Source organism: Sciurus vulgaris (assembly GCF_902686455.1).
Source record: "Sciurus vulgaris genome assembly, chromosome: 14".
Lineage (NCBI taxonomy): Eukaryota > Metazoa > Chordata > Mammalia > Rodentia > Sciuridae > Sciurus > Sciurus vulgaris.
This window is the reverse complement of record NC_136475.1, coordinates 60,339,991-60,484,169: the sequence shown is the minus strand read 5'-3', so window position 1 is coordinate 60,484,169 and position 144,179 is coordinate 60,339,991. Positions and strand designations below refer to the sequence as shown.

The following is a 144,179-nucleotide window of genomic DNA, read 5'->3' as shown; positions in this document are numbered from 1 at the left end:
GCCCTGTCAGTACAGAGATTGTTACCCAGTCTTCCTGAAGCCTGGGGGTCCTGGCGTCCCGCTCCAGGCCTGCACCAGGTGCAGCATGACAGGGTAGACATGTCCATGAACAATCTAGGGAAGGAACACAGGGCTTGGAGTCAGAGGTCATGATGAGGATCCTGGGGTGACCCTGTGTGGCTGGGACTAGGCGCTGGTTCTCTCCAAGTCTCCTTTTTTGCACACTGGGGATTGAAGATTACCCAGTGGATGCTGGAAGTTTGCAGCCAACTCCAATCTTTTGTAGATGGAGGCAGGGCAACAATTAACCAATTAACAGACACCGAGCTCCCCAGGGGCACTAGGCTACTGATTTCCTCCAACACTCAAGTAAGGGGTGGGGACTGTTACTTGCGCTTACTCTACTATTGGGAAAACTGGGACTCAAAGACTTGCCCTTAGTGTTTGGGTGACATCTGCTCTGGAATACTGTCCCAATCTTTCTCCCAGGTGACTATGTTAATTGAGAAAAATGTTTTCTAGCTGACAATCATTTGTAAACAATGATGTGCTTGGCACATATTACTTGTGACTATTTTAATCAACAACTTTTGAGAGCCATAGAAGACTTCGCTGACACTCATGGGTCTCAGCCTCTGAGCTGGTCTGTCCACATACATTTCAGTATCAGGGCTGCTGCTGCTTCTCCTTGGACCTACAGAATATTGCATTTAGCTATAGAGATAGAAAGTCCTTCTTCATGTATGACTTAAGTTTCGCCTGCTGTTTTGCAGACAACATCAAAGCTCATCACTGACATTCTCCAGACTATGATCTAGAATGTGCATGAGTGTTGATCAGCTTTCTGCCCTTGTGGGGGCACCCCAAACTGCTGAGGCCTGAGGCAGCCTCCACAGTGCTCCTGTTAATCCTAGCTTGTGAATCTAGGCATTCCATGGGACTAAGGAATGGAAAGGTGCAAGCAGAGGTGCAGAGAGGGCGTTTGACTGGCCTCATCTTCCTCTCTTCCTCACTTAGGCCTCAATTCCTGTGTCTGGCTCCTTACTCCTTTGCCCACCCTAGATTTGGCTCTGTGTCTTGTGCCATCTCTGCAAGGCCTAGGGAGGAAGGCCATGGGGAGAAGGGAGAGCAGGGGAGCCTCAGAGTCGGCTGCGTGACTGACTTGCCAACTGCTGGTCTAGGCTTCTCATGGACACCTGCTCAGGCAAAGCGCAAGAGGGGTGGACAGATGATCCTCCTTCCACTCCCAAACCAAGGGGCCCTGTGTCTGCATTCCAGTGTGTGTCTGTGCTATGGGGAGCAAGTGGGGGGCTCACTGATTGTAGGAGACGCTCACTTCAGCTCCTCAGCTCCCTGGGAGTCTATCACTGCTATGTGCCCACACATTGCCTTGGGTGGGCTCATACGCATTATGGTGTCTGTGTTTGTGTCCATGTCCTGGAGCAATCTGTCCAGCATTTATTGTCTGTTAAATGGAACTGGGCACCTAAGTCTCTAAGCACCTGTAAGCACATTGATTGAGTTGTGGAACATGGGTGGGGTACCCACGGGGCTTCAAAACCAGTCCTCAACAGGAGTGAATGTCAGCCTGGCACTCAGGTTCACCGTGGCCTGGGGCATGGGGGTCTCCCAGGCACAATCACACACTCTCCCTAGGCACAACCACCTGACTGTGTGACCTTGAGCTCATCACTTCCCCTCTGTGCCTCATTTTCTCAAATGTCAAATAGGCTTTGACAGTCATTTGCAGGCTGTAAAGTGTGACTTGTACACAAGGAACATTTCCTCCTGCCTCTTGGATTTTGAGTCTTCTGTGCCTTTCTTCCTGCTGTCCCTCAAAGGAGAGTTTCCTGACTTGCGAGAGGTGCCCTGGGCACCCCTGAGGAATGGACCAGAGAAGGCTGCGTCCTCCCTCCCCTGAAGCTTGCATTCTGACCAGCCCGCTTCCTCTGACCCCAGGGTACTGGTCTCAACAGGCCTGGGTGGGAGGAAGTGGGAAGGAGGACAAAGGCCTTGTCCTCCTTCTGTGGCTCTCTTGCAAAACTATGTGGTCCTTCTAGTAGGTTCAGAAATCCCATTTTCACAGAGGCCTGGACTAGATGGAGCCGACTTCCTCAGGGCAGCCTGGCCAGAGGTGCATGACCACAGCCGCAGGGTCTGGGCTATGACGTCTTAACTCACCTGACACCAACTGCCCCCCATCTGAGAGGCCCAAGGGTGGAAGCTGTGGAGCCATATTCTTGGCAATCCAGTAAATATCCAAGGGCATAGCTTGTAGCAGGCACTGAGGGGTACATCTCAGAGATAGAGACACTCAGTCCTTGCACAGGGAAAGGGGTGATAAGCTGAGAAAAGCAGTACTGGAAGCCAGCAGGGCTGCATAAGCTAAGAGGGAAGAACAGGGTGGACGAGGGGGGCCAGGGAAGCCAGCATAGAACTACTCCTGAGGAGAAGGCTCAAGGGCCCAGAAGATGATCCTGGGGGAGCGCACCCACAGCCACAAGCCATAGCTTGTTGAACATGACCTCCCTCCTTCCCTTCCTCACTGGTGGAGAAAGGACAGGCCCTGGCTTGGACTTCTCATGGGCATGCCAGTACCCATACCAGAAAACTTGACCTCCAATATTGACAGTACTCCTTTCCAGATGTGTGAACATGAGGATGCTACTTCTCAGAGGCTGGGTTTCCTCACCTGTAAAGCAGAGATAGTAGCTCTTACCTCTGAGGGCTGTTTGTGGTTTCATCATATTGAGATGGTACTCAAAAGAAAACTTCTACTCTTTCCCTAATCTGAATAAGTTGGAGAATGGTACTGTTTGGATTCTTTGATTTCTCTTTATCAAAAAGTATTTATTTCCAGGTTCAGTGGTGCATGCCTGTAATCCCAGTGACTTGGGAGGCTGAGACAGGAGAATCTCAAGTTTGAGGCTAGCCTCTGCAACTTAGGACCTAAGCAACTTAGCAGGAACGTGTCTCAAAATAAAAAGGGATGGGAACACAGCTCAGTGGTAAAGCACCCCTGGGCCAAATCGCCAGTATCAAAAAAAAAAAAAAACTTTTTAAAAGTATTTTCTCACAAAAAGATAAATACTGTATGACTCCACTAATTCGATGTACTTAGGGTTGTCAAAACCATAGAGGCAGCAAATAAAGTGGTGGTTGCCAGGAGGTGGGGGAAGAGAAAAATTTAGAGTATAATTTAATGTGAATAGAGTTCCAGTTTTACAAGATGAAAACCTGTGGAAGTGGATATTGGTAATAGTTGTATATCAAAACAAAATATGTATTTTATGAAATATATGAAAATATTTTTATATTATAAAATAAAATATATCCTATATATATATATATAATTTTTTTTTTTTTCAGTGCTGGGGATTGAACCCAGAGCCTCACACATGCTAGATAAGCACTCTACCACTGAGCTATGTTCCAGCTCTTATTTTGAATATATGTAACACCAGTAAACTGTACACTTAAAAATAGTAAAGTTGATAAATTTTACATTATGTACATTTTATCACAATAAACAAATTAGGAAAAAAGTACTACGTCATAATTCTTTCCCCATGTTGTATATTACGAGGGAAGCAAGGGTCGGTCTTCAGGATCTTCAGCTTTCTCTGGAGAAACCAGGTTGACCTTGATTACAAGACTGACTTTGGGGAGAAAAGGTTGGGCCTTGGCACCATCCATTGTGAACAGAAGGCATGGGCCAGACAGCAAGGGCTGCAGGACTCATGCAAGGGTCACCAGCTAGGCTAGAGGAGCCAAGAGGCAGCTACGATGGGGACTGATAGGCTCCAAATGGAACTTCTGATTATGTGAAAATATCCAATCATGTTTCATTTTGGTGATTTTTCTGACATTCTTGGACATTTTTAAAAATTTTTTGGGCAAGGGGTACCAGGGATTGATCTCGGGGCACTCGACCACTGAGCCACATCCCCAACCCTATTTCTTATTTTATTTAGAGACACAGTCTCACTGAGCTGCTTAGTGCCTCACTTTTGTTGAGGTTGGCTTTGAATTCACGAGCCTCCTGCCTCAGCCTCCCAAGCCGCTGGGATTACAGGTGTGCACCGCTGCACCTGGCTATGACATTTTTTTTTACATTAGTATTTTACTTATCTCTTGCTGCCTAACCAATAACGTAAAAAAAAAAAAACTGGGACTCAAAACAACAGATATTTATTACCTGATAGTTCGTGGGGTTTGGAAATTTTGGAATGGGTTATTACCTCAGTGGTTCTGGTTCAGGGTTTCTCAAAAGGTTACGGTCAAGATGGGGCAGGGCAGCACTATAATCTGAAGTCTCTACTGGGCTGAAGGGTTCGCTTTGAAATCTATGTCCATGCCCCAGGGTAGGACTCAGTTCTGCACTGACTGGCTGTTAGCCCAAGGCCATAGTACCTTGCCATATGGGTTACTCAAGTGTCCTCACAACATGGTAGTTGGCATCTCCCAGAAAGAAGGAGGAGGCTACCCTGCCATTTATGACCTATTCTCTGATGTCACACACCATTGCCAATCAACTGTTTCCTATTCCTAAAAAGCCATCACTAAACACAGTTCACACTCAAAGAGGAGAAGAATTACTTTACCTAAGGAAGGGAGGCATATCACAAAATTTGTGAACATATTTTAAAATGATGCATATGGATATTTTTTCTTTTGAACAGGAAAATTTCAAACATGTAAAAGCATAGAAAATAGCATCGTGGGCCCCAATCTATCCATCATCCAGCTTTCAATTATGAACGTAGGCCCATACTCTCAGCTTTATGGAGGTATACCTGGCATATAGTCAAGTGCTAACACCCACGGGGTCATCACCACAATCAAGAACACAGGCATATCCGTCACCACCAGAAGTTCCCGACATCTCTTTGTACTCTGTTCTTTACCTCCCACCTTATCTCATCACCACCCCCAGGCAGCCATGATTTACTTTCTGTCATTATACAAGAGTTTACAAATTAAATTATTCCAGCATTTGGCTGTTAAAAAAAAAAAAAAAAGCTACTATGAACATTTGTGTACAAGTCTTTGTATATACATATGATTTCATTTCTCCTGGGCAAATATGCAGCTGTGGAATGATTGGTTTCTCTGGTATGCTTAACCTCTCATGATTATGATACCATCAAACTATTTTGCAAAGTGGTTGTACTATTTTACATTCCTACCAGCAATGAACAAGAGTGGGTTGTTCTACCTCCTCACCAACACTTGATGCAATCAGTCTTTTTTTATTTTCAACATACTAAAGTGGTAGGTATATTTTGTTGGGGTTTCAATTTACTTTTCATTAAGGACTAATGAATTTCACTTCTTTTTATGTACTTATTTGTCATTCATATTGTCTTTGGTAGTGTCTGTTGACATCTTTGTCCATTTTTCATTGTCTTGTGTATATCCTTCTTATAGAATTTTTTTAAAGATCTATTTAAAGCACTTTTTTGAGGTATGGTGGACATACAAAAAGATACAAGTTTAATGTGTACAATTTGATGCTTTTGAAAGTAAGTATATGTTCATGAAACTATCACTGCAGTTTGTGGTACAAATATATCTGTTACCTCCAAAGGTTTTCTACTATCCTTTTCACTTATTATTACTATTATAATTCTTTGGTGGTTTTGAGAATTCTTCACAGATTCTGGATGAGTCTCTCGGAAATGTGATTTGTAAATATGTTCTGCCAGTCTGCAGCCTGTCTTTTCAGACTCTCAAACGTTTGCTGTTTTGTTGTGTTGTGCTGCTGGAGAAGGAACCCAGGAACTCATTCATGCGAGGTGTCACAAGTAGTTATGCCAGTAACACAGATGTTTGTGTCTTTCTGCCAAGTCAGAATTTTATTGGATATCAATAAATTCACAAGACACATCAGTTTTGACTTTAGTTCACCAAGTTGTCCTGGTTTCACTTGATAATCCTGAGTTAGGCAATTGCAAGTTTTTCATTCTGCTCCAGATTTAATTATTAATATTTGTAACACTCAAATCACATGGCACATCTTACACAATGATATGTGGTTTATAGAAAAGGCTGATAAAGGAGTTTAGTGGTCACAGGATTTAAAGAGGCCGTAGAGGGAACAAAGGCAGAATCAATACAAATGCAAAGAGTGACTGGTGATCAGATAAGAGTTAATAACGCAGTCTTAGAGCTGCCTAGTGAAAGGCCTAGATGGCTAAGTTTGAAGTGGAAAGCGTCACAAAGGGGAACTGCCATGAGCTGAAAACCAGGGACAGAATTAGAAGAAAGTTCTTGGCAATCTAGTGAGGTGACCTGCATACCAGGGGAGCTGTGATAAAGTGATGGGTCATTATTGCTCCTCCAAGGTCTGGTCTCCCCTTTTATGTGTCCTGGATGAGGTGGTTGCATCATCCACGGGTCTCAGATGCCTGGTTTCTCTCGGCTGGTCTTGACAAGTTCATGTGTCTAGATGCCTCTGATTCTATTCAGTAAGTTCACAGGTGGTCATTTTTTTTTAATTAAAATCTTTTTTATTTTTCCAGACACATTTTGATTCATTGTACACAAATGGGGTACAACTTTTCATTTCTATGGTTTTATACAATGTAGATTCACACCATTCATGTAATCATACATATACATAGGGTAATACTATCTGTTTCATTCTGCTATCTTTCTGTCCCCCACCCCTCCCACCCTATTTTCCTCTATACATTCCAAAGTTCCTTCATTCTTCTCTTCCCCCCATCACCCCCCTCGTTATATATTGTCATGCACTTATCAGAGAAAACATTTGACCTTTGCTTTTTGGGCTTGGCCTATTTCACCTAGCATGATATTTTCCAACTTCATCCATTACCAGCAAATGCCATAATTTTATTCTTCTTTATGGCTGAGTAATAGTCCATTGTGTATATATACCACAGTTTCTTTACCCATTTGTCAATTGAAGGGCATCTGGTTATTTTTATTAACACAAACAAGTTATTTATCAGTCCGTGCCTTATGATTGTGCTGGACAGATGGTGGTTGTCTGTGTGCACAAACAAGATGCAGAGCCATTCTGCCTTGGTACTTATACTCAAAATGGAGTAGCACAGGGCAGGCTGCAGCTCTAAACAAAAGGAATAATTCAGGGTAAAAATTGAGTAATACAGGACAGGACACAGCCTGCTCTATGCACTGGGCAAGTGCTACAGCTGCTGCTCCCTGCCATTTTTTTTTTTTTTTTTTTTAAGTAATGCTTCCATCTTGGGTTGGGGATGTAGCTTGGGTTCAAGCCATTGTCTAGCAGGTTCAAGGTCCTGGGTTCAATGTCCAGTACTCAAAGAAGCCAAAACCAAACAAACAAAAAATCAATTTCTACTCCTGCCAGCAATGTACAAGAAACCCTTTGGATACAGATCCACATATTCTAAGAAGAACATTGTCAAACTTTAAAAATATTACCTAATCAAATTGGCATAAAATAGTGTTTCATTATGATCTTGATTTGTGTTTTCCTGATCACCAAGGATGCAGAACATCTCTTCATACATTTATGGGCCATAAGTCTTCCTTTCTATGAAATCCTTAGTCTCATGTCCATATTTTTGTTGGGCTTATTGGGCCTGTTTTCTTTTTTAAAATGATAGTTTTATATATATGAATATATTCTTGATACTATTCCTTGCTGGTTGCAAATATCTTCTTCCAGTGTAAAACTGGTCCTGTTTTAAAAACTCTCTTTAAATTGTCTCTTAAAAAGCAAAATTCTTTTGTTGTTGTTGTTGTTGTTTTTATTTTATTTTATTTTATTTTATTTAGGTACTGGGGATTGAACCCAGAGGTGCTCTACCACTGAGTTACATTCCCAGCTCTTTTTAGCAAGACAGGGTCTTGCTGAGTTACTGAGGCTGGCCTTGAACTCGACATCCTCCTGCCCTAGCCTCCAGAGTATCTGGGACACCACAATAAATCTTGATATACTATAGTCAAATTAATTCAATTTTAATATTTTAGCCAGTGCCTTTTGTGTCTTAAGAAACACTTTCTACTCCCATTCATGAAAGAGATTCAGATACATTTTCTGCTAAGAACTTCAAAGTTTTGTTCTGTTCGTGGAAGTCCTTCATGCGTGTGTAATTTTGACAAAGGGATCTGATTTAGTCTGTTTCAGATTGGGCAGCCATTTGTTTCCAGTCTCCTGTAGCAGGAGTCCTTGAATGTTCCTAAGCCCTCTTTTACCACTGATTGACTGCATGACACACATCAGATACTAGAATCCCACCCTGTGTGAGTGTGTTTCTGCACTCTCTGTTCTATCATATTGATCATGTGTCCATTATTGTACCCCACAGGAGCACCACACTGTTTTAGCCATGATAGCTTCAAAATAAGTCATGATATCGAAAAAGATAACTCCCCTCCCCACTCACCTTCTTCAGAAGTATCCTTGCTATTCTTGGCTCTATAGTCTCCCAAATAAACTTGAGAATTATTTTCTTAAGTTCCATTAAAGAAAATCCTAATGGATTTTCAATGGAATTACATTTAACTTACAGATCAGAGTGGGGAGTATTGACATTTTTAGGATAATTGGCTTTCCTGTCCTTAAATGTAATACATTTCTATTTATGCTTTAAAAACATCTCTTAATAACATTCCCATTTTTTAACATCTTATGTTAGATATTCCTGCAGATATATCTTTAATAATATTGTAAATAATATCTTCTCTTCCATTGCATTTCTAGGTATTTGCTGTTAGTATATAAAAACATAAACAACTTTTAATTATCAATTTTATATCTATGCACCTGATGAACTTTCTAAGCTTTTAGAATTTGTCTTTGATAGTCTTAAGTTTCACTGTACTAGGTTTAGTCTATGTTTTTTTTCCCCCTTTTTATTCCTCTTTCTGATGATTCTTATTATTCAGATATTGGCATTTTAACTTCTAAACTCCATGTGTCATAGCAGCCCCTACATTTATTCTATTTCCTTCCTTCATTTAAAATTTTTCTTCAATTTCAACTCCTGGTTTGTGAATTCGTTTCTCAGTTGCAACCAACCTGCTCTGTATGCATATATTGTGTTCTTTAATTTAAGTAGTATATGTACTTAAGTAGTATTTCTGCTTGGTTCTTTTTTTAATGAACTTTTCAAATGGCTGCCCATTTGGTCTGGGGGTTCATCTTCTCCTGGGGTGGTGGCTCCTGGGGTCACACAATAACAATGGGATGTAAGGTCCAGACTCTAGGCCCTGAAGCTTCCAAAAGACTTGAGAGATGGAAGTGAATAAACCTTAGGCACCTGAAAACCACAGTCCCCACCCAGTGTCAACTTATCCATTAATCACAGTTCATATATTGCCTAGTGTCCGTGATATTTTTATCTTATTTATTTATTTATTTACTTATTTTGAGATAGGGTCTTCATATGTTATCCAGGCTGGTCTTGAATTCTTGGATGATGCTCCTGAGCCCTTAGCCTCCTGAGTATTGGGAGTATAGTCTCATGCCACCACACCCGGCTTTCTTTTCTTTCATTCATTCATTCATAATTTACTTATTTATTTTTGTAGTGCTGGGGATTGAACTCAGGACTTAGTGAATGGTCACCAAATGATCTACCACTAAACTCCACCTCCAACTCCCCATCATATTTTTAAATGCACACAAAAATGTTTTATTTCTAACTTATTTTATAATCAGAAGAAATGAATATATTTAATAATAATTAATTAATTAATAAACCTGCCTGGATTATATTTATCTTTATATTAATACAGTCATAAAATATTTTTAATATATTTTCTAAAGGAAGGGTGCCCAGGACCCACTAAAAAGACAACCCATAGTTCTGTCCTCACCCCATATAATGCAGTCAATCACTAATTGTTCTATAAAACAACTGTCACCTCAGGTCTGGTCTTTACTCTCCCTCAGTGCCCCAGAGAAAAAATTTCATTAGAAGGAAACACCCCTAAGAATGTAACTCCCCAGCCTTTGAAGCTGGAAGGAAAGGAGATAAGAAAGGAGGGCTTTGGTCCCCCCACTTTTGCCAGCTCCTGTTGAACCCTGGGCTCCTGCTTGCTTCTCAAGCATCATAAATAGGAGGGGATCCCATCTGACCCAAGGAGAAGGTAGTGAAGAAACAAGATCAGAATACTCACAGTCCTCCTCATTTTGTTCTCTTAGCGGGTGCTGGAAGCTGAGGTACTTCTAGCCCTGGGCCATAATCTCCATTCCCACACAATAAATCAAAATAGCTTCTGCGGGGGTGGGGGAGTCCTTGCAGTTGTCCTTCCAGTTCCTCCTGGTTGGTTTGGGGGTGGGAGGAGAAAGTCAGCTATCGTGCTCCTTAAAGATGCAAGTCTTACTCTTGTCATTCACCTGGCTCATTAGCCTTTGGTACTTTCTCATTGGGTTTCCAGATTCTTCACCTGAATCATTTAGTAGAAAACAGAATGTGTTACTATGTCCTCTGCCCTTAAGCTATTCCAGGTTCATCTCTACCACTTCTTCCCAGCTGTCTCCCAAGGACAGGAAGAAGCCTAAATGTTCAATATTGACAACTGCCAATTTGGTCCCATATTCTGGTGTATGGAAGGATCAACGTGTCTTTCTCCATCCAGCTGGATGGGCATGTAGACTTAGTCAGTTGCACTATATCTTACTGTACAAACATAGCTATATGACTCACTTCTACCCTTGATTTCTGTTATGGTTTGGGATAGGAATGTCCTCCAAAGCTCATGTGTTGAAATCTTGACCCCTGGTGTAGAAAGGTTCAGAATTGGACCTTCAAGGCAATGGTGAAAGCTGTAACCTCATCAGTGGGTCAATCCATTTAGTGGATTAATAATTTAAATGGACTACTGATAGTAACTATAGGCAGGTGGTCATGACTAAAGGAAATAGGTCACTGGGGGCATGCCCTTGGAGATTATATTGTGTCCCTGGCTTCTCCTGTGTGCAGTCTCTCTCTCTCTGCTTCCTAACTGTCATGAGCTGAGCAGCTTTCTTCCACCATGTCCTTCTGCCATTATGTTCTGCCTCACTCAGGCCTAGAGCCATAGAGTCAGCCAGTCATGGACTGAACCTCTGACTATGAACCAAAATAAACGTTTCCTTCTATAAGTTGTTCTTGCCAGGTACTTTGTACAACCACAAAAAACTGGTTAACACAATTTCTTTTCTGAAATCCCAGGCAGAAGTTGATAAACTCACAAACTTTGGATTTGAGCCCATACAGGGATAGGGTGTGGGGAGGGGGAGTGAAAGTCTTACTCAGTTTAGAGTTTAGCCTCGTGTTTCAATCCACCTTTTGCCCAAGACCTGCACCTGGACTGCTATGAAGTGCGATTTTTGATTCCTATTTGGCTCCTGTTCTTTCGAATGGGAACTATCAGGGGCTGAGAGGAAGAGAAAAGAAATTATGAGCAGGATGAGATTATGACCTTCCAGGATTTCTGACCATGAATCATTGATTGGCATGGACACTTCTTCCCTGTGACGGTAATGGTCTTCCAGCCCCGCTGTGAACTGACTCCCGTCCTATCATGTCAATCTTCTTACCATTTCACCTTAGCCTGTGGTATTCCTGACATAATGGGCAAGTTGACTTAGTCAATTACACCACATCCAGTTGGCCTAATGGATCAACCCTCTTGTTTGTCCCCAACATGTAGCATAGTGCCCAGTACTTGGCATATATATGGGAGACAGACAAAGTTGAGTAGGTATTGCCATCCCCATTTCCTGAATGCAGCTCAGAGAAGCAAAGGAATTTACCCAAAAGTCCCACAACTAGTGTTAGTTCTGGGACTGACATCAGGCTGGCTGAATCCTAGTCCCTGCTCCACTGCACAGGGCCAGGCAGAGCTGCTGTGCTTGGCATAGCCCCACTTACATCCAGAGAGGGAAACTTCAACTCTCGGAGATTACATGCTCCAGTGCTGACAGCTCGTTCATCTCATCCACTTATCTGCTGTCTATCTTCCTTACTAGTAGAGGTACTGTGAGCATAGTTCTTATTAAATTAAGCATGAGATGAAATCATTTCTTTAAAGCCTTTTACCTGCCCATTTCCCCAGGGCAGTTCTTTACTAAGTAATTTCTCACATTTTCCAAGTGAGTTAGTCAGTGTGATGGATGCCGTGCCAGGGAAAGAGAGGGAGGAGAGACAGAGAGTCACTAAAGGCTGACCGGGTAGCTAGAAAGGAGAGTTCAGTGTCTAAGGTGAGGGGATAGAGAGAGTGTCTGGGGTTTACTGTGAAAGCCCTTTGCCCCACTGAGCCCCAGGGAGCGAATCCAAATGTCATTAGAAATTACACCCTTCTAGAACTATTCCCTTGTAAGTGTTGACTTTCCCTGAAAGAGAGGTAGCCACTCCTTGCTGAGGCAGGACCCTCAGGGAGAAGGCAGGGCCTGAATTTCCAGAGGCCAGGGAAGCAAGGTAGAAGGACCTAGAAAGATGCGGAAGACTGCAGGTGATACCAGAGGCCAGACTTCACTCAGGGTTGAATGTTGAGTAGGGTGGGCCCCTGTAAGGGAGAAAACATCCCTAAGGTGGAATGTGAAGCCTGAGAGTGTGACAGGGCCCAAAGAAATGAAAAATGGCCAAGGTCATCACCACTGACATCACGCATTTGAGAAATACAGAGGAAACCAAGGAGGAGAATTTATGAAAAGGAGAGGCAACTAGCCTGGGATCCAAGATGCAAGGTTGGGTGGGTGTCACTCTGCTCTCAGGCCCAAAGTTTGGGTATATAGACGGGGGTGTTAGTGTGCTGGCTGTCTCAGGCCCTTGAAGGCCAGGGTAGATTTTTTGTCTGGACCAAAGCTTCCTGATGGTGTTCTCCCTGCCTGACCTCTGAGTGAATCTGCCACACCCCATGGGTGGATCAAGCACAGGGCTCTTGAGGCCAACTCTACCCAGAAACTCAGTCGATGAAACAGTCTCTGATACATCTCGGCCCAGAGCAGGAGGGCCACCAAGGCAACCTAAAATAATTGAGATCACTGGCCTTGCAGTGGGACACCAGGAGGACCCTAATAACAGCTTCCTATCTAACCTTGGTCAAGTCTCTGAGGTTTGTGGGCTTCAACTTTAAAATAAGGAAAATCATATTTCCCTGTCCTCTTCCCTGGAGGTTGAGAGATTTCAATGGTATACAGAGGTGAAAGAACTTAGAGGAATATAAAGTTGTCCTGCAGAGTGGGCATTATAACCAACACAGGTATTGCAAGGAGAGGAGACTGTAATGCTCAGTTTTAAGAATGAAGAGGTATCTTCCTTGGATTTATTTAAAAAGTATGTCATTTGTTTCCAAGAAAGGGATCATCCCAGACTAGCCATGACAAGTGTGGGTCAGAATCACTGCTCCCTACTGGAAAGCCCAGCTGGCTGTTGTGCCCATACCCTGGAAGATTCCCAACTAGGGGGTCCTCAGGCTTGGTGCCACATGACACCCCAATGTGGCCACAGAAAAAAAGAACAAAGGAGTAAATATGGCACAGTGCATGCCACTATTATGTATAATTACAATGCACCACTAAAAAAAATTTTTTAAGATAAGGGACAAATATGGGCAACCCTAAAGCCAGCAAAGTGGCAGGTCTGAGACCTCTGCCCCTAGGGGCTGGACTCCATGGGATTGACTGGCTGGTCTATAATAAGTATGGATCCACCCCCGCCCCCCAAATCTTTCTGCCATTCCACAACTGGATGGCCTCATTCTTCGGCTCCACTTTATTTCAAAATTCCTGGAGAGTGTTGTCTCCACTCACTTTCTTTGCATGTGGTCTCAGGCCTGTCTCCCAGCAGCCCTAGACCCAGTGTGTCAGGTCGCTCTTTCTCCTGGACGTAGTTCTTTTGAAGTTTGAAACCTTGCTCCTCTTTGGTTCTCCTACAGCTTCACTGGCCTCTTCCTCAGCCTCCTTTGCAGGATCCACTTCATATTCTTGATCTTTGAATGCTGGAGGATCCCAGGGTTCCACCCTCGGCTTGTTCTCTTCATCATCCCCACTCACTCGCCAGTGGACCCAGCCAGTCCCTTCTGAGTGTGGGAATACACAGATAATCGCAAATGTATACTTCAGCCCAGACCTTTCTCTTGAATGCCACTCAAATTCAATCCCCTTTCAAAATGTCTCCTTGGATGACATTTCGAACTAAATAGATCCAAAAACCAAACTTCTCACATTTCCCACTCCTTCCTCTTCAATATTTCCCAAACTTTTCCAGTTACTCAAGCCACAAACCAGACAGTTATCCTTAATTCTCTCTCTTGTTTGTTTCTGTATTTGGATTTCTTTCTCCCCGTCTCCCCCCAACCCAAGTAAACCATTGGCAACTCCTATCAGTTCCTGGTCCCAAATCACTCATGCTGCCCCGAGGGCTACAACAGTCTCCCACCCTCTCCTTGCCCCTTCCAGGTCCCCATCCTCCATTGTAGCAGCCCAAATGAGCCTTGATACCACAAAACCAAATCTTCAATTAAAACCCATAGGATACGCAGCAGGAGGAGGAAGTCCTATTATGAACTGTTGGCCTTCAGTTCAAAACGATGTTTCACTATTTGTTCATCATTGGTGACAAATACACCGCACCAACATACAAGGCAAATGACAGGAGAAACCGAGGGGAGGGCATATGTCGATCACGCTTTCTCCTGGAGTCAGTTCTTTTGAGTTTGAAACCTCACTCCTTTGCTCTCCTGCAACTTCGGTGGCCACGCCCTCTCAATCTCCTTTGCGGGATCTCTACTTTTCCATCAGTTTTTCTGTAAACCTAAAACCGCTCTAAGAAAATTGTCAGTAATAATAATAATAATGAAAAGATGGATCACATTGCTTCTCTGCTTGCTCTCATCCCTCCAGGGCCTCCCTCTCATCCGGGACCTCATCTCCCAGCCTCTCCCCATACCTGTGCTCCAGTCAGTTCTGTGCTCTTCCTCAAATACAGCAAGCAGGGTTCCAGGCCTCCCTAGCCCCCTTACTGACTTCTTGGAAAGCCCCTCCCCAGACTTCTCCTTGGTTTGCTCCCTTTCTGGGCTCCGATCTCACCTGAAGTTCACTTGTAACTTGTCTCTTACTGCTCTGTGAAACAGGGCGTCTCCTCTCACCTCTCTCCCCTTCTGATGCTTTATTCATCTCCACTTACAACACCATAAGGCAATTAAAAAAAAAAAAAAAACTACAGTAGCACTGTATTTACTTTTTTACAGGTCATTTTTCTATAGCTGCAACATTTTCCCCTCAAAACTAAAAGAACAACAACAACAAATCCCAAAGCTTAAAACTGGACCACTTGGCCTGTCTCTCAACTCCTTCCCGTTCTTGCCAGCATCCCCTTGGCTCTGCAGTTAGGCTCAACAAGTTCACGCCTCAACACAGACTGCTTTGTGATTTTGGTGCCTTCTGGAAAACTGGCTTTGTCTGCTTACCACAGCCACTCTGCTTCTGCTTCCGGTCATGGAGCCTCTTTCCCTGCGCATGCAAGGAATCCTAGTCCTTCTTGTGCCAGGCTCGCTCTGTGAGGCTGATGGTCCCCAGACTTCTCAAAGAAAGTTCTTCCAGTTTTAGGGACATTGACCACCTTTGCAGTACAAATACCCACATAATGAAATGGGAACCTGGGCATCTGCCCTCTGGTAAGTAGATGGAGTTAGAGAATACCATGCTAAGGGAAATAAGCTAAACCCAAAAAACAAAGGCCAAATGTTTTCTCTGATATGCAAAACTAATTCATAATAAGGCGGGGCAGGGGTTGCTAGGGAAGAATAGAGTTGCTTTATATTCTAAGGTAGAGGGGGGTGAAGGGAGAGGAAGGGGATGGGGATGGAATGATAGCAGAGTGAAGCAGACGTTATTACCTCATGTACATGTATGACTGCATGACTGACGTGATCCTGCAATTGGTATGATAAGATAAATGAGGGCTGGGGAGATAGCTTAGTTGGTAAAGTGCTTGCCTTACAAGCACGCGGCCCTGGGTTCAAACCCCAGCACCACAAAAAAAAAAAAAAAGATAAATGAGAGGTTACACTCTATTTATGTGTGATCTATCAGAATGTATAAGTGCATTCTACTGGCATGTACAACTAATTAGAACAAATTTAATAAAATAAATTTAAAATATCAACCTGATATATGTATGTGTAAGGTTTTTGTTTGTATTTTTTGTCCTTCTCTACTAGAACAGACATCTCCATGAGTACAGGGACTTGGTTTACTTTGCTAAATGTTTTATTTTTGGTGCCTAAAGAAGATCCTGGTTTAATAAATATTTGTCAATTTCATAAATTTTAAAAATTCAATATATTCAAATGAGAGCCCTTCAAGTGAGCTTCCCCTGCAAAGTATCAGAAAGCCAGTAGGAGCCTAGGGGCAGTGTAGCTGGAGGGGGGTGGTGGACCGTCACCATAATGATGGAGTTTCACAGGAACCCTAACATCTGTTGCTAAGGGGAGGAGTAAATAACCATGTCACTATAGCTGTGTTATGCCTAAACCATAAAATATTTTCCAACTGATGGTTCAGTCTCCCTGAGATCTGCTGTTTAGTGCATTTGAAATTGTTTCCAGTTCTTCATTTATCTGTATTCTTTCAAAAGAAACCCTCCTGGCAGTGTTAACCTCAAAATATATCCTTTCTTTGCAAACAGAAGGAACTAAATCATACAGAGAGGTAGTGGCCGAGCTTCATGTTCAAGTCTAAAAATGTAATATTATGTTTAACTCTTTTTAACCTGCTTGTTTCCTTATTTTTTTTTTTTCCTTGATCAATTTCAATTTGTTTGCGGTTTCAGGGAATAAAAATAACAAATAGCAGACGATATCATCTCAAAGTTTTTGATGTTATCTTTTGTAAACTTTATTTGCATTTCTGATCATTTCCTTTGACTCTAACAGTAGAATGGTTGGATCTAAGGCTATGAATGCTGATTATGCCAAGTTTAGGGTGGATTTTTCAATCTTAAATTATTTCTCAGAATAGAAGGAATTTCTTTTTATCAAGTGCTTATGAATGCTCTTATTCCCGCACTCCTTAAATTACTTTTAACAGCAAAGAGGTGATAGAATAAGATACATAAGTCCAGTGCTTCTTAATCCTGGCCAGAATCTTGCCAGGGTGGGGAGGGGGGAAATTGTGTTATAAAAAAAGTATATATTGATTACCTCTGGTCCCACATGAGACCAATGATTTCAGATTCTCTGTGAGTAGTACTGGATGTTGATTTTTTTTTTTTAAAGTTTCCTAGCTTTTTTAGTGAGCAGCTAGGGCAGAGAGCCCCATTCCTGAAATGATCTCAATTCTTGCTAATTTTGTATAGTTTTAAAAGTCACTTGTCAGTGTCAGCATCCAAAGAGCTAAACAAACTTGACTTTGTTCTAAATCATTTTTTTTCCCCCTTTGAGGTACTGGGGACCAACCAGGGCCTTAGACAAGTTAGACAAGTGCTCCTCCACTGAGCCATATCCCCAGCCCTTGTCCTTGCTCTTGGGGGTGTGACTTCCTTTTCTTCTTATCACCTCATTCTCAGGAAACTGACAAGCTCAGCCACACTGAGGTGTAAATGACTGATAACACTTCATATGTTAGTTAGCTTTTTAACAGGACATCCCTAGTCCTAAGCAGAGGGAGTCATGGGGACTTCTGCATTCATGTCCCCTTCTCCCCCATCCAATGGTGACCAGCTGTTTCCTGTAAGGCCTGTCTGGATTCCTGAGAAGAGCTCTAGGGCTTCCAGCCATGAGATAGAGTGTTCCAGGGCCATTACCAGATCTGGGCCTGTGAGCAGGACAGTGTCCCTTTAATTTGTTGCTGGGATTGGGCAGCATCTGAGATCAGGACCTTTGAAATATTTATCTGCTTATTATTTATCTGGGCAGGATGGGGAGGCGGGAGGGAGAGGAGAGAAGAGGTCCTGGGAACTATGCCCAGAGCCAGAAAGAGTACAGGAAAAACTTTGCTAAATTTGTTTTCACAACTTTTACTGTACTTGTTTTATTATTATTAAAAAGTAGCAAATGCTTATTAGAAAAACCTTGAAATATACAAAAAAAAAAAAAAAGTGTAGAGAAGAAAACAAATCATCCATAATCCCACAACCCAGAGATAGCCAATGTTAACTGTTTATCATATTTCCATTTTGACCTCCTTTTTGTTTGTTTGCTTTTGGCACCAGGGATTTACCCAGGGTGCCTAACCACTGAGTCACATCCCAGTCCTTTTTTTTATATTTTATTTTGAGATGGGGTCTTACTGAGTTGCTTTACACCTTGCTAAATTTCTGAGGCCGGCTTTGAACTTGCAGTCCTCCTACCTCAGCCTCCTGAGCTGCTGGGATTACAGGCATACACCACCACACCCAGCTTGACCTCTTTTAAGTACACTCATGTACCTGGGTAATCATATGCACCACTGCATCCTCTCCTTTTCCCTTGAACGTTAAATCATGTTCAAGGGAACATCATTCAAAGTTCTTTTCAAACATTATTTGAAGTGACTCCATAATAATCCCTTATCTCACAATTTAACTGATTTCCTATTATTAGATATTTGGTTTATTTCCAAATTTTCATATGTATGAAGAATAATGGGACTAGTATTTGTCCACAACTCTGTTCATATTTATGTTCAATTTTTAGATTGATCTTTGACCAGAAAGTTGACATGATATAGAGAAAAGCACACTTTTTTAAAAAAATCAAGGTGAGATTCAAACTAAGTAAAATTGACCATTTTAACCATTTTAAAGCATACTCTTTGTCGCTTTTAGTACAATCACGATGTTGCACAACCAACACCTCCATCTAATACCAGGCTGTTTTTATCACCCCCTAAAAAGCCTGAACCCATTATGTGGTCACCCCCCACTGCCCTGTCCTCCCAGCCCCTGCCACAACTACTCTGTGTTATGGCTCTGTGAATTAAAGCATATTTTTCTTAAACTCAGGAATACCAGGATTCAAATCCTGACATACCTCATGACTTGGCTGGTGACTGTAGGAAGATTACAAAACCTCCTTCATTCTCAGAATCCTCATGTGAGCTCTTGGCAACTTAAATGAGATATAATATGGGAAAATGTACAGCATATAGTAGAGATTCAATAATTTTTTAAATTAAAATATTACAGATGAAATGGAGTTTTGGAATAGTGTAATATGCTCTGTTGGACGTCTGAGGAAACTGAGGTCCAGAAGGAGAAATTAAAGGAGAAATTAAATGGTGTCCTATCAATGTAGCTGTACTGGAGTTTATGTCTGTATTAGTTTGTGTGCATGTTTGGGATTAACAATGCTCTGCTTTTTGTGGCAAATATAGCCCTCCTGTGCAATGGTTGAAGACAGTTCCCAGGCTGAGAGACCAGTAGTATGTATAGGAACCAGGAGTTTCAACCTATCTGGTCTCAAATTAGTATTTGGGAATCCAGCCATCTGGCAATTCATGTACCATTGTCTCTTTTTGTATTCCCCAAATACCTACAAACGCACAAATAACCCAGAGATGACAATCCAAAAATGTCACAGATTACTTATAGTGGTCCCTTTATGGTGGAATGTATGGTAGAAACCACTTAACAAAGTGATCAAGCTTGGCATTACCAACAATGGGACAAAGTGACATTCTTTGCCTCCTGTTGTATTACACTGAGAACATAACATCATCTATGTAGTATTCTTGCCAAAAATGTTTAACTCTCTATCTTGCAAATACATCATCAGACAAATCCAGACCCAATCTTCAAACAACTTGCCTGGACTCATTAAGTGTTCATGTCCTGAAAGATGAAGAAGGCTGTGTTAGTCAGTTTGCATTACTATGACTGAAATACCTGACAAGAACAGCTTAGAGGAGAAAAGATATATTTTGGCTCATGGTTTCAGAGGATTCAGTCCATGGTTGGTTGGCTCTAAGGCAGAAGCATTTTGGCAAAAGGGCATGGCAGAGGAAAAATGTTCAGTGCATGGCTGCCAAGATGCAAAGGGAGGGCGAAGCCAGGGACAAGATACAGTCCCCAAAGACATACTCTCAGTGACCAATCTTCTCTAGACATACTCATCTGCCTACAATTACCACACTGTAATTCATTCAAAAGATTAATTCACCAGGTGGATTAATCCACTACTGAGGTTATAGTTCATAATTCAATCTTTTGACCTCTGAATTGCATTGCCTCATACATGGGCTATTGGGGGAATATTCCTAGATCCAAATCATAATAGAGGCCAATGACCTGTTGAAGATTAAGAAACACTGGAGGGGCTTGACAGCTAAGTACGATGTGTGATTCTGGATTACACTGTAGATTTGTAAAAGAAAAAGTACTATGAAAATTGGGGAAGTTGGAATGTGGATCATATACTAGATGTGGTATCATGTTTCGTTTCTCACATGATTGTATCATGGTTATACAGGAATGTGGCCTTGTTCGTAGGAGATACATGTGGAGGCATTTAGGGATGTGGGATCATGATGTTGCAACTTTCAAATCATTTAACCAAAAGGAAAGTGTGTGTGTGGAGAGAGAGAAAGCAAGTGTGTACATGGGTGAGGGGCAAAGGAAATAAGGGTATTCATCATACTCCTCTTTCAACTTTCCTGGATTTGAAATGTTTCCACATAACAAAGTTGGAAGAAATAAAAATAAATTGAATCTAGGCTATAGAAATGCATCACTTGAGTTTTTGAGTGTTTAAAATGTTTTTGAGCCAAAACATCGGCTCTAAAAAATCTAATTACGAACTTTTTTTAAAAAAAGTATCATCACATCTGGTCACCTTTATCCCATGTTTTCAGCAGGGCAGCAATTAGTGTTGCTGAATGATCTCTGTCTACTTTAAAAGGCCCCTGACCCGTCCCAAAGCCTAGGCCCTTACACCTACCAGTATAGGAGCATTTTGATCAGGAAAGCTTTGATGTGGGAGGATTTTCACTTCAAGCTGTACATGGGAGGCAGGTGGTTCTGGACCAGAATTCTTCAGAAACCTCCAGAGCAGAGTGGGCTGCTGACACAGCCAGCCAACCAGTATGACCTATCAGTAGGATCCCATGACTTCTTTCACACAGATGGCTCACTAGGATGGGGCTGCACCTCCTTCTTCAGGCTGGGGATTTCTTCAGAGCCCCATCCTCACAGGATAAGAGGCTTCCTGAGAGAAGAGACTATAGACTTATGCCAGAGAATGTATGTAATTTCCAGAGACCTGTATGTTAGAATTGTAGAAATCTTGACCCTGCCAACATCCATAATAACTACTCCTAACAAATGTTTCACTCTGAAGCCTGTGAGCTATTAATGGCCAACCCATCACCATGGTACCCAGGACCTTGGCCAACCAATCACAGATCACTACAAGCTGGGGCAAGAGCAACACCTAACATCTTTACAGAAAATTATGACAGTTAATTGACCCAAATTAGTCTAATTAGGAGACACATATTCATGCCTCATATGAGATCATCATAATAGGACAATGTCCTTGTCATTGGTAGAGGAGAAAAAAAATTTCAATTCTAGTCTCAGCTTCACCACTGACTTGCTCTCCAAGGTTGGGTGAGGCACTTAACCCATTTGAGTCTCTGATGCCTAATTGATCAATGGGAGATAATTGTTACTGCCATGCCTGTTTCACAAGAACGTGGTGATGAAAGAGTAAAATAAAATGTAGGAAGGTTTTGAAAAACATTAAGAAGTATTGAAATACTATTGATATACTATTTGGAAGTTGTACTGTGATTTTTTTCCCCTCGAGATATCTATCTCATTTCAAGGTCATCAATAAATAAATTTATTTATTTATTTATTTATTTATTTATTTATTTATTATTTCAATTGTCTCTTCTTATCCCAACTTTCCCTTGCCCCATTCTGGAGTTCTTAAAGTTCTTGGGATGGTTTTTCTAGATTTTGGCCCTAAAACACACACCAATGAGGTCTGGCATTTGAACTGAAGGACTTCTATAAGAAAAAGAATGGGCCTTACCTGGAAAAATATCATGAGACTCTGTCCTGGGCCTGGTGTCAAGTAGGAGCTCAGTTGTGTTTGTCATATAAATGTGACTCAGGGCTCTAGATAGGTCCCTGTTGAGGAGGTCTCAGCTGGGGAAGGGAGGAGGCAGGACCAGCACACCCCCTGAGCTCCTTCACATGGCATGACGGTGCAGGGTACGAAGAGGAAGGGCCTGGGTTAGGGAAATGTCATGGGTTGCATGTGGAATGTCCCCCAAAGTCTCATGTTTGAAACCTTGGTCCCCAGTGTTCCTATGTTCAGAGGTGGAGCTTGTGGGAAGGGATTGAGTCACAGAGATTCTGATCTCATCAATGAATGAATCTACCGATGGGTTCACAATTGAATGGACGATGGGAGGTGGTGGAGACTGCAGGATGTGGAGCTCAGCTGGAGGAAGTAGGTCACTAAGGGTGTGCCCTAAGAGGGTATATCTCGTCCCAGCCCCTGTCTCCCTCCCTGTCCCTCTCCCCCACCTCACCCCTCTCTTCTTCGCTGCCATGAAGTGGGCAACTTTGCTCTGCCTCAACCTCCCAGCCATGATGTTCTGCCTATACATTGGCCCAGGATCGAAGGAGTCAAGTGACCATGAACTGAAAACTATGAAACCATGAATCAAAATAATTTTTGCTGCCTTTCAACTGATCTTGAGTGTTTGCCACCAAGGTGGAAGGCTGACTGACCCAGAGCTGCATCGCGTGGAGGGACCTCCCGTCAGGACAGCTCCCTCTCTGGGCTCCCTCTCTGTGCTGTCTGGGCTGCCTACGTGGATTAATAATGGTCTGTGGTGGGTCAGGTGGAGAAGCCCCACCGCTCACCTGCCACCGCACGAGAGAGGCCTCCAAAGCCACTGCTTTTGTCTTTGCCAAGTGAAATGAGAACACCTCACTTAAACACTGCCAGGTTCCACACTTCGGGGTTCTTTCACATGTCGTTGGTGTGGGAAAGATGTGGCAGAGGCTTTGGTGTTCTGCTCTGGTAAACAGAATTTCAACTAACTGAATTCAGCTCAAAACACCTCCCAGGAAAAGGAAAAAAACATAAAATGACCAAGAAACTGAATGATTAGCGTGGGGCTGGACATAGCACTGTGTCACCAGGGCTCAGAGGGACATTCTTCACCCAGTGGCCAGAGGGCGTGTGGAGGAAGGCGAAGGGCGTTAGTGGCTATAAAAATCCACCACTTCATTTAAAAACTGTGTGGTGTGTGTGTGTGTGTGTGTGTGTGTGTGTGTGTGCATGTGGATGTGTGTGTCTGTGTGTCAGGGGAAGCACATTGCTGTGAGAATAGTTAACTTTTTAAAGTGCTGCTTTTGATCCTAACCTTCAATTTTAAATGAGATGGAAATAATTTTTATTGGGGGAGTGACAGAGCCTGATTCCATTTTATCAAGTTCACTTGCATTGAAGACCAACTGTGGGGGACAAGGGGAAAGAGAAATGCTCTCCTGGGCCAGAGCGGCTGAGGCAGATGAAGGTGACGAGATATGGTCAGCTTCTGCTATGTCCTAACATAGAGCCAGCAGGTGTTGCCGGTGAATGAAATGTGGACATAACAGAGAGAATGAAGTCCAGGATGACTCCAAGGTTTTCAGACAGGGTCCACTGGCTGAGAAGGAAATCAAGAAGGGCTGGGTGGGGTCCGGGAGCAGCAAGGTGGTGGTGGGAAAGAGCCTGGCTATTTGAGAAATCTCTTGGACATCCAAATAAAGAAATCAGGTGAGTAGTTACATCTGAGTGTGGAATTTAGGGAAGTGATCTACTCCAGAGACATAAATTCAAGAGTCATTAATTCATATTATTTGTATATAAGTACATCCATGTTGGCCAAAAATGTCTATCCATTTTTGAACCCCCACATAACCTAGAAGTGGCTTGCTTATCCATGGTAGAGACTCAATGATATTTTTAGAACTCAGTGATATCTCTGCAAATAAAGTCAGGATTAATTTAGTTGTGAAGATGATGGCAACTCTTCCCCCAAGACAGACAGACAGACATGCACATACAGATAATGGCAGAAGCACAAGGTCTAGAAGAAGTGAGCCAGACGAGATGCTTGGTTCTGCTGGGGAGCCCTGTGCACGTTGCTTGACCTCTCCCAGCCAGTTGCCTCATCTGCAAAATGGAGCAATCCCAGTAACTACCTCCGAGGGTGGTTCTGGAGAATAAGGAGGTCACGTGTGTGAAATGTACAAATACCTCATCATTGTGGTTATTAGTTTTGAGAGTCAGGCAGAGATCAGGATTGATGCATTCTGCTCCTCAGGTTAATTGCCATCTTCTTGCTCATCAGACAGACGGTCAGGGGAGCAGAGATCCCAGAGGCTGGATACAGGATGCAAAGGATGTCCTCTGCCTTGCCAGGTCCCACTGCTTAATGGCCAGTTTAATCTCACTCCCACACCTCAGTGCCCAGGTGCTTTTGGGACCTCCTCATCCCTTCCTCCTCTCACCTTCTACAATGGCCTCCCAAGTGTCAATAGTTACATAATATGGGGGTAAAGGAATAGTAGAAGATGTGCTCACTTATTAAAATATAAAAAGAAACGATGCTCAACATCATTAGTCATTAGGGACGTCAAATTACAGCCACAATGAGATAGCACTGCCCACTCATTAGAATAGCTCAAACCATTGAACACACGACCAACAAAGGAACTGATAATACTCAGTGCTGTCAAGACATTGGAGCAATTGGAATTCTCACATATTTCTGGGATGCAAACGGCCCAGAAACTTTGGGGAACAGTTTGGCAGTTTCATAAAAATATACACTTAGTATGTAATCCAGTAATCCTACTCTGAGGTACTTTTCCTAGAGAAATGAAAACTTGTGTACACATAAACACCTATGTCTAGCATAGTAGTTTTCTTCATAATTGCCCAAAACTAGAAACAACTCATGAGTCCTTCAACCAGTGAATGGATAACTGTGGCAGAACCGTAGGATGGGTAGAATACTACTCAGCAATAAAAAGGGAGAAATGTGAATGGTGACGAAGTAACCCATCTTAAATGTATTTTGTAAGTGAAAGATGTCAAAGCCAAGGGGCTCTGTTGTAAGATTGCATTGATATGACATCCCGGCAGAGGCAAAATTATAGAAGTAGAGAACAGATGAGAGAATTGTTGGAGGTTGGGAGGAGCTGATGACAAGGAGGTAACACCAGGGAATGTGGGGTGCTGGCATGGTTCTGCATCATATCTGGTGGCGAATTCACCACTCTCTGCTTTGCTCTGAACCAATGTCACTCTATGTGACAAAAAATCAATTTTGAAGTCTATAACATTTAAAAAACCAGTTAGGGTGTGGGGTCAACTCAAATAGAAGCAAATGAACCTCATTGTTTTGTAAATGAATGATATCACTGCCTAGAAGGGGGTGGTGAAGAAAGGAACTAACCTCAGAAAGGAAGCAAACAATATTGTGATATTTAAAAAGTAAAACAAAAATCAACTATGCACAAATAATGTGTTTAGTAAATTTGTATCTCGTGGGGATGGGCATGAGCAAGTCTGAAAACAGATACAGTCCAGTTGAACAAGAGGTAAATGCTTCATAGATAAGGAGAGCCAGGTTTCTTACTCTCAGAGAGAGAGTTTACAAATAAGGACAGGGAAGATGAAAATGAACTCTCGGAGGCTGCGTTGGATTCAGAGGTGTCCGCAGGATCTTTGTATTTGTGGTAAAATATATGCAACCTAAGAAAGACCATTTTCACCTTTCCAATTGTACGATTCAGGGATGTCGAGCACATTCACAATCCACAACCATCACCACCGCTCATTTTTTCCAGAAGTTTTTCATCATCCCAAACACCAATTCTAACCATGAAACAGTAAGTGCCTATTCCTCCAGCCTCCCCACCTTGGGTCAACTCTATCCCACTTTCTGTCTCAGAATGTGCCTATGCTAAGTACCTCACATAAATGGAATCAGGTAGTATTTGCCTTTCTGTGTTCTTATTTCACTCTCTGGGTCCATCCATGTTGTAACATGTATCAGAATTCATTTCCTTTTTGAGACTGTATAACTTTGCATTATGTGTACATACTACATTCTGTTTATCAATTTATGGGCATGTGTTTTTTAATTATACATGTAATTAGTTTGCTACAGAAATAAATATAGATACATATGTTTCCACATATTAGTACACATAGTCATCCTTTAGTATTACAGAAAACTGGTTTCAGGGCCCCACACCAGATGCCAAAATTTGAGGATGTTCATGTCCCTTATATAAAATGGTATAGTATTTGCATATAATTTACATATATCCTCCCATATATTTTACATACTCTCTAGATTGCTTGTAATAGTTAACATAAATGCCTACACATCATTTCATTTGCATGCATTCAGTGTAACTTGGTGAATTCAAATCTGGCTTTTTTGGAGTTTATTGCATTTTTTCTCCCCAAATACATCTTCTCTCTGTAGTTGATTGAATCTGTGAATGTGGAACCCATGGATCTCAGAGAGCCAACTGTTCATATCTTTCTTATCTCTGTCTGCAGAAAGGGCCTAGAAGCAATTGCACTCCAGTAGCAACAAGCACATCAACATCCAACTCTTGATTTCTAAATACTGTTCTCCTATAGAAATGACAAGGGCTCTTTGAAGGGGTGGTTGATGTTCCAGGGTTGGGACCCAGGAAATGCAAGATTGTCCTGAAGTATCCTGTAGTGCCAAAAAGATGGTGCACATATAAAAGGAGCCATCGTGAAGGAGTTGCCAATAAGCCAAAGCTAGAATAATTTGAGGAATAAAATAAATAATAGTGATAATACTAGATTATAACCATGTGAAGGTCCATAGTTGATGCTAATGTAGATAAATAATTGAAGAAATAAATCCATGAGGGAGAAAATATGTCTTTCTTTCAGAAGAATTTCAACGAATGAAAATATGATGTTAATTTATCAGATTTATTCCGATGACTATATGCCTGGCACATTTCTCAAAAGAGGAATGGAAGTAACAGAGAAATCTCCATTGGAATGCCCCAGTGATAATTGCTGAAGGCAAGATCCATGACACGTGGCAAAATTTGGGAACAAAGAATTTGAGAAAGAAGGTATTAGCATAGTCTCAAAGTATCTTTCTCAAAATATTTATTAATCACAAAGGATAAAACTGTAGCTTGACAATGGGGGAATCTAGCCGATATCAATGATTCAAAGTTAACATCACCGCTAATAAAACATGTGGCCATCCTGTCGCCCCTGAGGCAGTACTCTGACACGCGCATCTTGGCTCTGTGGCATTCAAGCCAAAAATCTATAAACACAATCTCAACAGAAGATAACCTCATACAAACCCAAATGGAGGGACATTCCACAAAATATCATGGTCATGAAAAACAAACTATCACAGATTGGACAAAAAAAAAACAAAGCAGCAGAACAACTACATGTAAAATGGCATCCTGGATTAGATCCCAGAACAGAAAAAAGATCCCAGTGGAAAAACTAGCAGAAATCCAAATACAGTGGGTAGCTTGGTTAACAGTGCTGTACTGATGTTACTCTCTCAGTTTTGAAAAGTTTCTTAAATGTCAAATATTAACATGAGGAGAAACTGGGTGAAGGGAATTATGGAACTACTGTACTATTTTTGTGGCTTTTCTGTAAGTCTAACATTATTTTGAAATAAAAAGTTTTAAAAAGAAGGAATAAAGGTTTCACTCCTCTCTGCATGTTTTCAAATATACATAGCATATTAAAATGGTATAAATGTGTTTATAAATCATAGATACCTTGGTGGTATGGGTGCACCAATTAAATAAATGTCTTCATATAGACATTGGTGTACCCATACCAACAAGATATTTAATTGGAGGGACATTGTGTAAAGATTTGGAGATCACTGTCCTTTGAGCAAAAAGTACTGCAGGTATGGAGAATAGTCAAGTCCTTAGAGACAGAAAGGTGAACAGCAGCTTCAAGGGTTGGGAGAAGGAGAGAATAGGGAGCTATTGTCTAATGGGTATAGAATTTTGGTTCTGCAACAGGAAAAGAATTTTGTGGGTAGATAGTGGTGGTGGTTGTAATGTAAATGTCTTTTTTTTTGCAGTAAGGTGAATTGAACCCCAGGGTTGCTCTATTCCTGAGCTACACCCTGCCCCTCTGTGTTTTTATTTTGTTGTTTTGTTTTGTTTTGTTTTAATTTAGACACAGGGTCTCACTAAGTTGCCCAGGTTGGCCTCAAACTTGTGATCCACCTGCCTCAATCTCCTAAATTACTGGGATTAGACTCACCATGCTCAGTTTGTAAGTATTATAAATGCCACTGAGTTGTAACTGAAATGGTTAATTTTATATTGTGTGTATCTTATCACAATTTTAAAAGGGAATAAAAGGCGGGGGTGGGTACTGCAGAATTGATCACTTAGCTCTGCACTTTCTTGCTTTTGTACATTCTTGAAGGATAGACCTTTCAAGAAGGAAGGGTCTGAGATGCACCTTGTCCTGGGAGGCAGAGCCACCGGGGCTGGGTATCAGTTCATGCTTGGGACATAGATAGTGATCACCACGAGATGGGAAAGGTCAGGGTGCCCAAAGGAAAACATTGTGCATTTGTTCATTTGAGGAAAACTATTAACGAGGTTTCATTGAAGATTATCTTTATCTCCCGGAGACAGACAGGCTTCCTCAGATCTCTGAGGCCTGGCAACGCTGGGTGGGGGTAACCTGGGAGATGCATGCCGCCTCTCTGTCCTCTTTCCCACCTCCCCAGCCACTCAATCCCGATTATGTGTGCCCCTTCACTCTGTGGCATCTTCCTACAGGATTTTCACTTAACTCATCCATGTAGGCCAGGTTTTGTTGTATAAGAAACAATCCCCAAATTTCATAGGCTTAAAACCTCAGAGGTTTAATTCTTACCCTGAATGTCTACCCCAGGTGGGACAGGGATTCTTTTCTGTTCCATCAGCCCTCTGGGATCAAGAATGATGCCACACAACCACTGTTTGGAATATTGTGATGACCAAAGATGCTGCCTCACATGGCCTTAGCTTGGAAATGACCCTGTCACCTCTCCACATATTGGCTAGAGCATGTCACACAGCCAAGCATGGCTTAAAATAGGTGAGAAATTCCAATGACCCTATCTATCCCTGGGTTCCATATCCAGGGATTCAAACCAAGCATGGATCAAAAATGTTTGGGGGGGTGGGGTTGGGAATTGTACCTGTACTAAGCATGCACAGACATTTTTCTTGTCATAATTCCCTGAGGAACACAGTCTACCAGCTGCGTGCATAGCATCTACATTGTTTTAGGTTTATAAGTAATCTAGAGGTGATTCAAAGTACAAAGGAAGAAGAAGATGTGAGGGTCGTTTGCAAATATTAGGACCTTCTATATAAGGATGAGAGCACCCTCAGATTTTGGTATCCACAGGGGTCATGAAACCAACCCCTCGTTGATACCAAGGGATGACTGTATAATCCTCCCACAGGGAGAGCACTGTCTACTCACGGCGAATAATAATATAGTCCACGATTCTATCCCAGCCCCCCTCAATGCTTCCCCCTTGGAGGAATAAATTTTGGGGCCAAAGAGACCATCTCTACTCCCACATTCCACACCCCACACACTGCCCCACGGTAAGAACCTTTATTGACACTGCCTCCTGGAAGTGAGGCCTCAGAGCCCAATTAGGAGAGTTGGTTTGGGGTGCAGAGGCCTCTGAGTTGCTCCCCTCAGAGCTGTCTGTCTCCTGTGGCATTCATGCACTCTGGGATACTTCTATCCAGTTGCTGTGAGGGACCCACCCTATTCCTGGGAGCAGGCTTGTGGTCACTGATGAGGAGCACATGTGTGCTGTCCACAGGGGCCCTGTGTGACTCACTGGCTTCCCAGCAGCTAATCAGTGGCTGGTGGTGAGTGACTCCCCAGCCTATTTCCCCTCGGTCCCTACTTGGAATCAGCAGTTATCCTGGAAGATGAGGAGAATCCCTAGCAGTCGTTTGCATGTTTAAAAGCAAAAACATTGGTGAGTTTTCTTTCCTTTATTTTGATGTAATGCAATCTTTATTTAAGATTGGTTCCTTAGCAACAGATAAAGAAAGATGTGGGAGAGGGCAGTATGTATCTGCCTGTGTATATAATTTCTGAGATTTAGTTGGATTTTACCTTATACTAGCTTAACAGATTGTTCCCTTTCTATACAAATTCATTGCATTCTTAAAATAGCCAGTTCTCATTGTGTGTTTAAATTGCTTACTTGTTTTTATAAAAATCTGATTTACACCCAACTTTTCAGGACCATTGTTCCTTTTTTGAGCAAAGTCTTAATGAGTGTTTCTCAACAAATTCCTAGAACTATGGACAATATGGAAATGGAGGGTCTTGGATACAACAATTGGAATCTTTGTGACTCACCCAACACTTGCTTCCCTTTTGGGATGGGGGATTTCTAGCAGAGAGGAAACAGATTCATTCATTTGCTCAACAAATTTGTTTTGTTTTGCTGAGTGGCTTCTAAGTGTTGCGCACTCTTCTAAGTACTGAAGAAGATGCGAGGAAAGATTAGCGATCATGGCTCCCTGCGAGTTTACCAGTGTGGCTAAAAGATCTCATTCCACTCTCAGGGCATCTTCCCCGGAGAGGTAGGTACCTTCCTGCCACAGGATTGGAAGAGGAAACAGACCTAGCCTTCATCGCCTTCTGCCCCTCCAGACTTATCCCTGAACAAATCCCTGGGCAGATGAAAACTGCTGGTCCCACCCTTGCCTTCTGAACAATCTCTACCCTTCTCTCTTCCACATTCACTTGCTTAAAGACATCCTTAAACACAAGGCTCTCTCCCCCAACTCTGGTCTCCCAGGACCAGCCCTGCTAAAGAACAGTTCATGGCCCCAAATGAGACAAATCGATTCAGCACACCAAGCTTCCAAGCTCAGATTTCTTTTTTGCTGAAGTTAATCCTTTGTTATTATTCAACATTAAAGTCTCATTGAATCATGGCCATCCTTAACTGGCATGTGAGTACTGGTAGGGGTAATGGCTTTGCAGGGCTGGGCATAATTATGTTCCAGGGACAGAAGCCAGCAGCCTGGAATACCTGGGTGCAGTGGCAGTAACAGTAGCCAGGAGCCATTTGTCAGGACCACAGAGGTTTGGTCAGTCACACTGTCAGGCAGGTGAGACTGTATGGTGACTGAGAAAAGCCATTGGAAAAGGTTTGTGCCATCTTTAGGGTTCAAGCACAGGTTGCCCCAAAGAGAAGATGATTCTGATATTAATGGAGACAATACTAATAGATTGAGAAACTTTTTCCAAACCTAACCTGCCGTTTCAAGGCCTTTTCCATGGTTCAGTGTTACAAAGGGTTTGGAAAGACAATTTTGGCTCCTTTGGAGGCTGATCTGAGAACTCCGAGCTTCTGTAAGAACACTTGGGGTCCACATCATCTTCAAACACCAGTGAGACTGCACACGCAGCAGGGGGTCAGCATCCCCAAACCCTGCAGAAATCAGTCACTCTGAGAGCAGAGGTGCTGTGTGAAGCACGCTGGCTGATTTGGGACCTGTGTGGCATTACTGTTTCTCTCCTTGAGGGACTATTGCTGTAACCAGAAATCCAGTTACAATGTGGGATTTGAAAAGGTGATCTACCTGGCGTGATGTCCTGTCTGTGGACAAGATGTCATTTAATCTACATTTTTTTTTTGGTGCTCTTTTAATGCTTCCGGGGTTTCTCTCTCACCAGGTTCTCTGCTCACCTTTAGAATGTCTCCTAGCAGACAAGTTGTTCCTGCCTTTCTTTCTGTGCTTTATCCGTTCCTCAGTTCCACACAGCACAGTATAAATGGCTAACGTTTAGAGGCAAAAGGCAGGAATTTTGCAAGTCTTGTATTCCCAGATTAGCATGGTGCCTGTCACAAAGCAAATGCTGTAGAAGTTGCAGAATTGAACCCAAAGCTTTGCTTCCTCACTGCCTGCTTAAGAATTTTGATGGGCTCCCTCGGTGTCTAATTTCTAAACTCCTCCTCCCAACTGATTCCTAACCTGAAATCTCTACCTTCTGTCCTTAGAAATAAATTCTAGAAATGGGTGACTTCTTCCCTACTCCCAGGTTCTATGAGGAAGGAAACTTCTGTACCCTCCTGGCTGTGTCCTCCTCCACTAACCCCTCCGCTCACAGTTTACTGAGCTCATGGGCTGAGGAGTAGAGCAGGCCCTGTCTCGTGTACTGGAGGATCTGAGACCTGGTGGGGGTCTGCTGAGGCTGATCTTCTCAAGGACCCCAGTAAGAAGCCCTTGGTTTTCAGCAGCTTCTCTCCACAGTAGAGCTGACATGTTTACCTCTATCTGCTGATTCTGTATTTCAGAACTCAATAGGGAAAACCTGAGTAGTATGTATTGACATCTTCAAGTCCCAGCAGGCCCAGAAAGAAATCAGAGAGGCATTTTTAAGAACTGTCTTATGACCTAGAGGCACATGGTAAGCTGGGTGCCCGGGGCCTAGAGCCCCATTTTAAAGAGTGGCTAGGTGGATCCCTAAATCCATCCCCTGTTGCTCTCTTTCCCCGGGTCTCTTGAAATGTACAGATTCAGAGTTTGTTCCAGAGAGCTGGAGAGTGTGGACACTGTGCACAGCCCAGTGGGATTACCTGGGCTAAAATGAGTCAGCAGGCAATCCAGATTCAAACCCGAGGCTCAGTCACAGGCCCTCACTTGCCGCACCCACAGCCTCCTGATAAAAACTCTGGGCAGAGTGGGAGGAAAGCAAGCCATCAGGGAGCTGGGCTAGCTTCTGAGAGGGGACGACAGGACAACATGATTGAAGCTCCACCCCGTCCAGCTCTCTGGAGATCAGGAGTCCTGGCCGCCTCCCGCTCTAAGCAAACATTTGCTCTAGCCCAGTGCCTGCAGTGGCCAACACCTGAACTGGCTACACGTGGAAGGTCATCTGAACCAAAACTAAACGTGTCTTAAGGATTTTAAGTCAGGTTAAACTTTCAGTGTGTGTATTATCTGAGTCAATGGTGGAGAATTCTTAGAGTTCCACTTCCCTGAGGAGTTAGCACTTGGAGAATTTCATGGAGCAGTGACTGGATATTCCTGTGGAGGATAAATATTCCTATAAAGATTTCTGAGATTTCTGAGCCCAATGGGAGTTCCAAATTAAACAATCAGGAGGCCACGCCATCTTCAACCAACTCTATGACCCCGTTGACCAGGAAGTACATAGCTTGGGGTGATTTTATAACTTGAGTAACTTTCTGTGCTAGTGGATTGATCATTTACCAATCTTTATAGAACAGCTCTGTCAAGCAAAACTAACCAATGCTCTGTGCCAGAGGTATTTCAAGATCTTTTAGGATTTCCAAGTACTTTTGGGATCATCTTATTGCCCAGACTTGTCCAGTAGGGAACTTATGGGAGGGACCAGGACATTTATTCTGGACAAAGGACTATAAAAATGGGAAGAGCCAGACAGATTTAGCACATCCCAGAAAGCAGAACTGTGTCCAATGAATGGAGGAAATGAGCTTTTTGCCATGCAGATGTTCAAAGAAAGACAACAAATGCACCAGTCAGGATATACAGAAGGGGTGCCTATGTCACTCTTGAGGCCTGGTTCCCAAGACACTTCCCACCTATTATGGACTAAAATTCGTGTTCTCCCAAAATTCATATGTTGATGCCCTAAGTCTCAAAGTGATGGTATTAGAAGGCAGAACCTTTGGGAGTTAGTTAGGTAAAGGTGAGGTCACGAGGAGAGAGTCCCCACGATGGTATGAGTGTCCTTACAAGAACAGGAAGAAACATCAGAGCTTCCCAACTTCTATAACTATGAAACAAATGTCTGTAGATTATGCCACTGGTCTATGATATTTTGTTATAGCTGCTTGAGTTAACTAAGACATAACTTAAAAATCATTAATTTAATGGAAGTTAAAGAGCTAGAGTTCTTTAAGACCCTATGAGATGCCCTGAATACTACAAAAAAAGAAAAGATTGCTTCCCTGTCTTCTCACAAAATAACAACAGCAACAACAACTACAAACCCAGGGTTTGTATTTACATGAATCAGTATCTTTTAAATGTCCATGCTTTCTTAGGACCTGCAGGTGCAACTTAGGGCTGAACTGGGGGGAATTCTGGGTCCTACTGTATCTTATGAGTTCATGGCATCCTCATGAATTCCCCCACTCATCTGAAGATTGCAGACCTGAATGACCAGGTGATTATATTGCCTAGACTGCTACTGCCAGACATTATCTCTCAGGTTTTCTTGATTTCTGTTCATGTGGCAAATGATTGAGGTTCAGATCAGAGACAGAAAACAAAACATGCAGGAAAACAGAGAAGTAAGGTGGGCCTTTTATGTGGGCAGAGCATGTGGAACTCTGCTTGGTGGGACATGAGAGACACTTAGAAGGTGCCTTTGCCTCCCACTCCACCTGCCCATATTGACCCCTCACTTGGTGAATTTCTGCCCCACCATACTGTCATGGTGCTTTAATCTCCCAAGTGGCTAAACAGCAATGTCAAGGCTGGAATCCAGGACATTAATTCTGCAAACCTCCGGGTCCTTTTCAGGGAAAAGAAATTGTGAATCTTACTGTTCTTCCTTATGCTTATTTTATTTTTAATCTAGAAGTATTTTAAAGCTACAGAAAAATAAAGAGGATAATATAACCAACACTCTTCACTACCTAAACTTTAAGGTAAGACCTCAGATTTCCAGTGGAGCAGATATAGGAGAATAAGAGGGAGGAAGGGAAAGGGCAAGATAAATGGAATGAATTGAACAAAGTCATGTTATATTCATATATAAAGATACAAAAGGGATATTCACATTTATGCAAATGTAGAAGAAAAGAAATTTAACTGAGCAGAGGAGTGAGAGTGGCAGGAGGGAGGGAGGGAGGAAAAGGGGGAGAGAATGGGGCTTGAAATCAAATTCTTTGCATATATGAGTTTGTCAAAATGAATCCAATTATGAGGCATAACTATGATGCTCTAACAAAAAATTTTTGAAAATTCACTTTAAAAAAAATCAGATTTCACATTTGCTTCCAATTGTTTTATTTTACATGAAATAAACATTTCAGATAATTTAGTGCCTTTGTATTCATGTCCTGATCCTGTTCTTATATATCTCTGTCTTTTTTTTTTTTAAATCTAAATAAAATTATGTAATTCTAAAATTATGAATGGAGACCAGGACTCCAAGACATTTATAGGACCCTGGTCCCCAATCAGTGAGGGGAATCTTGAGGAGAGGCCTGTCAGGAGGCAGAGTGGTGACTTGTGCCTGTCACCCTGAAGACTCTACTTTCTCTCTCCTTCTCCAGGCTGGCCCTTGAAGCAGGCAAGGGCCACTTCCTAGAAGGCCCCGCCCAGGCTTCCTTGGCTGCTCAGCCTTTCCTGCGAGCCATTGTCGAGCTGGAGAATTTACACCAGCCCAGCCTTGCAGGGGAGGTGTTTCCGGGATGCCTGGCCCAGGCAGCCTGGCAGGGTGGGCCACGGAGGAAGCGCTCTAGAAGAGTGGCACGTTCACCCTGGGTCATGCCAAGTGCCCTGCTGGGCAGTCTGGAGGGCGACTGTGCCATGCTGTGGGCCCAAACCAGGTATCTAAGGCTCACAGATGCTGGGAGAGAGTACTAGTTGGTATGTTCCTTCCCCAGTGAAGGCTGCATTTCTTATGTTGAAACGTATTTGGAGCTCTGTGTCAGGCACTGGAACTCCAATGACGGCTTCTCCTTTCTTTCCTTCCTTCATACATTCTCTCACTCATTCCTTCTTTCCTTCCACAAATAGTCATCAAGCATCCATTTGTGCCAGGCACTATTCTGGGCTTGAGGAATACAGCTGGGAACAAGATACACGAAGTCCTTGACCTGCTGGAGCTTCCATTCTCGCTGAGAGACAATGACTACTAGACACAGTAAGTCTGTCACAAGTAGATGATAAATGCTAGAGGAAGAAAGGAGAGCAGGGCGGGGCAAATCGGTAAGAGGGCAGCAGTGAGAGTGGCCAGACATCTGGGGAAGAACAATCTAGGTGGAGGAAAGGGGTGGCGCCTGGCCCAAGTGGGAGCCTGCCCTGCAGAATGTGAATACACTGCACTGGCTTTCTCCCCCAGCCATTTGCATCTCCCCTGGATACCCAGAGCTCAGCAACAGGAAGAATATGCCCAAGGCAGAGTAGCCAGGTCTGCACACGGCTCCCTGTGATGCGCAGGATAAAATGTGTGCACCTTGGGATGTCTGCCAGCATACCTAATATCTGAGCCCTGTCCAGTTTCATTTTCCACCACTTTCTACTCACACTGGAGCCTCCGCTTGATCCAGGATCTGTGGTTTGGAGGTATCCCAGGCTTTAGGCACAGACAGCTCCTGGATGCAGCACAGGTTCTCCTTGCCTGACAGGCCCCTTCAAGGCCCAGCTCGACATGACGTTACCTCCCCTGTGGGGCCCTTTTCCACTTCCCCTTGAACATTCTGGTGCCATACTCTGTTTATATCACACCTGGCACAGATCTTCACCAGCAGGTGTCTAGACACATGCAGTTACATGTTGACTCATCTGCAGCCCCACTGGGCTGTGTCTCCCTCACCTCTGTGTCCTCAGCAACCAGCACCTGGTGCAAAATAGGTGCTCAATAAAGATATGCCAGGTGATGAAGTGAGCAGTGCTTGGTTTCTTTGGTGGCTGAGAGGGCCCTAGAGACCTGCAATGGGCAGCCTCTGGTCTGCTTTTAGCTATTGAACAGACTGTATTCACAGCTGTGCACTCCTGGGATGCAGATTTCCTGTGGCTGAGGGACTAGTGGGGGAAAAGGTCTTCATTCTGACCACAGAAAATGGCTGGCTTAGGGGACATTGTTGTCGAAGAGAATAGAGAAGCCGCCCCTCTCCTGACTCCACCCCTGCCCTGGGTGCCAGTCTGGGCTGGCTGCACAACTCCTGGAAACCCTGGTCAGAAACATGCTTCCTCTCCCTCCCCCAGGGACCCTGTGCGCTCTGGGGCAGTGGCGCCTCAGCAGCTGAAGGGCTTACAGAGTGTGCTGCTGGGCTGACTGGCTGGCCCGCTCAGTCCCCGAGGCCTGCCCAGTCTTCCCTTGAGAGCCCCTCAGCACCTCCCTTTTCTTCCAGTTCCCACCTGTGCAGTCCTGATCCAGGTCTTTGCCATGTTGCCTGGATGGCATGGAATGTCTCTGACTCACCAACTTGTCTCCAACCCCCTCTCCTGCCATTGTTTAAATCACTTTCAGGACCTTCTTTTCAAGATACCTCTTGGCTCAGAAGCCTTCAGGGGCCTTTCATTGTCTAAAGGACAAAATCCAGACAACCAAACCTTCATTATGGGTTCTCTGAAAACAGACCCTGACTCCCTTGTGCATGCTTCTCTCTCCCCTTTGCCTTTGTCAATCTCCTTCCAACAGTCCCTCGAGCATTGTCCCGGTTCTGGGCTTGATGCATGCAGGAGGCTTTCCAACTCCTGTCCACTTACCTAATCCTAACAATCCTTCTGTATACAAAGCCTGCTCGGGCAGCCCTGACACAACCACCTCTGGGACTTGTGTTCCTTATGATTGTTCCCTGTAACAGTCACTCAATAATGAATTAGACATCAACCTTGAAAACTGTTAAGTCTCTTCCATCTGAAGTTGTATTCTATTACTGGTTTTGCGGTCATCCTCCAGTTTGTCTTAGTTTTCCATTTATAGAGGTGAGAGACCTGAGCTCGACTTGCCCTGTGTCAGTCAGTCCACACCTTGTTTGATAGAGTAGTACCTGGCACCGCCTGAAAGACTGAGTATGGGTTTGTTCATGGAAAGATTTTGGACCCTCAGCCCCAGGTAGTTCCCTATTCATCTGTCACATGCTGGGGCTCTCACATCTGTGCCTTCTAAGAAATCAGCCTTAATATATTTGTCCTGCAAAGGGAATGTGCATTGTAAAAGCTGCCTGGAAAAAGCATTACTTAACCATCATTAAACTTTAATGGTGGGGTTTAATGGAGGGAAGAAGTGTTGGCAGAACTTTTCTTGGAGACATCTCCTGCCTTCTTTCCTGAGTATTCTGTTACCTTTAAATCAGGGGTGAGAAAGAAAAGAAAGCAACCATTTACAAGGGAATTCACCCTGGCTTCTTCACTCCACACAAACCTGACCTTCCTAACTGTCATCTTGAAGAAGAAAGTTTGTGTGTGAGTTGTCAGGTGGAGGAAAACAGGTGTTATTCCTATCTCCCTATCCCTGGTCAGCAAGGCTGCCTTACCCTGAAGGAACAGATGTTGGGAAGGAGCCAACTCAGTCTCCTGGTCAACAGACACTGTGGAGACAGATGCTCAAGTGAAGGAGAGCAAGACAGTTTCTCAATGGTGTACGGGGTTCAGAATGAGAAAGGTGGGCATGGGGACAGGAGAGGGAGCGGGGAACGAGTCTGCCTTGACTGAGTGTGTGTTATATGCCAGACTCTATGCTAGTCCATCCACATGTGGTACCTCCTCTAATCTTCCTGCCAATCTTGTGAGCTCACTTCATGAGCTCTGCTACCCAACACAGAAGTTTACTTCCTCTCACACCCTGTCTCCATTGTTATTTTTTCTTTTTTCTCTCCCTTTTTTAAAAAATGTGTTCATTAATTGTGTTCATTATAGATATGGTATGTAAAAATAAAAGTATATAAAAGGAAATAAAAATCATATAATCCCTTAACCACAATATAACCATTGTTAGTATGTAATAGTATATGTTTCAGGTTTTGAAAACCACTTTAAATATGTGATATCACACCATCTGTGTAACCTTTAAAACAAAAAAATATTTTCATGTTATTAAAAATTCTAAGAAAGCACCCTTTCTCTCTTCCCAGTGCCCTAGTGGAGAGACAACTCGTTTCTTAACTGTTCTCTAACTTCGGGACATCTGTTTTTCTATCTTTTGAAATTATAAATAATGGTTCAATAACATCTTTATACCAACATCTTTTATGTTTTTTTTAATTGGGTTATTTTTATGTGATTTTAAAATAAAACATATTTGGAAGGAGAGATGATTTGAAAATCTGCTGTCTAGAGTCATCCCAGACCAAATGATTCAAGTTCTCAGAGGCAAAAGAGGCAGGAAAGTCTGGTGTGAGATGTCAGGGTTCACTCACAGACCTCCCCAGGCACCAGCCGTGACTTCTATACCCTGGGTCTCAGCTTCTCTGCTAGATGGGGAGGGGATGGTGTTTCCTTATAGGTTAAGATTAAATGGAGCCAGGCACAGTAGTTCAACTCTGTAATCCCAGCTGCTAGGGAGGCTGAGACAGGAAGATCTTGAGTTCAAAGCCAGTTCAAAGTCAACCTCAGCAATGGGAGGCACTAAGAAACTCAGTGAAAACCTGTCTCTAAATAAAATACCAAACAGGGTGGCAATATAGCTCAGTGGTCAAGGGCCCCTGAGTTCAATCCCCAGAACCAATAAAATAAAAAAGAAGATAAAAAAAGATTAAAAGGAAAAAGATAGTAGAAATTATTTTGAATGCCATCACCACAAAGAAATGATAAATGTTGGGCTGGGGAGATAGCTCAGTTGGTAGAGTGCCTGCCTCGCAAGCACAAGGCCCTGGGTTCAATCCCCAGCACCACAAAAAAAGAGAAATGATAAATGTTTGAAGAAATAGATATGTTTACCTTGATTTAAATATTAGACAATCTATAAGTATATTACCATAGCACATGATGCCATATCAATATGTACAATGTTGCTGATTTTCTGATTATTTTTTAGGATAGATTTAAAGAAGAGGAATTACTAGGTCGAACAGTATAATAATGATTTTAAATAATAGTTTTATTTTTAAAATTTAAAAATAATGTTTTTTGTGAAAAATTCAGAAAATATAAAAAAGAAAATAGCATCATCTATTACCTTTCAAATTTTCATTATTAATATTTGGGGGTATTTATGTTTCGGTCTTTTCTTTCTACTGGCATATATGTATAATAATATAGTTGCATAAAATTATGGTTATATATTATTTACAGTGTTATTTCATGCTTATAAGTAAGCATTGTATTATAAAATTATGTCATTGATTTTCTTTGAAAATATTTTTCATAGCTGTGTAATATAATTTAAACATTCTTTTACTTGGCCATTTAGATTTTTGTTTCTAAAAATTTCCTATTAGTAACTCTGTGATGAACATCTGTGAATATTAATCTTTGACCTCATCTCTGATTAGGTCAGATTTCTAGAAGTGAAATTTACTAGGTCAAAGTGTATAAGCCCTGTTAAAGTTCTTGATACAAATTGCCAAGATGAGTTCCTAAATGCATTCCTAGGAACTAAGGAGAGATTAAGATCCATCTTCCCACACCCTGGCCAATATGATTTTATAGATTGAAAACTGTAGTAGCTTTTCATAGGTGAATGTGCTTTTTTTTTTTTTTTCCATTTTTTTCCTTTCTTTGGAGCCAGGGATTGAAACCCAGGGCCTTAGCCTGCTAAACACGAGGCTACAGCCCTAGCTCATAAATTATACCCCTAGCCCATATTTTTTCAATTTTCATTTTTACTAGTAATGATTCTAAACATATTTTGAAATGCTATTAACTACCTGTAGTTCTTCTTTTGGAATTATCCGTTCATGAATCCCGTCCACTTATTGTTTCATCTCAGCATATTTCTTGTTGTTTTGGATGAACTCTTTATATTTAAGCATATTAGCCCTTTCCCTATTGTATTCATTCTTGAAGAATTTTCCCAATAAAGATTTCCCCCATTTTTATAGGTAAGGAAACCATGACTCAATGAGGGAAGTGAATTATTTAAGGTCAGCCATCTGGCAAGTGGTCTAGCTGGCCCTTGAATTCAGGTCTGACTGGCTACAGAGCTCTTGACCAGTAAAGAGAAAATAAAACGAGGAGACAGAACAGTAACACTGGCTACAGACGCCTTGTGGTGGAACTGGAGTGCGTTCTTCAGGATGACTGGAGATCAGCTGCTAGAAAGATTAGGGACACTATGGAGGAAAAGAAAGAATAAAGGGTGAGGAACCAGAGAGCCCCGAAGTGGCCTGGCCTGGGGACAGTCGTGAATCTTCCTGATCATTGCCTTTAAGCTCAGGGGTATGCTTTGCTTCCCTTGCTCCTTCATTAGTCTTCTGAAGGCTGCCTCTAGCCATTTGCTCAATCTGTCACACAAGCAGCAGTACACCCTCTGATTTGTCCTCATCACTTATTCCCATGGCTTTGAGGGAGTCCCTTGTTATCTCTTGCACTGATGTTTAAGAATGGGAGGGGTTCCAAGCAGTATCTTCAGAAGAATCCAGCATCTAAGGACTTCCTTGATCATCTTTTCTTACCCAATCATGATTATGGTTATTCCAACCCTACAGTCCCACAGATCCTTGCTGATTGATAGGAATAGAAGCAGTGGTGGGGGAGAAGACTGGATTCTAATTCCTTTAGAATGAGTACACAGGGTCTCCCAGTTACTGTATGAGTTCCTTGACACACCTGCAGCCTCTTGGCGTCCACCTAACAGAATCCTGCACCCAGATAGCTTAATAAACACCTGGGGACAAAAAAAGAGGATCATATTAAGCACCAAAGGACTTGATGCTCTTCTCTTTCCCCCAGGAAAGAAAGGGACTAAAAAATAATAATAAAGCTAGCAGCCTAATCTTATACTCCAGGGTCACAGAGGTCCCCTTTGGGACTGGGGTGGGGAGGTGGCATAGGAAGGAGGAAGAGAGAGGTCCCTTATTACTTACTCTCTCCTCTGTCTCATGGCTCCATCTGGATCTGTCCTTAGGGAGTTTGGAAATGCCTAAAAATTTATCTCGGCAGTTCACTACACCGTGGGAAATGGATGGAAACTTGTAGATTTGTGGAGGCAGGGATAGGAGGGTAGAGAGGCTACAGCGCCCATGTCTACTGGGAAGCTGAAGGGAAACTTGACCTACAGAAAAGAATGAAGAACACAGGAAACTCTAAGTATGTATATAAGTAACTTTAAAAGAATCATCCTTCATTCCTTACTTTTTCTTTTTAGTTGCTTGAATTTCAGTTTTCTGTTGGCACATTATTATTATACATGACAGTGGACTTCATTATCAGTTTTTAATTCCTCTAAAGGACAGTTGTCCAAAGCAGTAACAATACCAATAAGGGCGGGGCTTAAATTTAGGAACATATCTGAACACAGTATCTGAACACAGTATCTGAACATATCTGAACAAAGGATGGGGTGGTAAAAGGGAACTAGATGGGTTTCAGTTCTTATATGTGAGTTCGAGACACAGGAAGATAAATTAAGGATGCACATTGTAACCTGTTCAACAAACAGGTAAAACAAAAATTTAGCTAGAAATCAAACAGAGGAGGTAAAAAAGATAAATATTAATTTATACTTGATTGATTCAAAAGAGTAGATAAGAAAAAGGAATCAAACAGATAAAAATAAAGGACAGCATTTAATAATTATACAGAAAGGAATTAGACGTTCTCTAAGGTCCTTTTTAGGCTTCAGTATCTAATTAGTCTGAAGCCCACTGTCTGTTCCCACTAAGGGAACTCAGTCTGAGTGAGCCAAGGCTGTGGCAGAACGGGTGGGACTGAGCTTGGAGGCAATGACTGTAAGATGCACAAGAAGTCCCCAACCCTTTGTTCTTTCTCTCCTTCCTGAGCATTCTTAATCCCTTCAACAGCTGATCCCCAGTCATCCTGAAGATCAGACTCATGGTTCCTGGGTAGAGGAGACTGTGCTAATGGGCTTGGATTTGCCATTGAGATTAGAGCACCAAGTTAAGGTGATGATTAGGGGCAGGGTTAAAGTTAGAGAAGCAGCCAGGCCTAGATGGAGGCCTGGTTTGGAGTCGGAGTCTGCTCTGCAGTGGCTGCTGGATTTGGTTTGTTAGCGCTCTAGGGTGGGACGGAGCTGGCCTGAGGACGGGCTGAGGCCATGGAGCTTGGCCACGTTAGGCATATTATTTCCCATTGCTAATAATCTCTTCTTCCTCCCTATCTGGTCCAGGTCAGTGTAATTTCAGGACTTTTTCTCTCTCTCATCAATGCAGTGCAATATCCAATCATTCAAAAAATCTTTATTGATTACCTGCCCTGTACCAGGTCCCATACTAGATACCAGGGATGGAACCCGAACAAAACAAAGTACCTGACCCCGTGGAGCTGATGATCTACTGGTGAGAGACAGGAAACACAACATGTCAACAAATAGATGCCTGCAAGAACCAGACATCTTGAGGCCTGGGGAGACCTGGGTTTGAGGAGGAGACAGGCTGAGAAAAGCAAGGGGGAGAGGGGCAGCCTGGGGAAGCCTGAGATGGGGGGCATGAAGGCAGCATGGAGGCTGTACACCAGGAAGTGACGTGTTCTCATTCGAGGTCAAGCCACTCTGACAACTCTGGACACTCTGTAGAGAAGAGCCTGTAACAGTGACCAGAGCAAACCAAACAAAAGAAAACAATGGACTAAGAGATAAGAACCCTGGATCCCTCAGTAAGCTTTGAGATCTTGGATTCCTCTCTTAGTCTAATCTATCTGCAGGTTATCTAGCTGTAAGCTATCATTAGGATATCTATGCTACTTATGTCATAGAGACACGGTGGGAATCCGTGACAGAAAGTTTAAAAAGTTGCTTTTACAGAACAAAGGGCTATACAAAGGCAAAGGTTGTGTTTATCTACTCTCCCCTCTGCGTACTGGACACTTGTTAAACTCAATTGACTAAGTGGGATCTGTATGAAAACAGGTTGAGTTAATGTCCTCTATGAACACTGTGGCTTCTGAGACATCACTCATATGGTGACTGGTTAGCTAATTTGGTTAATGAAACCAAACTCAACAGTGAAAACCCAGCGCCAGTCAGATCCTTTCTCTCAGTTCCCAGGCCAGGGACAACTTTTAATGGGTTGTTGCTGATCACCACCAGCCGCATGGAGTGAGTTGGGATCCTTCCCTGTGGCTTCCCACCATGGAGAGCCACAGCTAGGATCAGAGACTTGTTTCAACCCTGGCCCTGCTCCCAAGTTGTCTCACTTTGCCCAGGCAATGGAGAAGGGGGGGAGTGTGGGCTCAGAAAAAACCCTGGGGAGATGTTCAAGTATTAATTGTGTTGTGGTTGCAGAGGGACAACTATCCCTGTTGTCAGGGGATTGAGAAATAAAGCCCGTGGCACATCAAGAGAGGTCATAGGGTTGAATGTTCCTCCAGCAATATGTCACCTGTGCCCAACCCTATCCCTGCAGGCCTGATCTGAATGGTTCATCACACACATGCACAAAGCAAAACAAGAGCAACAAAAATGCAAGAAGCCAAAAACTGGGCTGGGGATGTAGTTCAGTGGTAGAGGGCTCGCCTGGTTTGGGAGCTCTGGGTTTGATCCCTAACACTGAAAAATAAAAAAGGAAGAAAAGAAAAAGCAATAATATACTATCTGCAAGTGCACATTGGGTAGTAGTAAGTGATTCGGGGTCAAAAGGATTATATGTATTAAAACTCACTGGATCCTCACAGCATCATTCTGAAGTGATAACTTCACCCCCATTTTACAGACAAAGAAACTGATACTAAGAGAACTTAATGGATGTGTCCAAGGTTATAAGTTGAATTACAGAACTAGGAGTCAGTCTAGGTCAGTCTAATGCCAAGAGTGTGGGCTCCCCAGTCTTCGGTTTACTGTCCTAAAATATTTGTTGTACCTCTCTCTTTCCATGAAGGACAGAGCTCCAGACAACCTGGAAACTTCTCAAGCCAGGGATGACTGAGGACACATGTTCCATTTCTGAGGCTACTTTCTTATTACACCATCCAAAGACAAAGCGATCAATTAGCCAGCAAATATGAATTAAAGGACTGTGGGAGAGGTCTGGCAGGGCATGCAGGAGGCATGCATCCCTGCAAATAATTCAAGAGCAAGGCCCAGCCATGTCTGTGTCCAGTTGGGAAGCAGTGATGGCCACTGAGGAGGAGCTGACCAGAGGTTGGGAGTGAAATAGAGTCAACAGCTGGTGGGGGGCATGCCATGGCTCAGCTGCCACCAAGGGTAACTTCTTCCCATCCTGGGCCCTGGATCTCAGCGGCCTGAACCCTTCTCGAGCACAGGAGAAGCCCAGCCCAGGGCCACAGGTCGTGCCCCACAGAGCCTGCACCCGCATATCAGGCTTGCCCTGGTGAGCCAGGCACAGACCACACAGCTCCTGTTCATTTCTCCTCCAGAGCTGATGACTGGATGAGTGACTCCGGTGGCTCAGGGGCTCGAGGCAATGATTGGACTGGGAGAAGGGTTTTTCTCCTATGTGAGAGAAGGTCATTGGAGAAAAGGGAAAAATCACTGGGAAGAGCAAATTATTATGGAAGGACTGGCGAGGGAGGCAGCTCAGTGCAGTGCCCCCTCATGGTGGGGCTGGGCTGACAATTCCTCTGGGGTCACAAGGTGACTGGGTGTGGGGTAGGCAGAAGGGAGGGCAGAAAAACCTGCCCTTCCTGTCAGCTGAGCCTCCCTGCCTGTCTCTCAACACTATTTTAAAAGCATAACCAGAGGCTTACCGTGCCCCCACCCATGGGCTGAGAGGGAAGAGGAGAGAGATCACCGGACAGCCCTACCCAAGCAGGTGGGAAGGCCAACAACGGGCCTCCCCTCCAAAAGGAGGCTGAGGCAGCAGTGACAAAGAGTGTAAGAGGGGTCTTTCCTAAAACTTAGAAAATGCTTTTGAATTTTAATATGAAGTGGTTTAAAATAAAAACTTTCAAAATGTGCTGAACCTGTACTACCTTAATGTACAAGATTTAGGGTTTGTTTTTTTCAGTTCCTTCTGAGACTATTTTATCTTGCTCACACAGTCCCTTTGAAAGCCCATTAGTGTAAGAAACACTGTGACATTAATGATCGGATATTAATAATCACATTTGTATTACATTTGTTTAGGTGTTGTACTTAATCGTTTCCCTAAGTCTATGGCGGGTAAAACGATGACAATTCCCACCTTGCAGCTGAGGAAGCCGGGACTTGGAGATGTCAGTCAGATGGGTGGAGACTTGAACCTGAGCTCCAGTCCTAAGAAGAAGAGACCAGAAACTGGCTCTAGGCTTTCGACTCCAAACTCTGCCCCAGTCAGTGCTCAGCAGCACCCTTATGCATGGACTTCTAGGCCCAAAGGAAAAAAGGACAGTGTTTAAACTGTCTCCTGCCCTGGGTCCTACCCAGCCCGGCACACCTGAGTCCACACAGACCCAGTTCATGTCAGTTCAGTTCAAGCCTTTATATTTGTATTGGGCTTTCCAGTTGTCCCATTCCAGTTCTTCTCATCCACTTCTCCTTGTGGGAAGACTTCCTTTAATTTGTGAGAAAAATTAGTTTAGGAACAAATGGGAAGTGAAATCTTTTCACCTGGCACCTTCTCTGCCACTCTCTCTAGCATTCCTCACCCCCCATCCAGTCTAGTGCCACTTCAAGGTCCAGCTCAGTGCTGAGTTTTTGTTACTGGCCTTAGGGACTTCAGGCCACTGAAGCTGGCTTGGAGCATAATGCCCAGCACATCTTTCCCTTTAGTTTTCAACAGTCCAGCCAGACCCTTAGGGCAGAGCCCCATGAATTCTGTCTCTCACACAAAGACAGCAATGGAAATGGTCTTATCTCTGTGATTTCCATGGTTGTGAAAAGTTGGGTCATTAAAACCTTTAAATTAACTGGAAACTTCTGGAAAAAAGGAAAAAGATAGTCACTGGGAGCGGGGAATGGAGAATGAGAAAGGAAGAGTGGAGAAGAAAAAGAGAATGGGGGAAGAGGCGATGGCCCAGCATGAGAAATTTAGTGGACTCCCCACTGAGGTCCACTCTGGCCAGTTCTAGGGAAGTCTCCCCTGCTGCCCATGTCTACAAATAATCCCCAAGTTGGACTGTGGAAAACAGTTTGATTTGCCTTTGACTCTACTTAACATCCCTAAGACACCATGGTCACCTCAGCCACCTGCCTATATTTCTAGGGCTGCACATACCAATCAATATTCCCTCCATCTTCAAGATAGCATTAAATGGCTCTTTACTTAGAGAGGAGTTTGCGCTAGGAAAGTCTGGAACTCACAGGAATTTTACTCTGATACTAATGTTTACTGTGAAAATTTTTGGTTTAAAGAAAACTTTGGTTTGTTTTCCAAAATGTGCTGAAATAGAAAGATAAAACTTTCTTACAAAGGACTTGAGGAGGGTTCCTGGTAAACTGAGTCAAGGGCTGCACAGGTCAAGGCCATCTTTCTTCCAATCACAGAATCTGCTAGAGTTTGCAGAGCATGCTCATTGTTGCACCTTGGTGACATTGCCATCATGACAGCCACTTAATTACTGACAACAAACTCAAGGTGGGAAAGCTGAAATATCAGACCAAAAAAAAAAAAAAAAAAAGTAAAGATGAGGGCGAATCCCATTTGTATCCTACACAGGTGTGACCACCATCCTTAGGACATGCTGCAGCAACTGGCTCAGGTGTTCTAACCACTGCACAAACCAGCAAGAGTTGAAAATCTAAGATGAACAATAGTAACTAACTCTGAGAAAGGTTTGAGTTGCCTCTGTATGGGTTGCCCATGGTTTTGAGACCTAAAAGAAAAGACTCAGTTCCTACTCTTGGCCCAGAATGCTCTTCCTTTCTTCAACTAGAAAACTTCTAGTCACCCTTCAAGATCCAACTGGAATGTCACCTTTTCTAGAAGCCTTCCCTAATATCTCCTCACTCCCTCTATTGTTCCCAGGCAGAGTCATTTCCCATCCTGAGCTCCCAGAAAAACAGGGTTTGAACTTCTGAGGTATAGTATTGTATCTGTATAGAAGCCTGTCTCCCAACGGTGGACTGTGAGCTTCAGAGAGCAGGGCTATGTATCACTTACCTTTCTAAGCTGGGTTTCGACCACATCAATGAGTGTAGGCTGAACACTCAGTAAATGTTGAAGAACAGAAGAATGAATGCATAAGATGAATTAAAGATGTTAATGCATGTAGTCAAAGGGGATGTGTCCAAGTGCAAAGGAATTGGAAGGAGAATTCGGAAGATGCATTGTGTCAACACTATCATTTTATTACTTTTTAAATGAGCTGTCTACTCTTAACAGATAAATTTAGTTTGGAATTTTCTGTGTTTTTTTCCTAGCTTGTAATTATGGCCTGAATTTTTTTTTTTTTTTAAAACTTGGCATCTGAGCTTCTGTCTGTAATACTCTGATATGTAATGAACTCTGAGCTCTGTCTTAGAGTCATCTACTTAGAGCTTTACCACTAGCGTGCTTTTAGGCACAAAGGCATTTCTCCTCTATAATTTACCATTTGATCAGAACCCATTTTAATTTAGCCTATGATAGAAACAATTAGAGGAGTTAATGTGCTATGATATAAAATTAACAATTAAGATAGGGCATGCCAGGTCCCATTATCTAAAGGTTTTAGAATATGTCTGCGTCTCATCTTCCTTCCACTTTGGTGCTTCTTTTTTGTTTTGTTTTGGGTGCTAGGGACAGAACCCAGGGTCTTGCATGTACTAGGCAAGCACTCTACCACTGAGCTACACCCCCAGACCTGGGGTAATCATTGAGCACACTGCGCTGCTAACCTTGCCACCCCAGATTCATCTGGAGACCAAGGGAAAATCCTGAAGTTTAAAATATTAAGTATTTACAGGCACATTCTCAGCCCTGCATCCCTGGTTTTCTTCAAAGGGCCAAGACAGGTATGCATTCAAAAGAAATGCAAAGCTTACAATGAGGTTTGCCTGGGAACCTCTTTCTTGGCTTGGCGCCTGGGAAGGATATGAGTATGCATGTGCCTGTAGGTGCCAGTGCATTGGGGGGCATGCCCACATATGCTTCAGATGTTCCCTTGTATCTCTCTCCTCCAACTCCAGCACCTTCAAAGGACCCAGTTTTAGTCCCTAGAGTGATGCAGATATAAAAGCCCCTTACATAGTCATGGAAATCATAAAGGAGCTAATATTTTCTACATTATTTGTGTATAATAACACATTGTATGCCAACTCCCCTCCTAGGCGTCAAGGCTGCCAAGATACTTCTCCACCTAGCAACTCTACCCCTGCCCCACTATTAGCCTGCCTGGGTGCCCTGGGGTAAGGGAGAGAAAATAATGGGTAGAAAATGTCTTTCTCTTCCATTCTCCATTCTCTTTCTCTCTCTCATATTTCTTTTTTATTTCATTTTTTATTTGTTCTAATTTGTTGTACATGACAGTAGAATGCATTTATATGTTTTGATACATCATATATAAATGAAGTGTAATCTCTCGTTTTTCTGATTATACATATTGTGGAATCACATTGGTCATGTAATCATACATGTACATGAGGTAATAATGTCTGTTTCACTCTACTATCATTCCTTCCCCATATCCCTTTCCCTTCCTTCACCCCCCTCTTCCTAATATAAAGTAACTCTATTCTTCCCTATCCCCCCCCCACTTATTGTGAATTAGCATCTGCATATCAGAGAAAACATTCGGTCTTTGGTTTTTTGGGTTTGGCTTATTTCCCTTAGCATAGTATTATCTAACTTCATCCATTTACTAGCAAATGCTAGAATTTCATTCTTCTTTAAAGCTGAGTAATATTCCATCATATATATATATATATATATATATATATATATATATATATATATATATTTAGCATTTTATTTACCCATTCATATCTTGAAGGGCATCTAGGTTGGTTCCATATTTTAGCTATTGTGAATTGAGCTGCTATAAACAATGATGTGGCTGTGTCACTGTAGTATGTACCTTTCTTTCTTAGCACAGGTACACCTTCTCTTCAATTTTATCTGGCTGTAGCAGGTGCTTTCCTCTTTGGTATCTTTGTGAGATTCTCGCAGTCCCTCCAGAAGGGCCTCTCCTTCAGCTGCCACTTATGATCCCCTCTCAACTTGTGCCTTCTGTGGTACCTCTACCTTTTTCTGCTGGGATCACCTTGAAGACATTCACGTGGATAGGACCCCTTTAAAAGCCCCAGGTGGTTGTTATTCTTGTAGATTCCACATCTGGTCCCTGGATGTCATGCACCACATTGAACTTTGAAATCACTTCTCATATCTCCCCTCAGGAATGAAGGACATATCCCCCCAGATGCTGTCACCCAAGGTCATACCCTTCCCTCAAGTCAGTCAGCACCAATGACTGATCAATGTAGGGGCAGAAAAAGTCCTTCACTCCCTCCCAGGGACAAATCTGAAGAGCCATTCCAATCTCAGATTTCCCTGGGGGTTGGATGAGGACTTTGTTGAGGGTGCCTGGAAGCTCCGCTTCTCCCCTGCCCAGTTTTGCTTCCTCCCCATCTCCTCCAGGTGCTAACGCAAAAACACAACCTAACAAACTTCCCATATGCTAATCTTGCCCCTCAGGGTCAGATTCTGGGGACTCTAACTTGCCACATGTCCTGTCCTATGATAGAGGCAATGGGAAGTTAACTTCCAGGTGCAGCTCTCCACTCAGCCGCCATAGGCCACTTAAGCCAGGCTTTTATCCCAGGTGGGGGTGGTCTCCTTCACCTCTCAAGTGCCAGGGACAGGTATCAATCAGGTTTTCTACATGGTCTCCTGTGAGCCCCAGGCACTGACCTTAGAGAGAAGTGTAAGAAGGTCCCACCCATAGTATAGGAAAGGGCTGTTCATGAGTTGATAACTCTATCCTAGAACCAACTTCTAGTCATTCCATGCCCTCTCCTGAGGTGGACACTGGGTAGAGGAAGCATGCAAAACCATTTTCAGAAAGCACTTTCTTGTGTTGTACCTTTTGGAAGTGGGTGTAGTTAGTACCTATTGTCTTGGGACCTCACTTGAAACTGAGACAGAAGAGTTCCCTTATAATACCCTGCGATAGGCCAAAGCCACTCCACTGGCTGGGATAGATATTGCTGACCCTCTCTCAGTGCCAATCTTAGTCATCCAAGTTTCAGGGCAGAGTCTGAAGGCCAATATCATTATTTTTAGTGACAGAGTACCCTCTTTTCTACTCATGCCTTCTTCCAAGGTGGGGCTAACATGTCCTTTCCATCAGCCATTCCTCTCACATGGGTGATATTTTATCACCTCAGAAGTCACACCCACCAGCCTGGCAGCCTGGTCAGTCCAAATGAGACTTCTCTGGGTCCTAGAGGTGGACATGACTGGGACTCTGGAATTTTCACTTTCTCCACTCACTCCCTCCCCACCAAATTCTTGCCATGCCTATTGTTTAAACTCTATGATTTTGCTCTTAATTTTCATATTTAAAAAGGTTTTAAAACCAGAAAACCAGACTTAATTATATGTATATTTGCCAACTTAAATGTAATTCATGGAAGACAAAGGAATCATGACCACTTAAAAATGCCTGTTGATATCAGAAGCCTTAAATGAGTAAATTTGAATTCACAACCTGGGAAATGCAGTGTGTGTTCAACTGGACTGTGTCCTCCTGGGGGAAAGGGAAGCCCCTAGCACTCTCTTCTAACAGACTGACGCCTTATGTTTTCCTCCAGGCAGCTCAGCATGGTGGTCATGGATCAATGGCTCCCTGCACTATTGGTTGAATGAATTATAAACATAAGACCTTTCATTGGTAAAATCTCATCCTTAGACCTAGCAATGGAACACATTATTCTCTAAACCACTTGATAATCCAAGTGTGAGGGATGGAGAAGCCAGGGTTAATTATAACTGAATCCTTATCAATAAGCACTTAGGCATTCCAGTAGAAAACACTTTGGCCTTTTGTCAATAAAAATCACAGGACTCCTTTTGAAAGATGACGAATTCTGGATTTGTGGAACCCAAAGTGACAATGTTTAATAGTAGATGTAGCCTATATGCCAAGCACAGAAAGTATGTTTTTTGTTTTTGTTTTTGTTTTTTTTTCCGGTGCTGGGGATCAAACCCAGGGCCCTGTGCTTGTAAGGCAAGCACTTTACCAACTGAGCTTTCTCCCCAGCCCCGAAAGTATGGTTTTCTGGTCCTGGAGTTCAGGGTCAGAAAGTGTGGGATCAGATTTTGTAAAATTATAATAGGGGTTGGTTTTGTTTGAATGGAGTAATAGGTGAAGGAAGAGGTGACTCAGAAAAGACTTTAAAATATGAGGCGCTGCGGCCTCTGCCAGATGGTCTTTCCTTCCATCTCTGCTCTCCCTACCCCAAATTAACTATGGCCAGATGAGGGTCAAATGGGTAGTACACAAGATAATGTATGCATATGACAGGGACAAGTGAACTTGCAAGACTCTGAGAGTGTCTCCTTCAATCTTGAACTCCAAGGACCTCTCTTGCCTCTTCTTGATCCCACTGTGACAATGTATTGAAAGTTGGCCAGGACTAATGAAATATCTCAGCATTCCAACCTCTTCTGATAAATCCCACCCATTCCAACCTGATCTCCAACCTCATCCTGGATCAATTTCTTTGATAAGGACTACTGACACCATCTTTCTTTCACCTGAGTGTTGCATCCTAAGTGCCTGTTCTTGATTGTAAGTTAACTCCTTCTCTCTAGTTCATCCTTCTAATAGAATACTTTACAAAGAGAGGGAACTAAATATCCATTCTCGTCCCTTGTTAAAACAAGTAGTTTCAGATAATTCTCTTGGGGTCAAAGCTTTTGTCCCAGAGCAGTGCAGTAGGGAGTTGTTAAGACAGGTAGGGAGATGAGCAATTTGCTCCCCTTTTAAGCACCTTGGAAGCTTTGATTATTGGTGCCCTTTGCTGCCCTCTGTAACCCTAACACCAGTGTCTCTAGAGACACCCTTCCAAATGTGGGACTCCAGGTCCTCTACCCCATCATCTTTCAAAGCTTTTCTCTTTTAGTTCTTCATGGGCTCTAAAAATTAAAGGAAGTCTGCATCTGGTTCACCCTCTCAGTTTCTTCTTGTAAAGGTTGTTTACATGAATCCTGGAAGAAATCTTGAGAGATCATTTGGCCATTCAACTCTACTCTAATCAAGGCTGGGTCTAATCCTTTGGGGAATAATCTAAGGCTTTTGGTGAATCTGTCAGACACTGCCAAAATCCCAGACCTTCAAAGCTATTCACAGAATTTCTACCAAAAAAAAAAAAATGTCCTCTTGTTTATCTTAGCTAGGGGACCTTTCACTTATAGGGCAAAATCCCAATTTCACAGGCTGGCCATGAAGAAGGAGCTATGTTAATGTGGTTGGTATGCTCTTGAGTGACTCTTTACTTTTCTTCTTCTGGTTTTTGTTTTGTTGTTTGTTTGTTTGTTCTTTGTGCTGGGGATTGAACTCAGGCCTCACAACATGCTAAGCAGACCTTGAATCCTACTTTTCCTCTTAAAAAAAAAATTGCTAAAGCTCATTTTATAACCTCGACCCTACTGAAATGTTCCATATGGGATGGAGGTGTTGTTTTGTGACCTGACAAACACAGTCCAGGACTCAGTGTCTCCAGTGCAGAATGACCTGGAAGTGCCAAGATGCTGGTTTCTTTTTGTCCCCTGCGGCTCCCATTCCAAGTGTTAAGTTTATAGTCTATTAGAAATATGTCTATCAACTTGAAATTCTCATTAAAAGAAATAAACTTGTCTGCTAGGATTGGCGGGCTGGAGAAGCCCTGCAGGAATTCACTCACCAGTTTCCCAGAAAATGTGCAATCTTCGAATTCACCATTAGGCATGCTTTTTGACTTCTAAGTCTATATACATAGTTCTTAGCGCTGTAGGAAAATGAGAAAATATTTCTGGTTTCCAAACTATCTGTAGCCTCCCAACCCTCTCCATTCTGCTTTCTGATGCCTTTTGAAGGCTCCTGAAAGTGTTCTCTTCGGTGTAGAAGGCGCGTGGGGGGAAGGGGAAAATACGCGCTGAAACAAACCTGTTTCCCCCAGATCCTTTCTGCACATCAGTCTAAAATAAAATGCTGCCAGAGGCCGAAGGGAGAGGTACAGCAACGGTTCGGGCCCCAGAGCGTACCAGTTCTTGGGCCCTCGCTTTCTCTTCAACTCACTACTATGAGTCCCTTTGGCCCTTCTCCAGGCTTCATAAATTAAGGGCCTCCCCTGTTCCTTCCTGAGATTTCCCAGCTAGATCACACAACATAGGTAGGGAATGGGGAGAATCTAAGTGCAGGGCAGAGGCCCGCACAGCACAGATCCTAGGCAGTATTCAAAGCGCAGGTGGAAAATCCCTACGCTCTATACAGCGACTGCGGGAGCCCTTAGATCCACGATTTCCCAACACTGTAGCTTTCACCTTCCTAGGATTTATTGAATCTTCCGAGAACTAGAACGCAGATCTACGATCCAGAGATTTGAGGACATGCGGCTGTCACCCCAAGATCATTCTGGGAAACCAATTCTGAACTCATCGGAACTTGCGTGACGATGGGGCCGGCCGGGGAATGTTGAGGAAAAAGGGCCACAGGCCAGATGGCCCGAAGGCCTTCCTCTCTCGCATCCCAGAACAATCCCACAAACGACCTGAAGGAAGTATAGGGTAGGTGCAAGCCCTACTTCCATTTCATTGCACTGTTGTTTCTCTTAGACCTATTTCCCTGTCTCTCCTCTCACAAGGCAAGGGTAGCTGCGTTCCACCAAAAAGTGTGCATCGCCCAGTCAACGAAGCGCCGCGGCAGGGGTCCTCAAATTATTCCCACCCGCTGCAAGAGCCACACAGCAGGGCTAGGGACGCGGGAGCGAAGCACAGAGGGGGAGCGCTGCAAGGTCCAGTTGCGCGCGGGATCCCCAAAGCCCGAGGTCCCGTCCTCGTCCCAAGGGCACCGCGCGGTGGCGAGGACATCTGCACCATGGCACACTCCCGCCGTCGCAGCACTTCCACGGAGCTCCTTACAGCCACTCAGCCCCTCACAAACTTGCCTCCTCGGAGAAAAGTGCCCGGAGGCTATCCGCCACCGGGGGGACCTCAAAAACAACTGGCAAAACCACTGAGCTGCGGCGGCGCCGGCCCGCGGAAGCCGAGCAAAGCGCGGGGGCAGGGGGCGGGCCCGGGTCAGGGCAGAGGCTGCGGCCGCGACTCCCCATTGGCCTGGCCGCAGTGGGAAGCCCGGGCGCGCGGCCGGCGCGGGCGGGGCCTGCCGGCGCGCACCCGCCCCCTGCGCTCGCGCCCCTTGCACCCTCCCCCGCGCGGGCCACCCGAGTTTTTAAAGTGGGCTGGCAGCTGCGGGAGCCCGACATTCGGGAGCGGCCAGCTGCACAGCTCCGGCGCCCGCTGCGCTCCGCCCCAGCTCTTCTGAGGCGGCCGTACAATCCTCGGCAGTGTCCTGAGACTGTATGGTCATCTCAGCAGCCGCTCCCGCCTGGTCCCAGACTCCTACCAACTCCCTCCGATCGAGCCACATTTTTTTTTTTTTTTTTTTTAAACTCAGAAAAGTGCCTCCTGTTCAAGGGGAAAAGGAACTTTGATTCTCTTCTCGCTGCTCTCTTTTTGAGTCTGACAACCTCCTCCCACTCCTTTCGCTGACTCCGCCTCCTCGTGCAGGTTCCTCCCTGTCACCTCTCTCCACCCCTCCCCCGCACCTAGCCAGACGCCCGCAAACTTCCACCTGACTGTGCGGGACGCTTGGACCTGCGAGCACCAAGGACCTTTCATACCCGCCCTGGTCTCAGGAAGCGAACGAGGACCGCAGGGAAGGCAGCGGTTGCAGCCCCTTCCATCCGGGAAGCCCAGGTGCTCGACGTCTCAAAGAGCCATAGCCACAATGACAGCTGACAAGGAGAAGAAAAGGTAAGCGGGCGTCAGATTCAGCGTAGAAGCTGGGCAGAGGCAATGGCCGAACTGCGGCGGGTTTGGCGCTACCGGGAGCGGTTGGGAGAGGCGTGCAGAAAGTCTTTGGGTCAGACAATCGACCTGGAGGGTTTTGAGCTGGAGAGCAGGTGTCGGGTTTGGGGACCTTCGGTTTCATACCGAAGTTTTGCGGTCTGAAAGAATCGTGAATCCGTGCGTACCCTGAGACCAAGAGACCCAAGGAGATGACCCTGGAGGTCGAGGGTGCTCCCGCGGCGCCTACCAAATCTCAGGTCCCTGGGCACCAAACTACCGCGGCCAGCTGGTTGAACTGCTTCTGGGTTGATGCCTTTGATTTTCTTCAGTCTTACATGTGGGGGCAGCAGCCACGCCTCCTCTCTTTACCTCCAGACCCCAGGTCCTTCCAAAAGCTCTCCTATGCTTTCACGGAGCCCCAAACTGGTAAGGAGGTGGAAGGCAGAGTGAGACGGAGGGACGTGCCCCAGCAGAGAGGGCCAAGCTCCCAGGCTCTAGAAGCCACTGAAACTTGTAAAGCCCCTGCATCTCGATTCCGCAGGAGAGTGCGTAGTGACCTGGATTGCCCTGCGGGGGCAGGTGTCTTAATGTGCAGGGAGGGAATGGCGACACTGGGCGTCTGGCTCCTAAGAGGACAGAGAAGGGCAGCCACCAACGGCCCTCTCCAGCCTTTCGGCACTGGGTGAGAGGCAACTCTGGCCAATTCTCGCTACCCTCCTACCTTCTCGGGTCAGCTCTATGTCCCGCGGGACTGGGCTTCTCCGAGCGAGGGTTGGAGTGCACTGCTTCGCCCTCAGATGTGGGTTCTGCCTTGCCTCCCGCAAATGTAGGTGGCTGCCGCCTGGCTCCTTACTCCAGTCTCCACCCGCGCTGCCCCAGTGGGCTGGAGCTTCCCTTCCCCGCGCTTGACAGCGCTGGGCTGCGGGTGAAGCCACAGAAGACCAGCGGCTGGGGGGTGGTGAGGGACCCCGAGGACCGAGCTGTGAAGGGGAGAGCCTGACTGGCCCGAAGGGCTCTGTACTGGAGCGGATTTGCTCTTTTCCGATGCCACTTTGGGACCCGAGCCAGAAACAGTGTATCCTCCGGTTGAAAGCGGCGGCTCCCACCTCGGGGCACCGATAAGGATTTGATAAACTAGAGCGAATCGCACCCGTCCTGGCCCGGCGCCCGGGTCCTTCACTCCGGGATCTCTAGGGGAGGGGATTGAGCCCAGCTCCCCATTCCGACCGAGCCCCCTTCCAGCGTCACCTCACCAGCCTTTCAGCACTGGGTGAGAAGCAACTCTGGCCAACTCTCGCTGTCCCTCAAATGTCGCGCCCCCAGGCCCAAGGAAGGTGAAGGATCCCAGACACGGTACCCTAGCGTCCCCAGGGCCCTAAGAACAGCTCTGAGGTCCCTGTATCATCAGGGCAGCTAAGCAAGGGAAGAGACTCGTAAAATTCCAACGCATTTTGTAAAGTTAGTCATAAGACCAATAATAATGACTGAACGATCAAACAACGAAGTTCTAAACCGCCCCTCGGCAAGCACTCCAGGCTCCGGAATCGGCGAGGGAACTTACAGTACATTTTACTACTATGATGCCTATCGGCGAATGTCGCAATCACGGGGTGGGGCCTGATGGTAATCTTGACAAATGTGTGAAGTGTCAGCTTCTCTTGCGCGCGCCGGGTTCTGTGTTATTATGTATATCAATCTTCGCTAGAAACTTGGGAGCGGGGGGGGGCGGGGGGGATAATTGCGACACGCCCGGTTGCAGCACCTCCTTGTTTTGAGCTGGCGCAGTGTTGGAGGAGCCGGAGTGGGAGCCGACAGAAAGTTGTGTTATTGAGACTGCAAATTATCTGTGAGAGCGGCAGCTTTAAGAACTACTGCGGGGACTGCCTTCGAAACCTCTCTAAGGCCCGTGCGTATGTTGTGGCAATGGACCCGGGTGGCAGTGCCACTGTGCTTGCCCTCTGACCTGCCTGGATTTTTGTGCGGCAGAATGGCAGGACACACAGTGTGTTCCTCCCCATCCAGAGAATCCTGAGCTACTGTCCAGTTCCTGTTGATCTAATCATTTTGAAACTGATTTACTTCTGGCCGTTGGACTATGTTTGCGGGCTGCAGGTTTCTTGGGGAACCAAGATGTAATTAAAAGATGTGAACCAATACGTTGAAAGTTGGTGTTGTCATGTAAACAGCTATTGGAAGCTTTCCTGAGTGCCTTACACAGGTGGCATGACACCCGGGAGCGCCCCACAGATAATTCTGCCCATCAATTGTTAAAAAGATTTGTTTCTTTTGGTTCAAGAGCCATTTCTTCTTGAAAATATAAGGTCCACCGTACTTTTGCAACGTATTTTCTAACAGTAGCCTGTCAAGAAGTGGGTGAGATGTTCATGTGTGGATAAATATGTTAATACATAATAATATAGAATTTGCTTTTAACTGTTGGTTGGAGGGCAGACCTTGAAGGAAGGTCCTAAGTGAATTCTTTTGGTTTTTGGTGATGTTGGTCTCATTAACTAGCAGGGTTCCTGATACTAGCTAAATGTGGAAGTTCTTCAGCTGGGGATTGAAGGCTGATTCTGGTGAATGTAAATGAGATCCTTGGATAATCAGGGATCAAAGTCCCAAAGCCAAACTGGAGTTTGAGCACCTTTCAGCAATGCTTCTATTTAGTGTGAGGGCAACGATGGAAGAGGAATAGGAGTCTCCCGGACCAGAACTTTCCAAACGTGCTCCTTTCCCATGCCAGCTGGACTTAGTTGTTCCCTTGATAAAATAAAATCAAAGTCCATCTTTTTTTCCAACCTTGAAGGAAAAATACTGCTGGAGAGTTTTTTCTCAATTGAAGCCTATTTTAATAAATATTTTTTCAACATTTGATATCAGTTTTCATTGCATTACCAGAAATGCAGGAGATGGTGCAGAATTGATGTAGCACATTATCAGTTCAGATATTTAAGTTTTAATTCATACAACTTTCATAATGTTCAGTAGAATGCTGTAGTTCCAGTGTGTTTTTCAGTATTACTGATGGGGAATCTTAGGATTATTTTATAAGGAATCAAGAAAAAAAGCTAACCAAATATTTCTCTTTCTGGGTAAGGCCCAGAAAGGCTAAAATGACTTCTCTGGTCACAAAGCAAATTAGCTGATAAGAATAGAATTTTGATTCATTATTTTCAATTAGTTTTTTTTTTCTTAATTCACAAGAGTACCCCCAGCCTTGTGGTGCCTCTACAGTAAGGATGATTTCCGAAGGATTAGTGCACCCCAAACCATACTCCCCAAGCCACTCAGAGTCATAGAGTCACTTTTCTAGATCATTAAGAGTCTTTAGGCTGCTGTAGCAGTAGTAATTCTGTTTTCTTGTTTGGAAAAAGAATAAGGAAGTAGAGTTGGTGCTAGTCTCAATATCTGTAAGCTTTGGAAAGTATAAATTCATTATTTTAGTGTTCTCCCTATATTTCAGTTATGAAAAAAAAATCTACTTATATAGGTAGAACTTACTGAACAAAACCAGTGCAAAGATGGCTCCCAGTGGAGCAGACTGCTTTGTGAAGTAGAGAACATTACCACAGCTACTAGACTGCTTCTTACGTGAGGTGAGTTGGAATTTTCACTAGAAGTGAAAACCATGAAATTAAAACATGTACTTTACTTAAAATCTAAATCAATCTCACTGTCTCTGTGTGTGTGGGGGGGTGATTTTCAACTTTCTAGGAACCTATTGTGTAAAGTGTTTAGAGATAGAAGGAACCAGTTACATAATTCTTAGTTCTCCAGAACTTTAGCCCATGCATTTGAAAATACTTGCAGTCATTAATTATCTCAGAATTTAGGCTTTTCCTCTTTTCGGGAAATCTGTTTTGTCCATGACTTGCTTTTCTGTATTTTCCCCAGTTTTGTCCTATACCAACATAATGGTTTCCCTTTTCATTTCAGCTTAACAAATCTTGTTTGCTTTCAGTATCAGCCATCACTGGTAGAGCAGAAGTGGTGGAGCATATCGGTGTTATACAGTTAGGAATGCTTGCTCCTGGAACCCCAGCACCTGTTAACCCTACCCTCACAGGAAGTCCCCTTGTGTCTCTTATCATCATGATTTGCACACCAAGATTTATAAATTAGTATTGATAACAAACTGTGTTGAACATCTATTTCTAATATGGATAGAATACGGAAGAGAAGACTAAGAAATATGAGATTTGGTCCTTGCCATCAGGTTGCTCAGTCTGATTGGAGGAAAAGAGGAACACATAAGAAAACTTCCATTTTGAAGTAGTTGAGATGTGGGAGTGGAGTTCTGTGTATCTTAAGGTGATTGATTCCTAATGTAATAAATCATGCAGGAAACAGTCTGAATGACTTCAAATTTTAAAAAAGTAATGGAAATGCTATTTATATAGATTGTATCGGTTACATACATGTCAAAACCTGTCAAAACTGATCAAATTGCATACTTCAAATATGTGCATTTTATTGTACTTCAATTTTGCCTCAATAAAGCTATGGAAAAAAAAAAAAAAAAAAAAACTTCCCTGAAGATTTAAGTAACTGGTAGCTTACATGTAACTTTTCATAGGGATCAAACATTTTGAAGCTGAAAATAAGCTCCGAGTAGTATTTCAGATAATAACCACACATATACTCACACACACACACACACAATTATTTAAGAGTACTGTGTGTGTTTGGAGAGGGCAAGTTGGTTCAATGTTCCTGGACTCACACAAGAGAGGTGCTGGCCAGTATAAAGACTTGCTATCAGGGAAGGCCCAATTGGTATGGGATAAAGAAAGCATGGAGGGTCGAGGGTGTCCTTTATCATGAACCTTGACACCATACACTAAAATTCTCCCTAAATTGACCGTTTTCTGTACTTTACACAGTTGTTTTAGGGGAGGGACTCGGAAGGAAGCATCTGGTAGGGGGCTCCATGAGTAATAGGGACAGAGGATTTTTGATTCTACTGAGGATAACAGTGAAGATGGCTATGATTCTAGAAAGGCCATAAAGGGAAAGGGTTTTTTTTTTTTTTTTTAAATCCTTTGTAAATGAACTTTAGGGGGTAGTCTGTGAATCTCTGAAATTGTGTGCAAGTTGTTACGTATATGAGGGGTTTTTAAAAAAAATTTTTCCCTAAAGGAGGTCTGTTCAGCACTTAATAGCCTTTCAAAAGTTGCATGATTTGAAAAAGGCAAACCCCTACCCCTGGATGCCTAATTTGGTGACTGTCTTAATGTTTCAGGATCTTTCTGTTTGGGTCCCAGATGGCTCCTACATTTCACTGACAGTATCTCTTCCTGTCTTGGGGGCAGGGTGGGCAGGAAGCTGATGTGCACATCTAATGAAGATTTTGTGGTGCAGCTTAACCTTACCTGCACGGGGCTGCTCTGCCTGTGCACCTGTGTATGTACCCTCAGTAACAGAAAGAAGGGAGATGAGTGCCCTGCATGGGGTTAATTCTGGTGTAATTCGTTTTGTTAATGCTTCTTAGAGTGTCTGTGAAGATCATTTATCCTCAGATTTTACATTATTCTCAGTTATTTGGAGATCCTCTATGCACTAAGAATGTAGATGCCCTTAATTGGAAGTATATATGCAGAGGGATGAAACAAAAAGTGAACATGTAGTCATTTTTGCTAGTGCTATCCTGAGAACTCTGTGTGGATTAACTCTTTTAATCCTCATAACAACCTTGTGAGATAAGCCCTATTATTATTCCCACTTCACTGATGGGAAAGCAGAAGTATGGCAAGGTTACTGCCCAAGGTCATGGATAGCATGGGCAGAGCTGAGATCCATACTGGGCAGTGTGTGGAATACATACTCTTCCCCACCACTGTTCCATGCCTCCTCACCTTGCCTGAGACCTATAAAGCATTTAATACCATGTCTGCGTGTGGTAAGCACTCTATAAATGATAACTGCTTTTGTTGTTGTGTTCATAATTATTATAATGACTTTCTTCTTTCGTGAGTCATCACTTGTATTAAATCTCACACATAGGCAGGGATTGAAGATCTGAAGGGTAGACTTGAAACTCCTGGAATTTCTTATTTTTCATAGATTTTTCTCAACTTTGACAGGAGGTGGTTCTTCACTGCCCCTGGAAGTTCAAAGCTTTTCACCTCCCACCCTTGGCTGGTGCCAAGACTTCAATAACTACCCAGCCTTCAGACTTCATTGTGCAGGAGGACCTGTTAGAAGCTCTTCCTCTGTGGCTTTTGAAGAATCATCTACAAATCAAGATGCACAGGACTTCCTCTAGTTCTTTTGATCTTTTGAAATTGCAAGCACAGGAAGGAAAGAATGGATGGGGGATAAAGAACAGCTATGATTATTGCAATCGTAGGTTGCATTTCTACAGAGCCCTTTCGCTGGAAAGCCCCAAGCTTTTATAGCTTGCACCACTGGTCTTTGCACTGTGGATCTAGAGAGCTTCTGGAGATTTCCCAGTGTTGTAAACCATAATTGTGTTAATGCATATCATAACAGGGAGAAGCCAGCCATATCAGCAACTGCGTCGCAGTATGTGGTGGCCAACCGCGCGTATGTGCCATTAATGGCATCTGCAGATTCCAGTAGAGGTTGGGTGTGAGTTGGTGCCAGTTGTCTGGTCCTGCTGTTGGAAGACATAGAATTGATTTGAAAGCATGAAGTCTAGGAGAGTGTCGGGTCCCTTTGAGATCCCTGGAGCCAAAGAGACAGGTACAAAATGGACCAGAATGTTATCTGCTTTTTAGCGGCCTTTTCTCTAATCTCTCAAGAAATACTGGTTTGCTTTGACTGCTTTAGGCTGTTTCCAGAGGTCACTAGTACATCAGCAAAACTCCTGTTACTACCAGAAGCTTCACATGTTTCTAGGAGGCAGTTTCCCACCTTGACTTGAAAGAGTCTTCAGTTTTAAAGTTATGCATAATTTCTATGCCAGATGATGACTGTAGGAAGCAGATATTTCATAAAGGGTGGTTTGCCAATAAGGAAAGTGATCACATTTAAAAATTACATTTATTTGCCATATACTCATCTGGCATTTTCTTAATTCCACAGAGCCATGAAAGTGAATTGTTAGAGCTCTTCTTATATAATCCCCACTAACTTCCTGTAATTCCCCTTCGCATTGCACCTTCTAATTTAAAAAAGGGTCAAATCTAAGAGATGAGTACTAGGAATCATCGCAGATTAGTGATTTTACTTGGTTAGACTTTGTAATCAAGCACATGGGTGCAAAAATGGATCCACAGAGTGACACTCATGGCTATGATGTTGGAGGTTAACCCCCGCTGCCAGGTTGGCTGCCCCTGAAAGTTGGGGGTACAGCCAGAGGCATTCTTAGAAGTGAGCCAATGTCTAAACCAGTTTAATTGCCTCTTTTGGTCTCATTTTTAGTGTGAGGTGCCCTGGTTATGGCTTCTATGTGAAGTTTGTAGTTTGCTATGAATAAAAGGAAGAGCTCAGTCTGAAAAAATTCAGAAGCATTTTATAAATCCTTTAAATATATCAATTTTAGTATGATTTAGTTTTGGTTGTTATCATTTAAATCACTGTGTGGTGTTGTCTCTTGATGTAGTATGACTATTACTCTACTCCTGATAAAACACACTTTTCGTACTGTCACCACTTTTAAGATTTGCCCTGATTCCCTCTGGACAGGGGGACAAAGAGAAAGAAAGGCAATACATCATCCTCATCTTGCATTTGGAAGCTGGAGTTGCAGAATAAAGCAAACCACACACCTTCTGAAGCATAACCTAGAAGGGGATCCAGGTGTCCTTGGGGAATCTCAGTCCATGTACCACCTTAGGCTCCAGCTTCAGGGTAATGAGCCACAAGCACAAAGGAGTGACTCAAACTGCAACGCTAACTCTTCTCATTACTAATGAGTAATTACAGCAAATATTTACAGGCCTCCTTCCTACCTTTACGACTTCCTGTTGCTGAAGCACTTTGGAGTATTGAGAAAGATTGTTCTGGAAAAATACGTCATACACAGTTGCAGGAAAGAGTGCCTTTAAGCACACAGAAAAAAAAAATCAGTTACTTGGCTTTGTTTATGAATTCCACGTGGAAACAAGAGAAAATTATGCCTGTGAAGCAGATTTTTGAGACTCCTGAATTTCAAGACAAATTTTTAAAAACTCAATTCTGAACTCTCAAATATATGGGGAAATGGTACTTTAAAAGAGTATTCCAGAAATAATAGGACTGTTCATGTTAGCAAAGTAAAATTTAGGGCTGGAACTGGGCCATTGGACAAACACTTTTTTTATGAACAAATGACCTCTACAGTATTTTTTGAGCATATGACCTCTACAGTATGTTGCTGGATGAAAACAATTGTGCTTAATAGATTAAATCAGGGCATATAAAATATGCCACCTTGGGAATTCAGGGACCTAGAAAGATATTATTTACTTTATAAAGATTCCAGAATAAATCCTGATAATGCTCATTTCCTGTACATGGAGTTTAAAAAGCAGTCAGTGGAATTGCTTTCTCAGTAAGTTTCTGTAAACCACTGTACCCTTTTATTTCTCTTCTATGTGTCCAAGTGTCCCCAGATACTATTTTAGAATGGCAGCATTCACTCCAGCACTGGCTAAGGTCGATGGAGCTAATTTTGGTGCCCAGGGTGAAGGGAGAGAAAAGGCGCAGACAGAGCCAAAAGGGCTTTCTGGTCCTGGGTTTGGAGCAGTGTGTTACCAGACACACCACATTTCACCTTTAGAACCTTTATTTGTGTGCTTGCACAACAGATGTTTACCCAGATATTCAGATAAGGAAAGTATGAAGGTCACATTTCACTGGTGACAGGGGAGCTTCTATAAATGTAACCGTATCACCCTGCAGCAGGAGTTGGTCCTTGATTCTATTCGGGGGACTTAGGGGTGGCTGAGGCCTGGGAGCAAGGCCTTCTTGGCTTCTCTTTTTGACTTTCTTGTCGTCTCTCTGCTTGCCTTGGCTCAGCTGACATGCCGCTCCCATTTGATGAGGCCCTTTGTTGTGGTCAAAAAGTCAGGGAAATCCTTCTGGTCAACCGGGTGGTCCCCCACTCAGAAGTCTAACTGTGTTCCATGGAAACGGGTGCCCCATGCACTCGCCTGCCATGTGACAGACTGGGAAGCACCCCGACTGCCAACATAGCTTTCCTAGCCTCTCAGAAGAAGCTTGCATAGTGCCAGTACTGCCCTATTTTAGGCCACCTCTGCAGGGTTGCTCTGTCCTGGAAGCATAGAGAATCTTCTGTGTGGGAAGGGGGTTTCTTTTGTGGACTTGGACATTTCTCTGAATGATTTCTAAGATTAGCTACATACTTGGGGCCTGAATGGAGGGATGGTGGCCCAATTTTCTTCCCAAGGGTAGCCTGCATGGCAGTGGGAGTTAACTTCATTGGCAACAAGTAGCCTACCCCAGCTCCTTCACTCCCCTCACTGTCCTCTGGTGTTCCTCCTGAGTTCAGAGACACAGGCCTCCTCCCTCTGCCCGCAAGAAGTGCCACAGCACTCATTCCTGCCTGCTCCCTCACACTGGCCCACACCTGGATGCTTTTCTTCTCTTCCTACTCAAACAGCTCTGGCTTTCCCACTGTAAGGCCACGCTCCCCAATTTACGCACAATCCTGTGGTAATTCTCACGCTGGCACTTCCCCCTCCGTTCCTTACTAGCTCTTGGTTATATTTGCCAAAGAACCTGATTATATTTCCTTGTTATCTAATGACATTTTATTTGTTCTTGCCTTTCCAAGAAGATTGCATGTTGCTTGCTCAAGAGCAGGGATGTCTAACTTTTCTAATGTGCCCTGGAATACCTTGGTGGGTTTTTTTTTTTTTTGCCCTAGAAAAAAATTATGCAATTTCTTTGTTGATGTCCCTTGGACGGTCTTGAGTTATTTGGAAAGCTTTTCTCTTGGGCTCTGCTTTGCCCATTCATGTAGATATGAACCCTTCATTGAAAAAGAAAAAATTGGGGGGACCACAGGAAAACATGATATTATGTCAAATTCGACAGGCATCAGGTTAGTATTATATCAGTGCTTCACATGGAGAATACCTTGCAGGCCTGGGTGTAGCTCAGTGTTAGAGTACTTGCCTGGCATGTGTGAAGCCCTGGGTTTTATCTCTAGTACTATGGCTGGTGCGGGGTGGAGGGAGAATGCCCCATGAGCTAGGCAAGTACCAGCCAAACAACAATATACTCCTACTTAATCTCCAACAATTTCTAGGTGGGAAAGTCATGCAAGGGGGCCCCAGGTCTCAGAGAGCATCTTTCCTGGGAAGCCTTCTCTGATTAGATGCATTGGTTACCCTTTTGTTTAGTTGGTATTCAGCCTGTATTTTATTATTTGTACAATGCTTTACAACTCCCTTTTGAGTGTGTGTATCTGTCTCTGATAAATAGTGAGGTGGTAAGTCCTTCTACACCTGGGACCCAGTCATCTTTTTCTGTTCTTTCTTTCCATAGTACCTAGAACAGACCTCTGTTCTGTCCACATTTGAGATGTTCAGTAGTTTTTTGTAGACTGAGTAATTCTACATTGGTGGTTTGAGGAGCTTAGTGTGGAGGACTAGGAACACAGGCAGAAGCCATGGTGCAGACCTTAGCCCATCCGCATTGAGAATACAGCCTCATGCAGGCGGTGGGGTATGTGGGATGCTGGTCTCATTGAAGGCTGTAAATGTTTCTAGGTTACCTACCCATTCAGGGACTGCACTGCACTGTGAAATTGCGAAGAGGCATCCAATGGGTCCTGCACTCTGAGTCTCCTCAAATGATTTGCTTAAAAAAAAAAAAAAATAAGATGCTTTACGTTAATGAGCATCTTAACCACATCATTAGGATGTTGCGATCTTGATAGGAGGCGAAACTCACTCAGATAAAGCACTGACCAATAGCAGAAGATTGATAGGAATTAAGGGTGAATAAAGGTAAATAGATCTTGTGTACGGTGAATAGTTAGAAAAGAAAATGATTGGCATAGATTAGAGGGAGGTTTAACAGAGGAGCATTAAGATCTAGGTCTTGAAGATTAGGTCGAATTTGGACAGGCAGATGGATGTGGGGCATTTCAGTGTGGGTGGACAGTATGATCAAAATAATGAGCCAGGAGTAAGCAGAGTACACAGGCCAGGGCTGGTAAGCACTTCCTTCCAGAGCTGAATCTGAAGATTTGTTACCACATGAGAGATGGTAAGGACCTGGCCTGGTGCTGGAAAGCTTAGGGGCAAGACTCCCAACTCATATTTGATAGAATCTTTGGGCCACCTTGGTATATCACGAGTGGTGCCTGCCTCTTTTGGAATGTGAGGAGCTGCTCAGGGCACCTCCAGTATCCCTCCAACCATGAGCCTGGCACTAGTGTGAGAACCCAGGGGTGGTTGGAGGAGGTCATGGTCGTCCTCCATAATATTGACCTCAAAGGGCCCCTGTAGCCTGTAGGAAATCAGTTTTCTGTGAAAGTACCTAATATATATTTAGCCTATACCAGCACTGAGGGTAATGAACACCATATTTCACCTCCCAGGTTGCAGAGTGAGCTGTGGAGAAACAACTTGCTGGACCCTAAAATGCCAAATGACCCTCAACTTCATGTCTCTTTTGTCCCCTTGATGCTTTGATAAGGGCTTTCATTCTCTTCCTTCTTGTCCTTTCTCATTATTAAGAAAACTAGGACAGCCCTTCAATCCCACACTATTCGTAGGGAATTGGGCAGTTAAATCAAAATCAGATAATCCCTTTTGTCAATCTCTACCAATAACTGTTTATCACACATCCAGTACAGAGGGCCATGGGAAAGCTGTTCCTTGACCTTCTCCTTTCCTGTTATGCAGCCATGCCATTCCCTAAGCCCAAGTTCTGATGTTCTTGGGAAGAGGCTGCCAGAATAATTTTTTAAAAAGGAATCATCTTTCTGGAGTCACCTGGGTGGGGCAGCTGGAGCCTTTTTCTGTTCCCCCAGCAGGTATAACCTTTCGCCTGGAGGAATTTAGAAGCACTTAAGGTCATAGCTGAACACTTGTGGGCCAGGCCTTGGCCAGAGATCCAAAATCACTGGACAGGATCCCACTCCAGGGACAGCAGAGGCCAGCGAGTGTCATCCAAGTCACGTTAGCTTACCCTGTCCAATGGTACTTCAAGGGAGGCGATAACTCCTAAAAGCTCTTGGCTTGAAATTTAACTTCACAATGACAACTGCATGTCTCACCTCCCATTCCTCTTGTTCTTTTTCTACCCCGTGGTGATCAGTGAATGGTTTCGAATAGGGAAACTACTGCCCAGCCCAGGTAGGTTGCGCTGTGTCCATGATTCACTCAGCAGTCATTTAAGTGCCTACTCTGTGAGCATCAGAACTGAGCCCAGAGAAGACCCCCTGGAGCCAGGTGGAAAGGAGACGTCCTCGTCTAGGACTTCAGAACCAAAAAGGAATTGTAGGTTCTGAGAGCATCAGATCACACAGCAGCCCAGCCAAGACAGAGGGGCCATTTAAGACCTCAGGCATGCTGTGGGAAGCTGCCTCTGGGAGGCTTTTCAGAAGCCCCCAGGTCAGAGAGTGGTGTTTTTTCAGATCTTGCTATGGCTACAAACGTGAGCCTGGCATCTTCCTTCCCACAGCTCCACTTAGGCATCAGGAGAGAGAAGGAAGATCTTTATCAAGCATCAGTGAAGCCTGTGAACAGTTCCATGTCTGTTCCTTTGTGTTCATTTTCTTTTCTCTCCCAAAGTAAAAAGTTCTTTTGAAACATTTTAATTTGGCTTCTGCTGAACTTTCCCACCTTGGTCAGGGAGATGCTGGGACCTGGGCACATCTGAAGTGGGTGTGTCCCTAAGTCCACCAGCCAGCTCAAGGCATTGGGAGATCCCAAGGACCAGAGAACGCAGGTGGAAAGGAGTTCAAGTGATTGGAAATATTGGTCCTTCTGTCCTGAGCCATCTCTTGAGCACAGCTGAAACCAATTTTCCATCTCCAGATCAAAAGACATCTTGTGATTCTGGACCACCTGTGCATCTTAATGTTCTTCGAGTTAGATCTTCAGAGCCCATATTTATTTGAGGGAGTAATAAACCTGATTTCCTTCACCTCCAAAATTGGTGTCAGGATGACCACAAGGGTTCTGTGTTCCTTAGCCATAGAGGCTATAAATGCTTTTAGGGTCACCTCTTGTTTTGTGTCACTGGCAAAGCCCACCTTCCCATGAGGCTCAAGGGAGCTCTCAAAAGTCTCTAGGCACTTGAAAGACTGTTCTAGCTATTTCTCTGACTTGTGTAACCTAGAAGGGGAGATTTAACCTCTCTGCATGTTTTCCATTCCTAAATGGGGCAGGGGTTGGTCACACAGACTTGTTGCTTCTTCAAATTCCTATCATAAGATTGAAATCAGTTAGAGTTTCAATGAAACCATGCACTTAAAAAGCATATTTAAAAACCTCACTTCTGCAACCATTATCTAAATGGAAAGACCTTTGAAAAGTATAAAGTGCAAACCTTCAAGGCGTCCTTATTAACAGCAGAGCAATATAATCATTAGGCACATTATTACCTCTGGAAGTGATTTAGTTGCATTTGGAAGGGAGATTCTGTCCTGGGAGAATCTAAAAGAAGACTCTGATTCTCAAGCATCCAAATGTCCCTCTGTCAGGGCTTTTCAGGGCCTTGGGCTCCTGCCAATCATGATTTTAGGTTTGAGTGATATCTTTGCCCATACCCTGAGAATGATGAAATCTGATAATACTAAGGAACCAAGCAACTTCCTAGACTACTGAAAAATGGTCCAACTTCAGATATACCACATTCCCTGTCTGGCCTGTTCCCCACCCCGCCCCTTGTGGAGAGGGAGAGGGTGCAGTCCAGCTGTGATCCTGTCAAGAATGAGTCCTTCAATGTAACTCACCAGATCTCTAAACCTCTAGGGCTACCTCAGTGCTATAAATGTCAGGGTCCTACTGGTGGCTTTGCATCTTATGAGCAAGACCAAATTGAGGGCTAACAGAGAGAAAATGACTTACTTGCCCAAGGTCTTTAAAAGCTCAGACAACCCATTGAAGACCTAGGAACAGAGGTGAATATGGACACCTGGAAGATACCTTGGCCTCCTGGAGTTACTAGAAGTGGGAACGAGACTTTGGGAACAGAAGCTTCTGGCTCTGCTGCACACTGATCGTGAGACTTGGCAGGTCACTCAGCTCTGGCGTTAGACCCACCATCTGTAAGACGTCCCATGCCCACACGTCTGAGCTTGCTCTTCTTCAGCCCCACCCCTGAGACAGGCCAGCTGACTTGTCTCAGCTTAAATATCACCTCCTGAGGGAAGTCTTTCCTGACCTCTCAGTTAATCTCCATCCCTGTTCTTTTTCTTTTTAAACAACACTTCTCCTGTGTTGGGATTTATTTGTGTGTTCATAATCTTCCTTCCCACCCCTTTCGTGAGCTCCGTGAAGGCGGGACCTGTGGGCCTTCTCGCCTACCACCCTCAGCGTGAAGGTAGTGGATCTAGGGCTGCTGAATCTCTGTCTCAACATCATCATTTCTTATATTGTTCAGGGCTTAACTTCTTCCAAAGTTCTCAATATAGACCAAAACAGTTGTCATTTTTGTCATACAGATGAAACCACTGAGGCACAAAAATGTGATCACCAGGCCAGAGGTGAGCAGTGCCTATGTGGACAGATGCTCAGCCCCAGACTCTGCAGGACCCATGACACCTTATTTTTCTGTCTAGGTGATGTTATTGTTTGTCTTGCTTGGCAAAGTTTACACCAGAGGAACAGGGGCCATCGTGTGTAGGTGGCATCTGGGAATATACAACGGAGTCCCAGGGAAATGCCGCTGTGTGTTCTTACCACGATTAGCAATTGCTGGCTGGGCAGTGATAGGGTAGGTGCCACCCTTGTGCAGCAGGTTCTGCACGTTCAGATACCTTTGCCTGCCCCTCTGTGCTGGCAGAGCAGGTGGGGTCCTAGGATCATAGCCCTATTCCTGCCTGTCCCCGACTGACACTCCCTTCACATCCAGGTCCTTTCTTCTTGGGAAAATATACTGTGTCTAGTGGATTCCTGTGGACTGGAGGAAAGGAAAACCAAAGGCTAACCAGCCAGATGACCACTCTGACCCTCAGATTATCCACCTTCAAAGTAGACTCGTAGTGCAGAGCCAGACCAGAAAGGCTCAAAGATGCCTTCTAGGGTTCCGGCTCCACTGCGAAATGGAGTTCCAGTGGGTTCTGGTCCTGCCTCCTGTTTCCAGGTGTTCTCCTAGGGAAGGAAGCTGGGAAGTTCAAGGGGATTCATGAGGTTTGGAAGAACTGCCTCCGATCCCCTGTAACTCCCCTCACCAAATGGAGGTTTCGTTGCATTTCCTTGAGAGCTGCAGGCCCACCGCCCTCCAAAAGGAATGGGCTGAGGTGTGATAGAGGGCCAGCTGCCTCCAAAAGGGACAGCTGTCTTAGCAAAAGGGGCCACGTCTCCATCTGTTTATGCCCGGCTGATGGGGTGAGGGAGGACAACTACACCCGGAGACTTGGCTCTGACTCTGACACCATCATGCTGCGGTCACCACGGACTCCCTCTGAGCCTCAGTTTCCACATCTGTCATATGGCTCCTATAAACTCTGCTTTGCCAACTGTATTGGGGCTTCAAAAATATAAATTGCAAAAGAAGGGGTTATTACTACTATGATACACACAAACATCTCTGGGCTGCTCAGGGCTGGTAGTGATGTGAGATGATTGACATAAGCAACCTAAAAGTCCTGTGTCCTTCAACTTGAGGTAGTGAGAGAGAGAGAGAGAGAGAACTAAGTTAGAAAGCCAGTAACCTGGAGAGAAGCAGATTTGAAATTACTGAATGAAGTCATGTTGTGCTGGGGGTGGTGGCGTGCTGTGAGTCACAGCGCAAAAGTGTTGGGGAGTCACCTTGAAGTTGGGCCAAAAAAATAGAAATATTGGGACTTGGGTTTATCTGCCTTATATCAGGTACATCAAGTTCTGGATGGCCACCCACTGGCCAGAGACATGAGGTAGCCGGCTCTCCTTTGCTGCCCTGGGAAGGCTTTCTGCTGGCTTTGGCCCTGCTGAGCAAAGTCCGCTTGTTCGCAGGAGTTCACACAGACTCCTTGCCAGGCCTGCCCAGAATCCTGTCTCCTCTGACTTCCTGTGCTCTTGCATAATATTTCCTTGCCTCTTGAATGGCTGGCCCCAGCACAGGGGCAGCTCACTGACGCTGCTAGATGGAGAGCAGGATGTGGAGGGAGGATGGGGACATTCAAACATCACCCACTGGTGCTCTGGGCTCTGGGGGCTCAAGGGAAGCAGCCCCTCAAGTTGTTTGGTGGAAAATTCTAGCAAGGATGGAGTTAGACCCTGGGGGCATATGTACATATACATTTGTCTCCATGAATCATCTCTCCTTGTAAAATTATTTTTAAAGTAGCTAAGTTGTTTTCTTCTGATTATAAAAACTGTATATGTTACCCATAAAAAGTCATAGAACAAGAAGGCATTAAGATTTTTTTTTTTAAACACAATTTTACCTCCCTAAGATAACCACTGTTAACACATTGGTGAATAGACCTTCTTCTGTATAATTCATGTTGATACACAGATACAGAACCTTCCCATGCTGTACATGCATTGAAAATGTATGTGCATTTTCTAGACAGCAGTCTGTAAGAACTCTCTCTTCCTAAAACATACATGGATTTGATACATAGCTGTATTAAGTTCCATTATAGACATAACATAGTGAAACTCCTATTCACCGACGTGTTGAGGCTCAGAAAACAAGTGATAACCAGCCCAAAGATCATTTTCAAACTTGAAAAGCAGCATCTCTCCCGCATTTATGACCAATGTGTTAGCTCTGGTGTCCCAGAAATAACTACAAAATAAAAGGTTGTGTGTCCGTGGAGGCCTTTCTCTAGGCTTAGAATAATTCACATGATTACATAGGAGGAGACGGCAAGGATGACAGCTCTGAGGGCTGGGCCAGGTCTCACTTTGGATAAAACTATCTCCCAGTGTGGCCCATGTGTGTGCTTTAAGCAAGGAGCCTCGAGCTGGTAGAACAAGTTTTTCTTTGGTGGCTTTCCTGTGCCCAAGATTTCAAAGACGCTGCATTTTATTTTTAGCTGGTTATTGCCCTCCTTGAATTCTGTGACACAATCCATATCTTTCAGAAGGCACCCTTTAGATAGTAGTGATTTCATGATATTGAAAAAACATGAAAGTATTCAGATTTGCTTACGGTTCAATTATTAAGATCAACAACTTAGCAGGGAAAGTTGTTATCAGTACAATGTTTCTGATTCCCTCCTAAGAGTTGAATGTTTTTAAGGGTTGTGACCAGCTCTTTCTCTTCCATTGCTGAAATGTATGGTATAAATTTACAGTGAACTTCAATGTATGATGAGTCCCGTTCACTTTGGATTGAAGTGTCTACAGTTCTGCCTGTTGTCTTTGATTTGCCTTTCCTGGATTGAATTTTTTTTAAATTCAATCAGAAGTTTTGTATGAGGCTGGTCATAATTACTTGCAGTTGGGAATTGCTTCTTAGGTTTACTTTCGAATCAAGACAAATTTTTTCCTAAAGCTCTTTGTTTCAGACATTTTGTCTACATCAAAAAGCATGATAATGCCAGTCAGTTCCTAAACTTTTAAAATAAAAATTTGCAACAAAAGTTGGCACCAGCAGACAGCAAGGGTTTTACCTCATTTTGTTTATGGTTGTCTGCTGTCCAGGCAAATGATCTATTACAACAATTTGCATAATTATAGTCTCTCCTTAAATTTATTCACCCTGGACTCCTTTTTCTAGAATTACTGGCTGGACTGTTATTACATCAAATTCCTTGACTTTGTCCTGAGAGATGAGGATGGGAATAAGGGTTAGAGAGAGGAAATAATAAATTTTTGCCTTCTTTTCAAAGTTTTTGGTGTAGAAATTCAGTTGATTTTATAATTGCTCTTCTTCTTAGGCCATTACCTGATTTTGGTGGGGGTCCTGGCTGTATGTGCATATTTGGGAAGTGGGGATGGACAACAGGACTAAATGGGTCCTCAGAATTATGAAACAGGACTTTGTTAAAATTGATACATCTCTACAGTGAACACGCAGCAGCTGTTAGCATGGCAACTCCTACGTGGAAAAGTGCACACTGCTTGCAGATGACTTTTGCAGTGCTCAGTGTTAATTTGATAAATGGCTTTTTTAATAGTAGTTTGTGGACTAATGGAAAGGTCAAAGCAAACCTTCATTAGCAGAAAGGAGGAGGGGGATTTCGAAGCCACAGGGTGAACACACTGGAGAGCTACAGCTGATCTCCTTTTCCAGCTGAGTGTCTCTTTTCAGGGCAGACAGACCTGAAGTGTGGCAGATGAAAGTACGTTAGGAAGCTTGTCTTCAAAATATGCATCTGCCTTTATCTTAGATTTCAAGCATGGAGAAGCTTTTGGGTCCTTTTTATTCAAGACTTTTACTTTGGGGGTTTAATGGAACAGTGCTGTGGAAGGTTTGCATTGTACTGTCACCTTATCTGGCGAGGATAAGGTGATTAACTATTTTATTGTGGTAAGATATACATAATATAAAACTTTCCATTTTAGCTATTTTTAAGTGTACAATTCAATGGCGAGAAGCACCTTCACAATGTTGTGCTGCCATTACCACTACTGTCTCAAGATCTCTTGTATCTTTCCCAGTTGAAATCCTATACTAGTAAGTCCCACAAGTCCCTGGTCACCACTGTTCTACTTTATTTTCTTTATTCTTTTTCTTCTTGTATCTTGATTTCTTTATGAATTTGACAATTCTAAATATGTCATATGAGTAGAAACAAAATATTTGTCCTTTTGTATGATTTATTTCCCTTGGCATAATGTTTATGACTCATCCACGTTATAGTATGTATCAAAGTTTTTATTCCTTTTGAAGGTTGGATAATATTTTATTATATTCTACATTGTGTTTACTCACCCAACAATGGGCATGTGGGTTATTTCCATCTTTGGCTGTTGTGAACAGTGCTGCTACGCACATGGGTATACAAGTATGATTGAGATCCTGCTTTCAGTTTTTTTTTGGTTTTCTAGCTAGAAGTGATATTGCCAAATAGATGGTTACTCTATATTTAATTTTTTTTTTTTTTTTGAGAAACTACCATACTGTCTTCCACAGCAGCTGTTTTACACTCCCAACAGCAAGGTGTGAGTTTCCCCACATCCTCGTCAACATTTATCATGTTCCATGTTTTAGATAGTAGCCATCCTAGTGGGTGGGAGGTAGTATCTCATTGGAGTTCTGATCTGCATTTCCCTAAAGACTAGTGCTTTGTCTTTATAAAAACATATTTCCCTCCCACCCCTACACACATGGCCCGTGTGGGAATGAAAACCACTGCCCCATTGTTTATGCCTGTAAGGCAAGTGAGAATATCAAGTAATGATATTTATTGGGAGTGAAAGGTGTCAGGGAGGCACCGTATGATTAGTATATCCAGTGTAGGCACCTCAGTGGACCTGTTTTCAATGTTTGTACTGTAGAGCAGCTGAAACTATTTTAAATAGAGGCCTTTGGGACTTAAGTAACTGAAACTCTGTGAATGAAATTTAACTAAGGCAAGCCTGCTGTGGGCTGGGTCTACCCTGTGTGATCCTTCCTCATTTCAGGTGATGTGTAGGCATAAGTTTCCTCTTCTTGAAGAAGTTTCTTTGTCATCATCTGCTACAGAAGACTGAACCCATTTTCTTTCCTCTTCCTGGGGAAGAGAACAACTAGATGGCTTGCCAAGCATTTGCTTAGGTCTTTGAATAACCCCACCGTATACTTTCTCCACCTGAAATAACATACAAGCTTCTCTTCTCCTCCACTCCCTAGGATCTTAAATTGGCAGCTTAAATTTTGACAAGAAAGGAAAAGAAGTTAGACTTTACTGAGTACTTACTGTAAGCCTAGCATTTTGTCAGTCAGGTGCACTGGATAAAAACATGGCTTCCATCCATCCATACAAGTGCAACAGAACTTGTAATTTAATATGCACCAAACTTGAGCATGCATCAGAAACACCTGGGGGCTTATTAAAACTCAGAGTGTTGGGTCTCAACCCCAGAGTTTCTTACTCAGGAGGTCTGGGGTCGGACTTGAGAACTTGTATTTCTAACGAGTTCCCAGATGATATTGATGTTACTGGTCCCTGGACCGTTGTTTGAGAACAATTGCTTGATATCCTATTTCACATCTCCTGAGATATATACATTTTTTTCACTTGTAGATGAATATCTGAGCTATATAGAGGTCAGATAACTTGCCTCAGGTTTTTAAAATCCAGAGCGTGGACTCGAAGCTGGTGGGTTAGGGATTGGGAGAGGAGTGCACCAAAGTTTCTGCTATTTCCTTACATCAGGAATACCAAATGAAAAACCCTTGAGCTTCCCTCCTCTAATTCACATCCAGGACAGACAATATGAAGCCATTACACACCTCTGAGCCTAGAGGTGGCCTGGGAATACTGTGCACATGGCTGCCCTCAGCCATACCTACCCATCGTGGGAGTTGAAATTTATTATCCCTACACTCACCTGTACAGCCTCTCTATAATGGAGACTTCACTAAGAAGTCAGTCTGTTGACAGATAGAAAGAGACCTCCCCCAAGCTCAAGTCCAGTCTACTTGGAAGGGAAATGGTTGGTGGATTGGTACATTGTTCCAAAATGTCCATTATTTGGCACTAAGCTTGGTGATGGATATACAGTAGTGCTCAATGAATACTTGTTAAGAAAGGTAAACACAGTAGGTGCCAGAGGCGACTGTGTCCACACATGATGAAATCTTTGAACCAGTGGATAGTAGGCATAAACAAGATTGAACAAGAGGATAATACCTTGAATTTACATAGCACCTTTGATTCCCAAAGTCATCCACAGATTTGTGTCTTTTCTATGTTCTTAGGAAATGAAAGATTGATAGAAAACGGACCAAACTCATCAAAAAAAATTTTCTTTCCTCTGAAAGTTGTGAATTGCATCAGGTATTGATGCTATTGTGTCCCTAGGACACTTGCTTATATGTTTTCCAAAGGCAGCTAATGGAAGCCAAAGCAGAGTATCAGGCAGATCAGAAGTCTCCCAATGGCACATGGGTGATCAAAGTAAAGTGACTGTATTCTTTGCGATTCTTCTGTCTTCTGAAATAACCTAGCACTACCTTTCGCAAGTCTCTACCAGCCCACACAACGTCTGGCCCTCATCACCACCAACAACAAATATTTAGTCGATGGCAATCTCTTATCTCATTAGCTGTTTGTAAGCAGCTTACACACAAGGGCAGGATAAACTGTGTTTCCATGTGTCTAGAGCTCTCCCCAGCACTTAGCAAGGCCTATTATATAGTAGATGCTCAATAAATATTCATTATCTGAAAATGCAGATCTTATTTATAAAAATACAAAGTTCAGGTATACATTGGAAATAAGGAAAGGTAACCTTGAGACCAGACTGGTCCAGAGCTGACTCCCGACAAACCAGAACATATTTAGAGGGAACCCACTTTGGCTGTGATATGCCCCATGGTGGACAAGACTCATGCAGACTGGTGAGAATGAAAAATGGTCATTCTGAGGTAGCTGCCAGGTGCCAAGGTTTTTCCACAGTAAGGTATTTATTTATTTATTTATTTATTTATTTATTTATTTATTTAGGCACTGGCAATTGAACCCAGGGCCTCACACATGCTAGGCAAGTGCTCCATCACTGAATTATAATTTTACCCAGCAATAACTTTTAAAGCCATGTATTAAAAGCAGTTATGTAAGCAGGAAATTAACTGTACTTTATCAAAAGCTCAACAGGAGAGGAGAGTCCTCCATTTGGAGCTGTTTTCTTAAATGCCAAGGGTAGAGAATCCCAAACTGGCTAATACTTCTGCTCTGAATTGAAAAATGGATTGGGTTGGGGCCAGGCTCATAGCCTGCCTGTGTCTTACCTCTGTTCCATGTGGCTTGGGTCTAAAGCGCTTGCCACATTACTGATTGGGCAATTCCCTATGGACAGAGAGGCTGATATTTAGGTATGTTCTGGAGCTCTTTTAACATTGAAAGAAAAAAGAAAAAAGCTACAGTGTATCTTTAGGGTGCCCGGACCTTTTCAAATGGAGCAGGGAGATTCCCTAAGGACAGGCCCCTGGATGAGCCCCTTTCCTGCCTGCGAGGAGAGAGGAAGGCTCCTTCTGACCCTTTGAACCCAGTGCTTTCTAGAAGGGGATGCTTAGGTCAGAGTCTTTTAAATAATAAGTGTTGTGAAAAACATTCTTATATTACATTAGAATATTTAATGTCCTTTGGGATTTTTGGTTACTTTTGGGGGGTAACCTGTTTTGCCTGGTCCATTGGAGATGAGAGGAGGACTATAAAGCAAAATTCTGCTGATGTGGGTATTTGCTTGGGGCTGAGGGACTGGGAGAGTCACCAAGGGTGTGCTTCATGTGTGGTAAAAGCCCTAATAGCCTCACTGTAATAATGTCCTGTAGCCAGGTGAAGGATGACATGACTCACTGGTGATGGCCTGCTATGGTTCAACTGAGAATCCAGGCAAATCAGATCAGTAGAAGGTGGTTACATGGTACTAGGCAGTCTTTCCATTGCTCAGCAAAACTCTGACCTGGGCACTGGTGGTGTCCAGAGGTGCAAAAGGATGAGTCCCATAACTATTTTCTTTGTTGCTGCTTAACTCCATTGGGGTATGCACCTCACTTCCAGTATGCTTTACACCCATGTACAGCTGATGCGTGGATAAGAATTTTAGTGAAAGACTTGAAATTCTGTTACCATGATGATTTCAGAATTTGTTAGTTTTTTTTTTTTTTTTTCCAAATTAGGACGCAAAACATAGAAGCAGCAGAAAACCACTAGTTTTCACAAGGTTAGTGAAAACCCCTCCCCTAGACCCCATTTAAATCCTCAAAAGAGAAAATAGCCAAGCTGTAGCAATCATTACCTGTCAAGAAAACCATAATTAGGGGCCCCAGCTATTCTTCACTAAGGGCAACTGGAGTGGTGTGGGTGCCATTTTGAATATTTGATAAGATAATGACAGTCAATGTGAAATGGAAATGATTCTGCGGCTAACACTGGGACCTTCCCTCCAGGCATCAGTTGCCCCTCGGGATAACCCAGTTTCCTTCCCTGTGGATTTGGGAAATGCTGACTCTTGTGGTTGCTGACTCTCCCACCAGCACAGGAGCGACTTGTACTCCTGGAAGAAGCTGGGCAGTGGGGAATCTGCTTTTTCCTTTAATCTTCCAGTCCCCATTGCCAAATATCTAAGGAACCCAGACTTCCCTTGAGAGCTTTTACTTAAATAGAAGAGCCAGGTTGAGTCTTCTGCATAGAGTGAAAGACCATGGGGGAGAAACCATGATGGGTGCAGAAAGGAGTGGCAGGATCACTTGCCTGGGGGATGAGCCGCCCATGTGACTTTGTGGTTGTGCAAGAATTGGGCAACATTTGGCCAGGGTGGGGAGGCCTTGGCATAGGTGTTTGCACTTCTGATAGATCTCTATCTCTTCAGTGGGGAAAAACAAGTATTAAAAGATCTGCACAGTATCTGAGGAGGAGGAAATTGATTGTCTTACTAGCCTAGCACTGTATGGAGGGCACCGTGCTGAAGACTCTAGAGAACAAAAGGAGCGCCTGCCCATAGAGCTAGTCGAGTGGGGGCCAGGTAGGGAGAAGACAAGCATACAGGTGATCACAAGAAAAAGGGAAGGATAGACTAGACCATGGTGTGGAAATGGGGGAAATGGCTCTAAGGATTCTGGAAAGAAAGAAAGTGGTGGTAAGCATCAAGCCACATTACTTGGGCTCAAATCCTAGATCTACCTCTTAGCTGTGGTGTCTTTGATAAGTTACAAAAATACACTGTACCTGTTTCCTCAACTGTAAAATGGAGGTCCCTGTAGTATGTATGTCAGAGGATAATAGCTTAATCCTCCTAAAGTTTGGTCTTAGCTCCAAGACCAGAAAAAAGTGCTATACTGGTCTTTAGTGTGACTTAGCACCTCCAGATCTCCAGATTTGTACCCTCATCTGCACAATAAAGGGACTAGACCAGATAAATGCTAACCTTTTGTTTATTTGAGATGCTATAACTCCATGGTCGAGTAAACATTACTTGCCGGCCCTCCGCCCCAGTACTGTGCTGGGCATGATGGAAAAGTTAAAAAAAAAAAAAAAGTAGAACATGAGATCTCTGCCCTCAAGGAGCTATAATCTAAGTAAGGAGATGACATTAATTAATATACAAGAGAGTATTAGAGAATTAAAAGAATATTAGAGATTAAAAACAGAATTAAAAGAATATTAGTGATGTGGATCCTAAGAAAATAGGAATAGAGCGTTTATAGTAGTCAGGAAATTTGATAACAACTGTCCAACATTTAGAACCAAGACTTTAGGTAGGAGCTTAAAGACTTATTTGTCAAATCCCAGAACTCTGAAGCATGAAATGTTGACACTGCTATTTAAGTTAAAGTTGAACTGTAGGAAAAAAATTTGTTTTCGAGATTTGAGATTTTGGTGGTACAAAGTTTATAAAACTCCTTACCCAAAACAATACTACAGGCTGAAAAAGAGGCCCAAACTGGTTTCCCATATATTCTTGAATGACAATTCCAGTAGAACCTAGTGTCTGGCACAGAGCAGATATCTGTTGAGTGGCCTGGGGAAAAATCCAATGCTATGCACTCCTGAGGTAACAGCTGCTATTGTTCTCAGCCCCAACTCTAGAGGGCAGCACACAGAGGGGGCACAGTAGAGCCTTCTGGCCAGTTTGTTGTGCCTCATACCTCCTAAACCAATTCTCTTTATCAAGATAAATTTTTCAGCTCCCTGAGGCAGTGTCTGCTTTTAGGTTTTGAGGAAACTTGGCAACAGCCTCCAATTTCTCCTACAGTCTGACTACCCCTAAGTTCCTTGGGAGCCATACGCAGATTGGTTTCCACAGATGACAAGAGACTCCATACTTGGCAGAGTCTGCTAAGGACCAAAAGAGTGGCATAGACAGTAGGTGAGGGCACCCTGACCAGGGATTGCCAGGAGTGAGTGAAGAGTTTGAGTGGGCCTTAAAGAGTGGTCACTCTGGCAGATAGATGGGTGGAGGCATCTAGCTCTTCCCCTACCCTGCCATTTTCCCTAAACTGTTCACCAGCTGAATGTGGGCACTGGAAGGTCCACTTAGATCTGCTGCTTTATTCCAGGAGGAGTGTGATGGAAATGACAGATGAGGTCTCAACTGTTCACTGAGAATTCCAGCTATCACCCAGGCAGTCAGCAATGGCCTGGTTTGAGAGGCCAGTTCATGACATCCTGGCTTCAGACCTGCAGACCACAAACGTCACACAGCTTTCTGCTGAATCTCTTTCCTAATACAGAACCCAGAAATTCTGGCGAGACATGTCACTACTTCTTATTTATATAGCGCTCTCTTGTGAAGGCACAAGTATGTATTGTATTGCCTTGAAAGTACTCCTCTGCCCTGATAGCAGTAGTGAGGACAGATGGAGTCACAGTGGGTCAGGAAGGTGGAAGGGACTATGATTTGCTGTTCCCATCCTTTGGAGAAAATCTGATGAAAATATTCAGATTCAGATGGGCTTCTAACACCTTCTCTGCCAACTTTTACCCTTGTCTTATTTCCCTTTTCCTCCTCCTCTTCATTTATTAAAAAAAAAAAAAAAAAGTTATTTAGTGTTTATTAGTAAGTAAAGTAGGATCAAACTTCGCAACCTCCAAATGTATGAAATAAACATTATTGTTAATAAGCCTCTGGGAAAGTGCTCACCTTTGAACTCTGCCAAGGATTATGAAGGAAAGAAAAAGTTTTAGGAACTTGATAGAGTATTAGCGCTTCCTGGGTTTTTAAAGTTGGGTTATATATTACATTTCTTTTCCTTAGTAAGGGCGTTTCCAGAAATCCTTCCTTGATGATTAGGCCATGTCTCCAAAGTGGAGACCTAGGGTTGGTAACCGACCCTGGTGTAGGAATTACCATTGGGGTGCTTGGCAACAACAGCTCAGGAGGTGCAGGCTGTTTCTAGAATGCTCTTACTTTCTGAGGACTCTGTCCCTTCTCTGATGGTCCTTGCAAGGCAGGAGAGAAGGCTATCCTAGTTTGCAATAAGGAAATACCCAGAAAATAACAGGAAGATGCTCACGGGAAGCTTGGCAGTAAGACAGAGGAGTCTCCCACTAAGGCAAGCTTGTTTTTTTCCTGGAGACTTTGCCTATTCATTGCCCTGTGCTCATCTCTGTTGGATTTTATTAAACAACTACAAAAACATTTTCTTAAAGAAAAACCACCCCTGTAGTCTGTGTAGCCTCTGCCTGCCTCTGCAGAATATTACACATTTTGATTTCTGTAGCTACCTCTACACAGCCAAGAAGGTCACCTATAGGTGTGGAGACGAATCATTCACAGAATGACTTAAATCCAACTGAGAATGTGTAACTCTAACTGCTCAACATGTTCTGACTGATGCCCAGAACATTTATGTCCTGTTTGTTGTAACACCTTTAGAAGCATCAGTAATATATTTTGTCTCCCTTGTCTTGAGACTTTTCCTCCAAGTTTCTATCTTAATGCCCTTAATCATGACAGAATCAAATAAGTCCTGCCATCCTGCCTCCTCCTTGTGATGGCACTGTGCCACCAGTGCTCCTGTTCCCATAGAGATCTGGCAAAAAGAGTGCACAGAATCTACCATTTCTGGGTGGATGTTGCTTCATGACACAGGCTGTCTTTCCTCAGTCCCTGCACACAAAGCTAGACACGTGGAGATCTTCCGGCACAGTCCCTGGAGCTTAACCTTCTGCCCAGCACCTGTTTAGCATAGATTATCTTTTAAAATAAGCCATCCTGCAAAGCACAGTTTCCCTGGTGGCTTCGAGGTTTGTCAGAGATTCTCCAGAGTTGGCAACTTATCTGTGACCTCAGAAGTCTTGGCTCTGGCAAGGCAAGGTTTTTACACTAAAACAGGCTCAGTGCCCATGGAGATAATCTCCTCTTGTAATATCCACACAATCATCTCATTGTCAAAGCACAAGGAATGCAAAAACAGAAGGAGTGCCACAATAGGGTTGCCCGTGGGTCAGCTAATCCAGGCGTCTGTTTCCGGCTGAGGGCACCTTAGGACATCTCAGGAGGGATGGTCTCAGTCATTGCCCTGGAGATCAGCCTGACTGGTAAGGCCTGTGCCCCTACAACCTGAGTCTTGCCAAGCATGAATCTGCCCCATCTTCTCATGACTCCTTCACCACCTCTTTGTCCTAGTTAAGTTCTGTTTGTTCTTAAAAATCTCAACTGAGAAATCTCCCCAGGAGCCTTGCTTCCTCCCCACTTTGGATTACGCCATCCTTTTCTCCCCAAAGCACTTGCTACTGACCTCTGCTGCAGTGGGAACAATAACTTCAACAATCTCAAGTGCCTGGTATGTGTTAGGCATAGTTCTAAGTACGTTGCCTGTATCATTCTTTCCTCAGAAGAGCTCAGTGGGGCAGGACTTGTACAGGGGAGTGTTTTACAGTGCTCTGAGGTTTAGAAAAACTTAATAACTTGCCCCAAGTCATATAGTTGGTGTCTGAGCCTTAAGCCCAGGCAGTCCAACTGCATCAGCCTGGCTTGTTCCCCTTGGCCTGTCTGCCTGTCTGACTGCCTCACTGTGCTGCTAGCTCCTAGAGAGCAAGGGACATGTTTCCCTCTATCTTCAGTGCCTGGCACTACGTAGTAGGCACCAAGTGTTGAATAATGAAAGCTGAAGCTCACCAATCATAAATACCAGCTGGGATTTAAATTCCAATCAGCCAAACTTCTTAGGAAAATGCTGAAATGCAAAGGAATACTTGTTTTAGCCAAGGAAGGATGGCTTTTCAGAATTCCAGTTGCTTCAGAACTTTCTTCTGGGCAGCAAAGAGCCATGGGGTTTGGCACACTGCCCTGGAGCAAGGGCAGTGCATTTGTGAGAATCTCAGGGGCCGTTAGAAATCGCTCCAATAGAACCAAAGCTACATCTGACCTTTTCAGAATAATTAAGGGAAACAAGCAGGAATATAGAAAAGAGCATCTCTTAGTTGATTCCAGAGAAGTGAATCTTTTCCTTCTATCCACTGTAGCAGGACTTACAGTGTCACCAACACAGCTGAGAGACAACTTAGGTGAGTCTTTTGGGGTTGCACCCCCATATACTAAGGTCTCCCCACACTCAAGTTCATCTTCCAAATGGTGTAATTGAGCACAGGGCTGCCTCAAGGCCTTGGGGACTTCTGGGTGGTTTTTTCCATGGGCTTCAAGTCTTTGAGGCTGACTCATGTGAATTATTGCTTTCCACACAGAGCTAGCTGCGCTCCCGCCTGCATGCACAGCTGTTGATGGGCTGGGCAGAGCTGAGCATGCAGGTGGCCAGGGGTCCCCTCCTGAGCTGTCAGGGCAGTGAGCATCCCAAGCCCAGAAACCTGCCACTTCTTCAGAGGCTCCAGAAGGAGGTGCCGAGGGCTCTGCCTGGCCCAGGGAACTGGGTGAAGTGCCAAGCCTTTTCACCAGAATCTCTTGAGAAGTGTGGCCAGTTCCCTGTCACCTGTCACCATTAATGGGCAGAACTGGTGTTTCACAGAAAAAAAAAAATAATAATCCACTTGTTTTCTCTTTGACTGCTGAGCTGGATAATGATGTAAAAATGACATTATCTCTAATAAAAGTGATTTGCAGAGCTCATTGACAGAACCTCAAGAGCAGAGATTTGCCATTAGCAGGTTCCAGATAAGAGAAGCAGCTGGGCTCTATCAACCCCTCCTGTGGGCAGGAGGTGGGGTGGTGTTGGGTCTGGTGTGAATTGAAGGTTGGGGGAATTGAGTTTTAAAAATTGGAATTTGGGCTAATGGAGAGTGTTTATTCCAAAGTGTGGGTTATTCTTTAAGCCTACTTGCTGATCTTTAGGGTTGTCGTTGGATTTTAAGTTTGTTTTGATTTAACTCTTTAGGAGTTTTGTGTTCAGAAGCCTTTTTGGGTGGGGGAATGTGTCGGAAGATGGCTTATCCTATTTTCTCACTTCCATGTTACATCACCAAAAGGCTGGAACCCTGGGCAAACCCTGCCATCTTCTCTGCCAGATATCTGACTGTAAGAAGGGCTCCCACGTGTGTGATGGAAAGGCCCTGGGTGATGTGGTGATGGGTGGTGTTGGGCAGTAATTTGTTGTATTATGTCAAGGAGCTGGGATCCAAGGCAGAAACTTCCCTGACCTCTTGGGGAAGGGGGACACCCTGTCTGGACTTGTTCTCCGATGACAGTGGAGCTGACCAGCAACCGGCTCACTGAGCACACTGTGATGTGGTCAGCAGGCACAAGCAGCTACTTCTGCATGCAAACATCCTCAGGATATGTTCCCTGGGGACAATCAGGAATGGCAGGCTGCTAGGTGACCTTTTGATAGATGCAGTCATCATTATTTATCATTATTAATCCACTTTCTACTTGGAAGCACCAAGGCTTTAGAACTCTGCAATATGATTCGCTTGTAGGGGCACCATGGTGGTCCAGTCTTTGCACCAACTGGCCATACCAGTTTGGAGACACCATTGCTCTCAGGGAAAGGTACTGGGATATACAAGCTTGCCATTTTGCCTGTGCCCTCTAAGGAGACCCTAAAGATAAGGAATAACAAAGTGCTAAGGGATAACAAGTTTTAAATGTGGGAATGCCATGCCAGTAATGGCTTGGGGAAAGGGCAGTGGCTAGTGAGCTTTTCCTCTCCCTGAGGTCCCACTGGAATTACATCTTTCTTGATCCATGGTGAAGGAGGTGAGGGGCATGGGGAAGTAGCTGAAAGAGAGGGGATAACATCTGTGGAAATAAATACAATCCCATGGAGTTTGAGGAGTTTGAGGAGGCGTGTGCCCTGGATAAAGTTTGCTTTTCATCCCAAGGGTAACATTGTGACTTGCCGCTCAGCAAGAATGTCTTGCCGAGGTCTCTGCGGACCTAGTCGGGCTCCAGGCTGTGGCAGCCCAAGGATTGCTGCCATATTTAGAGCTTCTAACAAAGGGATTCATTTTCCCTGGCTTTGGTGCCAAATAAAGAGAGGTTCTCATACTTGTTGTCCAGTGTGGCCAGAGCATGGCCAGCAGAACTGGGGTAGAGCCTGGTTCCAGCGCTGCCTACTACTGGCACCTCAGCCACTAATTAGCCTCCTCTGTCCTTGGCACCTTATAGAGGCTCAGCACAGTTTGCGTAATGAAAGCATTCTCCCCACGCCCACGGCTGCCTTGTCCCCCGCTCTCTAGTCTGGCTTCTGACTCTGCTGCCCATCATTCCCCCAGCAATATCTTTGTCCTTGTCCTCCCTCCTAGTTACCTCCCCACATCCTGCTCCTCCTTCAAGTCCCCTGGGGCACAGAGCTCTGCCTGTCTTCTCCAGCCTCACAGACTTTCTCTTCTCAAACTCCTCTGGCTGGCATTGACCGGTTGGTAGGCCAGTCCTCCAGGACTTTATCTTCACTTCTCTGCAAGCTCCCTGAGGTCAGGAACGTCCCCCATGCCAATCTACTGCTCGCAGCCCTGGCACACGAAGAGGAATCAGATTTCTTGAATGAGTGGAGGGCCTGAGCTATCGCTGGGGGAAAGTACAAACCTATTTCCCAGATTGCTCAGTGTTATCATTTGCGAGGGTGATAGTAATTCAGGGAAGTCTTTTAGCATTTCCTGTAGCTTTCGATGACCTCTTTGCAAAAGGATGGAATGAGGCTTTCTCAGTGTGCGTGGACATCTCACCAGAGCAAGAGAGGTTAGAATTGTCCTGTCCCCATGAATCAGATCCCACAACACTGGACAGGTCACCATGTAAATCAGCCTCCAATCAGAGTTGTTTATAAAGGACATTCAGGATAGATTCTCTACCAGCTGCTTCCTTTCTACTTTCACTTTTCCTTTTTCTTTGATTTCTTTTTTTTAATTTTTATTTTTTAATAGGGCAGGGAGATGGGGTTATGAGATGCTAAGAGGAGTGAAAGATCCTGTAGGATATTTTTTCCCCTTGTCTTGCTGTTTTGAAATACTTAAAATATTGGGCACCAGAAGTTCTGGCATCAAATTGGGATTAGTAGGACAGATCCTACAGATCCCAGGATATTTCACCATTAACATGTGATCGAGTGTCAGTCCTGTTTAAAAGCTAAGCAAACGTTATTTTCTTTGAAATCTAAAAGCCAAGCAAATGTTTTCTTTGAAATCGAAGTGTCCGAAATAAAGAGGAGAACTGCCTTAAAATTATATTCTGGACTTGAAAAGCGTTCTCCTTGACAGTTGTCCATTCCAGTTATAGCCTTATTTTTTTTTCACCCCGAATGTCTGACGACACTGCCAGGGGAATTTCTGCCCCCTCCTTCCTGAATATACCCAGCGCTGGCCCCTGAGGCAGCTCAGTTCTGTTTTCTCATGACACTGTGATTATTTTTGGCATTGCACATATTTTCTCTAATGTTATTATTACCTCCCCCGCCCCTCTTTGGTTGCCTTTTGAGGAGCAGTGGGTTTCTGGCCACTGCGTGTAAATCAGAGGGTTAATTTTAGTTCAGCATGGTGAAGATGGGGTAGGAGGGGAGGAAGGAATGACTTACTTTTGCGCCTCGGCAGCACCCCACCCCCACCTTAGAAGACCAGGAGGTCCTCGGCCCCTGCTCATGAAAGAGCTTGCTTTCATTGGCTCTGTGCTCACCATTCATCCCCTGCCTGGCGGGCTTGAGGATATGGCTATCTAGAGGTGATGCAGGGGGCTGTACCTCGGGGCTGGCATCTTAATGACTTGACTTGGCCGGCTCTCAGAACAGCCCCATTCAGAGCGAGTTCACTCCCTGCGCAGTTGGCTGGTTCAATCTCTGTCCATAGAGTTCTCTTGTTCACACTGCAGGAGGAAGTGGAGGTTTCCAATTGGGAAGCTGCCTTCCCAACACTTTAACTCTTCCCTCAGGGGAAGAGGAGCTGCAGAAAATGAACTGAAACCTACACTGGCCCAGTGGCCGCTCTGGGAGTGGCATGGTATGGGGCCTGGGGCAGGGGCTGGGGACCAAGGCAGCTGGGGTACTTTTCTTTCCTCCCTGAGGTGGAAAGGAGAGTAAAAGGCCACTCGAATTGTCCTTAAGATCAATTAGCAGATATTTGCTCAGTTTGTCTTTCTCCAGAACCAAGGCCCTGTAAAGGGCACACGAAAGTAGCTCAACCCTCTGTGCCGCAATAGTCCATGTGGTAGCAGGACATTTGCACAGAAAAGCCAGCAAGACGGGCAGCCTTTAATAAGGGCCAGTGAGGAATGTGGGCAGGAAGTGCCATGAAGAAGAGAGCTGAGACATGGGTGTGGTGGGGGCAAGGATGCTCTAGGGGGACTAGGACCTGAGCTGAGCCTGAGAGATGGGTTTCTACGAAACAGGAAGGGATGAGATAACAGAAGTAGGGAGTAAAGAGACATCAAAATGAAGTCTCACCAAGAAAGGTGCAGAAAGAATAGGACTCCTCCTGGCAGAAGAGAAGACCTGACTTAGACTACGGGTGCCTCTGGATAAGGACGGCATCAGGGCAGCCTGACATTGCCAGATGACATCTTCATGGTGTCTTTGGTCTCAAGACCTCATGGGTCCCTGGGTTTCTTTCCTCTGTGAGGTGACAGAGCAGCAACAGCATCTGGGAAGTTGCTCGAAATGCAGAACCCCAGGCTCCAGCCCAGGCCTCCTGAATCAGAAACTTATTAGAACAGGATCCCAGGTGATTTGTGTGTACAAAGTTGAGAAGTGCTGGTCTGTGTGACTCCACAAGCAACCGTCACCAGCTTTAGTTTAGATCCCAGCTATTTTTGCACCAAAGACTTCCCAGGTGGAAACCTCTTATTCTAATTATGTGTTGGATTAGAATGCCTAGGATCTAGAATAGTGAATGGATTTGAGGAATTTGCAGAATAGAAATCCTTGAAGTGACTTTAATCCAAGGTCTCTACTTTGTACTATTTGTGCTTTAGAGAACACCAAAATAACAGAGGGTGGGGTCCTTTCCCAGAAGAATGTGTTGTCTACTTGGGGGTGAAATAAAGGGAGAGCAACCCAGGCTGACTGTGCAGGATGGAATCTCTGGAGTGAGTTTCCCCAGAGAAGGCAGGTAAGGCCTTCCTGGAGAAAATGAATTTGTAGGATGAGATGAGAGAGGAGCAGCTTTAGGCCAAGGAGATGAAGGGGGAGTGTTCCAGGGAGCCTGTGGGGAGGGGCTGCAGCAGAACCAGGTCTTAGGTGCCGTGGAGGGGTGGCCATTGCTCCCCACTGCTCTGCGTAAAGTGTCATGCTGCATGTTTTATATGTTGGCACTTTTTTTTAAAAAAAATCCTACTGCTGTGCAGTTTTCTTAGTTGAAGTCAGTGTTGTAGGAACACATGCAGGATGATTTGAGCCAAACCACAGATTGTTCCACAGGTTGCTTGTGGAATTCAAAGCAAGAAGGCTGCTGGTGAGCAGAAACTCTAAGGGAAACCCCAAGATCTGGTCTAGTAACCACTTGGGCATGGAGAATACCTTCAGGCCCCCAGGAAATGGCCCCAAGAATGGTCCAGTGAAAAGGAACTGTTTGCCTGTGGCGTCTAAGCACTGCCAGCAAACAAGTGTCTCCTCTTTTCTGTGCAGACGTCTTCAAGCAAAAGAAACTACCCCTCCCTGGGCTGCTTTGCCTTTGAAACTCTGACCTGGGATAAGAGCTTTCCCTCTTGCTGCTTCCCAGGCCAAGAGGGTTTCTTTCCAAAGTTCTATCAGATGAAATGTCCTTAGAGCGCTTCACCCCCACATGCCCAGGTCAGCGTGGTCCTCTGGCCCTGCAGGAAGGGACTACTGATTGGCATTTGGGGGAAGGTTGTCTAATTACAAAAAAGAGTGTGGGATTTAGCGTCAAATGATACAGGTGTGCGTGCTGGCTCCACCCCTGGATGAGTGCTGGGCATGGACTGACATCCTGGGGATGTCACTTAGGATGGCCGTATCTACCTCACAAGACTGTTACAGTATTAAACCAGAGGCAGTCGGCTGAGAGTTCTTTAATAAGAGGGAGGGAAGCATTGCCTGTGGCCGTGTGCTGGATGTAGCAGCAGCAGCATCTCAGCTTGCTGAGGTTCATTAGTAGTGGATGTCACAGGCCACAGAGGGCCTGCTTTCTGTCCCTTTTCATGGGTGAAGATGCTACCAAGTCTTCTCTAGAAATAACTGCACGGGGTGTGGAGCGGGGGGGGGGGAGATGGAAGGAAGGAACGCCAGTTTTACATTGGAGGAGGCGGTCCCACTGACCCTCGGGTGGCCATCTTCTCAGGCTGGATTAGCATCCCCAGCAGCCTCCAGTTTCAGTACAGCTGGTCGTCTCTCTTCAGATGTTTTAACTTGAATACAAGTGAAAAAAGAAGGCTAAGGAGCAGGTGCCTAGGGAGGGAACAGGATGAGCCAAGGCTCAAGGAAGAGTGTGCACATTCTGCTGTCCTTCCAACCCCTCTTCTGGCTCTGTATTCAATAATGGGGACCCTGGTCCTGAGGATGCTGAGGTTGCCAAATCCATCTATTCGACATTCACAGGGGGTTCAGTGTGAGGCAGCTGTGGGGAACTGGCAGGAAGTTGCATGCATGCCAGTTCTTAGGATAAGTAAGTTAGAAAGCAATACCTGATGCAAAGGTAGTCAGTATACTGTTACTCATAACAGCACAATTGAAAAACAGCACGGGAATGGTAAATGCATTATGATCCATTTATAATATGATATTGCTGGCAGTTATCAATATTTTGAAAGAAATTTAATAGTGGACGTGTTAAGTAAACAAAGTATAAATCCAGTGAAATGTCTTTAGAGCTTTCTGTATTTTCAAAGTTACCTACACCAAATATGCGTTACCTGTATCCCCATCAAAATGTTTTTTTAAGTGACAAAATGTGTTTTTATTTATTTATTTATTTTTAGTTGCAGATGGAAACACAATGCCTTTGTTTCATTTTATTATTTATTTTTATGTGGTGCTGAGGATAGAACCCAGTGCCTCACATGTGCTAGGCAAGTGCTCTACCACTGAGTCACAACCCCAGCCCTCAAAATGTTTTTTTAAAAAGAAAAGATCTATTAGGAAAAGCTGGTTTATGATATCCATATAATAAAAGTCATTTTTCAATTGAATGTCTAGCACAGATTGACAGTGAGTTTTCTGACCAGGTGTCCTTGAAAAAATTCAGATCTCAGGAGTTTTGTCCTGCTCCATATATTCCCATTATCTTTCTAAGCCTCAGTTTTCCTTCTCTTTAAAATGGGAATAATGACGACTGCTTCTTCTATACTACTGTGTGAGATTTACTTATATATAGATTTATTTATAAAGTGCTTTGCAAACTGTAACATGTGTCACAAATGTAAAGTGTATTATTCATTAGTAGTTTAAATAAAAACACCCTACTGTCTTAGTCTGTTCAGACTGCTATAACAAAATGCCATAAACTGAGGACTTATAAACAACAGAGGTTATCTGTCACATATTCAGAGGCTGAGCTGTCCAAAATCAAGGCAGCAGCTGACTCAGTGTCTGATGAAGGCCTCCTTCCTGGTTTCCAGAATGGCACCTTCTGTGTCCCCACATGGTGGAAGGGGTGAGGGATCTCTCTTGGACCTCTTTTATGAGGGCCATATTCCCTTTCGTGAGGACTCCACCCTCATGCCCTAATCACATTTCAAAGGCCCCACCTTCAAATACCCTTGCATTGGGAGTAAGGATTTCAACATACAAATTTGGCAGGGGGACACAAACATTCAGAGCAGAGCACTCCTCAGGCTTGGGCTTCGTGGAACCAGCATAGGGACAGTTTTTCATGGCTACTTCTGTCTATACAATTTTCCCAGCAGAAATGGGGACTCCACTTGTCCTCAGATGATGTAAGGAGCTGGGTATCTGCAGTCCCAGATGAGCTGCTTGGTAATTGAATCTGCTGCTCTCTTCTCCAAGGCTGCCTGGAACAGAGGAGGCCAGTAGATAAGCATCTGCAGTCAGCCCCGAGCAGAATTGACCATTAGAGGGCCAAGTCGGGGGAGACCCAGACGTTACTGTCAGCTGTGAATGCAGTCCAGGCCCATTGCTCCAGGGACTCTGACCCTCAGAGTATGTCATGCAGCTGGGGGCTCATCCCTGAGGAGGGGAGTTTGGGAGGTCAGGGTGTGAGACACGTTCCAGGACCTTTCCTTCAGAGAAGGGGCAGGTGAAAGCCTCTGCCCCCACTTGAGCTACATCACCCTCATGTCTGCCCTCTCTTTGTTCCCTCTTTAAGGATGTGTGAGGTACTGGTCTGTGTTGTTAGTTTCTCTTTCAGGACAGAGACCATGACCCTCACAAGAGCTGTGTACATTCAAGCATATTGATGCTTTTTCTCCCCCTGTCCATGTCTGTCTAATCTGCTCCATTCCTCCTGAATTTGCTCATGTAATGTTTTCTGTTGTGTCTGCTGTAGCAGGGATACCTTCCCTCCCCCAATTGCTGCTGGCTTTGGACAAACACCAGAATGTTTGCAGAAAGTTGGCCCCTGGAACAACACCTCCGTCTAAAACATCTCTCCATCCTTTGGAATTGCTCTCAGAACTAAGGCTATTCTTCAGAATACCTTTCATCGTGGCAAAATCCTATCATATAAGGGCACATTTAATCATTTTCAATAACCAGGAGTCATCCACAGGCTGTCCAGTGACTAGGGTGGGTAAATTGGAGAAGATTGTTTGGGGTTTCAAATAATAGCATTCTACAAATCTGGTGATTTTCTCATGTGGTTCTGAAATTAATGCTAAAAAGACCTCCCAAAATATTTAGAGCAGTGGTCACCACACCAGAATAAAGTTATGGCCTTTTCCTTGAGTGACTATTTTAAAGGGTGGTCACCTTTTATGTGACATGTATTTCAAATCTCTGTCCTGTTATTTTCACCTCCCGCTTTCTGTAGTCATAGTATCTGGTAAAGTGATGGTCCCACCAGCTGCTAAATAAATACCTGTTTGGCTGGACATGGTGAATGCAGACACAGGGCTTGGCAGAGAAAAAGGATTTGGTGAGGTTCTAGAAGTAGACCTGGGTTTCATTGTCCTGTAGATGTGTGATATTAAGCTCAGAAATTTGTGTTAATCAACCTTCCAGGTGATTCTGATGCAGGCTAGGATTGAGAACCACTGTTCTGTAAAAACGGGACCAATAACACTGCATAATTTAAGCAAGGATCAAATGGAATTGTTTAGGAAGTGCATCTTACCCCAACACTCCATAAATGCCAGTTTTCTTTTCCTCCTCCATCTTTGAGAAAACTCAATGTCGCTGTTTACATCTGCAAAGACACTTAACTTCAAATTCTACCAAAACAAACCAATGACAACAACCAGTTTTAAATTCCTGATGCCCAGCTTACACTATCAACTATCAAATCAAAACTATCAAATAAGAAATTCTGGGCATCAGCTTTTTAAGGCTCCTTTGCTGATTCCAGTGAACAGCCATGATTGAGAACCATGGCCTTGGTTCTGTTGTAATTTAATCTGTGAACCAACTGACTGCCAAGTATGGGACCGCCATCAGGCAGCCCTTGTGCTGCAGTCACACAGCCCCATTGAAGGGACACTAGGTCCTTGCATTTGACCTTCACTTCCTCTGTTCACAGTCATCTGAGTGGGCTCAGTCTTAGAACTTCACCACCACCCAGAAGACTGATCCAAGCTGGCTTAATTACTTCAGTCTGTCTCACTGACCTGTTGAAATCCATTCTACTTCTAAGTCATTTAACCTTATGGGGCAATGGGCATATGGTTTTGATACCCTGATAGCCACAGTCATTAAGCATGTGAGTCCTAATTACTCTAAAGGTCAGGAGTCTACAGCTAGTTAAGCAACCAGCCTCTCTGGTACAGCTAATGACATCTGGGACCTCTCCAGGCTGTGTCTACCTGGAGTTTCGAAGCCAGGACCATCTTGACCAAGAGCAGATTATGGTCAATTAGTGGCTGAAGCAGAATCCACAAGCCACACTTGGAGCAGTGACCCAAAAGCTACAATGAACCCTGGGTAAAGAAGTTTTTCCTGGATGAGTAGCACATATAGTGGGCTCTTCATATTCTCAGGTTCCACATCCTCTGATTCAACCAAGCACAGACTGAAAATATTTGGGAAAAAATTGTGTCAGTCGTAAATAGGTGCAAACTTTTTCTTCTTGCTGTTCCCTAATCAACACAGTATAACAACATTCCCATAGCACTCACATTGTATTGACATTTTCAGTAATCTAGAGGTGATTAAAGTGTATGGAAGGGTGTCTGTAGGTTCTAAGTAAGTGCTACACTATTTAATGTATAGGGCTTGAGCATCTTTGGATTTCTGTATCCATGGGGGTGGGGGTCTTCTCTGACACTTGAGGGACTGCGGGGCTTGCCGATTTTCTTGGAGAGTCAGTTTTGTTTTCTCTTTTGACTGACTGGTCCTAAAGTGTTTGCTTCCTTGCATCAGAATTAAATAGTTCAGAATCATGTGGGTTTCCAACTTGGGGAGAGTCAGCACGAAATTGTGCATAAAAACCTTAAGGCCAAAAAAAAAAAAAAAAAACCACACCCCAAATCAGAAACTGCTTGTTCCCCAACTGTGGTGTGATTAGATAGTGCAACAGGGTTGTTTTTATGGAGCACTGTGGAGTCACATCTGATAACACCCACCACACACCAGCCCTGCAGTGATGGGCTGCCTCTGCGAAGTCCCACAGCACCGATTCCCCTTCTCCTTCTTCCTCACCCCCGTTTGAACTCCAGTGTTGGCTCTGAACCCTCCTTCTAAGGGTCTGGGTCTTTTCCTAGGAGAACGGGTGCTCACTTCAAGGCAGAGCTGCCCCATTTTCTGCCCCATCACTGGATCATTTCCAGATTTTAGCCTTCCTCTTTTTCTCATAGTATAAACCAGCCTCTGATTTGTAGGAAAGTATCTAACACAGCACTGGACATACCCTAATAATACAATAAATAGTTTCCTTGCTGCCAGTGGGAAAGCCTTTGATTGTGGACCCAGAACAACTAGGTTTGAGACATCTTTTAGCAAATCATTTAATATTTCTGAATCTTTACATTCTTGTCTATCAAATGGGGACAACAGTTCCTGTCTCTTAGGTTTGTTGTGAAAATCAAATGAGATTTTACTGTGCAAAACAGTGCTTTCTGAACCCCTAAAACACTATAAGGGCATTGTTATTGATCCTTCTAGGTCCAACCAAACTCTGGTTCCCCTGAGTAGCCTGCCCTGATTTGTCCTGTAACCCTCTAGAGTATGTGTTGCTGTGCTTATTTCTGTTGTTAATGAAACATTTCAGGTTGTTGGCTCCCTTTTGGCCAGTCTATTCTTGGAGAACGAGGAGTCGTATACCTTACTCCTCTCCAGTGACTGAAGGGTACTGTAAACACTTCTGTGTGTGCATAAGGACATAGTAAAGCAGGACCAGATTTAGGTCATGTGCTCCATAGCCAAAAATTGTGTAGGAGCTCCCTGTGGAAGCCAGAGAGCCACCAAGAAGCCTAGGAGGAGGAACTTAGGAGGAAAAAAAAAAAAAAAAAAAACAATTTGGAGTAAACAATTTCAGAGCCTTTTCTAATGACTTACAAAATTTGGGATAAAATGTCTTCTTAAGAGAAACCAACGAATTCTAACATGCAGAGAAGAAATCTGATCTATTGCAATTAATTCTAGGATCCCTCTAGGAAGAGAAAAGAAAGAGCAAGCATTTTAGGAAATGAAATACCTCACTGACCTAAGAAGTTTCAGCAAGGTGTCACAAAGAATAGGTCAGGATCAACCTGCCAAGGCGGCCCTCCTCCCCAAGATGGCTTATCTGGTGATGAAAAACAGGCATTATGGCCAAAGTCTGAATGTGACTAATGCTCTGATTAGCCAGATAATGGGTCATTATTATCTGCCATGATACTTTCCATTGTTATAGAACTTTCTACTGCTTCCACACTCATCCCATTTGATCCTGACAAAATAAAACCTGGGATTCTTCCCATTTTATAGATGAGGGTATCAGAGCACAGAGAATATATTTTATTGTCCAAAATCAGATAGCTAGATAGAATTGTGGGCAATGTATGACAACACACTTCACCTAGCCTCCAGCACCCCACCCATAGCAACTGTAGCGGGAAGCCAAGTGCATATGTACCAGCTGGAGGTCTTACCTTTTCCTTAATGTTAATTATCCTTATTCTTCATTGTTGCTAATTAAATATTGTAGTATTACAGATTTTTCTCTGTTCTTCCAAGAGTCAACATTAGACAGACATCTCTGGGCTGTGTTAAGGTTAATGAGATAATCTAATTAAAGTCACACTAGACCTAGGATGCAACTGTAAAAACAAGGTAGCTAAAACAAGTGCATAACTTTTAGACCAAGAGGCTGCCTAAAGCTCTCAATCTTTCTTTTTCTAAGTATTAAGATATTGTCATTTCTTTATTTCTTGCTAAAACCACTCTCTCCTCCAGTTAAGCAGTTTAAAAAAAAAAAAAAAAAAAAATTGGCCTAGGGAGACCAGGGTTCTAACCCTAATTCTGCCACTAGTTAGTTGATTGCCCAGGCAGTTACTTAACCTACTTTGGGTCTCAGTTTCTAGACCTCTGAAATGGGTACATTAGCAATGCCTGTCTTGCCCTCTCTCCAGGGTTGCCAGGATGGAGTTAGACAGGGGGCACCTGAATCATAGGACTGCGATGTGTCTGCTCTTTGACTGTAAACCCCCAAGGACTCTTGGTGGCATTGGCTTTGTGATGTTGGGAAAGTGACATAAGAGGGCTGAGTCTCAGTTTCCACATCTGTAAGTTGTGCAAACAAGACCTTCCAAGTTGTGTTGGTAAGAAGATTATATAGAGGTCCTGAGTGTAAGGTTCTTGGTGCAGCAGCAGCCACATGAGTAGATATCCTTTAATGTTGGTGTGGTTGAAGGAGCATGGCAGGACTCAAGGTTCCAATGCCACTATTGGAACACTGACTGCAGATTCCCTCTTCCCTCCCAGCTTTTCCTCTGCCTTGCGTGCACTTCTCTGGGAATGGGGCAATGGCCATCAGCGAAGGGGAGCAGTGTGCTGAGATCTCTTCCCCAGGGATGGCTTCTCTAGATGCCCCTAGTGAGGGGGATGTGTGTTGATGATGCCTGTGTCAGGAAATGTGAGGGTCAGTGCTAGAGAGTGGACATCAATACCTTTTACCTGGCTCTCGTAATCCAGCCGCGTGATGTATATACAAGGTTAGTATCCCACCGCCTTTCCATCTTCCTTTCCTATGCCGCAGTCCCTGAAAATCTTTAACTGCTCCCCATCAAAAGTCAGGATTAAAATGCAAATGCAAAGGACTAACATGCAAACTGTCTTTCAAGTCTGGTCACAAAAGCAAAACTAACCTAAGGCAGGTTCTGAGAAGGAGGGATGAAAGGGGTGCAGGGCAGGAGTCCTGAGAGTTGAAAGCCAGGGAGAAAGGAGGGAGTGAGGGTTAGTTAAACAGAAAAGGGAGGACAAGAAGAAGTTTCACAATTTTCTGAAGGAGCATTCTGACTGTCAGCAGCTGTCCTGCAGGCTGAGTGTGTGTTGCTTAATCCATCCAGGGAGCTGGATGTTCTGTCTTTGTAAATGGAATTTGTCATAAAGTCAAAACAGTGCTTCTGCCCCAAATCTTGAGGGGTTTGAGAGATGTGTCAAAATGAGTTCTCTGTGAATCCCCCAAAATGAGTTCTCTGCCCAGATAACAGACTGCAAAGCCAAACAAAAAGAGAAGCAACCCTCATTTGGGAAATCTCAGAAGGAACAAGACGGAGCTGACTGGATGGAGGCCTTGAGAGGCTGAGCTTACATTGAACACTTTTTAAAAATTAAAAAGCAAACCTCTTTGCTACACAAACAATTTAAGCTATTTATGGAAACATAAGAAAATATAGATAAACCTTAAGGGAAGAAAATCTCCACTACCCTGCAATGACTAACAGTTTTGAGGAAAGAGAGGCAGAAAGTCACTGATGGTCAAGTGCCTGGATTCTGGGGCCCATCTGTTCAGTGCAAAACCCCACTTCCCCATTTACCTGTTAACAGCTACAGGTGAATTATTTAGCCTCTATGGGCCCCTTTCCTCATCTGTATTTTAGGGGCAACAATATCTACTTCCAAGGATAACTGTGTGAATTAGAGAAGCTTATATGGTACTATTTCAGGTAATACCTAGTAATCAGTGATCACTCTAATAAGTTATTATTTTTATCATGTTTCTGAACATTTTCCTACCTAATATAGAGGAAATACAATATATAATATATACATTTCTATGAAAATAGAATTTTCCTATGTCATTTTGGAATTTTTTTACTCCTGTTAATCTTTTCATGGACAGATATTTTATTTATAACAGTGGCTGTTTACCATTGGGATAGGCCTGGTGCCAAATATTTTACATAAATAAATGATCACATTTAGTTCTCACAATAACCCTGTGCAGTGTGTGCAGTTATTACCATTTTACAGATGAGGAAACCGAAGCTAAACTATTCAAATAATTGAAGCTTGCCAGGGTAGCAAGCAGAGAAGTTAGAATGCCAGCCCAGACATTCTGGCTTTTAAACTTGCCTGTGCTAGAACTCAAAGACCCAGGGTTTCTTTAGGACTTCTCAAAAGAGGCAGATTTTGGTGTCTATCATCTTTCCTTCCTCCATGCTGAGGCAAAGGCAACAATGAGCACTGGAAACTTAATCCAGCAGCAGGGTCTGGAGATAAAATGCATTTTATCTTTGCCCCCATTCTTTTTTAGCTCTTGACAGGCGTGCTCTTTGGGGACTCCAGGCTGACATGTGTCTAGATAGCAGTTCTTCTTGAGCTAGAGGGCATTTTCAAGTTCTGCTGTGGAAATCACTCTGATATGAAATGGGATATGAGGCTTCACTTTTTCTGAGTGTATCTTATCCAGAAAGAGAATCTCAAGATGGTTTTTCATCTTGTTCTCTAGAGCTTTTGACCTCTGGGCCACTGGCCACAGCTTCTTCACCCTTCCCTGCCCATCCCTGCACATGGACCCCTGTTCCCAGATAACCCAGGGCCAGGGCCAAGGCATCCCCAGTTAGTTCACTTCATCAGCGAGTCTTTGTGGTTACCTTCCCCATATTGAAGTGCTGCGCAGGACGCCATGGGAATGGCAGAGGAGGGAGGCAGTGAGGAGATGCCAACGTCCACGTGTGCAGAGCCAACAACGTACAGTAGGCAGCAGGCTGCCAGCCACCAGTGTGGGCCCAGATGGATTCCGCGGGAGAGTCTGGCTGCACTGTTCTGTGGGGGTCCCTGGCCACACCTAGACGAGGGGTGTGACAGGGTGATGGTGAACTTTTAAGGACTAACCCCTGGTCTCTCAATTTAGGAGCAGCTCGGAGAGAAGAAAGGAGAAGTCCCGGGATGCTGCGAGGTGCCGGCGCAGCAAGGAGACAGAGGTCTTCTACGAGCTGGCCCACGAGCTGCCCCTGCCCCACAGCGTGAGCTCCCACCTGGACAAGGCCTCCATCATGCGCCTGGCCATCAGCTTCCTGAGAACACACAAGCTCCTGTCCTCAGGTGAGGGTGGTAGGTCCCCGAGCTGGCACAGAGGCCAGCCTTGCCAGCATGTCCCCTACACACCGGAGCCCCCAGGGTGCCAGAAGTGCGAAGCCTTCCTCTCAGACACCCCGCTCTGCAGATGCCCTCCCACAGCATCAGTGTCTTTTCCCTCACGTCAGACATCTCTCCAGCTATGACCTACGTGAATACAGCTAGGGGAGGAGGACAGGGTCAGGACCCAGCAAACGGAAGTGACGGGGAGAGAGGGGACTGGGAGACCAAGAATGGCTTCATTGACTTCCCCGTTCTGTTGCATCTGCCTGCAGAAAACATTTTTCCCCTGTCTTCCAGATAGGCATGGTGGTGTGCCCGTCCAATCTGTTCCCTCTTTCTAGCCAGTTCAGCCAAGCACATCATTTGGCCTCTCTGAACCTTGGTTTCCTCACCTGAAAAATGGGATTAAACATGGTTACTGCACAGGGTGCCTGTGAGAACCAATTAGAACAATGGCCTAGCTGTCATTCCCACTGGGGAGCCTCTGGCCAATGACCATCTCATGTGTCATCCTCCCTAGCAAGCCCATAAACTCTCACCCTCCCTAGTATCTCTGTAACTCATAGTTCACAGAACATTCTTTTTTCTCAGAGAGTTACATTCTTCAAAAACCATTTCCTGTTGGTCCTGACCAGGAAGAGACAGCCCGAGAAGCTTTCCAGTCCCAGATCCTATGTGACCATTTCCTCTAGTCTGTCTGTCCTGTAAGGACACTGGGCAGCATCCGAGGGGGTCAGTGTGGAGGAGGCAGTCAGGGAGGATGGGGGCTTTTGTGGTTCGTTTTTGTTTTTCCTGCTTGAGTGTGGTACCTTGGAGACAAGCTAGTTCTGCCATTCTATTATAAAGCCCCTACTCTGGGAAAGAAGCCCCTAGCAGAGGGAATCCAGTGTGAGGTAGGGAGACCAGACCAGCCTGTGCTATTCTGGGCCCCGAACACAGGAAGGATATGGGGGAAAGACCTTCAGCGGGGAGAATCACGGCTCAGAGGGCCCAAGGATTAGAGGGTGAGCCTGTGTCGCAGAACTGAATATGCAGTCTCAGTCTCGGAAAAGAGCCAGCAGTGTGGGAGGAGCGCTGAGGGGAGAGGCAATCTCTAGAAACAAAGCAAGGCCATGGCAGACTCAGTCACAGACACTCCAGAAAGAAGGAACGAAGAGCCAAAGCCCGACAAAGCTGGCATTGCCTGATAAAAGAAAGGATCCTAGGGATGCTGTTGAGAGACACTTGTGTCCCTCTTTCTTTTAAAGATGCTTTTCTTTCTGGAAGCTGAGGACAGCATCTGGTAGTATGGGAATCATCTTACTATATACACAGAGTAGGCAGTGGCAGATTTAACGACTAAGTGGCGACCCTTCCCACACCCCTACTTCCCTGCCGTGGTACCTGAAATTCTGTTCTTCGACTTTAATTCCTCTAGACTAACCATTGGTTTCATCAGGACCACCCCTTCCTCTACCAACAGAGAGCCTCTGAGCCTCTCAGTCCTAGGATGTCTCTCTGACTGCATTTGGATTTGTTGTGTTTCTCCTTGTTTCACCGACAGTGAGGCATAGAAAGTTAAGATTGCTCAAATTCACACATATTTAGCACCTGGTCAGTCTGTACCTGGAATGCAAGTCCTTTTGAGAAGGCAGATATGCGATCACAGGAGGATTCTGCAAACCTGGTCAGACAAAGATGTGGACAAGGACTGAGGGGCTTCCGGGATGGAACCAAAGTCAAAGGGAGACACTTAGGAACTGATCAGGGCTGGCCTGAGTGGTGGGTGTTCAGGGGATCCTTCCACATGAAGAGAGTTGTTCCTGTCTTCCCTCCTGGTGTCTGTACTCACCCCCATGGAAGCCTAGTTGTCCTTCTCAGTAGTTCAGAGATTGTTTTAGGGTCACAGGTTGAAGGCTGGGCCCTCTGCCTGCATGTGTGCTGGTGTGAACCCCTGCATGCTAGACACACCCATGGAGACAGGACCAGAGTGACCTGGGATGTCACACATCCTAGCTCAGAAGCTGCTGAGCATTTTGGACACAAACTGCCTACCTTCTGGCTAGGCTCAACCCTAGACTGACCAGAACCCTCAGCACATCAGCTCTGGGCCTCTCTGTCCCAAGGGAAGAAATGACAGAAAAGGATAAAAAGTTTCTACTCTGGGCCATTCGATGTCCTTGAGGGAGAAGCCCTCATGGAACAAGCATCACCAAAGGAGGAGGAGACGGCTCTCAGCTCCCTCTTTTCTCCATGCCTCTCTCAATCTCCTGCCAGACATTCTCTGGACCAGTGTTGAAACCATTTTCAGAAATTGTATGTGAGACAGGCTCTTTTTCTTTTTAAATCTTAGTTTGCTCTTTTAGTATTTGGTGCATAATGAAAAGAAATACAGAATTGGCAAGAAGACAGCTCTGTGTTGGAATCTCTGGGTGACTGCCTTTTCTCTCTGCAGCCTTGTAAACACTCCTCTTGGAGGGCCTTAATTTCCTCATCTGCACAAAGGGAACAATGGTCTTTACCTGCAGTGTTGCTAGAGGACAAGGTGATATATAAAAGGCCATATCCTCTAACCTGCTCAATAAGCTGTAATTTAGAAATTTAAAAAAAAATCAGTTGAACAAGTACATCGATTTGTAATAAGAATAGGCTTCTGGTGACATGATGTAAAAGAAAACCCGGGGCAAACCCTTCCTGCCCTCATACCCACCTTTCAACAGTTTCTGTCAAAACGCAAAGTTGCCACACTTTTCCAAGTCAAATCATTAGTTCATTATTTGAGCATTTTGATGAAGGTGAGCAAGCACTGATTTTGGCTCGCTTTTTAATAGGAAATAGCTGGTTGCATATCTCAAAGTTCAAAAGGCTAAAAAATACCAAGTCTGGCTTTAGAAAAGTTTCTTCTTTACTTAGTAACATGCTTCCCTTTGATTTTCACAGTAGGCTGTTGTGTGTGGGAATGTTGGAGAGGAAACCTTAATGTTGAGAAATTCAGGCTGTGGGTCGGGGCCACCAATCGAGATTCGTATCACAGGAAGCAAACTGAAACAATAGCTTTATGATATTTGCTCCACGCTGGGCTGAGGACAGAACACTCTGACGGGAACACCAGAGAAAATACCACTTGATTGTCTTAAATCCTCTTTCAAGATGAGCCCCACAAGCTAGGACCAAAGGAGGTCACTTCTACATTCTGAGGGTATTAAACAACAGTAAATACACAAAATAGGCTCTTTCTACTCTAAAATTGATTTTGGGCTTCCCCAAACTCGAACATGGTGACATCAAATTCATTCTCAGTAGAGCTGGGATCAACACAAAGCAGGTTTCTAAAGAGAACTGTCCAATTTATTTTTGATTCATTGGCCCTTGCTTAGTGAAGATGTAGTCTTAACTGGAGATTATGATTTCCTGATCTCTAGGCCACTAAGGGAAAGACATTAAAATGTGGAACATGTCATTTTAACCAAGTAACCATAACTCTTCCATGCAGGAAAAGGGGGATAGAGAGAGCAACGCTGTGGAGGCAGATAGAACTCCTGGTGCCCTCATATGCCCCACTTTCAGACTTATTTTTCCTGGCTTTCACCCTACTTTTTTACAGCCCCACCCACTCCAAATCAAGGGCTTTTTCTGTCCTGTTTGGAAGAAGGCCAATGAGCTGATTCATGTGAGGCTGTTAATGGCAGAGAGTAGCTAACGTACATTCTCTCCTAGAAATATTGACCTTGTTCAGATCATTCCTTTAACTTAAACCAAAGAAGTCTGTTGAGTCTGTAGGTATTTGCTGTACCCAGCCCTGTGCTACATCTTTTAAAAGGCAATACGTACAGGGAAGATAGGATAAGCAGATATGTAAAGAACAAGGACATGAATCTCCAGTGGTGGACTTCCAGGACTCACTGGAAGATCAGGTGGGATACACACCTTCTGTCAAAGGTGTGGATGGTCCAAGCCTGCTTATGTTAGTGCCTAAGGGGTGGCAGATGATCCGACAGGTGATTCCTTGTGTCTTGATTGGCACTGCATTTACAGTCAGCACACCCAGGACAAACTGGGGACAGTGATGGCTCTATGTGCTGGAAGGATTGGAGGATAGAAACCAGTTTAGGAAAAACCTTTGAAAGGAAAGACCCTGCAATGATAACTGAGTGCCAAGTACATCTGAAGCAGGAAGGCCATACCAGGACAGTTTTAAGAATAGTCAAAGCAGTCCCGGAACTTCCCAGAGTAGGACTCCCAGAGGAAAAGGGACCCCCGTGGGGCATTGTAGCCAGCACTTTGACAAGCAGCACCAGGGGACAGCCTGGTCTCAGAGACCGAGGTAGGAGGTGTCTGCTCTGCCACCCTGTTCCACTCACCCCAGACACCCAACTCCTTTGGTGTCCCTCCCCGCATGGGCGGGGCTGCCTGAAGGAAATGAGCGGTGCTCCGGAAAAAGTGCTCCGAAACCTCAGCCTGCACATATCCGGGCTGTGGGGGGCTTCAAAGCCTGTTTACTGGGGCTATTTTTAGCATTAAAGAATCTTGTGCTCCCCTGTCCAGCTGAGCATGCTCCCTGTCAGCAGAGCACCTCTTACACTACTGTCCCCGAAGGGTCCTGGGAAGCAGGTCACTGAGACCTAGGACCCAAGACCATTTAAAGAACCAGTTGGCACCTGTGGAGGGCTCCTTACTTTATTCTGAACTGAGGGTTTATTCTTCATTGTTGTGTGACTTTACAGCTGTCTTTGTCTTCTCCACCAGTCTGTTGATTCTTCAAGGGACAAGGTTGCTCTTAATCTCTTAGTCGTCCTGATTCTCCTGAGAACAGGACAAAGTGCATAGTGACACTTGTAGACAGATGACTTTGTGCCTAGCACGGGACAGACATACAAAAGTTCAGTGACAAGCTCATCTTTCCCCATGCCTGACATTTACTAGGATATTCTTGTTGCACCAGGGAAGACCTGATATTCACCGGCAAAGGCAAAGGAGTCTTGTGCAGGAAAACAACATGAGCCTCCTGGCCCTCAGGCAAGGGTCTGCTTCCCTGCTCCAGGCTGGGAGCGACCCTGCCAGGTTCCCTCAGAAGATCCCTGGAGCATTAGCAGGTGCCATAAGAGCCAATAGTTCCACAGAAGGAAGAGGCCCCGCCCGAGCCCTGCTGCCCCAGAGTCCCCCCAGGCCAGCCTGCTGGCTTCCTGGCCCTCCAGCCATTGTGGTTTCAGTTCCAAGAAGTTCTGTTTCCCTTTGTGGCCCCAGAGCACCCTCTCCCTCCTTCCCTCCAAAGGCCAGGAGACCACTACTGAAGCCAATTTCGCCACCTCCTGGAGGCAAGTGCGCGGGGCACAATGGAGACCAGCTTGGCTGCAGTGGAACTGTTAAAAACAGGAAATTTTAAGCAGAACTATTTCCTCTGGGCCTAGTTAGCCCAAATAAGTTGTCTTGTGATTACTTCAGATTTTGAAGTCAGTATTACCACTGAGATCAAAGAAATTGAAAAAAAAAAAAATCTTCTCTATAAGCCAGAAAACACAGGGCTGGCGAAGGTGACCATCTATCAGGTGTGACGTCAGTGTGCTAAAAACCTCTCCTCACTCATTCCCCAAATCAATCACCCCTGCCCACACTGGCTTTTTCCCCCACATCAGGGTCACTTGCAGGGCCTGGAGCTAGGGCTATGGCCCTCAGTGTGTGGTCCTGGGGCAATAGCGTTGTTGTCATCTGGGAACTTGGTAGTGAAGCACATTCCCAGTCCCATCTGAGACCTACTGAATCAGGAGCCCTGGGTGTGGGACCCCTCAGGGACAGCCTCAGAGGTGTGAGACCTGTTCTGTCTTAGAGGGCTGTGCACTTGGAAGGGCCTTGAGATTGGCTTAATAATGTAATGGGAGTTCCCACATTTTCCTTTGCATTGGGCCTCACAAATTATGCAGCAGCCTGGGGCCCAGAAATCTTTGTTTCAGCCAGTCCTCCAGGTGGTTCTGAAGTGCGCACTGAGGGACATCACCATCCCTCCTAATGAACATGACCTGGGAGAACTATAACAGCAGTGTCCCTCACTCCTACAACATGGGCGCATCCTCTTTGGTCCAGTCAGCTGGTTAGCTGGCAAAGGACAGATAAGTTGGCAGAGACACTGAGCAGGGCTAGGAATAGGTACGTGTGTGATATGAGGTCATTCTTGTGTGACCTCCCTCTGTGGGCTGTCTGTCTGAACTGGAATGTGAACAGGAGGCTTTCCCCCCATTGTGTCCCATCCATCTGGCAAATAGAGGGAAGGCCACCAGGATAATGCCCTGCACAACACAACTCTTGCCTCTGAAGGTTGATCTGTCTTTGTGCAGGCACTACTCTGTTCCCCTGCAGAAATGGCAGCATATGGGACTCTGGTATGTTCTCTGATCATGTGTCCTGAAAGATAGCTGGTCCTTAGTGGTCCCACTATAGTCCCTTGGCAGGAGCATCTCCTAATTTGGATCTGTTCTTCTTGAGCTTACATTTAAGAGCTTAGAGAAAAAGAGAAAAGACATTTAAATAAATCCATTGCCTTGCAGAAAGGCCGTTGGTCAGCACCGCACAGCAGAGGGTGTGTTCCTTGCCAAGTGGCTCGTAAATCTAATTGCATTTCACACTCCTTTAAAGAGTCTCCATTTGAAAGACTCCTTTTAGTTAAGTGAGTATTAACTATTATCCGTGACAAATTACTCTCTAATCCTCTTGTTCTATAAATCAAGGGAGGCATACTTGGTTTTGCTTGTACTAGATGAATATAAATTTTTATATGTATATGGAATTAAATAATGAACTAGGAGAAGGGAAGCTGAAACAAAGTCTGCTGTCCGGGATAACACAAAGGGGCTTGGGGCCTGAGAAGGGTTTTGGTCTGGGACAAGGGCTGAGTCTATATTCTGCAGAGAGCAGAAGTATCCTTGGTAGGCCAGGGTACTCATTTTTTTTTTTTTTTTTTTTTTTTGGGGGTGCTGGGGATCGAACCCAGGGCCTTCTGCTTGCAAGGCAAGCACTCTACCGACTGAGCTATCTCCCCAGCCCCGGGCCAGGGTACTCAAAATGGTTGATACAGGGTAGATGATTTTGCAGGCCGCAACCAGCAACCACATAATGCATGTGCTTTCTCACTGTTTCATACCTCAAGTTTCACTTTTTCCAAACCATTCTGCATGCTATGGCCATGTTCATCTCCTCAAAGCAATGCTTTGACTTGCCACTTCTCTTCTCCTTTGACAGGAAGGTGAGACCCTCTGGGACACTGGACTTCATCTCTGAGACTGGGACATGGATCCTCCTTTTCAACCCACTGGGCCTCTTCTCCATCCTGGGAGGGAGCTTGCTCTGTTTCTCCGTGTCCACCCAACCCTGTCTAGCTCAGAAAGCCCTTCTCTTTTCATTGTACAGAATCAAACCTCTCTTTTTCATGAGTCTGCTCAAATCCCCTTCTTTGGAACATTTGTCTCTTGTCTCCCCAAAATAACCCCTTCCTCCTCTCAACCCTAGAGCACTACTGTCTACACCCCTCCTTGGGCACCCAGCTATGACACCCTTGAATTTTTATTTAGCTTTGTACCTCTGTGTACTATATATTCCCCATCTAGACTTTGAGCAATCTGAGGATGTTGATATTTTAGAGGGAGAAGATAGGAGAAAAATTCACAACTGGTGATACCATAATAGGCATTTTACATACTTATTTCATTCTTAGAAATTCAAAGAGATGGAAATTATTTTCTCTATTTTACTGATAAGGAAACTGATGTTCAAAGAGGTTGTTATTTGCTCAAACACATAGCCTAATAGGAGGCTGATCTAGTAATAGAAACTGATTTGATTCCAAAGCCTATAAAGGTTGAATGTGACTTCTGGATTCAGCTTCTGGGACTTGCCAGCTTCCCAACCTTGGGCAAATGGCTTCACCTTTCTAAACCTCATGTGTAAAATGAGATCAAGAACAGTACCCGCTTTATCCTTTGCGGTATAGACTATCTAGAATGCTATCTAATATGTAATAATAATGCATATCTAGTATGTAATAATTGCTCAATATATATCAGCTGCTAAAAAGTCTGTTCTTATTGCTATGACTACTGTTGTATCTGTGGCTATTGCCATGGCCATTACTACTAATGCTCCAGGTACTGCTATCATTATAGCACACTGACTCCAAGTCCCTGGCAGGCTGTGCTGGGTAGTGGTGCTCATATAATGCCTGCTGCTTGGCATGTGGCAGACACTTGGGTGGTAGTTGGCAGGTGTATGTTTCCAGAAGAGCCTACCTACTGTCCTTGAGCCATCCCAGCAGACATCCATCATATTTATTTCAACACCACATTCATTGTCTTTCCAGTTTGCTCTGAAAATGAATCTGAAGCTGAGGCTGACCAGCAGATGGATAATTTGTACCTGAAAGCCTTGGAGGGCTTCATTGCTGTTGTGACCCAAGATGGCGACATGATCTTTCTATCCGAAAACATCAGCAAGTTCATGGGACTCACCCAGGTGACATACTTCTTGACCTCTTTCTTAAAAGGAAAACATTTCTATTTGGGCTATAAGTTAGGGGAAGCTGTAGGTCACAATATCACTTGACCTTTCCCTGCACATGCCCACTCTGATGCTCACTGCCTTGGGCCACACACCCCAGGAACACATTCCTACTCCCTGGCATTGGGTTTGGTATTGTCAGTGGCCATCTTGATGGGCAGCGTTCTCCCTGCCACCATCAGGAGCCTATTCTAGTCTATCCATGTGTCTCTGGACCTAACACTGACCTGGGGTGGTGAGAAGAATTGCTTGATGCCATCTCCTCCCTGCCTCCAAATCTGCATGGTAGTTCAGCTTCTCCTTGGAGCCTTTCACTTCAGTGTTGGGAATAATGAAACCTGACCTTGTTTCTGAAACAGGTAGAGCTAACAGGACACAGCATCTTTGACTTTACTCATCCCTGTGACCATGAAGAGATTCGTGAGAACCTGACTCTGAAAACTGGTAAAGTGTTCCTTCTTGTCCCCTCAGGAGGAGATGTGCCAAGAGATGGCCCAGGCCACAGTGATGCCAGAAAATATCCATTATAACCACCAATTGACCCAACCCACCGTACAGGCTATAGCCTGTGAGATGAGTGGAAGGGCACTGAAAGGATCCAGTACTCAGAAATACTCCCCTGGGCCCCACATGGTGCCTGACCTCACATTTCCAGGGCCCTCCTTTGGGTTAGGAGTCTATCTCTAGGAGGTTTCATCACCTAAGAGCCGAGCACATCTGCCAAATGACACCACCCGAATCATAAGCTCACTTGTGCCAAGGTGCCCAGAAGAGCTATTATACTTGTCTTTTGCTGTGTGACAAACTACCCCAAATATGGCCTTTAAACAGTCACTATGCTCTCACGTCTGTGGGTTCTGTGGGCAGGTCTCCTGTTCCACGTCATGTCAGCTAGGTGTAGTCACTGGGGACTAGACTAGGCTGGGTTGATTGATCAAGATGGCTCACCCATGGGGGTGGGGCCTGTGCAGTTGGCTGACAAGGTAGGTGACTGGACCTCTGTCTCCCACTCCATGACTCTCAGGGCCTCTCCCTCTCCATGTGGAGTCTTCAGGGCGGCCATCTTACGTGGCAGCTCCCAGCTCCCAAAAGAACAAAAGTAGAAGCTGAAAAACCTTCCCAAGGTCGAGTCTTGAAACTGGCACAGAAGCACTACTGCCCCAATATGCTGGTTAGAGCAAGGTACAGACAGTCCTGATATGGCGTGGGAGGAACCTACACAGGGCCACGAGTGTCAGGAGGCTTGGCTCACTGGGGCCACTATTGGAGATTCACTACCACAGGAGCCACAGAATGAACCTGGCCCTCTGGTGATGAGACGCAGGGCAGGAGGAGGAACTTTCAAAGGACTAGTATACTGAACTCTGTCTGTGGGTATCTAGCAGATACCAGTGGACACAAGGATCCTCACAGGCAGAGGCACTTTACAAGGACACTGAGGCTTCATTGTTATAACTGGGACATTCAAGAAAAGACATGAATGTTGTCAAGAGGACTGAAGCTTTGGGCAGCAGTAGGGTTCAGTGTCCGTCACAATGCCTTCTGAACCTGGGAATCTACCGCTGCTCTGGGCAGACTCTGCCTATATCTAGACATCCTCTTTAATGTCTGTCACCTGCCATTGCAATGGGTGTGTTCCTGTCTAGCCTGAATAACAGAGGCAATGGTGGCAAGCCTGCAAGGTTTTGCTCTTGTTGCCCCACTTGCTGCAGAAGGGACACTTGACTAGCTCACCTCCACCCATGTCAGACTGCATGCAATGCTCAGCTGGCCCTGCAGAGCACGGGATCACAACAGCCTCACCTTCCACTGCCACCCCTAACCTTTCACCCAGCCCTCTGTTCCCACCTAAAGGCCTCCAGGACACAGGTTGGGAGCATCCTGTGACTACTCAAGGTCTTGTCTGGCTGTGTGGAATAGTCAGCTCTGTGGGGATGGAACTGTCTCTCTTCTCTACTCCAAAAACCCATTGGCCCCTGGGTTCCTGGTCTCAATTCAACCATTGATGGTAATCTTAGTTTGACTTGGTGACCTGAACTAAGTACCTCACTTCTATGTTCCTCAGAGTCTTTCTTTTCAAACTGACAGTATTAGATAAGGCCAAGTGTAGGACCTTCCAGTTCTCAAGTGCTATGACTCACAGCCAAGTGACCTCTACTTATCTGAGTAGAACTTTAGATCTCTTGATCCACAACTGGGGACTTGGGATCAGTCAAACTTGGCGAGTCAGCAAATTCTCACTGAAGTTACTGACCTGTGATGGACTCATGCTCTAGAAGCAAGGGGTTAGTGTGAGTTCCTAGAGGAAGATAAGGCATGAGGCAGATTGTGGAAGGCTTTGAAAGCCAGTGGAGGGCCTTGAACTTTATCCTGCAGTGAGTAAATCTTGAAGGTTTTGGAGCAGGGGTAGGGTGATCTTATCAGAAGTATGTTTAGAAAAAATAATCAAATATCAGAATGAGGAAAATTCAGAAGTTAACAGGTTAGGAGTCCACATCATAACCCAAGCAAGCAGTCACAAATGAGTCTTTCTAGCCCCCTCAACCCTAACTCCTGGTCCTAGCCCCAAGAGAGGTTTATAACATTATGTGCAAACCCTGCCTATAAAAATTAAAATTGTGAGAAGCATAGAGATGGTTTTATTATGGTGGAGGAATAGTCTCTCTTTAAAACAACAACAAAGATTTGTCATTTGGTCTGTTCCTAGTGGGCTCCCCAAAGGATGCACTCAATTCAAGGGTGCCTCACAATTCATTTGACGTACAGTTCTTCAGGAATGTGTCAGTCATATAAATTAAGGTCCCCTGGAGGTGTAGGTGCAGAGACTGGTGTCTTTGCCCAGAGGGAGGAATGTGACTATTTTAAGCAAGGTTCTAGATTGTTCTGTGATGCTGGGCAGAGGGAAGGAGTGTACCTCTTCCTTGGGGAATGCCCAAGATGTGGGGGCAATAGACATCATTTAGATGGAGACAATAAAGACTTGACCGGCACTGCATTTGCTACTCTGTTTTACAAAAAAAGAAGGAAGAGAAGGAAAAAGAAGGAAGAAGGGAGGGAGGGAGGAAAGAAGGGAGGAAGAGAGAGAGATGGAAGGAGGGAGAGAGAGGGGGGAGAGAGAAATAAATAAAAGGAAGGAAGGAAGGAAATAAATAAATAAATAAATAAATAAATAAATAAATAAATAAATAAATAAATAAATAGGCAGGCTATTTGGAGACTATGAGGAAGGAGACTATGCTTTTGGTTTTAGTGATTTGTTTAATTTTGACCAAGAGAGAATCTGTCCCCATCTTCAAAGTAGACTTGCTCACCCAATTCAAAAAGAGTTAGACCAGAGGTCTCTTAAGTTTTGATATGTCACTTTAGAGAAAAAGCTAGTGGTATATTGTCCTGCTTATAGCTATTACAGGTTGTCAGTAGGATGCAGGGGTGTTCCAATTCCTGAGAGGTTTTAAAGAAAGGATAGGAGTGTCTCGAGGAAAGTCCTACATTAAGAGACTTATACCCTTGGACTGTCTGTTGTCCCTCCCAGCTGAACCCTAGACTTCTGCTGGAGCCTGCCCCAGAAGTCTGCTGAGACTATGGACATTGTCACTCATTGCCCCTCTGCTGTCATGTGACAGTTGACTGTGTGCTAGGTGTAGTGAGATGTCAAATCATGGGACAGCTCCTACCTTCTAGGGGTTCATGCTTCAGTTGAGACAGACTGGAGACGAGAGACCATTAGCCCTCAGGCCATGATGGAGCTCAGTGGCTATGGTGGGCTGCAGGTGCTACAAGTACAGATACTTGGGAGATAGGAGAAAAGAGTCGCCAAGAAAAATGACAGCTGGGCCTTTTGGTAATGTAAATGGAAAACTAAGCCACCAATTGCCCCATCCTTCTCCTTTCAGGTTCTGGTTTTGGGAAGAAAAGCAAAGACATGTCCACAGAGCGGGACTTCTTCATGAGGATGAAGTGCACAGTCACCAACCGAGGCCGAACTGTCAACCTCAAGTCAGCCACCTGGAAGGTAGGACACCACCAGCCTGGGCTGGAGTCCTAGGTGTGGGTAGGGGTTGATGGCTAAAGACCCGTACTCCACTCCAGACTCTCAGCCCCACATCTGACCTCTGTCCCCAGGTCTTGCACTGCACTGGCCAGGTGAAAGTCTACAACAACTGTCCTCCTCACAGTAGTCTCTGCGGCTACAAGGAGCCTCTGCTGTCCTGCCTCATTGTCATGTGTGAACCCATCCAGCACCCATCCCACATGGACATCCCCTTGGACAGCAAGACCTTCCTAAGCCGCCACAGCATGGACATGAAGTTCACCTACTGCGATGACAGGTGTGGTGTGTGCTGTGGGAAGGGGCAGGACTTACCTGTGTGTTTGAGTTATACCTACAGAGAAGGGATGGGAAAGGGCGTAAACGATGTATTGCTGGGGGCAAGTCTGTGGGCCTGTGTTGCATCTCATTCCATCAGTACTCCTCATAGGTTCCTAGCAACATATATGATATAGTCTTCCATTGACACAGCCTCAGGATTCTCCTGCAGAGGTGTTCTGGAATGTGACTTGTGCGCATATTTGTCCGCATATATGTCAGGCTCCTGAGGAAACCTTCAAGACAATCTTCTGCTCGAGAAGAAAAGAATCTAGAGATTTCTATTAGTATTCTCAATTCAGAGGCCAGCCAGAGGCCTCAGGTTCTGGCCCTTGAAGTTGACTGGCTGGCTTCCCCTCATTCTCTTCCATGACTGACTGAGCTTTTCCCTCTGCCTTTGCCCTTCCCATGTGCAGCCACCACCCTCTAGCCTAGCTTTGAAGGCTTTTAGATTAAAGGAGCTAAGCCAGTTTCTTATCCCAATTCCAGGCCCGATGACATTCTCACAGGGACACCACAGTGGTTAACAGCACGGAATCAGGCTGGATGGCCTCTGTTCACTTTCAGTGGTAGCTCTCACTCTAACCTTTACTGGAGTTGTTAAGAGAGCATCTATGACTGCATAGGGAAGCTGTGTCACCTCTAGTTCCCATCCTAGGCTGAAGGTTAACACAGTGGAGAAGAGGCCAGGGTCATCATGGGTGTCTGAACCCTACCAAAGCTCCTTACTTCCACCTGTCCTGCCTCTGTGACTGTGAGGCCTGGTGGTCAGGAGGTAAAGGAGGAGACAGGAAGGACAGATCTGATGGGCAGTGACCTGGAGAAGGGAAGAAGAAGCCTGGAGAAGGGCCTACCCCCTGGGGGCCTGGGGCAGGCCTAGCTCAAGTGAATACTGCTGCATCACGCTGATTAGTGTACCCCAGAAGTGTCCTTCAGGGAAGAGCTCCTGGGGGCCTGGCTTCCACTTTCTGCAGTATCCAGAATCAACATTTTACCATCCCAAACTCTCTACCACTCTCCTAAAATGGAGATAATATGTTCCCAGCCTGTTCCACAGAGCCATTGTAGGATGAGGTAATGCACTTGGGAAAGTATAGCACCACAATACACGCGAGGCTTTTTGTTACTGCCTGGGTCTCACTTCTGTCCTCCGTCTCCCCTAAGCAAAATCTCCTCATTAAATTCAAGGAGACAAGATCACTTCTGAAGACCGAGGCCTAGCAGAGGAAGGAGAGACCATCAGCAAAAGACTGTCATGTGTTGCCCCCAGCAGCAGGAAACCACCTGCTCCAGGAAGGGAGCTCCTACCCAGCCTCCCCCATCTTTCTTTTTCCAGCTGGGCAGCCCCGGGCATCTGGTTTCTTCATAGGTGTGACCCTGCTTTCCAGATGAGGCTGCATTTTTCTCCTCTGATTCTAGACTGACCTGGTATTGGTGGTTGGCTCCTTCTTGAGATTGGCCTCCACTTGTGACATAATTTCAGAACTTTTGTGAAAGTATCCTTGAGGCATTCCTGTACCCTCAGTTTTACCATAACTGGAGCAGGACTCAGAGCTCCGGGCAGTCGTAGGTAGTTACAGAAGTAGAAGAAAGTGCTCCACCCTCATAGGGAGAAACAGTCATGTCTGAAGGTGTTTTAGTCAGCTTTTTCGCTGCTGTGACTAAAAGAATCTTACCAGCACAACTATAGAGGAGAAAAGGTTTATTTGAGGGCTCACAGTTTCAGAGATCCATAGAAGGCCAGCTCCATTCCTTGGGGCTTGAGTTGAGGAGAAAGTGACAGAGGGAAGCAGCTTGCATCTTGGTGATCAGGAAGCAGAGAGAGAGAGAGACAGACTCCACTCTCCAGATACAAAATATATACCCCATAGCCACACCCTAATTCCCACCTCCTCTGGTCACACTTGACCACTTTAGTTAATCCCATCAGGGATTAAATCACTGATTGGGTTGAGACTCTTACAACCCAATCATTTCTCCTTTGAACCTTCCTGCATTGTCTCACATGTGAGCTTTTGGGGGACCCCTCACATCCAAACCATAACAGAAGGCTTTTGTCCTGGAATGTCATCACAGTCAGCATTTATTGAGAGTGTCGCTGCTGTTACTGTTGTGATAACAGTGCTGATACTAATGATTGGAGAGAAAGGTTGCTCAAAGGCAGGCGTGAGAGGAATCCATGCTCTGGGTAGACTATTTATCAGATGCAGTCCTTGTATTGAAGAAGTGAACATGCTGAGCAGAAGGCAGTGCCAAGACGTGGCCCCCTCTCAGTGGTCTTCTGAGTCGACATGGAAATCCCAGTACACGGACCACATGTCACTGCTTTGAGGTGAAGTGGTGCTCAGGATGCCTTAGCCATGCAGTCTAGAAGGAGGTGGCCCTTGTAAGTGAAGCACAGTCATCATGTGACTCTACAGTGCAGGGAAAACTCTACTGTCCTAGAAAACAAGCTGCCATCCCTAGATGATAACAAAAAAATATTTTTTTAAAAAAAAAGGCTCAAGACTATGATTCTTGCTAATGTGAGGAAAAAAAAAAATCCTCTCGAAATGATAAATCAGTGTTAGTCCACTATTCCGTATCATTGAACGAGTTTCAGGTAATTTTCTAAAAGCACTAACCTTTGTATAAAAGAGGGAGCAAAACACAAGAAATTGGGTGCCTAAAACTGTTGAAGAGGAAACATACACAGAAAGGGGAGAGACGCCGTGCTAGACATCTCAGTTTGGTTGAGGACTGGTGGGCAGAAGAGATACCGGCTTAAAGGAACCTGTCATTTAGGGCTTTGTGACTCATCGTGTGGAGGGAGATGTCGCTTATACGTTCCGTAGGACACTTTGCATTTTCAGCAAAATCTTGCCTTCCAAGGAACCTAATTACATGGCCTCGACTCTGAACTCAGTGGTGCTGGAAAGCTGAAGGTAGAAGCAAGTAAACACAGAATGCTGCGCCGCACAGAAGTTGTGTTTAACCGATTAGCAGATTAGTGAACAAGGGCACAGATGAGGCTAAGACAATTTATGAAGTGACTATTTTAAGTGCTTAATCCCTAAGTGCTATTTCTCAATTTTTTTGATGAGCACTTGGGTTTTGTTGTTGGTGGTAGTTTTTGTTTTGTTTTGTTTGTTTGATGAGGACTTGGGTTTTGTTGTTGGGTATTGGTGTTTTTTTTTTTTTTTTTTTTTTGATAGCTTGTTTTGTTTTCATTCTTTGCATTGAGATAGGGAGAAGTGTGTGCATGTGCACACACACATGGGCACACACACACCCTTCTGAGACAGATATTTAAAACACCAACACCTACATATGATTGTTAATGGGGACCAGGGCTCCATTTGCATCGGGGAATTAACTCAGTTTAATGACCTCTGACAGGAGGGGCTATGATTTCCCACAAAGGGGATTTTTCCCCATAAGGAAAATGAATAAGAATCTGAAGACAAACAATTAGAATCCACAGAATCACTTTTGAAGCAGTTTGACACTTTACCTAGATATAATGAGACCACAGACACAAACAAACCCAAAAGAAAAGGGTCAAATAGAAAAAAAAAAAGAGAACAGAGAGGAGAAGGGGAGAAAATGAAACAAACAAAACAAAGTTTCCAAAATTAACTGGACCTGCTATAGCCTGTTCTGAAACACCTGAAACTGAACAAAAACATGTAGATGGTTTAAAGGGCATTTGTCCTCTCCTTAATAAAGGGTTAGAGAACCATATGAAGTCTTACATTAATTATTTGAGACATAGCAAATATTTTTAAAAGTCTAAAACAAATTGTATGTCAGTTACATTTACGTATTTAGGTTAAGTACCCCTTATCTGAAATGCACAGGACCAAAAGTATTTCAGATTTTGGAGTTTTTAAGATTTTGGAATATTTGCATAGACTTTAATGGTTGAGCACACCTAACCTGAAAATCCAAAATGTTCTTAAATCTGAAACCTTTTGAATATCATGTTATCACATTTTGGATTTCAGATTTTCTGATTAGGGATACTCTACCTATTGTTGATCGATATCTCTTGACAAGGGGACTAAAGTCGTGTAATGAATTGTAGAAAAATAATGTCTTGATTATCAGTGTAATTGAAGATCTTCACTCATGACTCACACATAAATATATACTCTTTCCTAAAATACTGAGTAACCAATTCATCAACTGCTATTTATTGAGCATCTACTATGCATCTAATCCTGTGCCAGAGACTGTTATAGCCAAGAAGTAATAGAGTTATTCCTGATCTCCAAGAATTTAGAGTTTGAGAGATAAGCAACTTAATGAAACCACAGTGAAAGGTACAAAATCAAACATCCCATTCACCTAAAAGCAAGACAAAAATTGTTTCCAAGTAATTTAAACTGCACTGGGTTCTTAAATTCATGTGGAGATGCCATCTAGTGGCAAAAGAGAGTAACTGTGAAGGAACTAAGCCACTCATCAAGGAGACTGGAGCAGAGCCTACCCCACTATGATTTTGTGAGTTCTGTGAGTCTTCCTGCATCTTAGAAATAAATTCTAAAACTGAATTATGTAGAAAGGATCCAATATCACCAGGGGGATAAGTATAACAATTATAGTAAAAATTTCAAATTAATAAAGAGTGTCTTTTAATCTTTATAGATAGAGAATTTGAGGGCAACCCTGTTTTGTCAATAGATTAAATCCATATAAATGTAATAAAACTAGGAGTCATAGTCGGAAAAAGTTCAATTAACTGCATTCTAAATTCTGTGAACTTGGTTAAGTCTTATGATGAATTCATTTTATACAAAGTCAGGAATAATGAAGATGGCAAAAGTGAGGGGAAAATAGAAGATCATAGAAAAATATCAATTAAAAAAAAAAACTGTAAGAAGCCATGTTGTGAAATCCACATATATCAAGAAGGTTGGAAAGTAGTTTGAAGACTGAAAATAAAATAGCCTGACTTAGGGCAAATTGTTTAGAGAGTACATTTAGTAAATTATTTGGCTACTTTTTAGAGGATAGGTGCCATATTAAATTTAAGGTGATCCTTCAAAATAATACATGTATTTTATTTTCCTATGTAGTCTATTCTAAATATTTTTGCATTCTTATTCCTTAGCTGTTGTCTCACTAAGTAAAGTGTATAGTGTGCTTCTGAGGTAGAAGAACTATCAAATGTTCTTCATGCGCATCTGCGTCTGCTCAGCTGACATTCTGGAACTAGCAGAGTTTGAATAAGAAATACTTTTATATTATTCTTTCTCATCTAGGCAGCTTGAAACACTCCCTGGAAGAAGCAACTCTATAAATTCTCTTTGTAAATTATCTCAAAGTTTAATAGACCTCCCAATTCAAAAATTATTCCTTCTGCATCATCTGTTTCTCACTTTTACTAGTTCAAGGCAAACTTCCTCTTACTGCTCATGGGATTTGTGGTAATGACAGACAGCCATGACATTTGTCAGAAGGATCAGTCCTGGATTGAGCCAGGCCTACTTCCCTGTGTATAAATTCACCCCATGTCACCCCCTGTGACACACCACACTGATGTAATAAAGAAAAACTGACTTTCCATTAACTGTATAGAATTCATATAACTAGGCAATATTTGAGGAAAACAAAAGGTTTAGGACTGTCCTTTGAAGCAAACAAAATCTGGGTGGAACATATCAATACAAACAGGCTTTGAAATCTGAGTTAAGGAATTATCTAGATATCACTAAGGAAATTCAGTGTCACTGGTTATAAGTGTGTATAGAAACCAAATGGTCGCATCAAGCACTGCTAGAAGGCTGGAAGGACAGTGCAGACTTTAACATCAGTATTTATTAGCAAATGCATTCTTTGGACAGTAGGTGGTTATAAAGTGCTGACAACTTTTGTCCTCTTAAGTAGTTGAAATACTCTAGCCATCTTGTCTACATGCTTAGCGGAGCCTTCCCCTATGGAGAGAACAGGGGTAAAAGCCGCAGCGTAATCTTGATCGCCTACGGGTGGTGGCAGCTTGACTGCCACACTGCAGGGACAGGCCATGGAGGTCACAGGGTAGGGAGGAGCTTGGGGCTGGACTTCTGCCTCTTGAGGTGACGGCACCCAGAAAATAACTTCCTCCCTCTTACTCAGCTGCAGGTAGTTCATTTGGAACTGAGCTTTTGGCCATTTTTAAGAATACAGAGCAGTTGAGGGACCATGGATGACTCAGTTCAAACTTACAGGCACTTCTCACTTTCAAGTCCACGGCCCGGAGGCCAGCCCACTCGTTTATTTGGGTAAAACTAACTTTTGAGCTGAACAGCCCTTTTGTCTCTGTTTTCTGTTTTCTTTTCCTTCTTCTGCTTCTGTGCGGCTGTCTGTCTTTGTCTACATCTCCCCTCACTTAGTCTTGGGTCAACTGCTTTTCCACTCTATGATGAAAGAGCGTTCGCTGTCCTCATTGTCGAAATCTGGGTACTCAGTCCTTAGAGTTCCGTTTCTTCTTAAAATACAGCAAACTCAGTAGGCTGAGTTTGACTTTGAAATTTGTGGATGAACCCAAACTGATTTTTATTCTCTCAGTAAGTTAAGCATCCTGAATTAAGAAGAAAAAAAAGAAAAAGTTTTCCCTGCCCTGAGGGAGAGAGCAGATGAAACTTTTATCACAGCCCAGCTCTGGTGGTGTGTCAGAGCCCCGGGAAATGAGCAGGGAAGGCCCTTATGTGCTGTAGTAGCCAATCCTATAAACAAGCTATTAAACAAGTTCATTAACCTCCCCACCGGCGTCGACGTGCCTGCAGATGCCGGCAAAGGACCATTAGCTTTAAGTTGGGGTTTCCTGGCTTTGTGAAGTCTGACAACTCGAATGTTCTTCAATTGTGTTTGGGATATGTGCATTTCCCAGTTTTTACAGTAGTCTGTTTAAACGAATGAAGTAAGAGACATTAAATATTTATTTTAGTTGACAAGATAAATGAAAGCTGCTAGGGGGAAGATATCTGGCAACTCTGAAATCCAGGTTTGTTTGTCCACTTCTAAAACATGCCCATTGTGTGCCTTTCAATGGATGTTATGTTAATTAGATTAAAAAAAAAAAAAAACATGAGGCCGATTATAATATTTGCTTTGAACATTTTGAAGATCCTAATCTTAAAAGGAAATTTAATTCCTCCAGGAAATAGAATCATATCTTTCCTAGAATGCCTGTATACTCATTATTGAGGGTCTCTAGAAAATTCTAGACCTGTCCAGGAATGGAAGCAGCTTATCTGGAAAATCGGTGAGCCTGTAAATGGCCAGCTGTTGTCAGCAGGGCTCCTAGTCCAGTTTCAATTCCCAGGCTAAGTTTGAGATGCATTTGACCCAACAGACAAGCTGTTTGGTTGTAGGGCCAGCACTTTTCTGCCTTCTTATTCTCCTTGTCTTCACCCCAGCCATGGTTCCCTCGGGTGCTACCTCCAAGGTCAGTCTCAGGGGATATGTCCATGGCCAATGAGCTCAGAAACCTCTTTACTCAGAGCCAAGTGAGGGGATAGATCCTCCCGCTGTGGGACCAGCTGCCTGGTGTAAGTGCAGCTGGAGTCTCACTGGAGAAACCTCTGCTGGGGGATGAGCTGAGGCCCAAACCTCTCTGCCCAGAAGTTCTTCCCACTGCTTGAAAAACTTTCAGTTCCAAGTCTCATCCCAGCAGAGGACTTGCCTCTGTGCTGCTCACATTAATACCAGACACCTTAGACAATGGAGGGAGGATGGATCGGATGTCCTGAGGGTTGCTGCAGGCTGTGTGCATGCACATGTGCACACTGGGACGTGTCGATGCCGTTAATCAAGAAAAGTAGACGGTTAGTGCCCAGTTCCAGCAGTGCTGGGAGAGACAGGCTCTGGCTGCACCTTAGGGAAAAAGGGTCTGCTGGCCAGCTGCTCAGGAACTTACCAAGCTCCCCTGTGGAGGAAGCAAAAAGGGAAGGTGACCCCTGAGTTCAGGGACTGACTGCGTAGGATGTGAAGAGACAGATGCATGCTCTTGGTGACACTGCATACCCTTTAGGACTTCATGAAGAGACAGTGGAGAGGACCCTGTGGAGAAGGTGAGGTCTCGATCTGGCCCTGTAAAAGTCAGGTCTTGGAAAAGCTGGAGGAGAGGAGGCCTAAAAGCTTGGTGGCAGGAAGGAATTTGCCAGGGCCGGGGAAGTGTGACCACGGGGCCGCCAAAGCAAAGGGTACAGGGCACAATGGCATGCTGCAGGTTAGTTGAAAATCAAATTGCTTGGAAGATAGAGACTGGATTTGCAGGGGGTCAGGGAGTAGAGGTTGGGCAGTTGACTGGCTGCGGTTGGCAACAGGGATCACTGTGGACGCCCGACTAGGGGAAGGCAGGAGGGAAAGAATATTTTAGGAGAATTGAATCTGCAGGTCACCAGTTTTGGAGAGGAATTGAGGGTGGAGGTAGGAAACTGATTAGTAGCTCAAGGTCATTCTGGTAGAGGGTAATCCACATGCAAAGTGGAAACTCCATGGGCCCAAGTGGGGAAATAGCAGTCTTTGTCCCTGTGCTATCCAGGAATAAGGAGGAGCCGGGGAAAGGGGAGCCCACCTGCACTAAGACTCCACTCTGGTTCCTGTTCTGCCTTCCTCTCCATGTTCTTCACCCCCTTATGGATGCCGGATAGGCACCTTCTGATACCCAGAGCTCAGGTGACGAAGCAGCTCATCTTGATGAGACTCTAGCAAGGCTTCTAATTTGTGATAGCCAGGTAAACAAGAGAATGAGGGGAAAAAATGTGTGAGATAACAAAGATTGTGAAAGACAATTTCCGTGTGACATGGGAAAGGGATGAGTCTGGTGGCTCCTGGGCAGGGCTTTGTTCATTCTGATGATTCCAGCACAGATCAAAGATCCCAAGGGGGCAAGTGATTCTTCATGGTCTCACATTTTGTCTTTTTCCTGCCCATTTCCCACCAAGACCAGACACCCTAAGAATGAAGGCAGGGACCTTTGGGGCAGCTGCACCCTTTATAGCCCCCCTTTCATCAGGGAGGGTAACAAAGAGGTGCTCTTCTATGACTGGCTTCATGTTTCCTCCTCTCAACTTCTTCTACCCTCAGTCCCTTCTTGGGGAGAGGGAGAGACCAGCAGAAGCAGGGAGGGAAGGTAGACCTGAGGTCTGATATTGCCCGAGGCCATGGGCAGCTCCTACAAAGCATCAGGGCCTGAGGTTTTAATGCAAATGGCTCCCTAGCTCCTCACTCCTCTGTGGTTAGCACAGAGACAAACACTGCAGCTTCCCTGACTTGGGCCCACAGAATTTCCACTTTGCATGTGGATCACCCTCTACTAGAATGAGCTTGAGCTAGTAATCAGGAGCCTCAGCTTCCACTCTTGCTCTGTCCCTGGACACTTGTTTGACATCAAGCAAATTTGTCTGCCCTCCTTGATTTCCATTCCTTTATCTGCAAACCTGTAGAGCAGGGGTGTGAGCCCTTCCAGTGGTTCTTGGAGAGTAGGTATATGTGTTCTGGGGGTAGAGGGCTCATTTCTTTCCTCCATGACTTCAGGAAGAGCAGAACAGCGGGGTTTTGGCTAGACCCACGGTTGCAGGTTGAACATCATGGTTGCTTGAATAACTGGTGTGACCAGGAAGTCCAGGTTATGTGCACCTGAATGTGGACCTTTTATTTTATCTTCTGGGTTGAACTTCTTGAGCCCCTGCCCACATGCTAGGTGAAGTTCCTGTGGTCTTTCTTCCTCACATGCTGTTTGTTTGTTTGTTAATTCAGAATCACAGAACTGATTGGTTACCACCCAGAGGAGCTGCTGGGCCGCTCAGCCTATGAATTCTACCATGCACTGGACTCAGAGAACATGACCAAAAGTCACCAGAACTGTAAGTTCCAGGAGGGCCCCGTGGGGCATCCTTGTGTGGGTAGAATCTGGCCTTGAACAAGGTGTGACTGATCAGACAGAACCCTGGGCCACTTCCTTCCTATAGCTGCCATCTTGTGTAGCAGATAATACTCATGACTTCAAGGTGATTTTAGAATCAAGGCTGCCCCTAGCCTATATAATGCTTTCGTGCAAATTAGGAAAAGGGCTCTTCCTTCAAGGAGATACACCCATACCAAGGCCTGCAGCTTGGAGAGTGGAGGGAGGACTGAATCTGTCCCCACGTGCCATCACCATTGAGCATTCTCATGCAATCAACAGTCTGTACACCCTCTGGGACAGCCCTGTCTAACCTGGTGGTCATGACCAAGTTTGGCTATCTAAATTTAAGAGAATAATACAAGAGAGCATGTAATTAGCTTGGGCCTGTGCTACAAATGCAAGAACATCTGTGCATAGAAGAGGAGGGATGGGGAAATTAGGGAAAGATTAAAGGGAACTTGAGTTAGGTCTTGAAGGATAGAGAAGGATGGGGCTAGACAGAGGGGAAGGTAGCATGAGACCCACTGTAGACAGGTGACCGGGCAGCCCTAGTTCTCTACGAGTTCGCTTGCCAGATCAACACAACGTTAGAGGAAGCTGTCCACTCATCACGTTGTGGAGGAATGGAAATGGCTCTGTAACTTGGGAAAACCCTGCATAACATGAGGATTCTAGAACAGAGCTGTCCAATGGAACTCTGTCTTGGAAATGTTCCACATGTAGATGTAGCTTGTGCAGCACTTGAAATATGTCTGGTGCCACAGAGGAACTGAACTTTTAAAAATTTAATCTTAAATGATTTAAATCTAGATAGCCAGAGCCCAAGAAATAGCTCGTTTCGGAGAGCGCTCGCCTAGCATGCTCAAGGGCCGCGGTTCGAATCCCTGGCCCCTCAGAAGGGACCAAAAAGAACAGCTAAATCTAGATAGCCAAACTTGGCTGGTGACCACCATGTTAGACAGAGCAGTTCTAGAGTGTTCATATGGCCGTGTTCACAATTCCAGCTTGCCATGTGCAGGTGATTGAGGGTGATTTCCTCAAAGCCAAACAGCCCATCAGCAGGGACTCTGGACCTGCAACACTGTACATGGTCCCCTCAGGACCATAGAAATAGGTAGGCTTGATCTCTACCCTAGGAAATCTTATTTCTAGGGAAAAAAAAGAGGACCGTGGGCTCCTTGGCTTGTGTGTTTAACCTTGGTATCTCACATAGTGCCTGTACAGTGTGGTGGACAGAGACGCTGAGCAGGATGAAAGGTGGTTAGAATGAGTCTGAGAAAATTCTGAGTGACCTCAATGGCAATGAAGAAAATGGAAATGCGACTCTTTGTCCCTGTCCCTACATCCATCCCTTCCTCCCTCCCAAGGTCAGAGCAGCTAAGAGGTGGACGACACCACAGGCTGTATTGTCACAGAGTTTCTAACAGGCCCCTCTGTTTCTTCCTTGTGGCTTTTGGGTTTGATCTGACAGTACAACAGAGACCATTATGATATCGCAGAGAAATTTCCCACTCTGTGCTTTCTGGTGGTGGTGGTGGTGGGGAGGGAAGAGAAAGAAAGAGAGAGAGAGAGAGAGAGAGAGAGAGAGAGAGAGAGAGAGAGAGAGGGAAAGGGAGAGAAAAAGAAAGAAAAGGAAAAAAAGAAGAACACCTAGATCCAGTCTTACTCAGGGATCCAGGAATGGGGGAGGGAGGATGAGGTGCCGTTCTGTGCCCATGGATGTGACCCCATCATACCTGCCCCTGCTTTCAGGTGTAGGATGTGGCACCAGCCTTCCCTTAGGGATGCCCCATGCTTTTCTGGCCCATGAGGGAGTCCTGCTACTGAGGCATGTTGGCAGAGGCACGCAGGCTGTGGACTCGGGGCCTGGCTCTAGCCAGCTGACTCCGATTCCCTAGGGACTGGCTTTCTGGGCCTCTCTGCCTTTAGATGTAGAGCTGGGGAAAAGCCCAGCCTTCCAAGCCAGGGGGGTAGTCAGAGCAGGGAACAAATGTAAGAAGTTTCTGGGAATTCTTATAGACAGAAAATGGAAATGTGATTCTTTGTCCCTACACTTTACAGGAGGGGTCCTACTGCCAAAGGAAACAAAAATTATGACTTCTCACCAGGCACATACAAGGATTTTCCCCTTTCTTATTAAAACTCCTTTGATCTATAAAAAGTGTCAGGATAAAAATTTGTCATATCAGTTTTCTGCTGACTCTAGGGAAAATCTGCTGGGTTTTCTGTTTGCTTGCTGTCATTTTTACTGGCTCCGTGTCTGTAAGCATCAGGCACACTTAAAGGTAATTCACAGCCCAAAGAGAATCACAGTCTCCCTTCTTCCCCGACGTGAGCCAAGGAACACTGCCCTGAGCTCAGAGCCCAGTGTTCAGCCAGCAGGGTCATGTACAGCAGAGCGAAATCCACACGAGCTGGAAATTGGGTCAGCATCAGTTATGACAGGAGTCAGTCTCGGCAGAGGGCGTGTATGTGTGTATCTCATTTGTTTTGAGGCTTCTGCCAATAAAGTTGCACTATAGATTCACATCATGCTGTGGAGTGACTAGAGGCTCAGGTTTGAAGCTAGGCCAGGTCTGTTACCCTGGGGTCCCAAGTTGACACATGGATGTGTCTTAGCCTGTAAATGCTTACCACTGCAATGACCAGGAAAGGTGCATCCTCAACCAGATGAAGATAATTGAAAGCCATCATTTCCAAATGGATTAATAATTTATACATCGTTACTCTCAGAGGAGGGGTGGGGGGTTGGCTTCTCTTTGTTGTATAAGGACATTATGTGCTCTTAGGAAAACAAGATTAAAGGTCATAAAAAGCCTATCTCACTACCAAGTAGCAGGCCCCTCACCAAGGCTGGCATTAATGAGCAGATGAGAAGAAGGCTGGTGTTAATTATATTCTGGGACAGAGCAGGCCCTTGTCTGCAATTATTAGAAATGTAGTTACAACCTCTGCTTGCCGTACTGTTTAATCAAAAGGAGTAAGAGCCCTGAACTTGGTTTGCATTAAAGGCCATCTAAATAAGTTGATTCCAGGCACTTGAAATTGTATAAGAATCGCTTCATTGCAGCAGGGGAGCCTCAATGGCACAGCGACAGGGAGAGCACAGAAGGCAAAAGTCGCTTCTGATGGCTTAGGACAGTGGCAACAGAGAACTTCACCTTCTCGCTCAATTTTGACTCCAAATAATATAGTAAAAGAACATTGACTTATGAGCCACAAGGCCTGTTACCTAGCCTGGACTCTGTCACTGTTGTCCTGTGCGATGTTAAGCAAGTCACAACCCTTCTAGCCTTAGTTTCCTCATGTTAAAAGATGATATATTGCCTCCCTTGATAAAAGATTGGCTGAGAATGATACAACCATTTTGGAAAATGTTTTGGCAGCTATGAAAACATATGCTTATCAGATGATCCAGAAATTACACCCAGAGTTGCCCCCACAAGAACTTGAAACATATATCCATACAAAAATGTATATGCGAATGTTCATAGGTACTTTATTTATAAAAATACCAAACTGAAAACACAAACATCCAGATGGTACATCCATAAAATGGAATATTACTCAGCAGTGAAAAGGAATGAACCAAAAATACCTGGAACCATATGAAGAATCTCAAAAACAGGCTGAGCAAGTGTGATAAAGCCCAACACCAAAGGGTATGTACTCTTCTTGTGTGACTTCACACATGGAATCTAGAAAAAAAAACACAATAGAGTGACAAAAGATCAGTGGTTGTCTGGGCCCAGGGATGGGAATGGGGAGTGGCTGTCAGGAGGAGTGTGGCTTTGCAGGGGTAATGGGGCAGTTCTGTACCATCACTGGGGTGAGAGTTATAGAAGTGTGTACACTCATCAAAACTCATTGCACTGCATACTTAAAATGGGTGCATTTTTATGGAAGGTAAATTAAACCTTTTCATTTGTTTTTACAAATGAAAAGCAAACAGAGCTCAGCGTAGGAGTCTTCAATTTAGACTAATCCTGTGCACTGTTTCCACTGAATGGGCCTTTCAGCAAATTACTCAGTAGTTCTCAGCAAAAGCAAATCTGCATGGGCTGCAGTTTCTTCAGATGTAAAACAGAAGTAATCATAGATAGCTCATGGTGTTGCTTGTTCAGTGAGGTAACAATGACACTAATCCTCACTGAGTGTCTTAAGTGCCAGGCACTAATCTAATTGCTTTGCAGAAAGGAATCCATCTCATGAGCCCGTTTTGGACACTGCAAAGCACCGTACTCATGTAAGTTACATTAATTCCTGCACCTTTCAGGTGCTTGTTAAATTTTTAAAGCGGGTAAAATGTGCCAAGCAACCCCAAGCATAACGGATGACAGCTAGCGTTACTGTGAACCAGGCCCCATTCCTCCACCTCGTGTGGCTGGTGAATGGGGAGGGGCCCAGGAACCCACCAGGAGAAATGGGGAGACTCTTGTCTACAGGGATCCTGAATATTCTCCCAGGGGATCCCTGTGACACTGTCTACAGAAGTGTAGCATAACTGCGACCGGCCCTGAGCACTATACATATTAGTAGCTTTGGGAAAGAGGTGGCTTCTCCCATACAACATCTGTGTAGCTGATAAGCCAGGCAAGTGCCTCTGATCCTCAGTTTGAACAGTGGTATACCAGATAGCTAATAATGATAATTCTTACCATCATGACTACTATTATCAATACCTTATGCAGAGGAGGAAACCAAAGCAAGGACTATCCCTTTCTCAAAGTCCCCATGCCGGTAAGAGTGCCCAGCCCATCCATCATGCCTCTTTCCAGTTCTCTGTGACTTGGGTGCTTCGGAGCTGGGAATTCTGAAGAATGGATTCCTAAGGAAAGAAAGCAGGTGGACAATTCAGAAAACTACCAGAAATTCTAACAATAGTAGTCATTAGTATAAAGGGGCTTATCAATTCCTTTTCAGTGGGAGCAGATGGAGCATGGTAAGCCAAGCACAGCCTGGGATAGGACATCCCTTCCCAATGCTTTTAGACAATGAATGCAGGACCCCTCTCCTCGACACTTTTTAGACAGTTAAACACACACACACACACACACACACACACACACACACACACACACACACACCTAAAATGAACAGAAGGACCTGGAAGAGGAGAGAAGCCATATAAGCAGCTGGCAGCCCACTGGGCAGCGGGGAAGAGGAGTGCAAGGACTTGCCATAGCTCCTGAGGAAGCTGTGAGGAGGCTGCCAGGGTCCTGGCCTTTGCTTGACCCCAGCTGGAGAATGGAGTGGTTTACCTCAAACCTTCTGTGGCCCTAAAGGTGGAGGTTGGCCATGAAAGCAAAGGAACCAACCTGTTTGTATCCACAAGCAGGTCATTGGTGACTGGCCTGCTGCCCAGGGTGGCTCTGAGGTCGGGGTTCTCCATGCTGTGTGCAAGCCCCCCACTGCCTGGAGGGAGTGACAGGGCAGGGGCTTCCTCTCACTGAACCCCATAAGGAAAGCAGGCCAGGTGCTGCTCTGGGCTCAGCTCACAGCTGAGCTGGTCCAGAGCCTCACTCGCGGGGCTTGGAAACGGGATACTGCAGAGCCTCAGAGTAAGTGGGACCCCCCTGGCGGCACAGCTGTGGGAGTCATGTGACCTCTCTGAACCTCCTTTTCTTACATTTAAAATGAAGAGTGGCTGAGATGATCTCTGAGCTCCCTCCTGGCTCCCTCCCCCTGGTCCCCACTGTCCTGGACCCAGTTCTACCTGTCACCCTGCACACCTGCCCTTCTCATGGACTCTCCTGAGCCTGTGGCGCACACCATTCTCCCGTCTCTCTCACCTGGACTCCCTTTCTCCTCCCTTAGTGTGCACCAAGGGACAGGTGGTGAGTGGCCAGTACCGAATGCTCGCGAAGCACGGGGGCTACGTGTGGCTAGAGACGCAGGGGACAGTCATCTACAACCCTCGCAACCTGCAGCCCCAGTGCATCATGTGCGTCAACTACGTCCTGAGGTGAGTGTGAGGGTTGGTGGGCTTTGGGACCTGGTGTGCACAAGCGCCTGAGAGCCACAGGCACAGGCACACCCAGCCTCCCAGAACCCTGGGCACCGCCTGGGAGCCTTCTACGCTGGTAATCCTTGTGTCGGAGAGGACTTCCCATGGAGATCTTAGAAACGGTGGGATCTTTGGATGTTTTCTGCCCCTTCCCACTTATCCGTCATTACACTGTGGTAGGTAGGGAGGCAGAAAGCACACAGTATCCACTTAAATATCCTCTGAATGGGGAAATGGGCAAGAGAATCGTTCACGCTTTCTGGGAAAAGCAGATCTAGCAACTTCCCTTTATGGAACGTGGGAAGGATACCCAGAGGACATCCTTGTGAGGGTGAAACCAACCCAGCAGAAGCAGCCAGCCTCACGTGCACCCCACCGCAGCCCAACACGGCTCAGGCGGCATCCCAACACGCGCTCCTGCGGAGGATGCCCCTGCCCTTGCTGCCCCCACGGCTCACAGGCTTCCGTTGTGTGGCTGTTTACAAAATGTCAAAACAGTGTCCCTGCCCATCTTTTAGTCTGAGAGGTGTGGTAGTCAGAGTTCCTGTGTGTCTGGGGGAGCCAGAGGCTATCGCTAGACAATGCAGAAGGTCTGAATGGCTCTCTTGTCCCATTAGTGAGATTGAGAAGAACGACGTGGTTTTCTCCATGGACCAGACTGAATCCCTGTTCAAGCCTCACCTGATGGCCATGAACGGCATCTTTGACAATAGTGCCAAGGTGGCTATGTCTGAGAAGAGTAACTTCCTGTTCACCAAGCTGAAGGAGGAGCCCGAAGAGCTGGCCCAGCTGGCCCCCACCCCGGGGGATACCATCATCTCTCTGGATTTTGGTGGGTGCTTTTCAGCTGAGCTGAGCCCATCCCTCTTGGGACTGGGGATGGTTCTTAACAAAATAGGCCTTCCCAGCTGTAGCTTTCCCTAAACCACAGCTGTCCCTGGCCCTCCCCCCACATGGTGCTAATCATCTGTCAGTGGCCAGGTTCTGCAGGACATGAAGGAAGCACATGTGCCCTTGCTACTAAGACCACCCTAAATCTGCCCTCATGAAGTACTGAGGGAGGTGGGGTCATTAGAGGAGCTGCTTCACCACAGACGGGGAGAGTCTGAGCGAGGTGGGCAGTTGAAAAGGTAGATCCCCTCCTAGATTTCGAAGGACGCCTGCTGGTTTAGAGGGAGGGTTAAATTGGGACTATGGGAGGGAAAATTCCAGAAGAGGATAGTTCAGGCCTAGGATTAATCCCTCAAATGCCAGCCTTCATTACAATGTTTGCCTGGTTCACAAGTCACATGGTTCCCTGCGACTCCTAATCCTTCCCTGCTCCCATCCTGGAGACATCCTTGAAAAGGACCTGGGAGGCCCTCCTCTCCAGGTTCCAGCCTCCCCTGGCCTTCCCATGGCTGCTGGAAGAATCACTACCCCTGTCCTCACCTTTTCTCGCTTGAATGTGTTCTTGAGAGGCCACATGAGAATCACAACTTCAAAGATTCACAAAGGGCAATGGGCCCTTGCACCAGACATCTTGTAGCCTGTGTTTCCTGGTCATACTGAGGCAAATGGCCCAAGTCTTCTGCTAGAACTTCCTCCTCTACATTGTGGATTGCTTTTCAGGAAAAGTAGCTCCTAATAAGTTTAGTGTGAAAATTAAGTGCTCCAGGAGACTGCTCCCTTAAAGGGAATCATAGCCCTAGTCAGAGGCTGGGACTCACCTGAGCTCTGGGGTGCTGAGGGCCCAGCCCCAGGCAGGCTTTCAAGACCCCTTCAGGCCCTTTGGTGCACCTTCCAGGCTTCCTCTACCTGGGGTACCTGTGGTAGAGAAGTTCAGCTGAGCAGGCCTTGTCTCCACAGGGAACCAGAACCCTGAGGAGTCCTCCTTTGGAAAGGCCGTCCTGCCCCCAGGCCAGCCGTGGGCTGCAGAGCTGAGGAGCCGGGGTACCCAGAATGAAGCTGGAAGTCTGCCTGCCTTCACTGTGCCCCAGGTGGCTGCCCTGGGCAGCAGCACCCCCAGTGCCACCAGCAGTAGCAGCAGCTGCTCCACGGTGAGCTTCCCCACCCCAAGGCGAGAAGATGGAGAGGAAGGGCTCCTCTCCCTTCGAATGGCTGAAGGGACAGTCCAGACAGAAATACGGCCCTTCTCCTTCTCCGGTTATCACAGAGCCCAGAACATGGCCATTCGCCTGCTGGGGATTAGAGCTGTGGGCTGACTTGTAGGGTCCATTCCCCACCCCCATTGAAGCGGTAATCCCTTGAAGAGCTTTGAGCACCTAGCCTGTCCTGTGTGGGGCACAGGGCTGCAGTGGCAGAACCCCACCCACCAGAGCCTTTATCCTGTTTGCTCCTCAAGGCTCTATAAAGTGATAGGAGCCTCATGTTATGATGAGGACACTGATCTTCGGTGAGGTTGATGACTGTATCTGAGTCACGCAGCTCATCAATAGCCCCACTACAAATATTGGTGGAATAGAGTTGAGTGGGTCCAAGGATGCTTTTCCCCTTCCACATGGGATTTCTGGGAAGACTAGTGCCATGTCCTTGACTCAGTCCCCCTCCTTCCTGGTCCCCAGCCCAGCAGCCCTGGTGACTATTACACATCTCTGGGGGATGACCTGAAGATTGAAATGATCGAGAAGCTCTTTGCCATGGATACAGAGGCAAAGGACCAGTGCAGCACCCAGGTAGGTGACCGTGCAGCCGACCCAGTGGTGTGTATGCCTGCTCTCTGGTGAGTGGGATGCCTGTCCATCCTTTTGTTGCAAAGACCACTGGGGACTCTTGACTGAGGTCCATAAAACCAGTTGAAGGTACAGGGACAGAGAGCTTAGGTTCACCCCATTTCCCACTCCTGTCCTCTGCTTTACCTGTATTAAATCCAGAGCTTCCACATTTAACTCTCGACTTACTTCCCTTCTACTTACTTGGATAACTTTCTTTTTGCACGTGCAAACCAAAACTACAACACTGAACCTTTCTTTAAGGAAGCCATCCTCTTAAAAATCATATCCAGAGTCACAAAACATTTCTAGTCACAGGGGACAATTACTCCTTCACAAATACGTTCATCATAGAATTTTTAAAACTATCATTTTATTTGATATGCATTTTGATATGACATCTGACAAATGACATCTGATTGACAAACTTCCATTTATATATGGCTTCTCGGGGACACATTTATTTCAGAAGGCCTCATGTTCTTGCACAAACAACATAAAAGGATGAGGTGGGTGGACAGGTGTGTGTTTAACAAAACCCCAGGGAAAATCATTCCTCCCCCATTTGTCCGAGTTACTCATCCAGATATCCACCTTTTATCCTAACCAAGTTCTAGCTGTTCCACAAAATAATTTAACTCCCTGCTTGTGTTATTTCCTATAATTGTGATCATTGCTAAGCCGTATCCCCCAGGAAGGGGGTCAGTCCCTAAAGGAACTGCTTTCTGCAACTGTGCATGGGTATTGCCTGTGGGTCCCTTCCTGACACCGGGAACCTAAGTGTGGCCTCCATGTACCTGCCGCGGGAGCCTGGCTGTATGTGCTGCAGGCGTCCACAGACATACCCTGGGCGCCTGTACTGCATGCCTAGGCTTGTGTCAGTCATATGAGGGAGGTGAGGACAAGCTGTCCTCTGTTCCCAGGAGCCACATTGTGAACCACAGACCTGAGTGTAGCAGGGGGAGAGGGGAGGGGGCGACCACTCAGCTGAAGTAGGTAGGGACGGCGTTGTGACAGAGGTGGGGTTTGTCCAACTGGGAAGGCAGGCAGGTTGTGACGGGTGGAATGGTGAGACGTGGGTGTGGAGGTGAGACCAGTGGTAAGTAGAACTGGGAGATTGCAGAACAAGGTGAAGGGACAGCACACAAAGGCTAATAACCCATGATAAAAGACCTTTTGCATGAAATGGCCAAGTCTGAGTATCTTCCACTGGGAGCCACTGGAGGCGTCTGAGCAGGGGAGTAGCATGATGAAGTCCTGCTTAGATGAGTGGCTCTGGAAGGGGACTGGGAGGGACAAGGGGCTGGACGCACAACCAGGCAAGCTCACTACCCTCTGTCTCTCCCCAGACGGACTTTAATGAGCTGGACCTGGAGACTCTGGCGCCCTATATCCCTATGGATGGGGAGGACTTCCAGCTAAGCCCCATCTGCCCCGAGGAACCGTGCTTGCCAGAGAGCCCACAGCCCACCCCACAGCACTGCTTCAGTACCATGACCAGCATCTTCCAGCCACTAGCCCCTGTGGCCTCTCACAGCCCCTTCCTCCTGGACAAGTACCAGCAGCAACTGGAGAACAAGAAGACAGAGCCCGAGCACCGGCCCATGTCCTCCATCTTCTTTGATGCTGGGAGCAAGGGGTCCCTGCCACCATGCTGTGGCCAGGCTAGCACCCCTCTCTCTTCCATGGGGGGCAGATCCAACACACAGTGGCCCCCAGATCCACCATTACATTTTGGGCCCACAAAGTGGCACACTGAGTCTTTGGGGGCATCACCGTTGGGGCCCCCCATCGCCTCGCCCCAAGTCTCCTTGTTCAAGATGAGGTCAGTGGCAGAGACCCTTGACTGCATCTACAGGGGTTAGGCTGGGCAGGGAGGGGACAGATAGGCACCCTCCAGTGCGATAGCTGGGGCCCCAGAGATCTCCCACCCCACAGGCATCTGATCCCTTTAGACCTTCTCTGAACTCTGAGAGGTTTCCTGCAGCCAGGGTGCCCAGTGGGGTGGCCTCTACAGGCTGTGCACAAACCTTGGCATTGCCTTCTCTAGCATCTTCTAGTGTCTCCAGTAAGCCCATTTCAACCAGCTGGAAGCTTGCTAAGTTGCAGTGGTTGGCATGTGACTGTGTTTCCATGGGGTACGTGCCTTTCACAGAGCATCCCAGCTGATCTTCAGTGGGAAGCAAGAGGGAGCAGAGCAGTTCAGGCAGGGGAGAGTCGGGGACAAAAGAGATCCCCCTAGGGACTGATGTCACCTAGTAGGGCAGCCACACGCAAGGGCAGCACAGGTGGATAGGGATGTGACTTGAACCATTCAGCATCTGGCCAGGTAGGGGAAACTGAGGTTGAGTTATAGCTCAACCTCCAGCTGCATAGCCCCCTCTGCCACCCTGCCCTCTGGGTCTGCAAGTCTCCCCAGTCATGAAAGAGTTGAGTCCAGGTGAAGGCACCGGGCAGCATGGCTCTAGACTCCCTCACGGCCCACTCTCTTGGGCTTGGCAGGTCTGCAAAGGGCTTCGGGCCTCGTGGCCCAGACGTGATGAGCCCCGCCATGATAGCCCTCTCCAACAAGCTCAAGCTGAAGCGACAGCTGGAGTGTGAGGAACAAGCCTTCCAGGACACGAGCGGGGTGAGCTATCTCTGACTTGCAGCTCTGTGAGCACCCTCCCACCCCTAGTCCTCAAGCCAGGCTGGTAGGCAACTCTGAGCCTGCTGTGAGCACCTCCAAGTGCCTGCCCAGGTCCTGGGGAGCCGGGTGGGGGGCACCTCCATCTCTCTCCCTATATCTGCCCTTCCCACACACAGGGGGATCCTCCAGGCGGCAGCAATTCCCATTTGATGTGGAAACGCATGAAGAACCTCAGGGGTGGGAACTGCCCCTTGATGCCTGACAAACCCCTGAGTTCAAGTGGCCCCACTGGTGAGCAGGCTTGGGCCACGGGTTTGGGTTGAGGGCTGGGAACTCAGGGTCCATCCTGGCTCCTTCACTTACTTGCTCCCTGTGCCTTGCTAGAAGGGGCTGCTGTTGATGCTGTCAGACATCTCTGTGGTCTGCAGTCCCGGGCTGGCCTCTGGGAAGGAAAAGGGAGTTGGGGACTTTACAGCCTCTCCCCTCCCTCAGATGGTACCACCTTCATTCTCTGGCCTTGGTCTTTCAGATGAGTTCACCCAAAACCCCATGAGGGGCCTGGGCCAGCCCCTGAGACACCTGCCGCCACCACAGCCGCCATCTGCAATGAGCCCCAGGGAGAACACCAAGAGTGGGTTCCCCCTGCAGTGCTGTGCCTCTCAGTACCAGGACTACAGCCTACCATCAACTGCCAAGGTGTCAGGTGCGTCCTCAGAAGATGGTGCCACATTCCAGGGTCTGTCACACACGGGGGGTCTGACTGGGTCGGGAGATGAGAAACAGATGCCTTCGTGTATTAATTTAGTATTTGGAAAACCTTCACAGAGACCCTGATGTCCCCTGGTGCACTGCTGGGTACCATTTATGGTATTCCTCAGCACATTGTAGTGCTGGGTTTCCCAGGGCCAAGAGCACCTCTCCTTTCTTTCAGGACCTGCACGGTGCCAGGCACAGAGAAGTGCTTGGTAATGACTTGCCCAAAGAGCCCCTTCCCGGGGCTCACATACCCTGATTTAGCGTTCCCTGAACAGTTTCCTAGACAGTTCCTCTGGCCAGCCAGGACCCCCAGCAGAAGGGTCCAAAATGGATAAAACCCATCAAAACACCTAACATAGACACAGGGTAGAGAAGATGAAGGGAAGAATCCAGACCCCTAGGGGCTGGTCTGAAGGTGGAAGACTGACGGAGTGTATGTTCAGAAGGTGAATGGCCAGGGCAGTGAGGGCCAGAAGCTGTGATGCATGAGGGGCTATTAAAGAAGAGAAAGTTGAGAGTGCATGGAATTGGGGTACACAGAGACAGGAGATAGACATCACAAGGTAGGAGATCTTGGCCTTGTGCAAGGAGGAGCTTGCTGCCGGGAAATGTGGCCACCTGGAGAGGCTGCAGTATTGCTGCAGGGGCTGGAAGGCCATCTGCCCACAGAGATTTAGAAGGGACCCTGCAGTGGTCAGGTCACCTCCAGGGCTCTTCTCAACCCTAAGGGTCCCAGAGCCTGTGTCTTTTACTGAGTTCTTCCTGCTGCTGTGTTGCCTAAAGCCCCATTAGCACATAGGGGCATCCTTCTGAGGTCAGGCAGGAGCTGAAAACAGACTGCTGGACGATGGCCTAGCGCTCTGGGAGAGGTCGCCAATGGACAGTCTTCTAGAAGTTTCAGTTACAATCACTAAAACGTAGATGGGAAACTGTGTCTTAACCAGAAGTTTTCTATTTGGCATGTGGTTTTAGAAAAACATATCAGATCCATGTTCTCAGCAGTATTATTGGGAAAAATTACAGTTTCATGTTCAGAGCCCCAGACCATAGAACCCCAGACAACCCTGGGCTTGAATTCCTGCTCTGCTGTTTATCAGCTGATTGGCAGACAAGCCAGGGGGTTTCAGTAAGAGATCTGTCACGCATCAAGTTGGATGACTGGTATACTTCTGTGTCTACTCGGTGACACCAGCATTGTTCTTCCTGTATGAACCCCACAAGTGTCTTTGAATGTTGAAATCAAGGGGAAATCATCTTTTCAACTCAGATCATTTCTGAACACTAATAAAAGAAGGGGGGAGATTAGCCAGGGACGGTGAGTAGATATCTGTTGGTACCATCCCAGTGTCTGCACAGGAGCACAGACCCGTGGGGAGGCAGGCATGGGCCCCAGAGGGCTCTGACTTAGCAGGACCAGGAGGGAGAGGCCATAGGGGACGAGGCTGTACAGAGAGGGAAAGGGAAGCAGCTCACCCTGAAGAGCTGCGGGGCTGCCTGCAACAGTGCCTGAGCCTTCCCTTCCCAGGGTGGCCTGTGACTGTGTCCTCTTTGTCCTCCTAACCATTTGGAGAGTGACCCAGGGATAAGAAGGATGGGGTCTTTGTGCCCTTGAATCTTGGAGAAGGACTCATGCACACACCTGTGGGGTGCAGATGTGCACGTGGCACAGGTGTGAGTGGTTCTGAATCCCTTTCTCCCTGCTGCCAGTGCCTGGTAACCCTCGGGGCTCTTCCCCTGTGAGGGCCCCTTCCACACACCCTCCTCTTCCCTGAGCCCTGCCTCTGTACTGCCTGCTTCCCTCTTTTTGTTGGGTCTCGGCACCTCTGAGACGAGTCTGGATGCAGATGCATTCTCTGCTGGGTCGCCCTGGGAGCAGGGAGTAGGTCCCGGGAAAGTGAAGCAGGAGCACAGTGAAGTCAGGGCTGCCCCATCCCACCCCTCTCCCAGCCTAGACACCGGAGACACCCCTTTCCTTCAGCACGCGCCCTTCCCCTCCCTGCTAGGTTCTCGTGGAATGGATGCTTTGCCAGTGTTTGATTTAGGTCTTTAAAATATGATACCAAACCTTCTTTCAGGCATGGCAAGCCGACTGCTTGGGCCCTCATTTGAGCCCTACCTGCTGCCCGAACTGACCAGATATGACTGTGAGGTGAACGTTCCCGTGCCAGGAAGCTCCACGCTCCTGCAAGGAGGGGACCTCCTCAGAGCCCTGGACCAGGCCACCTGAGCCAGGGCTTCTCCCAGGCACACCACTGCCGATGCCGTCCTACCAGCTTCACCCTGCGTCTGTGTTTGCAACTAGGTATTTCTAACACCAGCACACTTTTTACAAGACGTACTTACCTGGTCACTTTGCCCAGGTCACCAAGCAGTGGCCTTTTTCTGAGATGCTCACTTTATTACCCTTATTTTTAAAATACGCAGTTGTTTTACTTGCTACGTTTTGCTGTCAATTAAAATGTTCTTAAATTTTATAAGATTTTTTTCCTCCCTGCCTTCAATTGCTTCTAATTTATATTACCCAGAGGTTTCTCTGTCACACACAGTGTCCGTACTAACAAGTCTGCTGTCCTGTAGGGAAAGCTTTGGCCTCATTTAACTCAAAAGATTTGTTGTTGTTGTTGTTGTTGTTGTTGTTTTTGTTGCCAAAGAGAAAAAGGATTTTGCTTTCCAAGCTTGTTTTGTGGCTTCTCCCTCTCAAAGCCCTTCTTTTCTTTTTTTAAAATTAATCACCATATTGTAAATTTCAGTCTTTTTTTTTTTTTAAGTCGACTCTTTGCTCTAATTTTGATATGACTTACATGGGGAAACAAAGAGCAACGTGAAGGGCGAACGCCAACGTCTGTGGTTGCCTGTGGAAGTTGCACAGTGTGGCTTCTCCTAAACGGTTTGGTGTTTCCCCCCACCCCCAATCTGGTGGATTTTTTTATTATTATTCAAAAGCATAACTGAGTTTTTTAAAGGAAAATTTATATCTGGGTTAAGTGTTTATCGTATATATGGGTACTTTGTAATATCTAAAAACTTAGAAACGGAAATAGAATCCTGCTCACAAAATCACTTTAAGATCTTTTTTTAAAGCTCTAACGTTATTTTTCTCAGCGATGCTGTCACTGCAGAATTGTACAGTACTCCCACGGGCCTGTACTAACACTGCTAGAGATGTCTTTCTTGGCTTTTTGCTTTTGTGATCTGCCATAGGTGTGACAAACCATCCAAGACATGGAATCATTAAGTGGGAGCATGCGAGCTGTCTTCTCCTCATGTTCTCTGTGTATTATGTATGTATGTATGTATTATTATTGCTGCCAGAGGGTCTGAGGGCACGTCAGGGGTGGGGGCGGGGAGAATGCTAAGGAGAGGAAGTGCTTTAACTTTTCTTGAAGTTATGTTGCTAGCCCTTCAAGTGCACTGAGCTATGTGACTCTAACGTTCTCTCACACGGCACATTAGAGTATTTCCAGAACTACCATGAAATGGTTTTGATGGGAATTCATGGAAACAAGTGAGGATTCAAAAATTCTTTAGTGAACCAGTCCACATCCTCCTAGCTCATGACCTTGGAGCTGGACTGGGAGAGGGTGCCAAATGGGGTTGGGGGTTGGGTGGAGGGCAGCTGGTCCTCACCAGCCCCAGCCTTGTGCCCCTCGCTCAGCCTGCAGGCAGCCTTGCAAGGCAAAGGTGCAGTGCCCCCTGCTGGTGAGCAGCAGGGGGACCTCCAGGGGTGGCCCCTAGCCTCAGGCCCTCGCTGAGGTCTGTCACATGCAGTGACATATATAGGTAGGAAGCACTGAAAATAGTGTTCCCAGAGCACTTTGTAACTCACTGGGGAAGAGGAACGACACCTTTTAGTTTTTAAATACCAATCAACATGGAACTTTTCTGTCATGGGTACAATAAAAAGTTTCTAAACACATAGAACACAGAGTACATCCGGCCAAGAATTTGGTAAGCCCAGAGGGACTTATTGCCAAAATCAAATGTTAGCTTTCAAAAGAAATCTAAGTTATATGAGAAAAATTGCCCGTTCACTGTGTTGCCTAAATCACACTTGAGCGGCACAGTGTCATCTGACACACGGCGGCAGAACTTGAAGGGTTACTGACATGTAAATGCTGGTGTTTGATTTCCTGTGTATGTTGCCTCAGCATTAAGGGCATTTTACCCTTGCAGTTTACTAAAACACTCTGAAAAATATTCCAAGCTTCATATTAACCTTACTTGTCAACATAACAATTTTCATGGACATTATTATATTTGAATTCCTACTGACAACATTATAACTGTATGGGAGCTTAACTTTATAAGGAAATGTATTTTGACACTGATATCTTATTAAAGTATTCTGATCCTATTGCTGCTACTGGCTCTTATTTCCTGTGGATTTGTCATGGGCTGCACCCATGAAAAATGAAGTACTTATTAAATAGTTTACAGAGAATGAATGATGGCACTGAGCACAATGAGACCACGGAGGCCAGCTGACAGGAAGACTGGTGAAGGAAGGAAAGAGTATTACCAACACTTGTCAATGCCTAAACCTGAGAAGCCATACTGTCTCTTCCAAATTTCTGCAGGTATTTTTCTATCTACCGCAGAGTCCCTTTTTTTGGTATCCTGTGGGAACCCAAGGAAAGAAGTCATAGTCTCTACCTTCAAAAAACTACATAAGGCAGTTTGAGAGTCATTCTGGTCTAGGTGTGTTCATGCTGTCCTTTGGCGGTTCCCAAAGAGAAGGGCACCCTGGGATCTAGAGGTCAGGAAGGACTTGACTTTGGAGATGGCCAGGCTCAAGCAGGGCCTTCCCAGGCACGAGGTGGACAGGAAGAGCAAAGATGACCTCATCCAGAGACAGAACACTGAAAGCCCAGCACTGGACAGGTGCCTGGTACTTTCCCTATTTCAAATGTGACTTTTCTATGTGGCATCCTCTTAGCAAGCCCTGTCTCTGGGATGTGACTCTGGGGCTGGTGGAAGATAGGGAGACAGCCAGCACCACCTTTGCTCCCACCATCAGCCCTATAACCAACTGCTACACCTTGTGCACCTGATGGTTTGATCTGTAACATTGGTCTCACTTGACCTTGTTGGCTCCCTTGAGTCTCAGCCGAAGCAATGGCGTTGAGTATACATTTTACAAATGAAACAGACTCACACTAAGTGACTAATGCAAGTTCCATGGGAGAAACAGAACTTGAACCTGGTCTCAGCCAGTAGTTCCGTCTGGCTACGTAGCCCTACATCTGGCTACAAGGTGTATTTTATGACAGGACCCTTTTCGTTTTCTAAAAGAAAACTCTCGTCTATATTGTTTTAACCTTCAGTCCTCTTCCTAATTTTGTGCTTATTTGTCTCATTTCTTCTCTTCCCCAACGTGGTGCCTGGACCTTCAGGTTGAATTTTTTGGGCTCTGCCAGGCTCCCACCCATATTTGGACTCTTTTGCCTGCCATCTTGGACTCCCTGAAACATCACCTGTTCTATTCTAGAACTCTTCTGTGAATGACACATCTCACCCACCTTCAGGAGCAGAGTTGCCTCAGAGCATTGGCAAGCTCAGGACTTAAGCCTGGAATAGCACAATCCTGGCCCCCAACAACTTCAGTGGCCCATGGGGTCTTTAATGCTGTCATGAGGCAGAGTGTTTGGCTTTAACCACACCCAAGGCTATGATCTTTCTCTCTAGCTCCTGGGGGCAGGAGGCTGTTCCAATATCCTCCTGCTTCCAAATCTAGCAAGGTGGAAACACACCAAAGCCATTGTTCCTGATGATTAGAGAAACAACCTTCCTAAAATAAGCATAAGACATGGACACACACAAGCCATCACTGCTTCGTGTTTTGTCTCAAGCAACCCAGTGAAGACTGGCTTAAATGCCCCTGATTTCATGTTGTGTCTTTCAAATTGCAGGGAATTTAAGAGTACATATGTGCCTGCAGAGCCAGATGTACAAGGGTAGGGGCCCTGCACAGAACTGGCAATTGCTGAACCCTTGGCACTGCTCCTGACTCTAGACATGTTCTCCTCTAGGCAGGCAAACCCCAGTGGGGTGTGACATCTCAACATTACCCTAGCTGGCAGCCTCAGATGAGAGAGCTCTATGAGGAGGGGACTCAACCCCTGACACAGTCATCTGGAAGCTCCACCAATGGAGAAGGGCCAGCCCTGCCTCCTCTGATTCATGCAGGGCAAGCAGAGTCCATCCGCAGGTGTAGCTCTGATGAGCAATTCAAGTCACGACAGGGGGTTAACTGTGGTTTTCTGGAGATACTATGTGATACCGCTGTTTACCGGTGACGAGTTCTGCTCCCTCTAATGTTGAAGTTTGAACACTAGAGAAGCACGCCAAGGCAAGCATATTAAGCAGGTTTTATTTAAAAGTAGTAATAATACAGACTTCTCCCGGGAGGGAGAAGGGGGCCATAGCTGATGTTCTAAAGTCCCAAGAAGTGAGCGCACCCCACATCTTTTATAGGTTAAGGTCTCTTTTGTTCTCCAGTTCTCTCCCCACTTTTCTCTCCTTCCTGCCTACATGACTAGGCCTGGTTTTGCAGGTGAGATGTAAAAAGTGAGAAGCGGATGGGGCAGGGGAGGGCCAAAGTGATTCAGCCAGGCAATGGCCCAGGGGGCATTAATTAGCAGCTCCTTGCTTGCAGTCCTTGATAAAGGCAGGTAAATTTGATAATCAATGAGCTCTGGAGATCCTTAACATTCCATTCTCCCAGGGGCAGTCTCCAACTTCCTGAGGCAGATGACTTTCATGGCCTCCATTTCCTCGATTTGACCCGATCCCCTATATCTACACTGCCTGCCTGTCCCCAATTCTGGCTTCATATGTAGACTCATTTCCTTTACAGTATGCAAGATTCAACCATCTACAGCCTTCTTCTCCTGGATCCCTGCCATCCTCTTTTTGTGAAAATAAGATTTCTACTAGAGGCCCATAGAAGAGTGGACAAACTTTCCTAACCTCGCTCTTCTTTTCCCAAGGTGGGGCTAGCCCAGGGTCAGTGAGAGCTCTGGATATGTTGTCTCACATTGACTCAGGATGCCAAAAGGGGCCTAGAAATGCTGTGACCAAAACCCAGCACTTAATTTTTCAACTTCCTCATTTTAGAGAGGAGGCAAGCACAGGGATCCAAAGTGACTTGACGACAGATATACCGTGAGCAGCAGGGCTGGGCAAAAGGCCCAGGTCACGTTATGGGGACAGGAGCAAACTCACGTTTAAGTGAGAGGTGCCAAAGACTTGCTGCCCCCGGGGTCAGGTCTCAGTTTCTCGGGCGGCAGACAGGCCTCCTGCTTGGGGTCCCTTCTCCATCACCACCTCACAGGTCTCCAGCCGCTTCTTTCTCACTCCCCTCAGACACCTCCTGTTCTTCTCAAAAAATCACGACCCAAGCACCAACCCTATTTCTTTGAACTGAGTGACCCCTGTGGGAACACGTGATCTCTCCGTGACCTTGGTAAAATCTAAATCAATTCCTTCACTTGTAGACTGAACTCTCCTTGGCCCCCCAGGACCTAGGAGAAAGGGTGCTTCCCCACCCACCTAATATACCCACACTCACGGTGTTGTAAGATGAGACTTATTCAGTGTGGTCTTGACCTTCTCTCCAAAAGCCTTACTAATCAGTAGAGGAAACAAAACAGAAGCCATCCTGTTTAACACAGACCACCAGGTCAGATGGTATGTGTCAATGGAGGCCCCACTGTGCTCCCAAATCCTCAGGTATGCACTTGAGCTTGGGCCAAGAGCCCTGTGGTGGGTTTTGGAAAGTGTGACAGTCGCAGATGCAAGTGATCCCCGGGTATTTTAGGATGGACTCCAGCTCCTGTGCTGCTAGTTCACAGGAGACCAGGGGAGGTCAGCCTGGGTCTCGGGAGTTGGAAACTCCTCATGGAGCTGGGGCCGAAAAGGATTGGAGGCAGGGGAGGGAAAGAGGTCATTCCAGGAGAAGTGCACCAGTGGGACAGGCACAAAGCCAGAAGGTTGCAGCACAAACAGCAGACCAGGGGGAGCAGGCAGGGTGGGGCTGGGACAGAGGGACAGGCTAGCAGGGGAGCCTGGCAGTTCACGGAATGGGCCTTGGGTCAGAGAACCTGGATTCCAATCCCAGCTCTGGGTTTCTAGCTGTGGAACCTTGTGTCTGACAGCCTGTCTCCCCCTACAGTAGCACGGGCATGAATACATTCCCCACCCATGGGGTTAAGGCTAGACATAGAAATTTGGAGTTGACCCTAGGTAAGCAGCACTTAAATCTATGAGATAGGCTGAAACAGGCCTATGAGATTAGAGTGTATTCTAAGAAAAGTAGAAGTCCTAGCAAATAGCCTAGGGCCACTTAAGCACTGGTGGAAGTCAAACAGAGGAGGAGGAGCCCCCAGGGAATAAGAAACCCAGGAGCAGAGTATCCCAAATGCCAAGAGGAGGTGCCTCAGGAAGGAGGGAGGAAGGAATTAACTGGGCCACACACCATACTGAAAGATAAGATGAGATTTGCTACATAAAGTTCATCATGGAACTTAGCTGGTAGTATGGGTGGGAAGCTAAGGACAGTAGCTCTACTCCAGTGGGTTGAGAAATGAGCTGGCTGGAGTGCAGAGACAGAGATGGCAGCAACATACAACTCTTTCAAGAAGATTCCCTGTGAGGAGAAGCATAGTGAAGCCGGGGATGTGTGGGGTCATTTTTTAATATTTAATAAACTTTCATTGTAGAATAGTTTTAGCTTTATCAGAAAAGTTGCAAGAATATTATAGGGTTCACTGCACCCAGCTTCCCCTGTTATTAACATTACTACAGAACATACGTCACAATGAATGAATCAATATTGATACATTATTAATATCTAAAGTCTGCACTTACTCAGACTTCCTGAGTTTTTATCTGACTTCTTCCTTCCCTTCCCTTCCCTCTTCTACTATTCTGTTCTAGGATGCTATCCAAAGTACCATACCACATTTGACTATCTTCTTAGACCTCTGTTTTTATGATCTTGACAGTTTGGAGAAGTACAGTCAGGTGTTTTATAGAATAACCTTCCCTTTGGATTTGTCTAGTGTTTTACTGGTTAGGAAGAGGTATGGGTTCTGGGGAGGGAGGGCCCACAGAAAAGTGCCACTCTCATCACCTCATTTAGGGGTACCTGCGATCAGCGGGACTAATCACCATTGATGTTGACCCAAGGTTGGGTTTGTTGGGTTTCTTCACTATAAAGTTATTGTTTTTTTCAGGAGATGTTAATGTTATTTTTGAAGATGAGCTACATTAGGAAATGTTTACACGGTGATGGCAGAGGGAGAAATCGATGAAGGCAGGGAAGAGAAGAGATAATTGCCGGAGAAAAGTCGTTGAAAATATAGGGTGGGTGCTGGTGGGATCCAGCCTACTAGGCACGAGGGTGGCTGCTGGCTTTGGATGGAGGCACGTGCAGCTCACCATGCTAACAAGATGGCAGAGAGCAGAGCAAGATGTAGTCAGTCCGGTGGAGTCAGTGGTGGGAAGGTGATGAGCCACCTCCAACCTAACTGCTTCTATCCCTCAGTGATGTACAAAGCAAAACCAAGAGAAAAGGGGCAGGTTGCTCTCAGAGGTTTGAGGAGACTGAAGTATAAAAAAGTGATTTTTTTTTTTTTTTTTGGAAAGCCAGGTTATAATGGTCAGTATTGGAAACTCAAAAGAGATTTATGATCATAAACAGACCCTTTCTCACAGCTGATGTGTTTGTCTCTAGTCACATTTTTCTACTCTAATGGAGGCAGCATGGGTGAGCAGTTGAGCTTAGCCAGTTGGGGCTCAGTCAGAAGGGTGTGTTTGAGGGAGTCAGGAATTTTCCCAAGAGAACAACTGCTAAGATGGACCATGAAAATTAAGTAGTGTGAGGAGGAAAGGGGGGGAA

At 45.1% G+C, this 144,179-nt stretch overlaps 2 protein-coding genes and 1 long non-coding RNA gene across 3 annotated transcripts; 2 read left to right on the top strand and 1 right to left on the bottom strand.

Moving 5' to 3' along the window:
- Positions 1 to 39,952: 39,952 nt before the first annotated feature.
- Positions 39,953 to 54,998, bottom strand: LOC306644583 (uncharacterized protein). The gene is made up of 5 exons (XM_079111642.1): positions 54,818 to 54,998; positions 53,584 to 53,660; positions 45,965 to 46,035; positions 41,732 to 41,919; positions 39,953 to 41,532 (listed from the first exon to the last, which is right to left on the bottom strand). The coding sequence occupies exons 2-5, from the start codon at positions 53,619 to 53,621 to the stop codon at positions 41,317 to 41,319; spliced, it is 513 nt and encodes a 170-aa protein (XP_078967768.1). The 5' UTR covers positions 53,622 to 53,660; positions 54,818 to 54,998; the 3' UTR covers positions 39,953 to 41,316.
- A 334-nt stretch (positions 54,999 to 55,332) lies between these two features.
- On the top strand, positions 55,333 to 138,632 carry EPAS1 (endothelial PAS domain protein 1). The gene is made up of 16 exons (XM_079111621.1): positions 55,333 to 55,693; positions 99,189 to 99,379; positions 107,739 to 107,890; positions 108,295 to 108,379; positions 111,829 to 111,947; positions 112,058 to 112,263; positions 122,028 to 122,134; positions 127,993 to 128,140; positions 128,800 to 129,014; positions 130,031 to 130,221; positions 130,747 to 130,857; positions 132,243 to 132,718; positions 133,396 to 133,522; positions 133,699 to 133,813; positions 134,052 to 134,225; positions 136,354 to 138,632. Exons 1-16 carry the CDS (start codon positions 55,668 to 55,670, stop codon positions 136,503 to 136,505), a joined length of 2,595 nt encoding a protein of 864 aa, XP_078967747.1. The 5' UTR covers positions 55,333 to 55,667; the 3' UTR covers positions 136,506 to 138,632.
- Positions 55,700 to 78,573, top strand: LOC306644589. Its single transcript, XR_013759414.1, has 2 exons — positions 55,700 to 59,325; positions 59,691 to 78,573. It is a non-coding gene; the product is annotated as an uncharacterized lncRNA (long non-coding RNA).
- Positions 138,633 to 144,179: the final 5,547 nt, after the last annotated feature.

Excerpts from the sequence above, each read along its gene's own strand:
- LOC306644583 (XM_079111642.1), bottom strand. The coding sequence starts at position 53,621 with ATGGTGAATTCGAAGATTGCACATTTTCTGGGAAACTG. Across the intron at positions 41,920-45,964 it reads CCGGCTTCCTCAGCTGCAAG|GTCAAGTTTCCCTTCAGCTT; the intron begins GTGGGAATTGTC and ends TCTTTTCTGTAG. Across the intron at positions 41,533-41,731 it reads GCCATGAGACAGAGGAGAGA|GTGTTTATTAAGCTATCTGG; the intron begins GTAAGTAATAAG and ends TTTTGTCCCCAG.
- EPAS1 (XM_079111621.1), top strand. The coding sequence starts at position 55,668 with ATGACAGCTGACAAGGAGAAGAAAAG. Across the intron at positions 122,135-127,992 it reads GACCAAAAGTCACCAGAACT|TGTGCACCAAGGGACAGGTG; the intron begins GTAAGTTCCAGG and ends CTCCTCCCTTAG. Across the intron at positions 128,141-128,799 it reads TGCGTCAACTACGTCCTGAG|TGAGATTGAGAAGAACGACG; the intron begins GTGAGTGTGAGG and ends TTGTCCCATTAG.